Here is a 123220-nt window from a genome sequence, read left to right on the forward strand (position 1 = left end):
CATGTTCCATGGAGATCTTTTGTAAATTCCCTACCGTAAGTATATCAAAACTTAATTTTTGATTAGTAATATGCATTGCCAAGGACTTTATTTGGACATCTTTAAAGGCGATTTTCTCAATTTATATATATTTTTTTTAATTTGCACCCTCAGATGGTTGTATCTCAGCCAAATATTGTCCTATCCTAACACACACACTATACATCAACAGAAAAAAAATTATTCATCCTTTAAATGAGGTATAAATCTCAATTTTTAAAAAAACTGACCCATATGACTGGTTTTGTAGTCCAGGGTCACGTAGCCTATATTAGATTTTGTTCTATGAAGTTCAAATCAATATACTACAGTCAATAATATTGGTTTGGTTGGTGTTTTGTTCCGTCTGTGATTGATTTCTTGTTGTAGAAGGGTTGATACAGAACCGCAAAGGTCACATGAGGTCAGAAGAAAATCTCAAGTAAGGATATTGATTTGAGTCAGTTATATAAGGCAGTATCAGACAGAAGATCGTGTAACAGAAACTAATTTACAGACAGTCCAGGGAATTCCTTGGGTTCTCTTTTACTTTCTGATTAGCGTTCTATTAAACTTCCTCTCAAATTCCCCTCTAATGCGAAAACAAAACGCCACACTGTCGAAGAACGCCCCGCCCCGTTCCAAATACGAATGAAAGGAACGGTACGGAAAACTGCGTCATCGCCGTGGACGTCCAATGAGGGTTTGTCGTTTAGTCTACCCCTGAAACGTGTGACGCGGCCTCTGCGTCATCGCTCGTCGTTTAAATGCGCGGAGTGAAGACACCCACGAAAAACACGACGAGACTCCGTACTCCGGACAGACACTCAGGAAAAGACCCTCCTTGAGATCCGGCATCTTAACGATCTGTTTGAGAATACAGAGCAACAAGCTAAAGGGGATTACTATCGATCGTTGGATCATTGTTTTAACGTAGTAAAGTATTTACAGCCCAGATTTAAAGAATCAAAGGAACCAGCAGAACAGATTCCCTCCAGCGATCGGCGAATTAAAAAACTCGGTGTGATCGACGAACAAAACCGGCCTTACAGACTCACTGCCTTCGGGGATGGGGCTTCTGTTCGCCAAACTGATGACTGTGTTCGGAGACAGAGGTAAGCCAGTTTAAAAAGCATGTTTTTATTATTCTGATTTTGTATTTTAGCAACATTTAATATGATTTCAAAGTGTTCTTGTTATTATAATTGTAGTCAAGATGGTTTACTTGTTTCCAGTCACATGAACATTAACCGGGTAACATTCTGTACTGATAAGTTCATATTTGTACTTTTAGTCCATTCAATGCTACTGACCTCATAAATAGCCAAATCAGAAAGTTAATCCAGAATGTTTATAAATGTACAGTTTTTTTCAACCTTAGCAAAGTACAGGATGAAATGTGAAACAAGACTACCCAGGGTTAACACTGACCCAGGTTTTGAATGTTAAAAGCCCATTTAAGTGGCCCTAATAACATGTCATTGACACATACATATGTTTATGCAAGTCTGCATTCTGTCTGTACACATGTCAGATAAGATTGTACATGCCATTGAGGTTCAAAGATCGTACTTATCGGTATTCTGGACCAATTTACTCAACTTTTCTGAACTTTGTTAAACCCAAACACTGGACACTGTGTTCTTAGATATGCATCGTGTGTCTGTTAATCAGGTCGATGTTTTTAGTTGACACTGTCATACAGAATAGATTAAACAAAGTCAGATTAAAATGTCTCTTTTATTTTCTCTCTCTCTCTCTCTCTCTTTAGAACACAAAGTAATTATTGTCGGTTTGGACAATGCCGGGAAGACCACCATCCTCTACCAGTTGTAAGTGTTTTTCTTTCTGAAAGCATAAACAGGAGAAGCACATGACTTTTGTCAGTCTGTAATTACATGTTGCCTGTTTCCACTCAGCTTTTGAACCTTGTACACTGTGTTCTTTCCAGTTTAACTAAAGAAGCCGTGCAGACTTCTCCCACAATTGGCAGCAACGTAGAGGAAATTGCTGTAAAGAAAACACGCTTCCTCGTCTGGGACATTGGTGGTCAGGAGAGTCTCAGAGCTACCTGGAACTCGTATTACTGTAATACAGAGGTGTGTGTCATTCACATTGACAAGGCATGATTGTACTGCTTGGAGGCATTTACAGTACATTGTTATCAACATTGTAGTCTTTATAAAATGTATAACCTGCCTCTCTAAATGTAACAGATTGTCATCCTGGTGGTTGACAGCACTGATCGAGAACGCCTGACTGTATCTAAAGAGGAGCTTCATCGCATGCTTGCACATGAGGTTAGTTTGCATTCAGCTGCTTCATGAGACAGTTGTTATGAATATTTCATGCACTTTGAATGTGTGGTATCAGGGTCTGGGTTTAATAAAAATGTTTAATTCTTTTACCTGATTTTATTTATTTAGACTTTGAGTATGTTCAAAACAGTGTAACTAGTTTTTTTTTTTTTAATCAATATTTTAAATTGTTTCTTATATTTCTAAGTTCTAATGGTTTCATTTTTAGTAATTTTGTTTGTGATTTTGTTTTTTGTTTTTTTTTTTTTTATAAAATGTTTTCCTCCTTTTTTATCATTATTATTATTTAGGGTAAATTTATCTTTATTTCAGTTTTAGCTGTAGCTACTTTATTTACAGTTATGTAAGCATTTTAGTGCTTCAACTTAAACTGGTTTCAGTTAGTTGCCAAAGCAACATTTATAATTTTCATTTAGTTTTTCCATAAAATAAAAATGTTTTCAGTAGTTTTAATTAACAATAATCTCCCTGATTCAAAATAATATCTCTACTTAAAAAGGCATTGTTTCCAGTCAGAGAAACCATAATCCATATCAAGAGAAACCATAGCCTATTTGATAGTACAATATTTTACAATTGTGATTGTTCATGATTGTTGAAGAAGTAATGTTTTGTTTTTTTTTTATTTTTATTTTATATTTTAAAATATAACATATTTTATTTTTTATTTTTAAACATGTGATTAAAATGTCATCTAGGGACTTTGTGTACTTTTTAAATATGCAAACAAATGATTGAATCAGGCTTTTAGGGTTGGGTTAGACCAGCCCAAGTGAGACTAGCCCTAGTCTTAAGTGTTTTGAACATTATTCTTTAATGTTGACAGTTTTTATTTTATTGCTTCTCCTCCTCGTGTGTCCACACAGGATCTGCAGAACGCATCCGTGCTGGTTTTGGCGAATAAGCAGGACATGAAGAACAGCATGTCAGCTGCAGAGATCTCTCGGAGTCTGACTCTCGGCTCACTCAACGCCCGCTCCTGGCATGTCCAGGCCTGCTGCGCACTCACTGGAGAAGGGTATGTGTGTGTTTTCTAGGAGTGTGTATGTTTACCTGAGTGTTTTGCTTGTTTAAAATGTTTCCAAGTGCCTGATATGAGTGAAAGCCTATGTATGTAATGTGCACCCTCCTTTTTTTCTCTTCCCTCTACAGCTTACCAGCCAGTCTAGATTGGATGCGCTCCCGTGTTGTGGCGAATTAGTCCAGCAACGGTGCTTCTTAAACCTCTGGAACTGCTGAAAGAGAGACCAGGCCTACTTAAGACTTTCATCCAGCTCTCAGTGCCTCTGTCTGAGTAATCTTCAAATGGGAACATGCTTCATCCACTTACTCTGGATACCAGAACGAGCCTGGAGACTCTCTGTGTGTGTGAGAGAGAGAGAGAGAGAATGTGTGTGTGTGTGTGTGTGTGTGTGTGTGTGTGTATAAACGTTTGTGTTTGTACATTATGTGACTCCGTTCTAGAGGTCCACATGTTTACATTACTGACTTTTGCAATGATCTGACCTGATCATGATGTGTTGTCACCACTGTATTCACCTCCGGCTGTGCTGACGGCTCCGCTTCTCACGTGGAGTTATTGTCTACAGGCATCCCTCTCAAAGGGGTGGGGTGATGGGTCACATGCCTGTACTGATTCATGATGAGCCACTAAGCTATTGAACAAGCATTACTTGAAGTATTTAAAGGGAATTGATTTGTGTATGTTCTAGAGATGTGTGCATGCAGAATGGAAGTATTCAGGTATTTTATTTTTGAAAGTATATTGGATATTCATAGTATGTTTCTTATATAATTTTGTACAAAAAGAGTTTTGTACAAATAAAAATCTACTAAAACATGCCTTTGTGTCTGACAAATATACTTAGCCTGGGTTCAAAATGTATATGACTGTTGAGTAGGTAAAATAGAGATGCAGACCAAGCGAGAGAAAGACAATTGATGATTATCAGATCAAACAGAAGCTGACTACAGCTCAATTTACATTGATCATTCAGATGATAATCTGTCCCCTCCTTTTATAGATCCATATGCAAATGCATTAAAGCCAAGAATAGACCTATTTGCTATGCATGTTGTGTGCATTCTTAATTTGATTATGCATTAAGGTATGTATCATTGTCACTGGACAATCTGTCCCTAACTATCTAGGTTTCTGAATAGCTTTTTTTACGCCTCACAAAGGTGAGATCTAATTTGCACTCCTTTATAGGTGATGTGCTAAATTTAGTAAATCTTTACAGGAGCACAAGAGATTTTCTCAGTTTTAGAATGGCACGAAAGTCAAAATACAGTTTCCTATGTATTAGTATACATTAATATGAGCAAATAAGTAATGCTTTCTCCTTCTGCTGAGTCATTAAATAAATGCTAAATAATGAAATGATAGCTTATGTAGTCAGTTAGGGTGTGTTTGGGAAGTGTGTTACTGGTAGGTGAAATTTAAGGTCATTAAATTATATTATATTATTGTTCAGATTTGTGATTAGTTATATACGTATTCACATTGGTTTCTTGCATCTAACCGTGTGGTCTGATTACTATAAAGAAGAACTCACATAGGGGGCACTCAAATCTGAACCAGGGGTCTCTTGGTCTGATGTCAAACCACTGAGCTATACCCCCACACACAATAACAGCTCATAGAGGTCAGCCCCCTAATGGTTCGTCTATAACAATGTATTTAAAGGTGTGTATGACAGTCTGAGTTTGTTTTATACATTTTCCTTACATTCAGATAGATTAATACAGGTTTCCAGGGATAAAACTCTTCTAGTTCAGTGCTGTGTTACTGCACTCTGGAAAGGAGGTGCTTCTTGGCCTGTAAAGATCTGGCCACCCTGCTACAGAGTGGAAAGCAATATTAAAATGGTTGAGTGAAAAAAAAAATACAACTGTGAATTATTTTATCAAAGCAGCTGGAAGAAATTCATTTAAAATGAAATAAATGTGTATTTCGACATAATAACGCTATATTTCGCGCTGCTTCATCATAGTTCATGGTTATGTTGACACTGATGTTGAATCACGTGAGCCACTTGCTGGTGCGTGCGCAAATAACACCTGTCTTCAGTTATTCTCCTCAAAGCGTTTTCATGTCCGGGAAATTCAGTTATTTTGTTTTGTTCCTGGTTCTTTGTTTATTTTGTTTTTTGCTTTAACAAAGCCTCCTAAACCAACTTGAACATGTGCAGGTAACGTAGGACCAGCATGGAAATCGTGTTAGCTAAAATACAGTGTTTGTTAGTGGTTTAAAATTCCGTGGTGTGCATGACGGCAGTTGTGTGTAAGTTTTCTAGCGGAAAATGAGCTGGAAAATGTAGAAATTAACACGAGAGTCCCGACACCCCGGATCAGTCAATGAAATGAAGATCATAGCATTTCACATATATTTCGACATGTAGGCTTGTTTTAAAATAGACTAATATGTGTGTGTGTATATATATATATATATATATATTTATATATTATATATATAATATATAATATTATTATGTACTTGTGGATAAACCTTATTTTATTTGTACTTGTACATGTTAAAAAAAAGAAAAAAAAAATATATATATATATATATATATATATATAAATAACATAAAAAAAAATATATATAAACTGTATATATACTAGATGTCTGCATAGCCTTTTATATAAATATATATATACGGGCTGTAATAACTAAATTATGAAACAGACAGGATTTTTAATAGACAGGTAAAGGTAGGCAGGATTTTTAATAGTTTCAAATAGTTTTTATTAGTTTTAACTTTAAAGTCATAGTTAAATAAAAGTACTTAGATATTGCTTTTTTGACTTTATTTACATATGTAACTAAAAGGGGTCCAAAAGTAATCAGATTACATTACTTTCATATTGTGGTACATTTCCTTTTATTGATATTGTTTATTTCTAACTTCTTAACAGTTCATCAGGCTCCTAATGATTTAATCTATGCCATCTTTTGGAATATCTGAAGGCCATGTACCATAGTCCTTAACTTTAGCATTTGTTATAATAAGAGTGGCCTATTAATCATTACCAGGCCAAAAATGACTTTAAATTATTCAATATAGCATTTGTTATGAAGAAACAACCACATGCACATTTAGAACCAATAGCTACAACATGTCACAGTTGTACAGTCATGGACAAAAGTTTTGGCAGTGACATAAATTTAGTTTTTTGCAAAGTTTGCAGCTTGAGCTGTTGTGGCGTTCATTCACATTGTTTCAAGATTATTGTGTAGAGTGATCAGATGCATTTTAAATAATTGCTAAAAGCTTAATTGGCCAAAAAATGAACTTTTCACATAAAAAATAAATTTCACAGTTTTTTTATCCTGACACAAAATGACCAGCTAACATTAACTGACTAATCATATCAGCAGCACATGTGAAAGTGTGAATGAGTACTAGTCAGGTGTAGTCATTGTAAGAGCAGACTGATTGCTATAAAAGGAGGGAAGAAGCGCTTCCAGTCTTTGTGTTCTTGTTAACAATGTTTACCTCCAAATAAACAAGAATGCTATTTGCATCAAAATGGCCTCACATGCAAGGAAATTGCTACAAAGAATATTACACCTGAAAGAACCATTTACCGGATCATCAAGAACTACAAGGAGGGAGGTTCGTTTGCAGTGAAGAAGTCTTCAGGACGTCCCAGAGTGTCCAGCAAGCGCCAGGACGGTCTCCTCCTGAGGAGTCAGCTACAGAATTGTGTCTCCAGCAGTGCAGAGCTTGCTCAGGAATGTAAGCAGGTTGGTGTGAGAGCATCTGCACACACAGTGAGGACAAGACTTTAACAACAGCCTGGTGTCAAGAAGGGCAGCAAAGAAGCCACTTCTCTCCAAGAAAGTCATCAAGGACTGAAGTTCTGCAGGAAGTACAAGGATTGGACAGCAGAAGACTGGTGCAAAGTTATTTCCTCTGATGAAGCTCCCTTCCGTCTGTTTGGGACATCTGGAAAATCGATTGTTTGGAGAAGAAAAGGTGAATGCTACCATGATTCTTGTGACGTGCCAACAGTGAAGCATCCTGAGACCATCTATGTGTGGGGTTGCTTTTCAACAATTCTGCCCAAAAACACTGCCATAAATAATGGTATCAAAACGTCCTGCAAGAGCGACTTCTTCCAACGATCCATGAGCAGTTTGGTGATCCGTGCATTTTCCAGCATGATGGGGTACCATGTCACAAAGCAAGAGTGATATAGAAGTGGCTTGAAGATCATTGCATTGAAATTTGGGATCCGTGGCCAGGCAACTCCCTGGATGTCAATCCCATAGAAAACCTGTGGTCAGTCCTCAAAAGGCAAGAGGACAAGCAGAAGCCCACAAATTGTGATCAACTCTGAGAACTAATAAGGCAAGAATGGATCCTCATCAGTCAGGATTTGGCCCACAAGCTGATATCCAGCATGCCAGAGTGAATTGCAGAGGTTATGAACAACAAGGGTCAACACTGTAAATATTGACTATATAATTTTTTTTTTCTAATAAAAGCTTTTAAAACTTATATGCTTATCATTTTTTTCAGTATACCATAGAAACGTGGAAAAATAATCAACAAATACTGAAGCAGCAAACTTTCCAAAACACTGTAATATAAGTATATAGAGAAAAATCTATTCTCTTAACAGATTATCTAATATAAATTCTACAAGTAATCTTGATACATTCTAGTAAAGGTGGTCATGAGGAGTTTAAAAAGATATGTTTAATGTTAAGATATGTTGCTAAAAAGAACAGTATTTGGTTTAAAGAAATGTGTTTATGTGGTTTAAGGTTAACAAAACATATTATTTTCCACATATTGTACATTATTGTTTCTCGTCTATTCCCCGCCTTCTGAAATGCGCCAATTTTTACAAAGCTCATCTCTCTGAAAAGCAAGGTGTGGTCTGATTGGTCAGCTATCCAGTGCGTTGTGATTGGCCGAATGCCTCAAGTGTGTGACGGAAATTTTAAGCCCCTTACTATATTGTGATTCCCTGTCCGGCCAGGCCAGAGCGACTAGACAAAAACATTAAAACCCATTGTAAACGAGGCATTTGTTGCATCCAGTGGGGACATAATTACTGATTATAATGACTTATACTGTCTTTTTACGCATTGCGTTTCATCGCGCTGCATAAACATAAAACTATGCATTTGTGATCGGAGAAATGACAAACAGCAAGCGCTACCCTACACTGCTCTAAACGTTTGAATTGTCAGTGGCAAATTCTTTAAATATAAAAAACGTACTTACAGTCTGTGATTTAGAACAGCCGGCATTGTAGTCTAGTCTCCCAGGATCAGGAAACAGTCCTCCATAAAATGCACTGGACACATCTGAATATTTGGGTTAAACTGTTCTGGATCAGTGTTGTAAATAGAGGCCTAGAGTGAGCGGAGGCTGGCTTGAGTGAACGGCGCGGCCGGTGGATTCAATGAAGGAGCATACAGTCCTCTTGTGGCAACCATGGGACCAGGAGCATGTGATGACCCCCGGTGAAAGCCGATCCGGCGATCCACAGTGCAAACTTAAGTTGATGTATTTCCTTAGCGACCAGCACGGATCAGCTTCAGGCATGACGAAGCAGATATCCTCTTTGGGAAAGCCAAACAAAGTAGTTTCGCTTTCACAGTGAAACACACAGCGTCTGTACGACATGGTAACAGCGGGAACAACAATACTACAACAAGAATAAAAGGTATGCCTTCTTTCTTTGCGTGAACATCTGGGCGGTGTTATGCAAATCTTCCCACATACTGACGTAGAGATGTGGGGGCGTGTTAGAACGAGTCGTTTCAGGGGGGTGTGGACGAGTGTTAACTTTTATAAAGAATATCTCTTTGAGTTTGAGACTTTAGTCTTTGCAACTTTACAGATCTTCTTTATTTACCAAGAGCTTGTAACACTTCAAAGAGAAAGGAAAAATGTAAATCGCATCATATGACCCCTTTAATATATGTTAGTGCTGGTTCAAAACCGTCTGAAAAGTCTCTTAGCAAGGAGGCGCGTGTTTCTGTCTGAGTTTGTTGTGTTCAGAACAACTTGAAGTCTGATAGTTTGATCCGACCTCAGTCTTTTATGATGTACGGCGTATTCCAGCCTTTAAGTTTACAAAAACCTCTATAAAGATAAATAGATTATTACTGAGCTGTAGTCTGCATTGTCCTCAGCAACGAAAATAGCCAATGACTGCAATATTCTGCTTGCTCTGGTATGGCCACACCAATAGCTCTTGCTAAAAAAAAAAATATTTAAAGTAGCCTACGTTTAAGTGGACATGTCACAAAGTGTCTATTATTCCTCTTATAATATTCAGATTTCAGACCTTCCACCAGATTCTTGATAATCAGTGTTCTCTGATCTGTTTCACCTTTGTTTGGGGCGACGCCTAGTGGCTAAGTACACAACTACATGCAATCCTCTCCAAAAACAGTAGACATTTTGATTTCATGACACTTTCATCAGATTAAGTTGTGCGTAATTCAGAACTGTATGAAGCTCAGTGAGTTAGTCTGTGCCTGTTTTCTTTTTGGAAAGCAGTTTGTCCTGGGTTTGATTCTGTGCAATATTCACATACTTTCATTGTCTTCTTACTATTGTTCTTGTTGGCCTAAACAACAACAAACAGTTGGTTTGAGTTTCACAACTTTTTAAGTAAAATCTAAAAAAAAAAAAAAAGGCGAGAAATAAAACGCTTCATGCAGCCATGAATGGATCCAGATCTGTGTGTGTTTGTGGTCCTGCCTGTGTGTTATTGCTAGTTAATATTCATGGCAGGTTTCATACGTCTGGCCTATGTGATCAGCAAAGTCTATTTGAAAACTCTCTACTGGTTTTTGTTCATTTGTAAGTGTTCGGGAAAAAAACAGGGGGCACCCGGATTTGAACCGGGGACCTCTTGATCTGCAGTCAAATGCTCTACCACTGAGCTATACCCCCACCTGTAAGCACTCAACACAGGTGATGCTTTCCCAGGTTAGTCACTCAGGCCTGATGTGTATATAATGGGTGTGTATACAGGTGTGTGTTTTGTGTATGTTCTGAGCCTGCTGCTGCAATACCCAGAAGTGACTGTAATAATCAGGATTTTGTTTTGTTTCTTTAACTGTGGTTAAGGCAACGAAGTTTGAAAATCTGTTGAACAGCGATATTATGCAGTAGTGTTGCCATATGCAATTCCGTCCATTTATGACTGTATATTTTTTTTTTCCAGGTGAGGGGCTGGGGCTAGTTGTCAAAGATATCCCCTAGATAAGATCAGTATTGGTCACTAAATCTTTGCTAAAAAATAAAGAACTAAATAATAAAGAAATGTACAAAAACTATCAAATAAATTAATTGCCACCAATATTGTCCAAGAAACGTACATGTAAATTGTAACCTAACAACAAAATCTGTTAAACAAATGCTACGTCAAAAAACAACAACAACAAAAAAAAAAACTAACAAACATAAGGTTATGTAAGGCCTGATTTTTTTTTTTTTTTTACTGTGCAATTAATAACCTGGATAAATTTAGAACAATTAAATCACATGGCAATTGTCCCTATAAAATTTTGTGACATTTATGAAAAATACCCATGTCCTGAAATAAATATCTGTACACAGTTAATATCTACCTTCATTACACAATGGACATGTACAGTCCGCTCCGGGAGTACTGGGACACTGACACAGTTTTTGTGCATTGGCCTTTATACACTACTACAATCAAGATGTGATTGAAGTGCAGACTTTAAGCTTTAGTTCAAGGGGTTGAACAAAAATGTAACATTAGGAATTACAACCATTTTTATACACAGCATATATAAAGGGGCTCAAATGTAATTGGACAATTAATTGTAATCATAAATAAAAATGTTAATTTATTTAATGAACATTTTATTTATGAAATATCAAACTATCATCATTTTTAAATTTTTTTTGGGATTCTTTTGAAGGAATGGATTGAGTTAAGTGTGGAAATTTTGGAATTAACAAAGGATTGGTTTCCTCCTTTGTGATGCTTTGCCAGGCCTTTACTGCAGCTGACTTCAGTTGTTGATTGTTTGGGGGGCTCTCTCCCTTTAGTTTTGTCTTCAGCAAGTGAAGTGCATGCTCAGTCGGGTTGAAATCAGGAGATTGACTTGGCCATTTCAGAATTTTCAACTTTTTTACCTTCAAAAATTCCTGGGTTGCTTTTGCTGTATATTTTTGGTCATCGTCCATTGTTACTATGAAGAACCGCCCATTAAACTTTGCTGCATTTGAATCTGGGCAGATATATCCCTATACACTTCAGAATTCATCCGGCTGCTTCGGTCCTCTGTCACGTCATCACTAAACACCAGTAACCCAGTGCCACTGGAAGCCATGCTCATGCCATCACACTGCTCCACCATATTTCACAGATGATGTTGTATGCTTTGGATCATGAGCTGTTCCAAGCCTTCTCCATACTTTCTTAAAATTTCATCCATCCAAAGAATGCTTTTCCAGAAGAGGTATGGCTTTTGTAGATGTTTTTTGGCAAAGTCTAATCTGGCCTTATTTGCACCTTGTGGTGAACCCTCTGTATTTGCTGTGGTGAAGTCTTCTCTTGATCGTAGACTTTGACAGTGACATGCTTACCTCCTGGAGAGTGTTCTTCTCTTGGTTGGATGTTGTGAAAGGGTTTTCTTTACCATGTAGAGGATCCTCCGATCACTGTTGTCCTCCGCGGACTTCCAGGCCTTTTTATGTTTCTGAGCTCCCCGGTTCTTTTTTTCTGAGAATGTATTAAACTGTTGATTTGGCCTTATGTTCCTGCTCTCTGATGGATTTGTTTTGTTTTTGAAGCCTAACAATGGTCTGTTTCACTTGTATGGAGAGATCCTTTGACCACATGATGTGGGTTCACAGCAACAGCTTCCAAATGCAAATGGAACACTTAGAATCTTAAAAACTCCAGATCTTTTACCTGCTTAATTGATGTTGATAAAACGAAGGAATAGCCCACACCTGTCCATGAAATGGCTTTTGAGTCAACTTGGTCCCTTGAAAAAGGGGGGAGGGACATATAAAAGAGCTGTAATTACTTAACCTTTCCTCCAATTGTGATGTGGATACCTTCAAATCAAAGCTCAAAGTGTGCACTTTAAGCCCGTAACTGTAACTTGATTATATTCTGGTCAGCAGGTAAAATAATAAAAATTGTACCTGTGTCCAAATATATGGACCTGACTGTTTATCATTGAATGTCTATCGGTGTTGTGCTCGTGCATTCACACATTTAGCCAACAGCTATAACAAAAATACACTGCAATTGAAATTTTAGTTTGGAGACAAGACACTTTTGTCTAATAGCTTCTAAACCTTTCAGTTACTGAGATGAAGCCATTGTGACGATCCCTGTGTGACAACTAGCCCCACTCTCCCCCACAACAGGAAGATGCAAATGAAAACATACTCTGTGAGCAATACCCACATCTACTGAACCGTGAGTATGACAAAAACACAAAACAGATTTCAATCGGATGAGATAAACAGTCATGTAGGCCTTCTTGCGCCGTGCTGCACATATATGCTATATATAGCCACCAGGTATCGCTCGAACAAAGGGCGACACAAACCAACTCTGCGCTCAAGTATTTCTGGCGCATCCGATTCGAAACCGAAACAATGGTGTGTTTCACTGCTTTGGATAGAATTTGAACGACATGTGTGAAAACTGATTTACATGTACAAACACCAGCAAAGACTGATGGTGATCAAAGTGTTGTTTCAGTTTTACTCAAAGTTTGAACACGCTGAACGCACATTATGTAAAAACACTTTGTTATCGCTGTTTATTCTAGAAGGTGATAGTTTGACTAAATAGGCAGTGCGAGGGCAGGTACACTCCCAATATGCCCATCACTAAACATCCGCTTGATGATTGTGGGTTCAAAACAGCTCAAACCGAAGCTAAACGCAAGATTAGATCAGCTTTAGTCATTTAACTCATTAGCATTCTTTTCGAATGCTCAAGAATTCTAGAAATACTCGACAGAGAGAGAAAGAAAGTCTTCCGCGGAGTGCCCTTGCACGGGCGCGCGCAGCAGGACACAGCGGCAGTGCGTGCGCGCGCCTTCCGCGTCTGATTGGTTCGCTGACAGTCAGTCAGCGGTGCGAACCGGACTTCATCAACGGACAGCGATCGGTATCAACCCAAACAGTGCTCTGCGGACCGGCTCCTCGTCTCGTTCCGTCGCCGTACAACTCCTCCGAAATGAATCCACTGTGTAGTAGATGTGACCGAGTGGTGTATCCCACGGAAAAAGTGAATTGCCTTGACAAGGTAAGGCTAAGCGAAACTTAGCATTCGCTAGCAAAGCTTAACGTTACACCTCTGGCTGTGAGGATGGGGTTCATATATATGGATTTGTTTGTGTAGAACAATTTTTGTATTTTTTTTTTTTAATGTGGCTTAAAAGAGACCGTTTCCGATGACTGTTTGAGAATGTGGGCAGAGCGGAAACGCGTAACGTTAAGCGAACGGGCTAGCGATGAAAAAGCCTCGATTGTGATAACTTCACAGCACGCTACAAGTTGTCTATCGTTTATTCGTTCCTCTCGGTGCGAATGTCGTGTGATATCGACGGGAATGCGCGGCGGGAGTCGTTATTTCTCAAACCAACGCTTGTTCTTGGCCTCGGTCGCGAGGAGGAGGAGGTTTGTTTATGACGTGTCAGTCTGTCCTGTGGGCGACATGGACGGACCCAAAACAGCCCAAGTCATGTCAAAAGCTAACGTGGATGTTGTGCTCTTGTAACAGCAGCCCCAAAACGGGTTGATACGATCTCGCCTGTTTTGCAGATGTGCAACTTCGAGGGTGTATAACGCTGAGGCCTGTTAAAAAAAAAAAATACATGCGATTTTTGGGAAAATGTTACATGCCATGTTGAAATCTCACCCTAACGTTTGCATGATGTGCACATCTAGCGTGTTTACCAACTGGGCAGAGGAAGTGTTGCTCCTCGACACGCTTGTGAAACGCTTTCTATTCAGACCCCACCCCCTCTTAACCCATATCCTCGTCGATCTCGGTCCGAGCGTGGCGAAATCTTGAGTTTTGAATTGCTTTAGATGCTCCAGAGGGTGGGGTCGCCTGCTTTTATTTTCATGCAGCGCAAGTATTTGCGAGGGAAAGAAACTGGGGCGGAGTGATAACGCGAGTCATAGGCGTTAAGAGCACACTCATCGATTGGCCTTGAACGAAGCAGCTTGAGCAATGACTGTACAGACCTGAATGAGACGTGTAATGTGTTTAAGAATAAACGTGGGGGCGTCTGATGGCACACCTCCCACAGATTCTGTCACAAACAGCAATGACCCCACACACGTACACAAGTTAGTTCCCATTCATTGCCTGGAGGAGAGGCCTCGCGCGCGCATGTCGCTTCACACTGTCGTTTTGTTGAGGCATGCCGATGCTGCGCTCAGCTTGAAGAGAGGGCAGCCATCGCTTATCATTCTGCTTCAGTGCTTGAGCTCATCAGCTGTCACTCAGAAGAACGGTGTCTGTGACATTTTAAGAGAGAGTGCCCCCCCAAAATGAATATTAACTCATCCTTGTGGTGTCCAATCCAGTAGGATGTTTGGTGTGGCACACAGAAAGAGAAGTTTAGCACAATGACCTGACGGCCCTTTTCCAGACAATGGAAGTAGATAATGAATATCAAACTTCAAAATGAAAAACATCTTAAAATATTAACCTAGGTCAGTAAGATTATTTTTTTAGTTTGTTAGAGATTAATAATTTTATTCAGCTAGGCATTTAATTGATCAAAAATGGTAGTAATAACATTTTAAAATGCTACAAAATATTTCCATTAAAAACTGTTCTTTTGAACTTTCTTTTCATCAATGAATCCTTTTTTTTGCACAAAAATATTAAGCAGCCTAATTGTTTTAACTTTGGTAATGAAAATAAATGTTTCTGGAGCATGGAATAAGTATATTAGAATGATTTCTAAAAAGGATCGTGTGAGTAATGATGCTGAATTCATTCAGGTTTATCACAGGAATAAATGACATTAAAGAAATTAATAAACTAGAAAACAGTTATATATTACAGTTAATATTTCACAGTATTACTTTGTATTTACTGTATTTTTGAATAAATAAATGCAGCATTGGTGAGCATAAGATAAAACATTGTACTGACCCTCGAATGGTAGTGTAACTAAATATCAAATTTACACAGTAGTGCATTTATGAGTAAACTGTATTAGTGGCTTTAAAGCAGATGTTTTTAGTTTAATGCAAAGATGCTGCCAAGCCGAACAGCATGAAATAAAGATCATTGCAGAAAAAGTTTGATATCATATACGGTGTGCTACAAATAACCATTGTCACTTTCAAGGACTTGATTGGCAATTTTGCATAATGCTTTGTATTTATCCATCTGTAAAACACTGTGCGCTATACTATTGTAAGCTAATTTTAGTGTGTAGTCTATAGATAGAATATGCCATTAATTATTCCATTGTAATACATCAGAAAACTCTTATACCTCTCTACAGAGCTTTCCTCGTGTGCTTCTTCTGGTTGGTTTTCTTATAGTTTCCCTGCTGCTTCACTTCTAAACTGTTAGCAACAGACTAGATGCCTAAAAAAGCATTTTGAAGTATATGAGTGGAGATGGGGGAGGGGGGTTAGTTATTTTTGGTTATGAACGGATTCTCTGCTCAGTCTTTGCTAGCAGCTTCCTCTCCCTGGTAGTGCTGTATAGATGCATCATTTTGTTACTCATGCACATGTGTTCAAACTACTACATTCCAGCTGACTGGTAAGAAAGTGTTGGATATAGAAAGAAAGACAAAAATACCCTCTAAATTATAGGCATTTCAGCATGCATGACTGGCTGCATAGATGGAATGTAGGGTAGCGGGTCAGGTCAGTCCCCCCAGTCCATTTTCTCTCTGTGTGTGTGTGTGTGTGTGTGTGTGTGTGTGTGTGTGTGTGTGTGTGTGGTCTCTTATCACTGAAACACTCCCATGGTCAACATTAACTAAGGAAGCTGGTAATCAAAGTCTAGCATAAATTGCAGCTGCATACTTTAGTGTATAGCTTTTGAAGGCCAGTGTCTCAGTCTGGGTGTTTCCCAGAATTTGTTGTTTAGTTGTGGATCATTCTTTCTGTTTTTTTTTCCTTATGTTGCAAGAAGCTGGGAAAATGGTGATGTAACTCAGTTAGTAACCACTTGACAACCAGTGTGATCCAGATGGGTGTATATAAAATGTCTGTGCCAGAAAGTCTTTAAAACAGATGCATTCACAGAAAAAAAAACATGTATTTACTTTAAATGGACATAACCTCAAGTTGGTTTTCTTGTTTGACACACAAGGTGCCGGTTCCTCTTTTTCTTTCCAAGTGCTTTCAAAGAACAAGCAAGCCATTGTTTTTTGTATGTAATCCCGAGAGTGAACTGACTGTGTAACGGCCAAAGTGACTGAGTTAGCAACGCTCTGGGATCTGAAATGGCTTCATGTCATTTGCTCTTTTTATCTTTCCCAAGTCAGTTGCAGACAATTTCCCTATTTCTTTTGCATACACCTCCCAATACAAACACAATTTAAAGCTTTAATCACTCTGTATCTTTCTCTTTCAGTACTGGCATAAAGGATGCTTTAGCTGTGAAGTCTGTAAGATGACTCTAAACATGAAGAACTACAAAGGCTTTGAGAAGAGACCATACTGTAATGCGTAAGTATCTCTGCTCTGTGAGTTTTGTGTGAAAAAGTGAAAGTGACGTGACATACAGCCAGGTATGGTGACCCATACTCGGAATTCGTGCTCTGCTTTTAACCCATCCAAAGTACACACAGCAGTGAACACACACACACACACACACACGGAGCAGTGGGCAGCCATTTATGCTGCGGCGCCCGGGGAGCAGTTGGGGGTACAGTGTCTTGCTCAAGGGCACCTCAGTCGTGGTATTGAAGGTGGAGAGAGCACTGTACATTCCCTCCACCCAACCTACAATTCCTGCCGACCCGAGACTCAAACTCACAACCCTTGGGTTGCAAGTTCAACACTCTGACGGTTAGGCCACGACTTCCCCAATGTGTGTGTTATATCTCTGCTTTTATTATGTGTTAGCTTTTTTGCTACATATTCCTCAAGTTACCGTGAAATAAATGTTATTTTATTATGTTTCTATGTTACTGGTGTGTTTTACTTGGAAATATGTCATAATACAAAAATAAATTCACTGTGGCTTTAAAGTCACAAGCTGCATCCGGACTTGCATACTGTCTAGTAGGTGCTGTATTACTTCACAACCATAAAAAGTACATTTTATTTAGTATGAATAAAATATGGACTTGCTACATCCACCATGTTGCTAGTGTCACATGACCTACCAGTTGCAGTTGCAACTCCTCAAAGTAATAAGCCTAAATCATCCAGGTGCTTTTTGTCTATTAAGAACATAATATTAGGAATTCGGACCCATTATGCTTTTCCCATTTTTCATCCAGTATGGACGTAGGCATATTTGGCTGCAGCAACGGTCAATAGCCATTTGCAACCCTATTTTAGTGAAGATATTCAACAAGAAAAAATTAGATGTGTACAAAGGGGTTGATGTATTGGGAATTAATCAGTTTATTAAAATGGAGCCAGATAAAATGCAAGGTTTCTAAAACAATGTCTGTTTGACAAATGGCTAACTGTTTCCAGTAACTGGCTTGGCTTAAATGATGTAAGTGGGAAAAAGAGTGTCTCAGAAGAGGAAGTTAGTACATTTTGAAGATTCAAAGATAGACACTTGTCTTTTAAATGGTGAATGCACTGACAAATCTTTCGCAATAAGACAAGAAACATGCATTTAGAAAGCAAACAGAGCCTATTTTGATATAATGTTATACTTTAATTGTTTCTGATTGTTCTTTGTCTCCGTTAGTGTTAGTTGATCATGGAAAGGTCATGTCTGCGAACACAGTAGCTGACTTGTGCATGCATTCGGTCGAAGGCTATTGGAGGGAAATTCCTATTTTCAAAACAATGACCCATACATGCATACACAAATGAGTTAACTTCTCTGGAATCCACTTCTGATCACTAATAGTTTTGCGAGTCCGATACCTCGGCTATACCATTTATATTTTTAAAATGTTACCATTCATACTTCAAGTTGAAGTGTTTTAACGCAGACCACCAGGCCTGGCATGCTGTTTTGACATGGCTAGAGTACGTTAATAAAGTCTCGATGACCAGCTGGCATACAAAATATGCAAATGTATCCCTTTTGTGAGTGCCAGTGTATCTCAAGGTCCTTATTTCTCACTCTCACACACTTCTGTAATACACCAAGGGATTTTAGTCTTTATTTAGCAAATGATTTACGTCTGCCCTTCTGTCTAGATCTGCTTCTTCCACTGTTTACTCAGTCCTTATTACGAAGATAATCTGAGCAAGTGACCATGGCAAAGTAATTTCCTCTTGCACCCAACAGATAAAGGCCTGTTTGCTTCTCAGAGTGATGGTCTGATGACACGTCCACCGGAAGTAAAAAACATCTGATTGGATTACGTTGGGATTGTTTGTTAACCCTCAAAGACCGAGACAGCCATCCGTGGCTAAAAAATAACTATTGTTCTTAAATGTTTAATAACTTTTTGAATAGCTAATCCTATCTGAATGCTTTAAAAAGTGTTGGGGAAAAAAAGAAAAACTTTTTGGAGATATCTCATTCATCTTATTTGGATATTCAGAGGCTCTGTAGTATACGTGATTATGTCATCACATTTTGATAACATTGATTCGTCAGAAGAAACCAATGCATTTCGTTCCTCTGAGCCAAACAGGAACAATTATTGACGCTCAGTCCCACACATGTGCCCAGATTGGTTCAGACTGTCCCTTATTCAACCAATACACATAGGGTTTGGTCTTTTGAACCACCATTTAGGATTTTTCATTGGAAATTTTAACCAGTGCAAAGTGGAAGTAAAGTCTGTCATGCGTGCATGAAAACAACACAAAATAACACATTTGCATGAGAGACCTCTCTAAAAAGCACAGAAAAACACGCGACTGAGTACTTCAATATAAAACAAACCAAAAAAAAGGATGAAACAGCGGTACATATCGGATAAAGCACTGGAATTTATGTCTTCGTGTCGCTAGGCGATGTTCCAGTAAAATCAATTCGGACGCAGAGTACAGCCATCGGATTGATCATTTATTCTATGTATATTTTGTAAATAATTCTTACTTAGTTCGTAAAGATCATTTTCACTATTTTTTTTTCTGTTGCACTCTGTATATTTCTCACTCATTTTGTATGTAGTTTGTGAACCATTTGCACTGTTTGTATATTTGTTGCAGAAGACAATTTGTTTTCACTAAATAGCTGCACGGTTTGTGTTTGTTGTTCATACTCAGACTGAAAATATATTTTTCTTTTTTTTTTTTACCATGTTTTGTTATTATACAACACTGATTCAATTTTCTTTACTCCCTAAATGTTTTGTGGACACATTTATATTGTTAGTAAACTAAATAGACAATCGCCTATAACAATATTGTAATAAATGGCTATTACTTGCTTGGGGAATGTTATATGTAGACACAATTTTATTTGGAAGTGTAAATCACCCAGATGCAACTTTCTAAAGAAAACAATCCAAACTTCAGGAGTTTCTGTTTGAGTACACAGTAAAAAATGCCCAATTGTTGCTTGCATTTTTCTTAAAATTCTGGAAATTCATTAATTCTTAGTTAAAGGGGTCATATGATGCTTTTTTTAAAGATCATTATCTTGTGTATTTGGTGTAACAGAATATGTTGACATATTTTAATGTTCATAAAACACATTATTTTTCAAATACTGTACATTATTGTAGGTCCTCTATGCCCCGCCTCTCTTAAATGCGTTGTTTTCTACAAAGCCCCTCCTTCCGACAAGTGCAGTCTGCTCTGATTGGCCTGTTGACCCAGTGCATTGTGATTTGCCGAACACCGCAAGCACTTGTCGAAATGTAATGCCCCATTCCATAATCGTGAGCTTCATCTTTCAAAATAAATGTAAAGACAGTTAATAATGTCCTTAGTTTTAACATCAGTTCAAGCCCAAAAGGGGAACAGAGTCGTGTGACAGACACAGTGATGATGCTCGTATGTGTATGCAGTGCACAAGCCACGGGTGGTTAAGACAGCTGACTCTGTGATGTGACCCAGTCTCTCTCTCTCACACACACGCGCACACACACACACGATGTGCAAAACTCTGCATTTGAACATTCAATAGCAAATACTTAAACTAATAACAAAACATACATACAGTAGCTGATTCAGAAGCGCCAGATTGTCGTAGCAAAGTCAGAATTACTTTCTCTCCTAGGTTCACGAAACGGTCGTCCATAAAATGCTGTTTTGTTGTAAGTAATCTTAAAGCCTCCTAAATGCATCTACTGTTGGAAGGTCAAATAAAGTGCTTTTGCTTTCGTCTAGATACACACAGCGTCTCCCTGACATGGCTGCTTCAACTGCGGTTACTGAAACCACGCCTTCTTTCTTTGCGTGAACATTTGGGTGGCGTTACGCAAATATTTCCACATCGTGACCATAGACTGTATAAAAACATGGACCTAGTGTCAGTGACGTCACCCATAGACTTCTGAAGAGCGTTTTTGAAGCTCAAAGTGTGCAGAGCGGGCCGTCGCCATCTTGGTAGCGTGTCACCGTGCGACTCTCCCGGATAATAGAAAATGGGTAAAAAGGCGGGAGCTTTATGCTGAAGCCACGCCCACCTATGAAGAGCGTTTTGTCAGCAGCGGCAATCCACCTGTCACTCAAGTGGCCACGCCCTTAATTATGCAGAACTTTAAGGCTTAATATAATTTAAACGGATGAGTTATAAAAAAATTCACCCCCCTCACAGTTGTCATGAAGGGCAAAATTAGCTATATAGACCAAAATAATTTTTTTTGCAACAGGCTGTAGACATGTTTTTCTGCTGTAAAGTTGGGTATTTTAACATGGGGAGTCTATGGGACTGACTCCCTTTTGCAGTCCAGCCTCAAGCGGCCAGTTGACCATGTTTTTTTCTGCTGTAATGTTTGTTGTTTTAACGTGGGGGGTCTGTAGGTTTGATCTCGGTTTCCTTGTTGACATGTGGGGGCGTGTTTGAATGAGCCATTTTAGGGGGGCGTGGCAGAGTCTTAACTTTTATAAAGAATATCTTTTTGGAATTGAGACTTTAGTCTTTGCAACTTCAGGGATCTTATCTATTCACGAAACAGCTTGTAACACTCCAAAGAGAAAGGAAAACTTGAAATCGCATCATATGACCTCTTTAAAACAAAAGGAAAATTGGGACTTTAAATTAGCTAGACTGAAACTTCCAGTTCTCCTGTTTATAATGATATATGACACTTGATGCTGACTACTAGAATAGGTCTTAAAAACAAAGAAAAGTGCAGGCGTGTCAGGTGCCCCAAAACTGTTCTAGGTCTTTAAGGGTTAACTGATATTAACACAGAAATCAGCCTGGATTCTTGACTGGCATTTATCTGTTTATGTTTGTTTTCCTCTCTGTATCTGTATTTTGAGTTTGAGCTAACTACATTTCTTAGGCAAAAATAAAAATTGTGTTTTGGACTGCCAGCCTTAGGCAAAAATATTATTAGCTGCAAATGGTAATCAGCAGATCTCAGCACTCAACAATACATAATTTCACTGATGGTGCAGTCAGGTCAGGTGCTTATATTTGTATTTTTACTTGCCCGGACAGTTTTTATTCTCTTTAACACTGGGCCCATCACAAAAAGTGTTTTCTTAGCCTGTTATGCAGTGATTGCTAATATTTAATTTTAGTTGCTATTAAATATAATTTACAGTGCTGAAATGTAACTTGATCCAACATCATGTTAGTTAGCTAGATAAGATAGCTTTACGTTGATCATATAAAACTGCAGAAATTGCAACAGCGGTGTTTAACGCATCACACCAAACCGAATGTGTATGTTTTGTGTGTCCAGCTTAATGTTACATATGTACATGATCAACAAATGAAATGTCAATGCAGCACTGGCCCAACAGGGCAAGTGACCGTCCCATCAACTGGACCGAAACACTCACACACTCAGTGTTTAGTTTATTTAATGTAGTTATAGCTTATTTAAATCATTTTTGTTAAATTAAATGAAGCTAAAATTAGGTACAATTTGAATATTAGATGAAAACGCATGAGAACTAGAAATAAAATCGTTTTAAAGTACAAAAATTACTAAAAAGTATATAAATTTTTTTTTTTTAAGCAATACAAATTACAAAATTATATAACAAAATTGCTAAAACTTCAAGTACCAGTATTGGTTATCAATCTAAAAAAAAAAAAAGTTGTTTGTTTCTATAATATTATGAACCTGATATTTTGAACCTGATTTATAGGCCACTACCTGAATTTTGTGAAGTCTTTGGCAGGGCTTTTTGAGGTAGTGCTGGATCAGTCTATATTTGGTTTACAGAGCATGTGTTGTTTTATGTGGAGGTTGCCTGCAGCAACACAGCATCTGTGTACTATACGGAGGTTTACCAAGCAGACAGGGTGTCCTGTGGTAACCAGAAATAGATGCGTTTTGATTGGCTCAGTTGTTTTGGCGTTAATATGATTTATCTGAATTCTGAATCAGCCCTGTTAAATCCTTTTGTGGCACACTATATGTTGTCATATGGGTACACGATTAACTAACTGTAGTTAAAAGATTATGGCTGTATTTCAAAATGATTACAACTTTACCAAATATATCGGTTAAAGTGCCCCTATTATGGGTAATGAAAGGTTCATATTTTGATTTTGGGAGTCCCAAACAACAGGTCGACATGCATGCAATGTCAAAAAACACTTTCATTGTCTTATGCATATATTTTTACCTTATTTGCTAAACGACTCCCAAACGATTAATTTAATAAATAATTTTTCCAAACCCCTCCTTTGCGTGACGCTAATCTGTGGTGATTGGTCGATTGGTCTCATTTTCATTTCATCATGAGTCTGTAATGCCTGATAAAGCTGCGTTTGTGAGCACAGTGCTGCTTTGTGTACAATGTTACCGGGGAAACCGCTATTTTTACTGCTCCAAAAGCAGCACCTAGTTGCAAAAAAACTAATTTGCATTTTCATTCAGACCAACGAAAAGACCAACAAGTGGGCGAGCAATCTGTTAATATTTCATGTTGACGTCAACACTAAACAGCTTGGGATTCGTTTTAAAAACGACTCGTTTCAATGATTCAGAGTCGACTCTTCCTTTATAGAGACAATAACTTTATACACGGTGCGCTTTCAGATTTAAACCTTTGCAGCATGTTTTCATTCACTTAGAGCTGTTACACACTGCATGAAAGGTAATTTTCAAAAATCCATAATAGGGGCACTTTAATTGTAATTTGTATTCTCTGTTGTACAGTTGTTATATCTGGCACTCTAATTGTGTGTTGCGTTGGATGATTGTGGTTAGGTTTGTCACTGTCATGCTAATTTTGTTTTGCATTGGTCTGTGAAAATAGGACAAATATGCTGCCTTGTTTACACAAGGCTCAAGTTACACTTCTGCGTCTTCACTTTCCCCACACAGATCAGCGATAAGCAAATGTGGACATTTACCTTCACAGTCACTAATTCATGATCTTTGTCTTTAGCAGTAAGTAACACGGATAAAAAAGCGTCCTGATAACCTTGATAAGTCATTGACATGAAAAGCCCCTTATTATAAAATAAAATTAACCCAAATAGTTCATGCATTAAAGGTTTTGGTGACTGGCAAAAATAATGTTGGTTATTCAACTAGGAGAAATACTGAGATGTTAGTTGCAAATCTGGATTTTGAGTGCTGATGTTAACTGTGTGTATTTCAGACACTATCCGAAGACGTCATTCACCAGTGTTGCTGACACTCCGGAGAACCTGCGCCTGAAACAGCAAAGCAAGATGCAGAGCCAGGTATGTCACGCTAGCATTCGTATATGCTCTAATCACTCTAATCGATTCCTTGTTTTTGTATGTTTCTTTGGCATTAGTCAAGGCTCTCCTAAGCATGAAATAATACTAAAAGATTGCTTAAATAAAGTCGTGATCATCTCCCAGAGCTCCCTTGATTCTTTCAAACCCTGGTGCATTTGCTTTCATCTTACGTCATCACGAAGGTGTACGGCGCATATAGAAAACAGAACACGGGTGAATATATTGTATTTTTTTTTATTAATTTGGTGTTATTATGTGCAGCAAAGTGAACAACACTTGCTTTACTGTATGTGCTTCACATGAACTGTTTTGAGGAGACTCTGATTGTAGTCACTGTATCCAAGGTAAATCATCTCCACTGTCATCTCTTACAAGTGCTTTGTTAAACTAATGACATTGTCATTGGCCAAAACACATTTGTGTGTCACTTTACTTCCTGATCAAGCGCACACCCGAGTCACGCGAACCACGCCTCAGTTCCACTGCAACCAAACTCAGACCATCTTCTTCAGGTAGTCTCATGTTTGGTGCCCCGGTAACAGCTTTCACATGACCATTTTTTTTTCATGTGAACCTTGCCCTGTTTCGAACTAAAATGCTAGTGTGAAAACCCCCCAAAACACAACACTGCTCTTGTGTGAGTTATAACTATGTGGAGCTCATAACATTTTGATGTGTTATGACCTTTTAAAACATTAGATGCACAAATCCCATGTTTTTTAGCGAGAACTATTAGATCTATCTAATAGACTGTTATCTAAGCAACAATTAAAATCCAAAAATCATGACATTTTATCCTATTTTCTCCATTATTACAAATATTTTTGTGTTGACTGCATTAGTAAAGATAAACCATTAAAGCCTGCTATCTGTGTTTCTGTCAGAAAAAAAGGAACTAGGAAATATTTAATTTATGGGGAATAAAAGTTTATCAGTAGCGGTAAATCAACATTTGTTCACAAACTAGCCCCTACTGTATAACAGCTTCACTGAGACTAGTTTGCAACGTTTCTTGTAACATTATACTCATTTTATTGTATGATTATTTTTGTTTATTTATGTATATCATTTACCAATTTTTTATTGATAGCTAATCACAAAATCACACAAATCAGGGTTTTCAACTGTATTTAGACCCAAAGAGAATGAATAAAATTAATATAAAATGAAATGGCTCATAAAGTTGAGTATAAACATTTTTGAAATGTCATGCACCTGCTTTCAGTGACCATTCATTAAAAAAGAAAAAGGAAGACTTTATAAGAGTTTGAGGGCCTTTGTACCCTGTGGAAAGTGGAAAATAGCAAATGTTATGATTATCCATTAACTGAACTTCATAAATGCTGGTGTAAAAGGAGGGAACCTGTTAAACACGTAATGAACAATTATGATTAATTGGATATTTGTTACTAAATTCTGTGTGTGTTTGTGTTGCAGGTGCTCTACAAGGAGGAATTTGAGAAGAACAAAGGAAAGGGCTTCAGCGTTGTGTCTGATACACCAGAGTTGCAGAGAATCAAGAAAACACAAGACCAAATCAGCAACGTAGGTCCAACACCTGTGAATTTCTCTCTTTGACATATTACTCACTTTTCTGTGCTTCATATTTGCTCTTTGCTTTTTGTCTTGTACCTCCCAAACTATTACTCTCCAGCAAACAGAAAGATACACAGTTTATCTATCGTAATCTCCTCTCATTGTTTAGTAATGAATTGTTAACAAGAAATAAGAATTATTTGACTTTAATGAAGCACTTGTTTAGTCTCACCCTTCCTCTTTGTCTTTCACACCACACCTGTTCACTGAAGTATCTATCTGAGCTGGTTGCCTGGTAACATTTATGTCCCCTAACTTCCTTTTTGCGATGTCATTTCCTGTCGGTATGAAAGCAAGATGCTACTCCATTTTCTGGCTCAGGAGACACCTTCTGGATGATGCAGGAATTACTATTAGATGTCACCCTGGCTCAGAATAAAGTTTAATTAAATTAAAATGTTTTGCTGAAACCACCACTTTACAAACCACTCAGGACTGTTTTCTAAATGGTTTAATTATGAGAGAGCACTGCATCGCTATGCTTCATGCATTCTGTTTTTTTCTTCCTGACCTCAGTTTCCTGCAGTTAATTTAGTCTGAACCGCTAACCCAAAGAGCCTGCCACTGAGGAAATAAAAAACTCAGTTTGATGGTGTCTATAAAAGGACAGCACTGATGATGTCTTCATTGTGCTCTATGATTGATTTTAGTACACTGCCAATGAAGTTATCATATACTATTATTCAAAAGTTTGGGGTCAGATTTTTTTTTTCTTCTTTTTCAGCAAGGGTGTGATAAAAAGTGACAGTACATAATATTATAGAAATATTAATGTATCAAAGAATCCTAAAAAGTGTAATGTTTTTGACAAAAATATTAAGCAGCACAACTGTTTTAACATTAAAAAATGATAAGAAAGGAATCTTAAGCCACAAATCAGTAAATTTGTGACTATGAAAACTGAAAACTGAAATATGCTGAAAATTCTGCTTTGCATCACAGGAATAAATTACATTTTGAAATGTATTCAAATACAAAACTTTCCTTTTAAATTGTAATACATTTTTGTAAAATTTATGTTTTTACATTGTTTTTGATCAAATAAGTGCAGCGTTGTTGAGCATAAGCTTGAAAAACAAAGTCTTACAGACTCCAAACTTGCATGATTACCTTTGGAAAAATACCAACTTGCATAATAGATACGTATTATAATATCAGTTTAACATGTTTTAATCACATAAACTACATTTATTTGTGCTTGTATTGGTATTTTTTTCTGATGGCCCGATTGGGACAGTAGTTCATTTTTTATCCTTGCCCTGCCAACATTTTAACTAGCTTTATTACACTAGATACATTACATAATACATTACAAAGTATTATAAAAATGCATCATTTTATATTGTATGTGTCATAAAAATGTAATTAAAATATTTCACCTTTGTTTTACAAACAAATACTTTGCTGACAATTTTACAGCCATTATCTTATACACTTTTTCATTGGAAATTGTCACATGTTGCGTATGTTTATAATATTCAGCAGCTTCAAGACATCTGCTCCTTACAACAAATAATTCTCACAGTTCACACAAAACGAATGTTAATGTTTGCACGTCTGTTTTTTCACACTGTGTATGTCTCTGTGTGTTTTAGATCAAGTACCATGAGGATTTTGAGAAGAGCCGGATGGGAGGGGAAGGCCCACCTCTGCACCCACAAACACCTCACCAAAACACAGCTCCAGGTTTGCTTGTTGTCTGTTCTTCTGGAAAATCATGAACATCTCAATTTCACATGGGCCATAAAATAATCACATTTTTCTCTGGTAGCATATCAGCCCTCGGCAGCATCTCAGAACTATCACTATGAGCCCGAGCCTGTGCCTGTGCGTCAGGCCGCTGCCGCTGCCCCTCCTCCCAGCTCTGGGGTAATAAACTCTCTCATACACACTGTCCTACACACTCCTTCTTTTCAAGCCCTTACAGTCGTCTGTGTGTGTTGCAGAAGCGCTACCGAGCAGTGTATGACTACACCGCAGCTGATGAGGACGAGGTGTCGTTCCTGGATGGCGACATGATCCTGGATGTGCAGCAGATCGATGAGGGATGGATGTACGGAAGAGTGGAGCGCACCGGCCAGCAGGGGATGCTGCCGGCTAACTATGTAGAGGCCATGTGAACATGCATAGAGAAAGTGCGAAGGGAGGAAAAAAAAAAAAGGGGGTTGCGGCAGAAAGACGCAGATGATTAGCCGAGTGCCATCTCACCTTTCAAGATCTCATCTTTTTCCTCTTCTTTTCCTGCACTAACTGTCCTATCAGAGGTCGGCCTCTATGACCCGGTTATGATCCAAAACAAACATAGTTCAGTACGTAATCATACACGGCAACAGCGCATACACGCACTCGCATAAATAGTGAATGATTTACTACTTCCACCCATCTTTTTCTCTCTGTCTATTGCTTTTGCTGTCTATCTGTCTGACTGTTTGTCTTTTTAGTAAGTGTTTCCTCAGTCCTGGAAAGGTGCTGTCACAAGTGGCGCTTAAGTCTTAACAAGACTCTCATACACCAACCTTCAAAACACATGATCACACGGGCCTCTGAAATATTTAGGGTCTGCTATAGAGCACTTCGCAGACATCTCAACACACTTATCTTATCAGTTGCTATGACAATTTGTGAAAGAATCTGGTCCGAACTTCAGTTATATAATTTTTTTTTTTTTATTATTATTATTTTTTCTTTCATTGTTTCTTATCTTCTTTGCAGCTTGTAATTGTAATGTATCCAGTACAGTTTCACATCTCATTGGCTGTGGTTCTATGAGTAACAGTTCTTGATCTTGAGACTTCTGGTCATTCCAGATTTCATTCCATACGTCTGACCATTTGCATCATGTGTTGGAACTGGAATCTAGAAAAGGCTCCTCTTTTTCAACTGGACGTTCTTAAAACTGTATGAAAAGGACGGAGCCTTTTGATACTTACATATTCACTTAAGCTCCTTCACATTCCTCTAGCCCTTTACAGAATTACTTCTAATATATGAGTGTCATTTTGTTCTGCAGCTCTTGCTTTTAAAAATGCGAGAAAATAGTGATGTATTTTGTTCTTATTAAAGGGGGAAAAAAAAAGAAACTATATATTCACTTAGCAAGCGAGGAGCAGAACAGCATTGTAGAATAGTGAGAGAAGAGAGGAGCCCAAGCACAATACTGTGGACCATTTTAGCTTTGGATTTTAATCATTCCATTTCGGTTCTGGAACATTCCATGTGCATTGTATCAAACTGTATCTCAGAGCTGTTCTGTAAGACGTTATTGATGTTTTTGTTTTTCCTCATATCATTGCTTATTCTCATTGCCTTGCTGGTATTGTGCAAGACGGAATTTTAATGTCAATTTATCAATATCAGTGGAATAAAAAAATCTATTTGTATACCAATGCAGGCGGTTTGTCAAACGAACGGAGTTTAATGGTATAAGAATGTTTTAGAGCTTAGCATGTATTTCTCTCTAACTGGAAACAATGTTACTGTGCAAAGACTAATGAGATTCTACTGATCATTGTTCTCTAAAATGCCAAAATATAGATGCAGAGAATGATCAAAGTAAGTGTTTTGCTTTCTCAAGACACTATTTTCACTATTGCTACTTCGAAGGTATAATATCTGGGTTACTCATTTGATTTTTACTCTTCTGTAAAACATATTCTCCAGAAATCTGCAGTATCTATATCAGTAATATCCCTGTGTTCCTCCAGTTCTTTACAGCACCCCCTCAAACATCTTATTCTGCACATTATAACATTTCATATTTAAAAAGCTGCTGCATTCAAAGGTTTGGGGTCTGTCAGATTTTTAAATGATTTTGAAAATAATGTCTTATACTCACCAAGACTGCGTTCATTTAATCAAAAATAAAATGAAAACTGTAAGATTGCTAAATATTATTATGATTTAAAATAAGTTTAATTGAATGTATTCCTTTGATGGTAAAGCCTAATTCTCAGCATCATTCCTCAGTCTTAAGTGTCACATGATCCTTCAGAAATCATTCTAATATGATTAGAAACATCATTATCATGTTGAAGCAGTTGTGCTGCTCAATATTAAAGGGATACTCCACCCCAAAATGAAAATTTTGTTATTAATCACTTACCCCCATGTCGTTCCAAACCAGTAAAAGCTTAATTCGTCTTCGGAACACAATATTTTGTATGAAAACCGGGAGGCTTGTGACTGTCCCATTGATTACCAAGTAAATAACACTCTCGAGGTCCAGGAAAGTATGAAAAGCATCGTCAGAATAGTCCATCTGCCATCGGTGATTCAACCGTAACGTTATGAAGCGACAAGAATACTTTTTGTACATGAAGAATACAAAAATAATGACTTTATTCAAGAATTTGTCTCCTCTGTCTATCTCCGCATCACCGTAGCGCTATTTTGGAGAATATGAGCTGAACACAGGCAGCTTACGTTCTTCAGTGTCAGCCGCGCTGTGTTCTTCTGTGTTCGTTCAAATCAAAGCGTAAATACATGTAGAAAACGTATCCTTGTGTCGCGACTGACAGAAGAGCGTAAGCTGCTTGCGTTCAGCAGGTGTTCTCCAAAATGGTGCTACGCTGATGTGGAGAGACACAGAGGAGAGGAATTGTTGAATAAAGTCGTTATTTTTGTTTTCTTTGTGTACAAAAAAGTATTCTCGTCGCTTCATAACATTACGGTTGAACCACTGATGACAGATGGAGTATTCTGACGATGCTTTTCATGCTTTCCTGGACCTTGACACTGTTATTTATTTGGCAGTCTGTGGGACAGTCACAAGCCTCCCGGTTTTCATCCAAAATATCTTAAATTGTGTTCCGAACACGAACAAAGCTTTTACGGATTTAGAACGACATAGGGGTAAGTGATTAATGACAAAATTTCCATTTTGGGGTGAAGTAACCCTTTAAAACATCAATTAATATTACATTATGAATTTCTTTACTGTCACTTTTGATTAATTTAATGCATACTTGCTGAAAAAAGTATCAATTTCTTAATTTCATGTACTTTTACCGTTTTTCTTTTGGTAAGACATGTAAGGGATACAACAAGATATGTAAATATCCTAAATTTATCCACAATCTTTTCCTTTTCATCTTTTTATTCCATTGCATAAATCTAACAATTTTAGCTCAAGCTCAAGTAGATTGTTCTTCTTTTACACAATCTTTGGTGGAAAATCTATGACAGTATAATAGAACGTCTCATTGTTAGTAATGGTCATTAATAAATGACAAATCACCCAAAAATAAGCAGCAAGGATTTTGAAAAGGAACTAAAAGGTGGAAAATATGAAGGGGAATATGACACTTGTCAAAAAAAAAAAAAAACCTTGTGAGTTTGTGTAAACTCATGTTTGCCCTCATGCAAGTCATGCACTGTAAAGAAAATAAATAGTTGAGAAAATCTAAAAAGAAAATAAGGCGACTTAATGCAGTAAGACTTTTCTGAGTTCTCTAAACAATTGTTTTTGAGCTCTAAAGATACTTTATCCAACATAAATTTGTTTGTTCATGCAATGCTGTTTGTCTTATTTTACTAATAGAAAAATTCTTGTCACATAAACTGAAACAACAATTGCTGTCGTTAATTACTGTCGTAATTTATTTTCTTCTGTTTCCTTGATAAAAAAAAGAAGTCACCACATTATCAATTTTATATTTATAAGCCAATGACAAACAGTGAGCGAATGTCTAAGTAAACAAAACTGTCTTCATTCGTAAAATATCTTACAAGACTAAAATAATCCATAAAATGGATTCAATTGGTTACACATACTTTAGGCCTAAAACTAGACACACAAGAAGGGTGGCAATCAACAATTGTTAGAAAGATGAGCTCTTTACATCACAGTACAACAAATCACTAACAATAATGACAAAATAACAACAAAAAAGTTTAAATGAAGTCAGCAAACAGCAAAACAATAATCCTAAAACAGTAGCTGTATAATTTATTCTTGCTGCAATGCATGCTGGGAACTCAAAAAGCCTTAACATTTTAACAATATCAGTGTTGCTAATTTAGCAATTTTGTTGATAGATTTAGCAACTTTTCAGATTACCATGGCAACTTTTTCTTCCAAAAGCACTTAGCAACATATTTAGCTTTTTTTATTATTTATTTGTTATCTTTTAGCAACTTTTTATAAGTGATTCAAAAAATTAAAAGGCACACATTTTCCATCTAAATTACACAAAAAGATGAAACCAAAGATGCCTAGTACACACATCGCGTGAATTAAGTTAACTGCTGTTTGCTGTTCAATAATAACTAGACGGATCTGCATGCTTTCTAGTTGGTGTCGCGTTGCTTTGATGTCAAACACCGATCGATCTGCGCAGCGCCGCATCAAGCCGAACACACTGTGATACACATTAGAAGCTTGTACCTGTGATTGTTGATCAGTGAGTACAATAGAAAAATTGAAAGGGTACTAGTAGTTTTCCAGGACTTTGTCCATTATCCGCTGGAACCCTGTAACCCGAAAACACAAAATGCAATGCGTGGTTTAAAAAAACAGGTAAAAAAAAAGAAAGAAAGAAAGAAAAAAAATCAATACGGAAAATTCCTGCATATTAATATAGTATACTGTTTTTACATAATTTTATTACTAATACACTGCTTAAAAGTAGAACTGTTCAGAATGTGTGGTTTTACTAGTTTACTAGCTAATAAGAAAAACTTATTGTAATTCTTCAAAAATGTGTAAGTGTTCAATAATTCAGTGTTGCATTTAGAAATACATTTATATTTGAATATATTATGCAGTATTTTACGAACAATCAAAATTAACATATATAACATTATCTATACAATTTTTATTAAAAAAATCATTGTTGCTGAGATTTGATGCAGTGACAAGTTTGTGTCGTAATGACGTCATCACGTAATGACATCACAACGTCATTTAGCAACTTGTAGCAACAAATCGACCTTCCTTTAGCAACTCTCATGAAAATTAGTTGGCAGCACTGTATGAAGTTCTTTGATCAGACATCTGTGCTCGTCTAGTTGGGACGACACTTGGGCTGATTTTGTTGGCCTGACAAGGGTTTTTATGTAGGCCTAGTTTCAAGAAAATAGCATTTTTAAGTATTTGAGACTCAAAAGGTTTCGTTAAATATGAAGTTGCGTTTTTTTACAGTGTGATTCTCCATCCAAACGTGCATTTAAAGTCAAAATTTCTGAGAATCAGACACGTCCCTTTCAACTTTCAAATTTAACGCAATTGTCTTACTAATTTAATCCCTTATCCCTGATAATCACTCAAATTCTAAAGGTCCCATATAAAATATGACGGGTTATTTATTTATTTACTTTTTTAATTATGTAGTTGCCTTCATCTTTCCGTATAGTACAGCCAGGTTTGCTCCGAATAAGCCAAGTGTGCACGCTACAAAAGTGGAAGAATCCCATTTCCAGCGCTTGGCCCCATTTCCTGCCGGCTGCACTTTCTAGAAGGGAGGAGGAGGACACCGAGCATCCTGCGCATCTCCTGGACCCGCTGCTCTGCGAGCATCATGCTGGATGTGCTGCTGTTGATGTTCTTCGCCATCATCGGCCTTGTGTTCCTGTCCTACATCATCTACGTGCTCTGACCACGGCAGCTTCACCGGTGCGCCGCCGTGAGAGCGGGCGCGAGACTCACCGGAGAGATCTGAGCTCAGAGGTTGGCGATGGATCATTGTATATGTTTTACATTTCATCGAGACAAATAGCATTCCCTGTGTTGTTTATGTCAAATGTACTTGATGATTTTGAAAATGCAGTAATTAAGGCAGGTTTTGGTTATGGTTAAATAATACAAATTAATGATGAAGCCTTTTTTCAAAATGTGCTTAACCCTGCTGCAAAAAAATAAAAATAAAAATTAGCTCAATACATAATGTTGAGAATGTTACTAGGCCTCTTTCTAAGGTGTGCCTGATCATGTAGTTGTGCTCATATTTGCACTACGTGTTGTTGCAGGAAGAAGCTCTGTGAAGGGGATCAGGATGTGAATTTACTGATGAGGATACACTCACAAGATGAGACTCACCCATATCTCTGTGTCACACAGACACTGTTCCTATAGCATAGCAGCTGACACAAAACCTACACCACACTGCTGTTCCTCCCCTTTCATTTAGGAGACTCTGTTCAAATGTATTTTTCCCCCAAACAGACTGAAACACTAAACCCCAAGATCTATGGATGTCTGGCTATTCTTTTTCCTTTTCTGTTCCTCCGTGTAGAATTTCTGCAAATAACTGTTTACAAACTCCCAGTGTAATGGTTATCAAATTCATGTATTTTGTCAAAGGATGTTCATGAATAACTGATTTTCAAGATAAAGAGCCTTTGTGAGGATGACACTGCCTTTTGTGTGGAATCATTCATATCATGAACGTATTAAACTGATCATCAAACAGTCTACAGAAATATTAGTTTATGATATTTTGTGGATAATATATATATAATAAGTTGCCACTAAGTGGTGTATGATCTCGGCTAGGGGGTATAGCTCAGTGGTAGAGCATTTGACTGCAGATCAAGAGGTCCCCGGTTCAAATCCGGGTGCCCCCTACAGTTGTTTTGAGAAAATACATATGCGTAATATAATTGCATATCCGTTATCATCACGCGAGCAAACGAGCCTTCCGCCCTTGTAACACTACCGGACGAGACTGACAAACGAAAATGAAGACATATTTAGACTTCAGTCAAGTGATGGGTTTGGTTTTCAGCGATGCCGGACACAGATAACCAATAGGGAGCAGTATGGGACAGCAGATGAGAGAGTGCCACGTAGACAAGAAAAAAAAAGAAATATGAAGAATTACAGCGACATCCAACGGCACCACATACATTATTTTTAACTATATAATAAATAAAAAAGAAAACAGAATAGAATTGCAGTAAATAGAGTGCAAGTCTAAGAGTGGTATTTTTTAAATAAAGTTGGAAGGGGTGTGTTTTTATTGGAGTTGGTTAGTGATTGGGTTGATGGGATAGAGTTGGGCAGGTCATTCCAGCAGGAGGGAACAGTTCATTTAAAAGCCCTAGTTTACTTTTATTATCAAAGCATTACATATTTTAATATTTCGAAAACTGGTGTGTTCTTTTTTATAGATGTAATAGCCTACTGTATTATGGACCTCTATAGTTCCTAGAAATATTTGTGAAATATTTAGAAATATTTTCCCACAATGCATCTGGCAATGTCTGTTTTAGTATACATAAATATATAAAGTAGCCTATATGGTGTATACACAAGAATGCATGGTCCTTTCCCGGATTCGCTTCACTCTTCTTTATCTGTTCTATAGTAACTGTGTAAAATGTGGGTGGTATGATCTCAGGTGCATGCAGCATGCAGAGGAAGGAATACTTTCAGTATCACACAACTAAAAGGGAAGTTCACACACATTACAGAACAATTCAGAAATTGTAATATTAGACTTGTCTGCATACGCCTGTGCCCGAGAGTGAGTAACATAAAGTCACTTCCCCTCTGGACTCTCCAGCTCCAAGTCATGAGACTAAGCACATGACAATGTACACATAATACAACCTCCACATGCACTGTTAAAACAACCTCTCTTCAACGTTTCATTGATATTTCAATGCTTCAGTAAAACTATATATATATTTTTTTTTTCCAGTTTTATTAATGGAGGTCTACAAACAGCTGTAGTAAATGCACTTAGAAAACTGGTCTATTGGATTTTAAGCTTTTATAAATAGAATGGCCTTTTTATGTGTCTATATGTGTTTTATCCTGCACTTTCACAACCTTGTTCGCAAAATGGTTACTACCATAACAGATCTAAACTTATCCATTTAATATGTGGGCAACATCTGTCGGTTTTTAAAGAATGAAACCAGTTCTACCAGATAAACAACTGGTTAAAAAGTCTATATATTTCTGTGATGATCAGTGAACGCATTCAAAGATCGTAGTGGGAGCCTGCAATGGAACATACCAAATCAACAATAAAACAGGGGTGTCGTTCAATCGACGAATCCACCCAATGCTCACACAAAACTAATAACGTGTATCCAATTCTACTAGAACGTCTAAAAATCCTCTCTGAGATCCCGTGGCAGCCAGTCATTACAAAATCCTAGAAATAAATACGTTGCGTAATCATAAGTCATTTTCGGAGAAGCGGAAACGGACCCTGCGCTTATGTTTGATCATGTGACTCTCTCCATTTCGCCATTTTCTTCCTCTCCGCCGGCGATCGAGCTCCTGTCGGATCCGTGACCGTCTCTTGCACTCCGCTCCTGCTCCTACAAGACCTGTCAGCTTAGAAAAGAGCTTCTCTAGAGCCTAAACCTCCCTGACTGAAGCCTTCCTCCCTCTCTGTGTTTAGTTGTAGGTGTCTGAACGCGCAGGAAGAATGTCCGCCCAGAGCCCCCAGTACGCTCCCTTCTTCGCAGTGATGGGTGCCTCGGCAGCAATGGTGTTCAGCGGTAAGAGACCTGTCCATTCACCCTTAAACTGAGCGTCCGGCACTTTGAATGCTTTATTAGGTGTCTAGGTGTATGCGACGCTCGCCGAGCCGTGTACCTGTAGTAGGAGACGGGACGCGAAGGTTTCCATCAAGGCACATGACGTCTCGGTTGACGTAATGCCTATTAATTATTTATTTCGTTTCATTATTTCCTTCATTGTTAGGGCTCACTGAACCCTGCGTGCTAAACTTAAGACGCAGTCGTGTCGGATGAGCTCCTGTTTTAATGTTTGCGCAAGGACGACATTTATTTAATGCCCTCTATGGCTGGAAGAACGTCAGATTGATTTTTATATTTATTTATTTATTTATTTGGAAGAACGTCAGATTCTTATGATCGCATATCCTGTGTGTGATGGTCTAGACTGTAACTGTAGCGTCGTCTGATATCCGATTAAATGCCATTGATTTTCTTCAGCTCCAGGCAAAATGCGTTCCTTAATTATCATAAACAGGTTTGCGTTATCTAATACGACAGCCCATTTCTAAAACAGACAAAAACGTCCTTGTCGGTTTGACTGTTTATCTCAGAGACGCATGTATTGTCTGTAGCGTTACTCAGACGTCTTGGCATGTAATAGATGTTAAAGTGCCGTCTCAGCGCATCGTGCCTCACTCCAGGACACATCCAAATGCATTTGACGCAACTCCTCGCTCGCTTCCTGCAAACGAAAGGGACTGGCTTCAGTAGTCATGTGATGGAGAACGAAAGCGGTTGGCGACTGCATGCATGCTTTGCTGACCTTGCCTTTAAAGTCTTTAAAGCAAGACACCACGGATGAATAGGTTCGTGATCAGAAAGAGCGTTACTGCCAAGTGTGTTGGTGTCAGGAGCTTCAGAACAGAGAGTGCAGACATAGTGCAGGCATGCATGACATAGAAACACTAATAATAAAGAGAGGTTACCATAAATTATAAATAACAGTATCGAGTAGGGCTGCACGATAATGGTTCAACTGATAATCACGATTATTTTTATTAAAATTATAATCACGATTATTAATAACGATTATTCTATCCTGCTGAAAAAGCTGGTTTAAGCTGGTCTCCCAGTCTGACCAGCTAAGGAAGTGGTCAAAACCCCTCTAAAACCAGCCTTCTGACCAGCTTTGACCAGGCTGGATGACCAGCTAGAACCAGTCAACCAGTTTAGGCGGGTTTTAGCTTTTTTTTTTAACATTTCATTTGTCCTTTACCAACCTCCACTGACTATGCTTTGACCAGGCTGGATGACCAGCTAGAACCAGTCAACCATGGTTTTGGTTAGTGTTAACCTCCACTGACTATTGTCATCTGTATTCACATTAGATTTTTAGAAGTGACAATTTGTTCACAAAAGAGAAAAAGCCACTCAGATCGCACAGTAAATTTGCTCAAAGATCGTTAATACACACTGAAAACTAACACTGCCATGGGAAGGGTGCACCAATAATCCTCTGAGCAGTCCTGACTGTCCATTGTAGTCTCCTGATGTCTGATTTAGTAGCTGAGCCGAACCAAACAGTTATAGACGAACACAGGACATACTCCGAGTAGATCTGTGTGAGCAGCTCCGCACACAAAAGCAGACAGCAGACGTTAAAAAGCTTTCACTTAATCTTAAAGCAGACAGTAAGTTTTCTGAAATGTTTTAGCTATTTGTTATCTAATCTAATTAAAGGGACAGTTCACCAAAAATGAAAGTTCCGTCATCATTTACTCCTGTTCCAAACCCTTTTGAGTTTCTTTCTTCTGTAGAAATTTTGAAGAATGTTGGTAACCACACAGCTGACGGTAGCCATCGACTTCCGTAGTTGGTAAAAAGTACTGTGGAAGTAGTCCATGTTTGATTGGCTGGATTTGAATACATTTCCTGAACATCAGAGAAAGGCAGATGCAAAATTATTGAAGGTTTATACAGTAGGCATTTTGAATATCTCTTTTCAGAAAACACCGTCAACACAGTCAGGAAAAGAAGATTAGGAACAAATGTGTATCTAAATCATGTGAATGACCTATAAACACTAGGGCTGGGTTTTGACACAGATGTCACCGATTCAATTCGATACTCATTCACAAGCTTGAGGTTTTGGGTTCTTTTATTGATTTGATTATTTGTTTATTTTTTTGTTTTTTTGTTTGGTTATTTGGTTAAGAAATTTTCTCAAGGAAAAAAAATCTCTCAACTTATGCTGTAAAATATACACAAGAGTTGGTTTGCACTACATTAATATAATATTGAAGGTTAAAATTGACTGAATATGACACCGAATATGTTTTTCTGAGGTAAATGTGATGTTACGTGACTTTATATTGATGTCTTTGCGCGGCTGAAACACTGATTGAGAGATTACATGAGACAGGATACGGATTGTAAAGTTGTACTCTTTCTTTTAACTTCCCTTCGGATGTTTAGTCATGACTCATGTTTATTTTGAGCTGAAGCTGGTATTAATGTGGAGGAGATGATCAGTTCACGTGCGTCTGTTCAACTGAGGCGCTACAGATCTGTCACTACACATTAAACAGCAACAAAACGGCATTTATTGTTTGAATACTGCAATACAATGGACTGAATTTGAAATCTGAGGCTTTGTTTCATATTAAAAGTACAGAAGCACAATGCTTATTGTGATTTATTGGATGGGACGTGCCAAACAGGCTAGACTTCTTGGGATTTAAGAATCGATTAATATCGAGATATCAATATTTTTTACCCAGCCCTAATAAACACACCCCTCTGTAAAAAAACGTCACAATATAGATAGGAATGATTTAATTTTGGTTTATTTTAGAGTTATAATTATTTTTAGATTTCTGGCTCAGTGCAGGAGGAAAAAAAAATCAATTTTGAGAAAACAGCCATTAAATATATGTAATACTGTTGAAATTTAAAGATGATAAAGTGTAATAAAATAAAAACATTTATTTTGGATGTTTTCTTTCCATTAGTCTAAAAGAAAACAAGATATGGGAGCAAAATCTCAAAATTATGGTTTTGTCTGTTGTGTGTCGCCTAAAAAAAATCTTACTAATTTATTGTTTTGTTTTATTTGACATGTGTTTGTTGGTTGTTCTTTAGTTGGTTTTTTGTTCTTGTTCTCGCTCTCTTTTTTAATTGCCATTTCATTTCTTTTTAGCATTGGGTGCTGCATATGGGACGGCCAAGAGTGGCACAGGCATTGCTGCCATGTCTGTGATGCGGCCGGAGCTGATCATGAAGTCCATCATTCCCGTGGTCATGGCGGGTATCATTGCCATATACGGCCTGGTGGTGGCTGTACTTATTGCCAACAACATGGCTGCCGATATCTCGCTCTTCAAGTGAGTCATGCTCTTCACTTGTGTCTTGTCTGCTTAGGATTTTCCTGCAAGTCACTCATAAAAAAATAAAAAGCCCACATTTTATTGGTGGCTGAGAAATGTTATTTAAATAGCTGACTATATTATGGGTTTGATATGTTATGACTAGTCTAGATATAACACTATTTTAGAGTTTATAGGTAGTGAGAGTATATAAACAACCAAAGAGGCTCTTACTGTATCTGTACATGGAGGTGAAAGGGTTTTATTTATTTATTTTTTATTTGATTAAAATAGACAAATCTTAATAATTCTATATTTTTTTGACTTGGATTTAAATATTTCACACTATATTAAAATTGATAGATAATAAGAGTATATAAACAATTAAATATACTTTTTACTTAAATTGGGTATTATTATTATAGGGTATTTATTAATATGTACTCTTTGTTATTACAAAATCAATTTTTTGTATCCATGTAGGTAGATAGATCTGTTCTATAACTATATATATATATATGCATACCTACAACTTTATATGAGAATATATAAAGACTGTTAATGTATCTGTACATGGAGGTTTAACTGTATTGTTCTTTTTGTAAATTGTTGTTACTAATATTACTTTGTGTTATTATTATTTATGTTTACCTCAATTGTTGTCTGTTATATTGTCTTCATAATATGCTGTTACAAAAAAGATGTCACACTATGCATGTTCTGTGTTTAGGAGTTTCTTGCACCTGGGTGCGGGGCTGAGCGTGGGTCTGAGTGGTCTCGCAGCTGGCTTCGCCATCGGTATCGTGGGAGATGCAGGAGTGAGGGGCACAGCCCAGCAGCCTCGCCTGTTCGTGGGGATGATCCTTATCCTCATTTTCGCTGAGGTTCTGGGGCTCTACGGGCTTATTGTCGCTCTTATCCTGTCCACCAAGGGTTAATTGCTCTTATCATCTCTTACACATGAACCACCATCAACCACACACACACACACACACACACACAAGCACCAACACAAACATCCTCCTAATGATACACACTGAGTAATTTCACCACCCGAAACGATGAGAGGAATTTTTGCGTGCATGCGTGTATCGTGAGCGTGCTGTTTGCAAGTGAATGTGTGATTGAACTTCCTCTCTGTGTATAGTAGCCTGGTGTGCGTTCCCCTGTAAATGCGCTGTGTAGCTATTGCTCTCGTCCTGTGTGTGTGTTTAAATAGATGCCCTCTTTCTCCTATGCTACACTTGTTCGTCATCCTTCTTTTATTTTGTCATAATTTTACTCTCATTTGAAGAACAAATCAGCCGTTGTTTAGTTTTCTCACTTTTGGGACCATTCGAATTCATACACTGATGTTGAGGACCTAAGTGTAAAAAAAGATGGAATTATTACTGTTTGTCTTTGTTTCTGTTTCTGCTGATTATTTATGAAGATTTTGAGATGTTCATTAAACAGTTAAATGGATCAAAGTCTTTATTGAAACCATGTTTATCTAAGTACGTGAGTGAGTGAGTGATTGTTTGTTTTTTTTTTGTGTATGTGTGTTTTTTTATATATAAACATATAAATCTGTATAGGTAGGTGAATTGCACTGTGGGAAATTTGTGGAGTTTCTTTGGGTATGTAATCATTGATTACCACTGAGACCGTTGTCTTAATCAAGGTATTAATGTGCAAGTTTACTAAGTGTGTGTGAAACGAATGGATGCACATGTGTGCCTGTGAGCGAGTGTGTGTGTGTTTTAACTCTTAACATGACATTCTTCAGACGTGTAGCGTTTTATCTGTAGTTGATACTGTTTCTGGTTTTATTCATGGGTGAACACCAGCGCAGCTTGTCCAGTTTCCGAATAAAACTTCCTCAACCTAATCTCGGTTTCCTTTTTACTCAAACACACACGTGATGTGATAATGGAAATATACTGCAGAGGGTCAAAGTGCAAGCCAATCCTTGGACCGTAACGTTATGTCCTTCAATTTAAGGTGCACGAATTACATCCTATTGTGATTTCCAAGTATGCAAATTCATCTATCACTGGTGAACATGAACAATGGTATCTGAGGAGTGTCTCACTGAAGTATTATTCAGAAACTGCAACCACACATTTAATAATCAAGAAGCTCTCACATCACATAGAGTCGAATCGACTGCAGCATGAGGGATTAATCCACAGCTTACCATCTGGTTGTCTGGATCACTGCATTGCAGCCTCAACCAAACTTCCCCAAACAGGCACGCCTCCACAGCAGGTGGAAGGGGGCGCTGTAGAGCAGCACTCCTTCAGTCTCCAGACCTCTAACTGCACATCACGACCAGAAACCGTGTAATTGTCCCATCTGTAATACAAAGTGACTGTGCTAGCTAAATTACAGTTAGTTTAGTATATCACATCAGCAACAGAATAGACAATTTGACCAATTCTTTGTACAAATGAAGATTTCTGGATTTGATTATAACAGCAACATGTATTAGCCTACTGTGATTTTTCATTTATTTGTATTTTTTTTACACAGTGACATTATTTAAATAGGTGGTTATTAACCACATTCCTGGAGGACCACCGTCACTGCACATTTTGTATGTCTCCTTTGTCTGACACACCCATTTCAAGTCTGTGAGTCTCTACTAATGAGCAGGTGACCTGAATCAGGTGTGTTTGATTAAGGAGACATGCAAAATGTGCAGTGATGGGGGTCCTCCAGGAATGTGGTTGAGAACCACTGATTTACTTGATTTTTCATTTATTTGTATTTTTTTTACACAGTGACATTATTTAAATGACAATTAAGCACAAAAAAAGTTTATTTATTGTCCTTGATTTTTTTTTTTTGATTTGACATAAATCATGTTTTTTTTTTCATTACAGTAATTAAAATGTACTTTTCTTTAAGTATATTATACAGAAATTATATAACGTTTCATTTTTTTTATAAAACACAACAGCAACAACAACAATAATAATAATAATTATTATTATTAATCCTTTTGAATTGAAGCTAAATCCAAACAGGCATGACACACAGGCCTATGTATTCCGTGAACAAAACACCGAGCTTCCTCAAGATTTATGAACAAAGTCTAACTTCTGTAGGTATGAACAAAGTTGAAGGAGTAGACAACAGATTGTTCTAAAACATGTAGCAGAATGTTCTGAAACAGTCTGTTAAACTGTTCGGTTAAAGAACACAGCAAAGATCTGTTCGTCTTACTGAAACAGCCCAAAAGTAATCTAGTTAATTAATAATGATGGTTTAACATCTGCCTCAATGTACTGTCGCTACTGCGTGGGGAAGAGTGGACGTCAGAACAGGGCTGTATCCTTAAGCCTTGGGACCAGTTTGACATTTAAGTGACAGCTGTCTAGACCAGTAGTAACGCAAGATAGAAAATAAACCCCGCCTACTTGGAATTCTTGACCAATGGAGTTTGAACCGAGGGGGCGGGGCTTGTTAAAGTATTGTTTACGTCTATCGTGAAAGTAGGTCACAGGAAAGTGTGACAGTTAGCTGGTGGACAGGTAGCTTTTACAGATACATATATTAAGGTGTCATTCTAAAACCTTCAGGTATACGAGACTCCAGCGATCGCAGTGGTGCCCCTGAAAGACAGGTAAGTGTGCTTGCGCTTATCCGAGGCGGGATGTAAGTTAGCGCCTGCTAAGTCCGCGAGTCTCCGTTAGCGCCGAGATCACGTATAACGTTATATGACGACGCCTGTTGCACTGTCTTACAATTATTATCACTAAGCTGGGAAAATATTGAAATCCAAATAGTATTCGATAGTATTAGCATGACTGCAGGCGTTCTGCTCTTCTGTAAGCGAATTAGCCTTCATCTGTACAGACTTGCAAGGTGCCTGGCTCTCGCTGACCACCTTCTGCGAGGCCTAGCAGAGAGAACATGTTATGTCTTTTTTTCCGGAATCTATCTTTAGGAGCTACAGTATACCGACATATCAGCTTGCTCTCAAATGACTGCCTACGCGTATTGGAATGACTCCATGCATGTATCTCTGGAAGTTAACCTGAGCGTGTTGCCAGCTAGTGTTTACATTTCGCGCGCCAAATACACTAACGTTATAGTGTGAGTTTTGTGGGTTTCTAATAAAAAACACACGAGACAATCCGTTTGTCTCTTTATGAATTATTTGAGGATTTAATGTGAAACACGTGGTAGGGACTTAAAAAAAAGTTTATGGCTACTTAAAAACTAATATTTTGGTACGCTATGTTTATAACACACACGTATTTTTTATGGTGATTACTGAAAGATCTCTGAAGTAACAGTTATCATTTGTGACACTGGACCACAAAACCAGTCATAAGGGTCTTTTTTTTATTGAAAGTTATACATCATCATAAATAAGCTTTCCATTGATGTATGGTTTGTTAGGATAGGACAATATTTGGCTGAGATACAACTGTTTGAAAATCTGGAATCTGAGGGTGCAAAAAATATAATTATTGAGAAAATAGCCTTTAAAGATGTCTAAATGAAGTTCTTAGCAATGCATATTACACTAATTTAAAAATTAAGTTTTTATTTATTTACGGTAGGAAATTTACAAAATATCTTCATGAAACATGATCTTTACTTAACATCATAATGATTTTTGGCATAAAAGAAAAATCTGTAATTTTGACCCATACAATGTATTTTTGGCTATTGCTATAAACATACGAGTGCTATACAAATATAGTTACAAATACAGTAGTCAACATTTGAAGTGGATCAAAACCTTTCACCAAAGTTGTCCTTAAACCTAAAACCAACTTTGGTGAACTTTTTTGATCCACTTCAAATGTTGACTACTGTATATCAGTGCTACTTATGACTGGTTTTGTGGTCCAGGGTCACATGTGTCTGAAATATTTCTGTAAAGCTGCTTTGATACATTGTGTATTGTGAAAACGCTGTTGAAATGAATTTGACGTGACAGTGTGTTTGCTGTGTTTGCAGTAGGACTGTCTGTTCTCTCTGTTTACGCTCTATAACAATCAACTGTTCTTTCTATGATTGACAGGTGCGGAGGCTCCTGGTTGGCATGTCGAGGCGGAGCAGAAACAGCAGGGCATGGAGGTACGTATGGAGTGGAATCCGACGGGATGCAGATGCTAGAGCGCTGGTGCTTGCCTCCGAGAATGACGAGTGGGGTTATGATCGCCAGCAGGTGGGTGTGGATGATGTGGAAAGAGGAATTATTCACCCAATCAAAGGAATAATTCATCCAAATTTGAAGATTTTCTGAAAATGTACTCACCCTCCAGCCATCCAAGATGTGGCTGAGTTTGTTTCTTCATCAGAACAGATTTGGAGAAACGTAGCTTTGCAGCACTTGCTCACCAATGGATCCTCCGCAGTGAATGGGTGCCGTCAGAATGAGAGTCCAAACAGTTGATAAAAACATCACAAGTAATCCACACCACTCCCAGTCTTGTGAAGTGAAAAGCTGCATGTTTATAGGAATTATTAAGGACTTTTTAACACTTCCTCCAGTGAAAATATCCATCCCCTGTTGTCCTCTCACATCAATGTCCACAGACATATTTGTTTAGAACTGTTCTGGACTGTTTTCTCTTGTAAACGGTGCATGATCTGTGCATATTTCTTCACTGATTCAGTTAAGATGGCTTTTTAACTGGAGAAAGCAATGTTATGGATAGAGGACTCATATTTTAGCCAGAAGCAACAGTTTATAGTTTAATTATTATTTGTTCATTTTTTTAGTTAAGATGGCCACGTAGCCTTTCACTTCAGAAGACATTAATTCAGTGGTTCTCAACTCCAGGCCTCGGGACCCACTGCTCTGCACATTTTGAATGTTTCTGAATCTGACACACTCAGTTCAGTTCATGGATCTCTCTCCTAATGAGCTGATGATCTGAATCAGGTGCGATAAATAAGGGAGACAAACAAAATGTGCAGAGCAGTGGGTCCCGAGGACTGGAGGTTGAGAACCACTGCATTAATTGATGCACAGGAATGTTGTTGTTGTTGTTGTTAATTATTGTGATATTTATTATCAGCTGTTTGGACCCTCATTCTGATGCCACCCCTTCATTGCTGAGCACGTAATGTAACGCTAAATTTCTCCAAATCTGTTTGGATAATGAAACAAATGTATCTACATTTTAGTTGAACTATTCCTTTAATTTTTAGTTTGAAAAGGCCGAACATCATAGGAGTCATTTCCGTTCAAAAAAGCATGAATGACAGACCAAAAGGACCTCAGCTATGTCAGATCTGAATTTGCACGCATGTGTCTTGCAGTACAGTGACTCTGATTCTGAAGCCGAGTATCCAGCCATTGTCCCGGCGGTTCCGAGCGCAGTGCCTGTAACCGGAGAGTCATACTGCAGCTGTGATTCACAGATGGAGCTCAGCTGTAACCCACGGCTCCGGGGTTACACACACTTGCGAGACTGCCACTGTGGAGAAGACGACCAAGGTGGTGCCACATGCAACATTGATACAAGACTTTTATCTTGATCCTGCTTAAACTTGTTCTCTTATTGGCTTTTTACTTGTTTGTCAGATTTTGACTGGGTGTGGGATGAGGGCAGCCGGTCGTCTGCCACGCTGCTGAGCTGTGAGAACAGGAAAGTGAGCTTCCACTCGGAGTATAGCTGTGGAACGGCAGCCATTCGCGGCTCCAAAGAGCTCTCAGAGGGGCAGCACTTCTGGGAGATTAAAATGACTTCCCCCGTCTACGGCACAGACATGGTGAGAAACAAAAGTGCAGATGTGTGTCTTCATGCATGTTTAGTGTGGTAGTGATTTACAGTATGGTTTTTGTGAAAAGGGGGCAGTTTTCTTATTTAGGGCATTTTGTATAAAAAGGGCTGATATTAAACTTTAGCATCGTAGCTGATTCAGCAGACTAAAGCATAACTGTCAGCATACAGCTAATAAGGATGAGAGCTGCTGAATCAGTTGAGTTTTCCAGGATGTGAGTCACATTGCATGGAAATGTACACAGCAGTTCAAAAGCAGCACTGAACTGTTTTCAGCATTGATAATAAATGTTTCTTGAGCACCAAATCAGCATATTAGAAGGATTTCTGAAGGATCATATGACACTGAAGACTGTGAGGATGTTTGAACTTTAACGGTTGAATTCTCTGTGTGTGTTTATGTAGATGGTTGGTATTGGCACATCAGATGTGAATCTGGACAAATATAGACACACATTCTGCAGCCTGCTGGGTAAAGATGAAGACAGCTGGGGTCTGTCATACACTGGTAAAACGAGTTCGGTTCACAAACACATACTTATGTTCACAAACAGCTATACTGTACATGAAAGCATTGTGTGGAAGGAATTGTTTTTAATGTAATTTGTGTTTGTGTTTTTCTCAGGTCTGTTACATCATAACGGTGATAAAGTGAGCTTTTCGTCACGTTTTGGACAGGGTTCCATTATTGGTGTTCACTTGGACACTTGGCACGGCACCCTCACCTTCTACAAAAACCGCAAGTGCATCGGTAAGATGATAAAATTCTTTCAGCTGCAATCTTTTATCTTTGTTGTTTTTTAAAATATAATACATATTTTAAATGTCTCAGTTTCTCTAACATCAACAGATATGTTCTTGTAAAAGGAATGTTTTTGCAAAAAATGTTTTTCGTTGTTTTTAGTAACCAGACAAACATGTTTTTGACATGTATAACGATTTGATAATTCACAGTAAGAGACAGTTTTATATTATTTTTCTTATTATTGTGTGTGAAGACAAAGTCAAAAGTTAACATACACCTTGCAGAATCTGCAAAATGTTAATTATTTTTACCAAAATAAGAGGGATCATACAAAATGCATATTATTGTTCATTTTCTAGAAGGAAAATCATGCATTAAGAGCTGGGGGTGAAAACTTTTGAACAGAATAAAGAAGATGTACACATTTTTCTTATTTTGCCTAAATATCATATATTTCTGAATAAATCCAATCGCATGCTGTAAGCGTGCATAATGTATTTATTTTTTGGGTAACAACTATGAATTATCACACAAGTTTATAGTTTTTCCACTTATTTATTTTGATATTTGTCAGTTACTGTTACCTAGTTAGACTGTGCTTCGCGCTCCTATATCCATAAGAGACGTCCTATCCATGTCTGGTGAACATGAATACACAAGGCTATAACTAGTAGTTGTTCAAACAACCCAGGTACTAGTCCTGTGTAAAAATCTGTAATTGTGCATTCCTAGTTTTGAGAGAACAGACACTAAAGAACTATCCCACAGCTGGAGAGCAGGTTTATCACAGTTAAAACACTCATTTAATAACATTTAACATTCATTTAAAAACATTTATCCTGTCTGTTGTGTGTGTGGCAGGTGTCGCAGCTACAGAGATGAAGAATAAGCATGTTTTTCCGATGGCGTGTTCCACCGCGGCCAAAAGCAGCATGAAGGTGATTCGCTCGGTCTCCGCTCCCACCTCTCTACAGTACCTGTGTTGCTCACGACTCCGCAAGCTGCTCCCGTCTGGAGTCGATGCTCTCCGAGTCCTGCCCCTGCCGCCCGGCCTCAGACACCTTCTTCACTCCAAGCTGGGATGGGTGCTAAGCCTGGATCATATGCACACGCACTCGAACACACACACCCCGCCAGGACCCTCCTCGGGCAGTGACTCTGAGGGCTGCTCCTCAGACCCCGAGGCCTGTCAGCGGAAACGTTGCCGCTGGACCTGAGTCTCCGTGTACATGTCCATTATGCATCATTATGCACACATCAGAAAATGTCTCCACAAATATAAAAACCAACATATATAAACACTGGACATGTGCTGTCAATCACAGCGGGAGATAACAGGGCTGGCTGAGTAACTTCAAGGTCAGTCAAGCCTGTTTTACTAGTTGCATCTTTCAAGCCTCTAAAGGTAGTTTGCTCCATCAGGTGACATTTGGATATATATAACAGTATTCGTAGTCAGTTTTTATGATGTCGTGAACTCCCAGTGGAATGAAGACCATCAGTTCTTCAGACAAAAGCAAGATGTGAACCTCATGAACTGATGTGGGGAACAATAACATTCCACCAGCTGAAGCGCAGACAAACACTCACACTGTTTGCATTCACACAATAAACCCAAACGATACACCTTGAGTGAACTGTACATTTCTCCACTACTGCCGTCACTCGGGGGCAGAAAAAGTTACCTGATCTCTTATGAAATAATGCATATTCATGTCTCAGCACTTCAGAGTCTCAAGGTCTGTTCTCTCTTCATGTCTGAACAATCATTGTATGTTTTTACTCTATTCTTGTTTTATCAAACAACTTGGACTTAGCAACACAACAGTGGCGTCATGATGAATATCGTCTGCATAAATGTGTTTTAAATACCATTATGTTGAAATGGTGAGGAAAATGCCTGTGTATTTTGACAGTTCTTGTCTGTAGGAATTACTTTGGGCCCTAGTTATCACTCAAAGTGTGTTTATGTGTATCTGAACACAGTATTTCTGTAGAAATTCTGTTTCTCTGGAAATACCTTGCTGCAGTTGTCGAACTGACTGATGCAAAGTGGAGGCTGATTCATGTTCAGTCTGTGCAACATCTCTACGTGAGGTTCATACTGAATTCATATAAGGGTTTATATGGCAGATTTTGTAATTCATTGTTTATAAAAGCAAGTCATGATTTTGTTATGCATAAAGCACTTTTTGCGCTTATTGTATGTATGTAGAAATATACACAGGTCCCTATGCTGTGTTCTACGCATATTGTATGTCCTAAGTGAATGAGAGCTCGTTCTCTGTCTTCTCTCTTCCTTCTTTCGCTTCTACACCATACAGTAAGCATGGCCTTTTATATGAGCCAAGACAAAAAATATATGGAAAATTATATATGCATTAAAAAGGGGGCTGAATATGCTTTTGTTTGTTGTTCTTTATGAGATCTTAATAATAAAGGTTTCCAAAAATCAATCATATAGTTGCACAAAAGTAAAGTACATTTTCCATCATATAACATCTGTTGAATGATGAATTTTCTAATTGTGTACAGACTATTTCTGACGGATTGTTGCATAATGAAGTTTGTGGCTGGACGGTTTAGTAATCAAGTGGAAGACGTCTGCGATATTCCTTCAAAGCAATGTTCGATAGTCGCACTTTTGAGTGTTAATGCTAAGCGGAACCGGAAACGCACGCGGACCGGTTTCACTGACGAACAGCAGAAGGCGTGACGTATTTGTGGAGGTCAAGTCAAACAGACAGGTAAGATAACTGTCATTGACAGAAAAATGGTGTGAATGCACACTTGTTTTTGTGTATTTCATCTACTGTTCTTCTGCCGACTTTGGCTGAGGTGGTTTGTGTCCATGAGTGTAATATCTAATATCCTGTGATTCAGCGCGCGGTAACACGTGCAGCATGTGTGCGCAAGATTATTGTTTAGCTGCTCCGTTAAATGTAGTGACTGGTCAGATGTCTCTGTGTGATATATTTACGTTTATTTAAGCACATTATGTCCAAAATATTGGCAAGATGGGCACATAACGCTGCGTGTTTTATACGTATTAGATCAATGTAGTCAGCTAGCTGTCAATCGCGTTCCTTTTTTACAGTCTGTGGTCTTTATATATCATAAATATGAATTGAAAACCCATGTCGTAATGTGTTGTAGACTTATTATTACTGATCAGTTGAAAGTCATTAAAATTCAGGTGAGATTTGAGGTCTGTAAGAGTTTTGTGCAAAAACGTGACAGTGTATCATGCCCTTAATCGTATTTTTTTTTCATATAATAATTAATATAATATCGTATTTGTACATAGACTTTGCAAACATTTAAGACTTTCTTTTTTTTTTACTTTTTTAGTTTTTTATTTTATTATTTTTTGTTGGTGAGGTTTTTTTTTTATGTGTTGTCCTAAAGTCTAGTAATAATGCTTTTATTTTGTATTTGCATTATTTAATTAATTTAATTTCTTTTAGTTCAAATTGTACTCTCATCAGCATAACAGTTTGAGTGAAAAATTGAACTGAAAACATTCTATGAATTTCATAATGTTTTTGATAGTTGTTTTGATAGTTGAATTTGTAATGAATATTGTAAATATAGTTTTCCATAAATTTTTGAATTTATTTTTTGTGTTTATTTCAAAAAGAAGATATTTCGTGAAGAATGTGGGTAATTTTGCTGTTGGTGGTTGACTTTGAATTGTGTTTTTGTGTTAAAAAAAAGCTCATTGGCCGCCGTCAACTGTTTACAAGGTTTGTAATGCTGTGAAGGTGAGTGCATGATGACGGGAAATTGACAGCAGCACTGAAGCTGGATAAATTCCACAAGTTTTTGTGAAACCTGATGTTTTTGTAATTTTTTTTTATTGGTCATCCAGGCAGCATGGTAAAGAAAAAGCGTCTGAGGCTTATAGCCGAGATGGCACGGAAGATCCGGGCCTACCGGGAGCTGAAGAATCGACCCCAGGACTCTCAGCGATATGCGCTGGACTACGACACCATGACACGACCCTTCACTGGGAAAAAGCTGCCAGTGTTGGCTTGGAAAGATGTGCGGCAAGAAACACGCCTCTTTACGTTACTGGCTGGCATGCGCATGTTTGGTGTGGGCAGAATCTTTACACGCAAGTCATGGCTGGACGAGCATACAGACCCATGCTACTGGAAAATAACAAAAGTCAAGGTGGATTACACAGCAGAGGTACGTTCTGCCTGTATTTGTGTGTTTATGTCTTCTGCATTGGCAGTCTAGCTGTGATTTATTTTAACCCATGCAACAACAACATAAATAATTGTGCAAATGATTATGTTTGAGTGTGTGCATTCAAACACTGATGTTTTCTTCTTCAGAACATGGATCATGGGAAAGCATGGGGCGTTCTAACATTTAAAGGTAAAAAAACCCCAAACTAATTAATGCACAAACATAAATAATGCCACTTATTTTTAATAAAAGGTAGTTTCTTTAAAAAAAAATCTCTTTCCTCTTGTTCTGCCGTATCACTTCTACACTAGCTATGTAGTATTTGGTGTTGTGGCACTGCTATATATAGATTTTTTGAAGGAAACTAAATTAAGTGAGAATGCGTTACATTGATAAAAAGTGACTTATAATGTTATAAAAGTTCGATTTCAAATAAATGTTATTCTTTTGAACTTTTTATTCATCACAGAACCCTGATTTTTCTTATTATCATGGATTCTACAAAAATATTAAGCAGCACATCTGTTTTCAGCAATAATGATAATAAGAAATGTTTCTTGAGCACCAAATCATCATATTAGAATGATTTCTGAAGATCATGTGAAACTGAAGACTGGAGTAATGATGCTGAAAATTCAGCTTTACATCCCAGGATTAAATTTCAGTAAACAGTCATTTTAAATTGTAATAATATTTCACAGTATTACTGTTTTTAATGTATTCTTGATCAAATAAATGCAGCTTCGGTAAGAATGAGAGAAAAAATGTACCGACCACACACTTGAACAGTTGAAATCTTGAAGAGGAATGAATGAATGACAAGATTTTATATTTTCAGTAGAATTATACAAAGTAAACAAATATAGCCAATAAATACAGCAGCCTTACCGTGACACATTGTTTGGATGTGTGTTTCAGGTAAAGAGGAGCCTGCAGAGCGTGAAGTGGATAAGGTGATGTACCATGACTGGCGACTGGTGCCCAAACATGAAGAAGAGGTCTTCAAACGCTGTGAACCCGTCCCTGAGCCTCCTGTGCGTTACGTGAGATACCCGCCTCTCCTGCGTGCGATGATCCTGGCCCAGCAAGCCAAGCAGCTGGGTGTGGATGCCAGCACTATCCCAGAGCCCACTCTCCCATTGAAACGGGATGCCCTGCTCTGGAGTCAGGGTGAGAAGAAGAAACAGGAGGGTACACCTGTCTGATGCCCCGGCCCACTTCAGAGGGGTTAAGGTCATCGTGAGGAGATCTGAGTTCTGGTGCAGTGGTCTTCTTGATAGGAACTGCTTCTTTTGTTCCTAATTTTATAGACACTGCTGGCTGATTAAAGACTAGTTTGTGTTTTTATGCTGTATTTTGGTAAAACAAAATATAGCCTTACATTTACATCTGTCTTCCTGGGATCATGTGGCTAATGATGGGGTGGGGGGGGGGGGTCTGTTTGGGCATGTGACCAAACTCAAAAGGATAATCCTCTGTGGAAAGACTTTTTTTTTTTTTTTTTTTTGTCTTCAAGTTAATATCTGTGTGATATTCTTTACAGTATGTGAGCTAAATATGAAGTTGTATGCATTATTTTCAGATAAAGAATAAAAATGGGTCAAGTGAATTTGGTCTAAATTTGAAAATGAGTTGTCTTACAATTATGCCTAATGTCAAATTTTATTTCTAAAAATAATCTGAATTAAGTGAAAATCAAAATTGAGAATAATTGGGCAAAAACTATGTTTTTAACCTTTACCATGCATACTTAAACCAGCCTTTGTAAATTATTAAACTTAATGTAAAAAAATGTGTCCCGCATTTTTCATGTCACTACCGAAACAGTGTATGTTTCAGTGTAGGAAATACCCCCCCCCCCCCCCCCATAGCTATAAGGGGCGAGTAGATAGCTCACATCATTTTGAGTTAAATGTGTTCAAAAGTCTGAAAAGTCTGTGTGTAACTTTAAGGAACGTCACTACCGAACACCTTTTTTCTGCAATTAAGCACACTTTTTGGAGTTATTCCATAACATTTAGTTTTTAATATGTATACCACTGTTCAGAACTGTACTAGCAAGTCATGTGCTGATTAGCATCTTTGAGCTAGCTTCAAAAGTATCTAAAATTGTCACTACCGAAACATGCCATTGTGTCGGTAGTGACAAAAGGAAATACATAATCCTCATATTTGGGGGGAAATAGACAAAATTTTAGTAGAGTTATGCAATTTCTTTTGTATTTTAGTATTTTTATTAGTCTTTGTATATGAGGTAAAATTCTGTCCTGTGATGCGGTCACTACTAAAACATTACTGTCATTACCGAAATGTGCTGTCGCCATCAAAAATAAAGTATACTGAATTATCAAGATGTTTTTGGTTCAGTGTGTATTCAAACTAATGAATTCTTAACTTTAAAATCAGTATGATCAACTTTTTGCATGTTACAAAGAAAAATTCAACAAATCTCATATATTACACCTGAAATATTAAAAATATAATTGATATTGATCCACCTCTGATTTTTTTTTTTTTTTTTTTGTATAAAATAGCGAAAAAATGTATTCACAATCTAGATGCAAGCAAATTTTTATTGTTATTTTTTCAAGATGTTGCCCAACTAGTGCTGACATGCAAAAGGAGACACGCACGCGCATGTCACATAGCGACACTCCTCAGCGCGCGCGCGCGTCTCCTCGCCCTCTATCTCCAGAAACTCTTGAGAGACAGCCGGCGCCTTGGACTGCGAAGATGATCATACTTTGCTTAACGATATTTGCGAACGTTTTCAAGACTGGTAAGTAGCCGTTCGTATGCTGCGGATTCATTCGGTTTCAAGTGATGGAGCGACTCGTTTGACTTCATCTCGTGAGTTATTGTTTGCTAGCCTGATGTACGAGTTGCTGCGCTACGTATGTAACGTTACGCCCAAACCGCCACGTTTTGGGCGAGACTGTACTATGTTTCAGAGCTAATGCATACGAAGTTACCGCAACATGCTTTACAATGCAAGCATTTCGCTTTAACACATGCGTTCTCTCAGACTCTCTGTTCTTAGCCTGATCCTATTAATAGTGCCGTCTGCATTGCTCTGATTGGTTCTTGAGTGTTTGGTTCTCTCAGACTCTCTGTTCTTAGCCTGATCCTATTAATAGTGCCGTCTGCATTGCTCTGATTGGTTCTTGAGTGTTTGCTCGCGCAGCGCCGCTGGTGTGCTGTACCGCGCGAGACTGCTGCACACACATGATAATGAGCTCTAAAAGGTCGTTGTCTGACACTAAAGAGCTCGCGGATTTAGCCGCAAAACACGCCAGGATCCTGGAATCAGGTATGCAGAGGAGCACCTGCTATTACAAAGACACCTCAAGCAAGCCAGTTCAATGCACACCATATTGCATTGACCTCGAGTAGAACAAGATCGAGCTGGTGTTATATCGACTAATTTTATATGGGGTTTTATGAAATTGCAATCATATTTATCTTTATGTAAATATAGATCATATATTTGATTAAGAACATGCGTTCTGATCGAGTCAGTTATTTTGAGACAGGTGGCGAGCACTAAGAGGTTTATTGCTTGGGTATTAATAGGGCATATGCTGTTTTCATAACGGTTTGTTGGTTTCAAATAATGTGTACATTTATTTTGACATTTTTCTTTTTTGGCATTTTTCATTTTTATATACCATATTAAAATGTATCTGTTAGACGTTTTACTGGGGATCATGTACAGTCAGTCAAAATAAATGTTGTTACACTGAATGGGTTTAAAGCGAATAGTTTCACTAAAGTAACTCGTTTATTACTCGAATACTTGTATGTGACCCCGGAGCACAAAACCAGTCAGAAGTAACACTGGTATGTTTGTAGCTATAGCCAACAATACATTGTATGGGTCAAAATTATCGATTTTTCTTTTGCCAAAAATCATTAGGATATTAAGTAAAGATCATGTTCCATGAAGATATTTTGTAAATTTACTACCATAAATATATTAAAACCTAATTTTTGATTCGTAACATGCATTGCTCAGAACTTCATTTGGACAACCAAATATATATATGTAACTGTATATATATATATTAATATAAAGTACAGACCAAAAGTTTGGAAACATTACTATTTTTAATGTTTTTGAAAAGAAGTTTCTTCTGCTCATCAAGCCTGCATTTATTTGATCAAAAATACAGAAAAAAACAGTAATATATTGTGAAATATTATTACAACTTAAAATAATAGTTTTTTTTCTATTTGAATATACTTTTAAAAAAAATAATTTATTCTTGTGATGCAAAGCTGAATTTTCAGCATCATTACTCCAGCCTTCAGTGTCACATGTAACATCCAGTCTATCACATGATCATTTAGAAATCATTCTAATATTCTGATTTATTATGAGTGTTGGAAACAGTTCTGCTGTCTAATGTATTTGATGAATAAAAGGTTAAAAAGAACTGCATTTATTCAAAATAAATAAAAAATTCTAATAATATATATTCTAATAATATATTTTCTTTACTATCACTTTTTATCAATTTAACACATCCTTGCTGAATAAAAGTATTGATTTTATTTTAAAAAAAAGAAAGAAAAAAAAATAACTGACCCCAAATTACTGACCAGTAGTGTATATTGTTATTACAAAATATTAATATTTTAAAAACATAGCTTCTTTTATTTATTTTTTTTACTTTTTATTCATCAAAGTATCCTAAAAAAGTATCACGTTCTGAAAAAAATACTAAGCAGCAGAACTGTTTCCAACTTTGATAATGAATCATCATATTAGAATGATTTCTAAAGGATCATGTGATAATGATCCTAAAAATTCAGCTTTGCATCACATAAATAAATGATCATTTAAAGTATAGTAAATTTAAAAACAATTATTTTAAATTGTAATAATATATCACAATATTACATTTTTTTTTCTGATCAAATACATGCAGGCTTGATGAGCAGAAGAAACTTCTTTCAAAAACATTAAAAATAGTAATGTTTCCAAACTTTTGACCTGTACTGTATATATATACTGTATATATATATATATACATATATGGATATAAAATATTCATTTAAGTTTAAATTGCTCTTTTATATAGTGATGGACCACAAGAACAGTTATGAAACTAAATTCTACAAATCAAATGTGTTTTTAAATTAAATGTGTAATAAATTAGAATACCACACATAATAACTTGTACCAATCAGATCTGTTTTTTATTTCTGTCTAATAAAGTTCTTCTGTACACAAACGAGCAATGGCTTTGAGAGTCAAGAGGACAAGCGTTTAATCTCAGACCTTGATTTCAGGATGGACCGGCACAAACGAGCGCACGTTCATCGCAGTGAAGCCAGACGGAGTTCAGCGCAGGCTGGTCGGTGAAATCATCCGCCGCTTCGAGCGCAAGGGTTTCAAACTGGTCGGCATGAAGCTCCTGCAGGTGAGAGCACCACTGCAGCATCTTTCACATAATATTTACCTGGAGAATATATCATCTGCATGAATGTATTCATTGACGTCTGTAGGCATCAGAGGAGCAGCTCAGACAGCACTACAGGGACCTGAGGGAGAAGCCTTTCTACAGCGGCTTGGTCAAATACATGAGCTCTGGGCCCATTGTTGCAATGGTAAGCAGCACAGAGCCTCCAAAATATGAGTTCTGCATATATGCTGCTATGACTTTTGCATCTTAAGACTTGTAATGGTATGTCACATGTATCTGTATGTTTTTATCGGTATGGCAAGGACTGGATGTGGTGAAGACTGCCAGAAAGATGCTTGGAGAGACAAACCCAGCAGACTCTCTCCCAGGCACTATCAGAGGAGACTATTGTGTTGAAGTGGGCAGGTTAGTTTGTGTGTTTTAAACCATAGATAGATAGATAGATAGATAGATAGATAGATAGAAAAGTTGTAAATGAAAAAAAAATGTTGACTGAAGAAAATACTGTTTCAGTCTTTCTGCTTTAAAATTTAATTAAATTCAATGTTTTATGTAATTATTTGTGAAATTATTGGCACTAGTAAGTTGTTTCAAAGTAAATATTTACTCAAGGTATATAGATTTGAAGTATTATTTATTGACAAGACTGTGTTGCATGAATTTATCTATAACTGTATTTACATGAATGCTTGTTAAATGGTGTTGTTTTTTTGGTGTTGTGCAGGAATGTGATTCATGGCAGTGATTCAGTTGAAAGTGCTCAGAGAGAGATTTCTCTGTGGTTCAAGCATCACGAGTTGTTCTGCTGGGAAGAGTGCAGTGAGCACTGGATCTATGCTTGAAACCCATCATATAGCACTCACGCAGTCTTCATTCAATACAGCTTCTGCAGCTTCATCTGCTCCTTACAGAGAAAACTCTGCCCAAGCCATAAAGTGACCAAAATAGGAAAAGCTAGCTAGGTATGTTGACAGAGTAACCTGCATTTGTTTGTATTTCCTGAAAATCCAGTTATTGGTCAAGCTATCTTGAATGTAATGGTTTTCTTACGGCTTTCTTTGCAAATGTTTAATCTTCACAGATATTCACGTCATTACTAATCTTTAGTAGGTTGGTAAGTCATGCACTACTCTAAGATATTTTATTTGAGGTGTTTACATCCCCTTGAAAGATGTTGTTTACATTTTTACCTCCAACTTTTGATATGGAAATGCTTCTTGTCATCTTGATGCACTCTGTAAAATACTTATTTTAATCATGACTCAAAAGGAAAGCAGTAATGAATGATAAAGAGCCAGCATGCTCTGGCTTGTATATCTCTTGATTGTTTTTTAGAGGTAGTAATTTATTTGAAAAAAGGGCAACTGGTGACCTTACTTTACAAATAAATTATTTCTTTGTTCATTTGTCTTTGTGTTATTTTGTGTAAACTATACAAAAGTTTGGGTTTGCTAAGATTTTTAAGTGTTTGAAAAAAGTATGTCTCATGCTTATTAAGGGTGGATTTAGTTGATCAAATACAGTCACAATAGTAACACCTTACAATTTATAATGTCTGTTTAATTTATTATAAAAAAAATTTTTTCCAATGATTTCAAAGCTGAAATCAGCAGTCATGATCTTTCAGAAAATATTCTAATATGTTGATTTAATGTGAAATTCGTATTTTTTTTCTCTTCAGGATTCTTTGAAAAATAGAGAGTTCAAAAGACGGGTTTATTTGAAATAGAAATCTTTTGTAACATTACTAGTAACATTACATTACAACTTTAGTTTAGCTCAGTATTGATCTATGCATCTTTGAATAAAGGTATTATTTTCCTTCAAAGAAAAAAAAAAGTAATAGTGTATTTTCCGCTAAGATATTTTTTAAATGTGTATAAAGTATTGCTCTACCTACTAAATCAAAGAGAATACTATGAAGACTTGACAGCATTTCAACAAATGATGGCACTGAAGGCAGAAGTATTCAGCACATAAACGTTTATTTCTTAATACTTAACCACACAGAGAACACAGAGTGATGATTTACATACAATGCTTTCAAACCTCGTCCAATCGAAAGCTTCGGTTTAGCTGTTAACCTCATTCTTAATCTCAAAAGGGAAGTTAGCAGAGCTAGTCAGCACACATCTCACTGAGAATGGAAAATGGATAGCTGCAAATGGTTGAAGGGATTTTGAGTTGTTTAAACCAGTTTTGCTAAATATTCTTTTACATATGAGTTGAAATAGCATTGGGACATTTTTGGGTTGTGCTAGATTGCCAACAAATCCTGACAAATCATCGGATATTCACTCTTATTTCTCTCTCTGCAGTCCATGCTGCTTTCCACTATTTACATATTGAGGTCTCTTTTGCATTTTCCCTCTTGTATTCCACTCCACATCTAGAAAAATGATTCCTCTCATCTCTGAAGTCACTTGAGTTCATGGCAACGTCCTGTCGTTCAGTGAGCTGTGTGCTGACGGACTGTAAGTATAAATGTCAGGGTATTTGGCAAAAACTGGGTAGTTCTTTCAGGTACTTGTTTAAGCTGTTTATATTTCATCTGAAATTGCCATTCAGTCATAAGATGCAGGAAGTTCGTGAACTTTGTGTGTTTTTTGTTGGGAAGGGAACGTTACAAGGCGGATTGGCGGCTCGTACAGGTCTTTATAATTGAGGGTAGGAAAATACAGGCTAACAGGGTCAATATAAGACTTTAAAGGGGTAGTTACAAGGCCGTGGTAGTTACATAGCTTAGGTACAGTATTCGGGGCATAGTTACAGAAAGGATTCATACTTCATCTTTTGGGGCGGACTTATAGGGCGGAAAGGGGGGCAGGCAGGAGGTGTCTGTTCATGTCACTCCGGACCATAAGACACCTGCCACACGATGATATGACTCCTCTCTGCTTTAGACAACGCTGGCTTCATCTGAGGAGCTTCACTATCTGCTTCCTCTGTCTCATCTTCACCGTCACCTGAGAAAGATAATGAGGAAATGCTATTAATGGTTATATATGAGCAAACAAATATGTTCATTTAGTGTGTTAATTGTTTCTTCTCACCGATACGGAAGTCGATATAACCCTCTCCTCCACTCAGCACCAGTACGTTCTGAACGCTCTGTGCTTCTGCGTCCGTCGGGGCTGAGGACCCCTGAGACTCTGACGGACTGTCTAACACGCTACCATTCAGGGTGGCCAACACATTGCCTGAAAACCACAGATGAGATGCATGCATGTCCATTCAAAATATTTGAATATATATATATATATATATATATATATATATATATATATATATATATATATATATATATGTATATTCTCAAATATTTAAAATGGCCACTAACCTGGCACTGACACAAAGAATTTGACGGCATCTCTGTGTCCATGAAAACAGAGTTGAGCCTGTGCCATAGAGCAGTAGGGTATGAAGCTACTCTTCTCAGAGTTACTGTCATCTGCATATACATGGATCACGCCCCCCGATGACGTGGGCGACACCTTATTGGCTGCAAGGGAACACAAGCCGCCAATCAGAAAGCGTAACAACCAATCGCAGAAACTCACTGAGACTGCCAGTGCTTAAATAAACAAAGCTGCTGCAGATTAAAACTTTAATAAACAGATCAAAGCATGCAAAAAATATCCACAGATACTCATAAAGACACAAAAAACATGAAAAAAATTCAACATAATTAACATGATGATAGTAATGCACAGAGGGATGATTCATTCATAATTAAAACATTCTAAAACCACTGACAGAAATATTCTACTGAACAATGGAGTGCATGAAAGAAGACTGAAGTGTTTACTTCTTTAGTATGTTGAAAAAATAATTGACTTAATTATATATCTGATTTTCAGTTTTCCTATATATATGTATATGTGGATTTATATAAGTCTTCTGTTCCCAGATGTATACCACATTATTATTTTAATTTTCTATGTATTTCCTTAGTTTTACTTATTTCAATTCTTTCTGTTACCATATCACATATGTGTGTATATATATATATATATATTATTCTTCATTTTTATTTTTATTTTTTTATATATATTTTTATTAGTTTTACTTATTTCAGTTGTTTATGTTACAATATAAATTCTGTGTTTGCGCGCACATAAAAGCTCATTCTAATCAATATTTATATGACTCTTCGTTCCACTCTATAAAATAACACTGAAAAGAACTAAAAATAATGAGGATAGAGGGACAGAGATAATTCATTCATGACCAAAACATGCAAAAAACACTTAAAAAACAAGTTTATTAATTAATGAAACGTAAATGAAAGCAGACCATGGAGAACCCAAAATAAGTGTGATGGGGCATGATAACAATGACAGCTGTAACGCTCCACACTTACCCCTCAGTCCGAGGAGCTGCCCTCGATGAAGCACTACGGCTACAGGAAGGAGGAGGTGGGAAGGGGAACAAGGCAGGACAAGAGAGCAACACCCATGAGACAAAGCGAAAGAGGGTAGTGGAATAATAGAGAAAAAGGAACAGGAGAAAAGCTAGGGTTTGTTGGGTAATTAATGGACTGAGAAAGTTGACCTAGCGGTTAATGATCTGGGATGATGACATTAAAGTTTGCAGGTTAATCCCAGGGTGGTGGCAATGAACTCAAGGATGGTGTGATTCAAGCCTCTTAACTAGTTTAACCGGCAAGACTTCCTTGGTCAGCCAGCTTCAGATTGAGCAAGAGCAAGTTGGCTAACTACCAAAAGTATCAGTAACAAGCATAAACCAATGACAGAGGAATGTTTAGCTGATCAGTGAAGGGAAAGGGAAATGGTTCAGATGATCAAAGACCTTGTTACATTAAAGCATGTGTACATACAAACACCCCTTAGACTTACTTTCAGTCAGAGGGATTGAGATGATGACACCATTTCCAGTCCCCACCCACAATCGGTTTCCTCCAATCAGCAGCGCAGTTATCCTGACAAAAGAGAAGCCCAACTTTCCTGTACCTGCCAATCACAGACAACATCGCACAAAGTAAAACATTCATATTGCGACTTCTGATCTTTGATAAATATTAGGCAAAATTATTCCATCAATAAATAGAACAATGAACAATAAATTAATGTTTAATTTTAAAAATCTTATTTTATGTACACTTAAATTAGTTTTTAGTGTACATTTTCTGTCAAATTGCTAAATAAATAAGAATAATAAATAAATAAATTGCTAAAATAAAACAAAATATAAAATAAAAGCTAAATTTTGCAAGAGGAGTCAATTAGGTACACATGTGACCCTGAACCACAAAACCAGTCATAATCAGTTTTTCAAAAATGAGATTTATACATCATCTGAATAAATAAGCTTTCCATTGATGTGTGGTTTGTTAAGATAGGACAATATTTGGAGAGATACAACTATCTGAAAATCTGGAATCTGAGGGTGCAAAAAATCAAAATATTGAGAAAATCGCCTTTAAAGTTATCTTAATGAAGTTCTTTGCAATGCATATTACTAATCAAAAAATAAGTTTTGATATATTTACAGTAGAAAATTTACAAAATATCTTCATGGAACATGATCTTTACTTAATATCCTAAGGATTTTTTGGCATAAAAGAAAAATCAATAATTTTGACCCATACAATGTATTTTTGGCTATTGCTCCAAATATACCCCAGTGACTTTAGACTGGTTTTGTGGTCCAGGGTCACACATAATCTTACTTCTAAACTAATCTCTACACAGAGCTCTATAAATCAGAAGCGTTAAAGTAAGAGCAACAAAGTGAGAAGTGCTACCCAGCATCTTGCTGACGTAAGGCTCGATATCCACATCTTGCAGATGCTGATGTGTGTGAGCGTGGTACAAGCGGAGCGTAGAATCCAGCCGGATTGAAACCCAGACACCATCACCAATCCATGCCAGCTGCCTCACCTGGCTCTCCTTGCGCGGGTGAGCGTCAAATGATTTCTGTGTGAAGGAGAGAGAAACATAACATAAAGTCCGAAGACAAAGATTATAATGAGGACATCACATTCACTTTCTGAGACTCGCCTCAATCTGCATGCTCTTGGGCTGGATCACGTGGATCTTGTTCTTGTTACCACACCACACTTTGTCATGAACCACAGCCATGCATCGGATGGAGTGGTGGGGTCTTCCCAGATCCATTAGGTGATAGTTAGATAGATCCCACTGCCCATCTGTGTTTACATTTCACATTTGTTATTATAAAATGCATGAATAAAAACAGTTTTGACAAATAACTCTTTTCCTTTTTCTCATAGGTTTAACATTAGGAAGATGAAGCAAACCTTCAGCTCTGTGGAAGATTGCAAGAGTCCCATCAGCCAACGCAACCAAAACTCTCCCCTTCACATGTCTGAAGCACAAAGAGACAAAGTAGGAAACTATTGGTATTTTGCATATAACTGGAGTTTTCAGTTTTTTTTATTACAGTATATACGCTACCATTCTAAAGTTTGCAGGGAGTAAGATTTTTTTTCCTGAAATATATTTTTATACTTTTATTGGGCAAGGAGGCATTAAATCCTGTGTGACAGTAAAGACTTTTACTAGTAGAGACTTCTTTCAAAACCTTTGAACGGTAGTGTACATACTTCATTAGGATTCTACTTACACCAAACTCAGAACAGAGTCTTTGAGTTTGATTGAATGAAGGCATTTCTTCCAGTTGGACACTGCAGAGTGGACATAAAGCCTGTGGACAGAGTTTATAGAGACCTTAGAGAGTATTTGACACGGTGCATATATTTGAGATAAGGGGTGGGCGATATGACCAAAATATCACGATTTTACCATTCACAATTTTATTTCACAGTATAAAATCAGTGATAGTAATACCATATAAGTTTTTGAATTTTTTTAATCAGTGTTAGTTTTACCATATAAGATTTAATAATTTTTTTCTTAAATGTCAATTTCACAAAAAACAAAAACTAGACAAGTAAACAGTCAGCGATTAAATAAGAATAAGAAACTATTTAAAAGCAATAGGACAAAAACTACAGTGGAACAAATAAATAAGGAGTGCTGCATACACTATATAAAGTAATTATATTCTTATATTCTGCATATTCTTCACTGTGTAAATTAAATATATATTTCTTCTTATTAAAGTTAGAAAAGTGATTTAATAAAGAGCAATGAGAGATTTTCTCTCTTAACATGAATGGCAGACAGTAGGAATAATAGACTGCAGTCACTTTAAGAGCTTCCCGGATCCAATGTACTGTTACACTCGTGTTTTCTCTCTCAGCTGTTTGCTTTCACTTAAGACTTCAATTACAGTGTTTAAGAGGATTCTTGCAAAGACGGGCATTTTGACACATACAAGTGTGTGTATTTAACCGTTCAAAGCCTATAAAGAGCACCTCTCTGACCAGTTCAGAAACAGTCTCTCTGACCGTTTGAGTTCTCTTTCGCTGCTGATTGCGTTTCAGTAGATTGCAGCTTAAAATCACTTGCAAATGATGTTTTCGTGACCACGTAGCACAGCAATGTCACATGTGCATGTAACTGTGATAGAGACGACAGTCCAAAATCTCTACCAGTTGACAAATTTCTATCAGTTAATCGTGTCTACTGGTTTATTACCCACCCCATCTGAGATGGAATTTAGAATTGAGAATGTGAAAATACAACTGAGAACATGCTACCGACCAGCCGTTTTGGGCTCCCAGCCACATGGTCGGGGCAGCACTTGTTCCTGCCCGGTCGTCTCCTGCCTCTTCTGAGTCTGTGGCGGCTGATGTCACTTGCTGCTTCGGCACACCTGCCTCACTGATGGCACAACACACAGGGCAGACCATTTAAATTCAACACACTTGCCTAAACCATTTCCTAAAGTATTCATTTCCTAAAGTTTTCATAAACCTTTATGAAAGCATCTGGTAGGCACTTTATTATCCAAAGTTTTTTTGTGGTTCACCAGGCTATATGTGAGATACCTGTGTGTGTTGTCGGTAAAGACATGCTCGGTGAAAGGTCCGAGTGTGCCCTCCTCATTCTCATTAGGTCCTGCCTCCTCGGACACCTCAGTGGCTTCTGTGGCTTCCTCTGCAGACTGTGACACTGCTAGGCTTCTGCACACCGGAGCTGTAGGAGCTAAACACAAAACATGTGACGTCCACTATGTAGTCTCAAAGATGCCTAACATACGTTTTCAGTCAGTCTGCTGACCTTGGCTTCGGTCCTGCACGGGTGTGTCGGTGCGAGAGGAGCAGTTGCTGCGCACTACGCTGCAGTTAGTGGCACAGCCCACGATGGTGATCCCCGCCAGCATGCCCTCCACTCCACCCTTCTCCTCTGAAGCCCCGTCTCCAGCCTGCTGCTCCAGAAATATCTCACCTGCTGGGTAATCACTCTCACTGGCCGCTACACACACCAAGAACACGAGTGAGGGTTAACACATCTTCTACAGTGTCAGTTACAGTTGAGAGTGTAGCTGTTTGTATATAGCACTACACAGACCTGGTACACTGGAGATGCACAGCACATGGGCATTACACACATTAAACTGGTCGACCAGTGAGCAGGGCTGGTTTGCGTCGATAATCACCACTTTACTGGCTGAATGAGTGCTGGTCAGTATCCACACGCGGCTGCTCATGGAGTCGGTCTCGTGCAGCTCTTTAGGCTAAAAGAGGAAGAGATACCAATGTTTAGATGCAGGTTCATTCAAATTATAATTATGATGTTCACTTCCAGCATTTATTTACTTAAAGAAAGAAAGAAAGAAATGGAGGAATTTATTTGTTTAAAGATGTAAAAGAAAGAAAGAAAGAAAGGGAAGCAGTAAAATGTAAAAGATGTTGAATATATATATATAAAATTAAATGACTTTAAAAAGTAATAAAAAATGACTAAAATGTTATTATAAGCATAAATCAAGTAAAACGTTAACTCAAAAATCTGCAAAAATTTGAGAATTGCTTAGTATTTGGTTTGTCTCCCCTTTGATTTAATCAGTGTTATAAATTTGCTTATTTGATTAGAAACCTATCAAATGTGTAGAATTGTAAATAATTTTATAATCTGTTTTCTATTTGAGCTTCCTGAGCTGTACAGCACTTTGGTCAACCTTGGGTTGTTTTTAAATGTGCTTTATAAATAAATAATGAAATGAAATGAAATTTGATTAGAGTTTGTGTTTTCTTTTTTTGGTTGCTGTTTTGTAAATTCTCAGACTTTTTCACACGGTCTGTGTATTGACACTACTGTTCAAAGGTTTGGAGTCTGTAATTGTTTTTTATTTTTCTGAAAGAAGTCTCTTATGCTCACCTAAACTGCATTTATTTTTTTTAAAATTGCATTTATTGCAATTAAAAAAAAATAGTAAAAATTGTGAAATTTACTTTATTTAAAAAAAATGTAATAATTATAAAAAATATATATATATAATATATTTTAAAATGAGTATACTATTTCTTAACTATTTCTTATTATCAATGTTTAAGATGTTGCTTCTAATTATTTTTTGTTGAGGATGTTACTTTCTTGAGGATGCTTTGATGAATAGAAAGTTCAAAATAACTGCGTTTTTTAAATAATTTTTTTGTAACATTATAAAACATTCAGAAAACAAACTGTAGCTTTTGATCACTTTAATGCATCCTTGAATAAAAGTGGTCATTTCTTAAAAAAATATATATATATTGATCCCATTTTTTTTGTTTACTTTGAACATCTCTCCCAAAAGTGTTGTTTTTTTTTTAATGTAATTTCATGTGTTTATTTCTTGTTTTATTTAAAAGCCGCTTACCTTCTTTTTCTCTGGTGAGCTCTGCTCACTCTTGCTGTCTGCGCCTTCATCTTCAGCAGTCAAAGGATCTGAGCCGTTGGACGGCTTCACAGATGCAGTCTCCTGATTGGGTGTCTTCCAGCCAGTGAGATCCACACCAGCAGCACACCACAGCTGCAGAACAAGAGTCTGAGTTCATATCTTCAAACCCTCAAAACAAACAGCATGCAAGCCTGTGTGTATCCTGTACCTTCCTGTTGGGGTCTTTCTCCACCAGAGGGCGGCAGTAAACTGGCACAGGGACATTCTTCATGCGATTATCCTCCTTCTCATTGGCCTGTGAGGACACAGGAACACAGTGATGTTCACAAGACCTTTCCCAATAAGACCACTGCCACACACTCTCTACAAGCCATACTCAGAGCTCCCATCATGCCCTGGTTAAGACTGTCTTGATCCAGGGCAGATAGAGAAAGGGGAAACCAAGAACAGCAAACCAGAAGAGCAGATCAAAGACTGTTAGAGGGTTACAAGGCAGACGCATGCGCAGTGACAGTCAATCTACTGTACAGTCAGAGACAGAGAGAGCAGCACATCATGATTCAAGAGTTTCTAAGATGGAGGACGGTTTGATACGGACCAGCATATCCTGTTACACAACACTGACAGAACAGTATTTCTTACCATCTGAATCCATTTACTTTCATCTAAGACTATGTTGCCTGTATACAATTAAATATTAAATTGTGATTATATTAAAATGAGCTTTCGATACATTTTAGACATCTGGAATCAGTTTGAAACTGTTAGATCAGAAGTTCAACTAAACCCTGCGTACATACTAGATTTGAATAACCATTTATCTTTAAAAAGACAACCCCTTGTGAAAAAGAAGTACACTTCAACATGCTTTTAATTCACACTGTTTTATGCGGCCAAACGTACTGACAAGTAGGTATGATCAACTACAAACGGTATGGTAAATATGCTTAAATATAAATTCTATTGAAACCTGTCTCATTTAAATATAAATTGCAATTCCACATTTATAATGATGAAGTTGCAATCCTTTAAAGTAAAATGTTTTAATATTGTTTTATAAGATTACTCAAGTGTGTTCAGAAACTGTCATGAAAGTGTATTTTCTTTTAGTTCACCGAAGTGGCCTTTTATTACAAGAATATTATATATTTTGCAATTACAATTAAATATATATATGTCAAGTTTTACAATTAAATTGTAATAGTAATCAACTATGGCCATTGCATTACTTACCTAATAAATATGAAAAATGTTGAATGGAAGGAAATATATGTATTAAACCTGCTTCCTATTACATGAAATCAGACATACAATATATGGCCTTTTTAAATTTTAGTTTTTTAACTTAAAAGTTATTTTTTAAAAGGTAAAATTAAGCTGAAATTTAGCAGAACGGTTGCCTTTTCACACAATTACAGTACTATTATAAAAAGTGTTGTCTTATTTAGTTGAAGTCATTGAAAGGTACTCTAACAACAGTATTCAGGCGATAGCTTGGTACAGTAGTGGGATCAGATGGTACTTACTACTCTGCATATCAAGTGCTGATTGATTACCACATTCACGCACCACTGTATTTGAACTTTGAAACATGGTACTACATCTTGCAGCAGCGCTGACATCATATAAATTATGATGACTGGCATATGACTTACATCACTGTAGGCTGTAAAATCGGCCAAATGTCTAAAATGCAGAAAATAATGTGAACTTGACAGTGTTAGCGAAACACCAGGAAAGCATGGCGGCAGCTATAAAACACCAGAGCGTTCATTCCTAAACTCAGCAGAGACATTATTTTCTGCCCTGTCAGCTTTCTGCTGCGTCTGCGCTATGATTTGCTGACTGAGGCTGAGTCAGGTTAGGGCCGGGAGTTAGAGGGGCGGGGTGGGAGAGGTGCATGCTGGTCCTCTGCCGCTCAGACTTGCCTGCGTCCTCTTCGCTGTGACGTCTTGAGCACTGTCCGCCTGCGAGCCGTTCTGTGGGAGATCACAGTTAGAGCCACGGCGACACTGTCACCACGGCAACCCTGACACACACACTGTCACCGTGGCAACCCTAACACTGTTGCCACTCCAGAACCCAGCACAAGGGGTCTAGTCACCTAGTCGACTAGTTCCATAAAACAACAAACAGTTCCAGACTAAGAACTGTTACCACTTAAGAACTCAGATGGACGATGGTGCACCGAACATGTTAAAACCATTCTAATAGTTAAAGGTTGATAGCAGGACAAAGCACTACATCATTTACAGAATAAGACGGTGAGCAAACGCTCACCTTTCTGTTTTTCATAAACAGTGTTGGGATATTAATTGTTATTAATTTTAATTTGTTTAAATTTTTATGGTTTAGTCTTTTTTTTTTCTTTAGAAAAATGTACAATTTTATACCTTGTACCTATAATTGTACCTATAATTTCTTAATTTCTCTAATTTTATTTTTTCAATGAAGTCAGTTCGGTGCTTCAGCTTAATTATTTAAACTTATTTCATTTTAGTTAGTTGCCAAGGAAACATTTCTAATTCAGTTCGGTGCTTCAAAAAAAATATATAAAACATTTATATATATATATATATATATATTTATATATATATATATATTATATATATATATATATATATATAATAAATATATATATATATATATAATTAATAACACTATCATTGACTCCTTTTAACCCTTGCATTTTTCTTGTGAAATATTAGGTGAAATTCTGTTCTTTATCACAATTGTTTTTACTTTTTCTGTATTCATAAGTTTCAATTAAGCTCACTTTAATGATTTCACCATAATACATAGTTTTTATGGTAGATGGAAGCTGCAGACTTTACCTGTATATTTATCTTAGAAATATCTGACACTGTTACATACTTTACCAGTTTTTGTCAGTATCTTATAGTGTAGCTAATTCGTTTTTTTTTTTTTTTTTTTTTTACTAAACTGCTCTTGCACATCTTCAACAAGTAATTTATCACCTCACATAAACTCAGATGCCCTTGCTTATCTTGGGAGGAGCTAAGCTAAGACACGCCCCTTTGGGCATTTGGGTCCATCTTTATTAAGTCATCTTAATTTTCTCCTGTATTTGACTTCCTGACAAAACAGAGCCACTTCGGTCTCCATGTGGAGATGATCTGCTTAGAGAGATGAGGGGTCAAGGGTCAAGATAGGAGCAGATACCTGTTTCAATCGGGACGGGACACTCCAGCCACAGGTCTGCATGGGGCCGTCCTTCCTGCGCATGTGCTCGCGCACCTGCCGGTACTGCTCTCGACGCTGCTCTCTGCGAGTACAGAGCGCAGAATCGCTGAGGAGAGACGCAACACCGTTACTGGGCAGTCTACGGGCGAACAGAAAGAGAGAGGGAGCAGTCAGCGAAAGAGCGAGAGAACCAGCCAGCCAGCCAGCCGAGGCCAAAAAGAAATGCCAGACACACTGTGTGATGTGAAAATGCTATTTACATTTATGCATTTGGCAGATGCTATTTAATGCTAATGGAGGGCGAGGCAAACAGATGTAAAAACAAACATCTGTATGTGTACATGTATATGTTGATGTGAACTGATGTTTTAAAATATTCTAACAAATAAGACATAATGAATGCAAAAAACATTTACATTTATTCGTTTGGCAGCAGTGTTGCTATTCTTTACTACAACCATTAAAAAATCATTTTCATCCACTGAAAAAGCTTAAATAAAATTAAATATTTTATCAGATGAAAAACCTAACGCAAAAAAAACTAAATGAAAAATAGAAATGTTGCCTTTGCAGCTAACTGAAATAATATAAGCAGAAGTACTGAAAATACAGAAACTAAAACTAAAATAAAAATGAACCTAAAAAGAAATCTAATAAACAAAAAGCACAAACTAAAATTGAAATGAAAACTGAAAATATAAAAATAAAAGCTAATTAAAAATGCAGTCTTGATATCATTATGCATGTTCCCTGAGAACTAAACCCCACAACCTAACTTAAGTCTTTATTAAATAAATGCCAATAATTCTAAAAATTCAAGTTTTGTTTTAGAGATAATGTTAGAATTGATCAGTAGAAATAGTTTTTATTATAAGTTTTATTTAAAGCAACAGAAGTCTGTGATATTTCCTTGGATAACTCCTCCTGTAAGTAAACGTGTGAGTGAGTGTGCAACAGCTAACAGTCAAACGCAGCATCAGCACACAGCATTTAGCAGCAGTCAGCTTGCCTGAGCAGAAGAAAGAGAGAGTAGGCGTAGGGGACAGAGGAAGAGGGAGGACAATGTGTGGATGAGGATGTGAGGACATATGGGACAAAGACACAGTCAGGTATGCATGTTTCCTCTCACTCTTCAGGCATGAACTCCAGTATGCAGCTGGAGGTGGAGATCTGGCACATGGTTTGGGAGCGTCTCTGGTTGTAGCCAGCAGGAGAGGGAGACTTGTAGTGAATGTTGACACTGTTGTACGTCCGTTTCACTGGAGGAGGGCTCGCAGATGAGCTGAAAAGACGTGCAAAGCTGGAGAAAGACACAGAGCAGGTAAAGAAACAGGAAAACATAAAATGCAAATGATAAAATTGGTGCTATTTTAACATCATTAATATATTTCAGCGGTGTGAAATCAAGCCCCTGATTTTCCTTACAAAATGATTTAAGAGTTAAACACAAAGACAAAATGTCTAAAACCGCTGTAATACTCACAACTGCCAGATTATGGACTTCTTCTTCTCTTGTAGAGGAGGACTCTCTCGAGATGCCCTGTGGAGGTGAAATGAATAAACAGAAAATGAAGTCTGCGTTGTAAAATATATATACATCACACACACGTGTGTAAACAGAAAATTATATATATATATATTATATATATATATATATATATATATATATATATATATATATATATATATATATATATATAAAATTTATATATATTTTTTTTTTTTTTACATAAGACTGTAAAAATGCTTCAGCAAACACATATTTATTGGTTAACTGTAAGTTATTCATTATGTATACTTTTACTGTAAATGTTTTTTGGAACTAAAAAGTATGAACTACCAAATATGGCTTACAATTAACTTAGTACTCAACAGGAAAATACATGTGTTTTTAAAGTAAATTATTGTTAAAAAGATTTCTTTAAAAAAAAAAAATGTCAACGGACAGTAAAAGGATATTCCCAGAAGTCCCTGCATGATGCATCACATGTGATTATTTTTTTATTTTATTATAATTTTTATTATTATTATAATTTTTTTTTTACACTACAGATTAAATCAAAGTTTGGGGTTGGTAAGATTATTTAATATTTTTGAAATAAGTATCTTATGCTCACCAAAGCTGCATTTATTTGATCAGAAACACATTAAAACATTAACATTGTGAAATATTATTACAATAACTGTAAATGTAATTTGTTTCTGTCATGCAAAGCTGAATTTTCAGCATCATTACTCCAGTCTTCAGTGTCACATGATCCTTCAGAAATCACTCTAATATGCTGATATGGCATTCAGGAAACATTTCCCATAATTATCAATGTTGAAAATAGTTGTGGTGTGTATGTAATCAATTACGTACATTAGGGTGTTTTGTAACATTTTATGTTATATTACAATGCATTAATGCATTTTTACTCCATATCGACCAGGTTTTTATGAGAATTGTATTGATCAAGTCATGTAGATGTGCAAATGTCTGAGATTTTGTTTACATGCTTTGATGCCAGATAAAAGTTTGTGTCTGAATGAGAGTTGATTTGGATGTGAGATCTGTGTGGTCTGTGTCTGCTTCTCCCTCACCTGATCATCTCTGTCCAGCGCACAGCCTCCTGAAGCTCCATCAGTCTCTCCTTGTACTGGTTGCGCTCCATCAGCACGCGGGCCATCTCTACACGTGTGAAGCGTCGTCTCTGCGTCATGGCCACATCGTCCTGCAGTGGAGACGAGTACTGCACCAAAGAGCCACACAGAACAGAGCAACACCACAAAACACGGCAGCAGTGAAGCGGATGTTAGTGCATCAGGCCTTCAGCATTTCACAGCATCAAACATGAGGTTACTAAAGCATTGCAGGAAGGTTAAAGGTTTGCTGCACATAGCAATTTAATTAAAAAAGCAAAGCCTGTAGAAGTGACTGGTAGTAAAATTTCTCAACCACTGGCTGTGTTTACAACTTGATTTAATGTTAAAGGGATACTCCACCGCAAAATCAAAATTTCATCATTAATCACTTACCCCCATGTCGTTCCAAACCCGTAAAAGCTTTGTTCGTCTTCTGAACACAATTTAAGATATTTTGGATGAAAACCGGGAGGCTTGTGACTGTCCCATAGACTGCCAAATAAATAACACTGTCAAGGTCCAGGAAAGTATGAAAAGCATCGTCAGAATACTCCATCTGCCATCAGTGATTCAACCATAACATTATGAAATGACGAGAATACTTTCTGTACATGAAGAAAACAAAAATAATGACTTTATTCAATAATTCCTCTCCTCTGTGTCTCTCCAAATCAGCATAGTGCCATTTTGGAGAATCTGAGCAGTACGCAGATGGCATACGCTCTTCTGTGTCAGCCGCGCTGCACTGATGTGCTGTTTGCTTTCAAACCAAAGCCTAAATACATGTAAAAAACGTATCCTTGTGGCGCGGCTGACACAGAAGAGTGTAAGCCGTCTGTGTACAGCTCAGAATTGTCAAAATGGCGCTATGCTGATTTGGAGAGACACACAGGAGAGGAATTATTGAATAAAGTTGTTATTTTTGTTTTCTTCGTGTACAAAAAGTATTCTCGTCGCTTCATAATGTTACGGTTGAATCACTGACGGCAGATGGAGTATTCTGATGATGCTTGACAAGCTTTCCTGGACCTTGACACTGTTATTTATTTGGGACAGTCACAAGCCTCCCAATTTTCTTTCAAAATATCTTAAATTGTGTTCCGAAGATGAACGAAGCTTTTACGGGTTTGGAACGACGTGGAGATAAGTGATTAATGACAAAATTTTCATTTTGGGGTGGAGTATCACTTTAAATGAACACTTGGAAGGTCATAAATGGTTTTAATATTATCAATAATGTAAGAAAAAAAATTGTGGGGGGTGGGGGGATTGGTGAGATTTTGGAGCTCTGTTCCAAAACCTAGTGAGCGTGATTTTTTCACTGAGCTCATCACAGTGCATTCTGGGATATACCATGTTGTCACTGAACTCTGAACTGAGGCAGCTCACTACGTTTTGGAGCAGAAAAAGGAGTGTTTGAAATGGGAAGTGTTTGACTTACATCCTCTCCACCCTCATCTTTAGAGTCCTGAGATGCTCCTAAAGCTTCAGCTCTCAACCTTTAATCAAAGGGAGACATTCAGACTTTAATTAGATTGGAGTCACAGAGACTCTTAAAAAGCCACTTTTGGACACACAGAACACGTTTTTGCATTCCACTGTGCTGCTTTGTCTATTGTCTGTGGAAACGTGCTAAATGGACACGTTTTACCAATGTGCTCAAATGTCATAATCTCCGGTGACCCACACATGACACAGCGTTACAGAAACTGAAATATGTAACTTTTAAAAAATTTAAAACATTGCATTTTCTGCCCATTTCACTGCCACACATCTTATGTTTTTTGCAAAACTCAAAAACGCATTTTTTGTGAAAGCCCCCTAAAGCCCCAAGTCCTGGATTAAACTCATGTTAGTGATAGTTTAAATGGGCCATAATACTTTTTAAACTTGGAAGGGTTCAATTTGAGCAGACGATTATACCCTCACTGTGCTTTTCCCCAGTACATTCAGCATCTGGCTCATTTCATCATCTGAAACTATTTTTTTGAAACTTTCGTTTTCTAAATCTTATTATAAAAAATTTTGTTTTCAATATTTTATTGAGTAAAGTAATTTCTCTGCAGTAGAAGCCATTCAAGCCAGTGCAATTTTTGCAGATGATATTTGTTTTATGCCTGCAGTAATTATGAGTGAAATCATTGTCTATCAAACAGTGCCACTTTGAGGAATAAAGGTGAATTGCATTTACTGAGTCATCAGATATTTAATTATAGTTGTGCAGGAAAAACATACTTTCACTATTACATACCTCGGGTTGCTAATGACCCAAAAGTACATTTTTTACAAAAGAATTAATAAGAAAACAGATATTCTTTACTAATTTTATTATTTTTTTCTTGTTATATTGTTTATAATTAATAGATTGAGGAATACTAAGAATGTTGATGTCTAACTTTAAAAAACGAAGGAGGGAGAGGGTAGTGAATGACGTCCCGGATCGCTAAAGACTTGAGATATGCATTTAAGGGTTAAAACTGTTTTTAAGGAACAATCTGTAAAATCTGTCGATAAACATCAATGTTGGGACATAAGAATTCAGTGGAAACAAAGATCCAGACCTCTTTAGTTCCTCCTCCAGTTCTTTCACTCTCAGGTCCACTTTGCTCTTGGACTGTTTGACTGTTTCCAGCTCTTCCCGGAGAACTTCCTGTTCACTCGACAGCTCATCCAGTTTAGCAATCAGGTCATTCTTCACAATATTCAGGGCATTTCTACAGACATCAGATGACTCCATTAGAGCATGAAGACGCATATATACACAGGCTTATAAACACACATTCTGTCTGTCTGTCTTTCTGTCTTACTTGGTCTCCAGAAGTTGTTTGTTCTCTGTTAGCAGATTTTCCACCTCTTTCCCCATACCTGTGGGATATACAGAGTTAGCAGGAGTAAAGACCACCATGAACTCTTTCCAAGTCTCAGATCAACAGACTAAGGGACAGCTGATTCAAACTACATCACGATTGTTTGAAATTACACCACAATCACAAAGAATTACAGTACATTGAATTACTTCTGTAGCTATTTACTAGTTCAGTGAAATCTCTTCTTTATTGTGACACTGAACAATGACCTTTAAGGGTTTTATTTACAAGACATCTAAAGGGGTATAATCACGGTCTAACTTGATGAGTAAACCATAGAACATCCAAACTGACTTGGTAATATGATTCATATGAGCCGCAAAGCCATGCATTCGAAAGCACAGCACTGAGCAGCCGAAGTTAATAGGATTAGAAGAGCAGAAGCACAGGAGAACATCTCATCAAAGCATAGCTACAAATAAGGAACCTATCACAATGTCCTACTGAAAATAACATGAGGGGGGAAAAGGAGGCTATGAGCCTTACCAAAGAAATCATCCCGGACTGAAACAGAGAGCCGAAGAGGAAAGGAAAGTGGCGAGGAAGGAGGAAGCAGCCAAATGACAGAAGAGAAGATTAAAATAAGAAGATAATGATGGAAATGAAGAGAGATGGGATTAAAAGAAAAGATTAAGAGAAGAGAGAAAAACAAATGGACAGGTACATGTTATATATTTATCATCACACACACACCTAATAATTCAATAAAACAAATTAATTTATATAGCGATTTCATTAAAAATTTATTTTTTTAGTTTATGATTTATTTGAGGGTTTGTTTTTTAATATATAGTTTTTTTTTGGGGATGTGTTTATAAAAATTGATATGTTTGTGGTCAGGAAGATTTTGTGCTTTTTATGCTTACCAAGACTGATTTATTTGATCAAAAACACAGTAATACATTAATATTGTGAAATATCATTGCCATTTAAAATAACTGTTTTCTATTATAATGTATTTTAAAATGTAATTTATTCCTGTGGTGGCAGGACTGATTTGGTGAAGAAACATTGCTTATTATTATCAGTGCTGAATATGTTTTTACTGCTTACAATGTTTGATGAATAGAAAGTTTATGTCTTCACTGTAACTTTTAATCAGTTAAAACTCCTTGATGAACAAAAGTATGAATTTCTTTCAAAACATAAAAATCTTTCCGGCCCCAAACGTTTGAGCAGTAGTGTATTTTTAAACGTTTTATATAGTCTTTTGTCATATAGTCTAATGTTGTGTTTAAAGTAATATGACTAATTGTGTTTCATGTTGATGTTAAATCCATGCAAAAGTCATGAAGAGCAAAAAAGAATGAGAACTAAAAATACCAACCAATCAGTGATCAGATACACACCTGAGAATTCCCCTAGGGGCGTGGCCGAGTGAAGCACACACAGGAAGGAAGCACAGAGAGGGGTCAAGGGTCATTGAGTGAGACGGCCAATCAAAAGAAAGATCCACCTTCACACTGAGATAAACAAATCAACAGCTCTACCTTGATAATGAAACAAGACAAATCAGAAAACTGCCAACATAAATAACAGGAATTCCTCAAATGAAACAACTCAGGATAACTTCATAAGACCAAAATGTGCTTAGGGGGCAGGAGATACAGCCATGAAGCAAGCATGATATCCCAAGAGACCTTGCTTTGGGGATATGTCCAGCAGTGGGCCTTCCTGACAAAAGGCATGCAATACACAGTGTACGGAAGAAAGGCCCTTAGCCACCGTACGCTTAGCAATGGTACTTAAAAAAAATATAAACAGAAAATGAAATGTCATTGATCTTGAAATATCATTGATCCAAAGGTAACCTGCATTTATGAGAAACTGTCAATCAACTGCGGAGGTAAAATGTTCATCATTTGCACGCTGAAGCTTACCGAGAAGTTCTGCTCCTGCGTCCACATCACCGATGATGTCAGACTTGGCGTCTTTGATCTCATGGTACAGAGAGTCTGTGTTGATGCCGAATGCCTCATTCACTATGCCCTGAGAAGGTTCAAAGGAACAAGAGCTTTCGTCATTATTTCTTATTTCTTATTTCATTTCAGAGCTTGAATGTTTTTTGCTGAATTCTTTAGATTACACAAAGCCACTTTCTTAACAGCATTTTTTAATGATTTAGAAGTTTAACTTGGATGGTCTTTTTGTATCGATCGGGTGTTTTGTACTTTTATTCAGTATTTAATTGTGTGAATGATGTGTCTACCTGTTTCCTCCTCCGTAGATTCGAGGGTCCAAGCACATATCTAGCTCTGGCGTTGAGTCTATAATTTCCTGAAACTCTGACCATTCATCACTACTGCCCATGCCTACAGACACACACACACAAATGAAAATGAAATGAAGACAGTCTTTTTCCTGAAATGAAAAACTGGACTTCTGCAATCTGTAGAATGCACACAAAAGCCTCATGCCTTCATTTGACATTTTCAAATCATGTTTGGATTTAATCAATGCATTATGTGTGATGTACATGAAATGTTGGTACAAATTGTTTCTTTATTTATAATGCTAGTGACTGGAGGGGTTTCCAGTAGTGGCCGATCAATTTATCAGCAAGGCTGATATCTGACATTTTTAGCATCAGCTATACTATAATAAGACTGCAGACCAAAATCAAGGAGAATATTTAATACTCGTCAAGTTCAAATTACAGTTATCATTATACGATTATTATACAATCAAATTATTATATGATTAATTTTAACTATTAAAAATGAATTAAATATTCAGTAAATATTATCTAAAAATATTAAAATGATTAATTTTATTGAAACAATGTTGTGGATGTGCTATTTATAATTTTTAAATTTCCTTTAAAATATAAAAGTTTAGAATAAAATAAAATTTTGTAGACAGTATGATTTAAAATATTTCTATTCAGTAAGGATGCATTAAACTAACAGTGTAAAAGTGACTGTAAATACTTTTCATTGTTACGAAAAATCTATTTCAAATGATAGGATATTGTATTTACTGTATTTTTGTTCAAATAAACGCAGCCTCGGTAACCAAAAGAGACTTCTTTTAAAAACATAATAAAATCATGCTGACCCCAAACTCTTCAACGGGAATATGTTAATATATATCGATATATTGATGAACATCAGCATTGGCATCTGCCTTTAAAAAAAAAACATCATCGGTCAATCTTTAGTTTTCTTTGTTCTTTTATTTAGTGTTTATTCTTTGTCTCAGTTCATCCTTTCTCACCAATGCTGACGTTCCTGGTTTCCTGAGAGACCTGCACCTCCATGTTTCTACTACGACGCTTTGTTTTCTTGCAGCTCGTCCCCTGGGACATGTTGAACCCTCGCACCGATACCAGCACATCATTCAGAGGGGTAACAGTTGCGGAGGGAACAGACGAGGTGGGAGTGTTTGATTTGCTCCCTGTGCTGCTGGGTGTGGCTGCGACCGAGTCTGAATCTGAGCCATCCTCCTTAACACAGAGAGAACAACATATCACACACATATTTTAATAATTGACACACTCTGCTAAACTTCTAAACTTAACCTTTTAAACTAGTTAATTTGGTATTGCTTTGACTAGTTTGACTGATAAACATTTATACTTACTAGCGAGGCTTGTACGGTACAAAAATATATTGTAATACAAATACACACATGCAAATGTTAAACATGTACAAATATCTGTGAAGTACCACTAGGTCCTTCCAGTTTCAAGATATTTATCTAACTCTACGGCAACATATAAGGTCCACAGATAAAAAAAAAAGAAAAAAAGCTTTGTCAAACATAACTCAAACTGCTTTATACTCATGTGACTTGAGTCATCTGGAAAACAGGAAGTGAAGAATAACGTTTCTTTTTTCTCTTTCTTCAAAGAACAGCTGTATAGTTATGTGTGCACAGCTGACAGATGCTTCATGTAGGAGAGATTCAATTAATTAAAACGGCTTTTTTAACACACATCTGTTCATTTCAGATGGCTAAAAAAAGACAAAGATGTGGACAAAGAGGCAGAGGATGGACCTCCAAACCAAAATCGTGGACCCTTGGAGGCCATAAGGGGGCGTGGCTGAGAGAATGATGATTATCATGACTCCTCCCCTGACGCTTTAGGGCGGAGTCATATCTGTCACACCTGGTAGCCAGGGGCGTAGTCAGGCCTGCTGAGATCGCTGGAATGCCAGACGTCTGATGAAACCATTCTAGCCCCCCCAGGACCCCCACGTACCATGCCATCTCTGCCAGGAAACAAACTCAGTGATGGGGGGCGCTCTGTTTTACTGCAGGAAAAGAAAGAGAGACAGGAAAGGATAAATATTTCAAACACTAAACCAACACTGGCACATCAACAAACGCAACGGACAGGGTGAAAACACATAGAGACACAAAACCAGACAGGAGAAAGAGGTACAGGTTTCTCAGTCTCTGACTTCAAGACTGTTAAACTGGGTGTTTGGGTGGACGGCAGGTTAATTTTTTATTTTAAAGGAGTCAAATGTCAGATATAATGACTGCAGGGAGACACAGGGGTTTTGGGAGCTGTCAGAGATTGCGCAGCATTTTTACCTTTTCCTCCAGTTGTGTCGTTGACTGCAGACACACACAGCGGCACACGCACAGAAAGAAAGAAACAAACAAAAAGAAGGTGAACACACGCACACTCACAAACACAGTCACACTATACTGACACAGGACATAACGTCACATTACGTACAGTATACACAGCATGTAAAAAATACATGGAACTGACTTATGCTGAAATTGCGACAGTCAAAGTGTTGCTTGCTTGCAGTTTCAGCATGTTTTTAATTAAGGGCTGTGCAAATGAATAACTGAATGAATAAATGAATTATTTCATAATATGTTATTTTGTATTTCATTATGATAAAGTATGCATATGTACAGAATGGGGTGGGCTATATGACCAAAATCTTATATTTATCCATATTATGTATCATATATATATATATTTGATATCATGATATGAGTAATTTTATTTCACTGTAACAGTATATATCACAACATAGTTATTGTTGCTTTAAATAAGGTCTTTATGATATCAAAATCTTTGATACCATAGAAATTTCATAATTCTTGTCACCAATGTCAATTTCACAAAAAAAACTGTAACTGTTTATATCATGATATTAATAGAATGATTAAAAAAAAAAAGACAAGTAAACAGTCAGGAAGCTAATAAGAGACTAATTACAAGCAATAGGACAAAAAACTACAGTAGAACAAATACATAAGAAATGCTACATAATACACTGTATAAAGTAATCAAATGTATAAAAATGCTGCATATTATTCACTGTGTAAATTAAATATATATTTCTTGTTATTAAAATTACAAAAGTGATTTAGTCAAGAGCAATGAGAGACTTTCTCTCTTTTGTTGTTTGATTAACACGAATGGCAGAAAGCAGGAATAATAGACTGCTGTCACTTTAAGAGCTTCCCGGATCCAATGTACTGTTACACATGCGTGTTCTTTCTCGACTGTTTGCTTTCACTTAAGACCGGTGTTTAAGAGGATACTTGCAAAGATAGGCATTTTGACACATTCATGTGTGTGTATTTAACCGTTCAAGGACTATAAAGAGTCAAAAATAACTCTGTTCAATACTCCCGCGCTCTATGAACACCGTCTTCACGTGCACGCCTCTCTGACAACACTCAGAAACAGTCTCTCAGATGGTTTGAGTTCTCTTTTGCTGCTGATTGCATTTCAACGGCTTAAAATCACTTTTTTTAACTGCAATACTTAAAGCGCGCAAACCAATAAAATTTCCTGACCACGTACAACATCAGTAGATCAGGTAACGTGAATAGAATCGATATTACATTATCTTTTCTGTTTGACTTGACAAATTTCTCTAGTTTTTTCTGTTTGTATATCGTCCACCCCTAAAAAACAAAAATATTTCCTACTTTCTGCTGGTAAATGAGTTATCAGTGCAGTTGACTCTCATTCTGCTAGGTTAAAAACCTAAACCCATCTAAAATATCTGTATCTAATGATTTAGTAGATTAGTAACATTAAATTAAGTAAACATTATTTGTTTTTCTTAGGCAGAAGGCATCACTTCTGACTCTCACAAATCTGTACCAAAATTGAACACTGCAAGTTGTCTATGGCAATGTTTAATCAGTTGAAATCAACTGACTGTGTTTAAATGAAAAAAGAAATGTGTGAAATGTGTGGAGATGTGTTTATAATTGAGTCTGACTACTAGCCACAACTTTAGCTCTGACTAAGCAAGACATGACAAACTGTCACTGAGCATCATCACCCAGCGCCTAGCAACACTGTCTCCAAGACAACTGTCTTAATAATGGGCCATTTTGTATCATCAAAATCAAAATCATCCAATACATGGTTTGTAAGTCCATCCTTCAGTCAATGTATATGTTTGTATGTGAGTTTGCAGTTCAAAATTCTAAATATTCAATTCTGTTTAGAACTAATCAGAGGAATTATTCCGACTGGTCACCAACAAAACATGTTTATTTAATAGCACAAAAGAAACGTGCAAAACACGAATGAATTCCAAATGCATATTCCGAACTCCTCAAGTAAATAAAGTCTTGGAATGGCCACATCATTCTGATTATACAAGTTACTCACGTCCGTCCACTGCCTGTAGACTCGGACTGATTGCTGCCTGACTGTTGCATCTTTGAGCGCTCAATGTGTTCCACATATGTCTGTATCATCTAAAGAAAAAGACAAGAAAACAATGTCAGTGTATATGCTGACATCTTCAAGAAGTGGAGCTTTGTATTTGTAATTGTACCTTTCAATTTATTGCTAATCGTGTCCCCACAACTTTAGACTAATGAATTTCCATTATGTTTCCAAACATTTTCCATGCAAAAAAATAAATGTATCAAGATCACAATCACAAAAAGCAATTTTTAGCAGGTAAAACATGTTTTAAAAATAAATAAAATAACTAGAAAAAAGTACATCCAATATGGAAATTTCCATTAACTTTCACAATATTTTATTTATTTATTCAATAACTTTTCCTACATTTCCTACACACTTTTTAATCCTTATTCCCAGGTTTTCTATTATCATGTGTTAACTTAGTTATCATTCTGTGCTGGGGGGTTTTACTGACCTCCGTATGGCGCTGATGAAGGGCATTATACTCTTTCTTCATGTCTGATTCTCGATCTTCCAGACGAGAGACTACAAGAGAGGAACATCACAAATGCATAGTGCAAGAAACTCAAATCTCTGTTTGTATCAATTTGTGTGCATGAACAAATGTAGTTGAGTGCACAGACTCACTCTGGTCAGCATAGTTCTTGGTCTTCAGCTCGAGTTGTTTTGTTTGTAGCTCCAAAGTCTCCACCATGGTCTGCAACTCCTTCTTGTCTGCCTCCAAGGCATCTTCAAATTCAATGAACTTCTGTTAACACACAAACACACACATATTCCACATAAGGTTAGATCCTTTATTTTACAGCCTAAATTAGAGGGATGGATGGATGGATGGACGGACGGATAGATAGATAGATAGATAGATAGATAGATAGATAGATAGAACAGACAGCTAGAACAGACAGATAGATAAAACAGACAGATGTATGTGATCTTTGAGATATATCACTGCAGAGTGTGTGTGTATGTAAACTGATTTCAGTGCAAAATTATCCATAACCACATTATGAAGCAGAACAGCACAAGGTCAAAAAGACTTTATGAGAAGGGACTGTTCTTCGAATACAATACAGTCGCATTCACACACACAGTTAGCCGGGTACATTACACACACACACACACACACACTCCAAGTGCAGTGTGTGGTGACTTTGAGCTGCATGGATTTAAGTGGAACACAATAGGCTCTTTCTGCAGTGCGGCCCAGCCACAAACAGCCTCCTGGAATTCAGTAATCCTAGCACTGCAAAGAGAGGGAAAAACCAAATGCACTCTATCTAACACTATAAATTTAAAATCTGTCTTCAGTGAACACATCACACTAGGCCGATCATGTCATTCTAATGAGTGTTTTGACAAGAAGTCATTTCTAGAGTACTATACACACCTCATATCAGAAGTGTGTCTACATATGTGACTATAGAGGCATTAAATCTTATGTAATGCTTTTCATAATGTAATTCCAGAGTGCTAATTTGAGTTCTTGCTATACCTTGACATAACAATATCCCTCATTCAATACTGCAGTTTAATTGTGAGCAGCCATTAAAGGTGAAGTGTGTGTTTTCTGCATCACTAGTCACACTGAATGGAATACACTAAATAATGAGTGTTTCTAGATCTCTCTGTCTGCAGCTGGTTCCCCCAAAACTTGTGGCATTGGATGAGATTATATTGCTGTGTCAGGCTGGTTGGGATGCCACCAAAATAATGAATAATATGCAGAGTCACAGTGTTTACACTTTTTGTAGGAAGTAACTTCTTGCTTGCATTCGTCTTGCATATTTAGCAGGGATATGAGATTTTAATGAAAAAAATGACATGTGACAAGCTAGAGTAGAGCCAAGTGCACCTGTCATGCCACCATACATCAGAAAGATGTGAATATGAAGCAAAAACATTCTTATGCCTTGTGTACGTCGTAAGTAATCTGTATACATTAAGCTTTTATACTGTTAGACGTCACTTTTTTTCTAAAGCTAAATAACAGCTAAAATTCTAAAATGCAAGCTCATTGTAAAGATGTTCAATTAGAGTTATTAGACACTGATTTCTCTCTTGAGGATCGATAATTGTATTATATCAAGCTGTCTGACATTCAGAATATGTGTTTGCACATGGATGAGTCTGTATGAGAGGAAGAGAGCGAGAAACAGTGAGGTGAATGTTCTTACTGTGGCCGTTATAGTCTACTGCCGTAATCCCACAGGATGTGAAACTGGAGAACGCTGTTTACTTCCCCTCTCCCTCTCTCCATCCCTCACTATCTCACTCGCTCTGTGATTTCTCTGTGTCTCATAACATGAGAATCGGGTTACAGCGTCAGCCATCCTCCTTCTATGAGAAAATTGATTACCCATAATCACCCTCCCTGCAAATCATCCTCGCACTTTTGTCCTCTGCACCCCAAGCAAATAAGTCTTTGCACTGCTGCAATAAAATCCCTAACACTTAACTATTTTATTTAATTAACTGTGTTATTTTAAACCATAGCCTATTTCTTTCTGGTCATTATATGTTTATAGTTTATAGTATTAATATATTATTTTATGGGAGCATGTATAAATATTGTCTAGAAATAAATTAAAAAAATGGGGAAAAAAACATTATTTTAAAATGCAGATTCTTTGGAATAAACATTTAAAAATAAAAAAGAAAAGAGAAAAATATCTTTAAAATAAAGAAATAGATCTAGAAGAATAAATAATGTGGCCGGCTTTCATGTTGAAATTCAGAGACAAAATGGAAGTAATCAATTAATGGGTGAGAAGCATCACTGCAGTTATTGTATTTCATAAGCAGATGTTCCTTCTCTGTAACATCAACGATACTGAAAAACAGCCTGTACTTTCTCTTTTTTGTATTTTTTACTGTCTTCTGATCCAGTAAGCTCTTAAAGTACATTGCTCAGTTATGAAAGATCTATCATCACGTACTCTCCATTATATATCCACACACTAAATCTTTACAATTACAACAACGACTTGCACTTAAAGAGGAAACACACTCACATTTTGATTACATGCTACAGTCTAAACTCTGCTATAAAGCTTAACACAAGAGTGATCCCAATAATGTTCGGGGAGTGCAGTCGATAATATAGTTACGTTTGGAAAATGTGTTAGCATGTAGTGACGATGCATGTGAGGAGTCATAAAGGGCATCTGTTCCCTGTAGCTGTCTAGTCGTAGCAGCAGTGCCCGTGCTGACACCCAAAAGAGATGAGAGACAGTGTTTGTCTGCTCATTACTTATGTATAAACGTGTATGAGATAATCTTTTGTAAGAGATTTAGAGATTTGTTTCCAGCAAGTATGGGCTGAGCAACACATACAATTTTCTATACGGGACAAAGCAGAGAAGTTGATGGAAGAACTGTATATGACTATAGTGCATTGCTGGCTTAAGTTTCTCAAGTGGACATCCCAGGGTCAAGGACAATGAACTGACCAGGTCAAACCGCAATAGCTGTTTTCAACACGAGTTTCTGTGTGCAAGTAAAGAAAGAAGGTAGCATTTCATACTAATGTGTATAAATAGAGGCTTGAACCCTACACTCTCAGAAAAAAAGGTACAAAAGCTATCACTGGGGCAGTACCTTTTAGGTACTAATATGTACACTTTAGGTCTTAATATGTACCTTTAAGATACCAATATGGACTGTTTAGGTACAAAGGTGTGTCTTTTGAAAAGGTACCGCCCCAGTGACAGCTTTCGTACCTTTTTTTCAGAGAGTGTATAAAGCCTACAGTATCATATTTGCTGCATGAATTTCTATGGCCTCCAAATTATCAACATGATCAAAACTTTGGAGGAAAACCTGTTGCTCACAAATGTGCCTTCTGTCATAACTGATAGTTTACACTTTTTAATAAGTGAAAGATCTTTAAGTATGATTCTAAAAATGTTCCCCTTCTGGTTGTGGTACATGTTTTTGCAGTGAAATACTTAATGATGATAATTAATAAAAAATAGGCTAAACGTGAGAATAACTTCCATAGTCTTAGTATAGTAATATTTAAAGCTGGACTGAAACAACTTTGGTTTACCTGATTGTCCAAATATGATTTTTTTAAAGAAAAATCATGTTAAAAAAGGAAATATTAAATATGATACAACAGGCTTCTGAGGAACAATTATATATATATCTCTCAGTCATCATTGTGTTGCATTGCATTATGCTATGGACCCAACAATTAAAACTAGCTTTGAGCATAAAACCATGCATTTAAATATCATCTTACAAAGTCATATTTTGGGGAGATTTAGGCCCCGTTTCACAGAAAGGGCTTAGACTAAGCCAGGATTAGGCCATAGTTCAATTGGGACATTCATGTAATTTTTTTATTAACATGCCTTAGAAAAAAACTGGTGTGCATCTCGAGACAAAACAAGGTTTCTTTCAGTCGAAACAGCTGAGAATTACATTTTAGTCTGGGACTAGGCTTAAGACTGGTCTGTGAAACCAGGGGAGAGGGTTACAATTTATATTTATATACATTTTAGGTCTGTTATACCGTCATAAAAACGTAACATCTTATATATATATATATATATATATATATATATATATATATATATATATATATATATATATATATAGTGTATAGGTTCTATAAGCGGTTCTATTTCAACAAAACAGATTTTTCTCACTATTGTTTCATATGGCAGGCTTTAGAGGGTTAAAAAGCCAGTGTCAGTGTTTACAGGGCTCTTTACACACCCCGTTAAGAACACATAATAAAACCCTCGTGTGTGACCAGGACAGTGTACGAAGAGAATGAAAGGGTGTGTGATGAAATGATAATACTGTTATCATGGTTGACCTCCTCCGCCTGTTTGCGCAGCGCTTTCTCCCGTTCATACTGCGTGATGAGCTGCTCGTTGTCCTCCTTGATGAGCTCCAGCTCCACCTCATGCTCCTGGTTCTCCGTTAACACCGAGTCGAGGTTCTCCAGGACGTTCACCACCAGCGGCATCAGCTCCTTCACCACCTCCTCGTCGTAGCTCTGGATGAGGCGCTCGAACTCGCGGTAAATGCTGCTGGCCAGGCCCGACACCCGCTCTGACATGACGGACACGGTCCCGTAGTCATCCTGGTACACCACCTCGTCCAGCTCCATCATCCTGGCGGCGTTTGGTGGCAGCTCGTTACTAGAGAGAGAGAGTAAATAACACACCGGCGACGCGAATCGAAATGGCGAAACGGCTATTATGAGTTCATGACAATGCCATCAGGGTGCACATGATGCCGCTTTGCTCCACGGCCCGGTGGCACCAGCGACAGCCGGATTTCGGGACGCAAGACCGCTTAATATTCAGTATTTGTCGATCAGACGGAGCGCTCGGTCGCTGCGCTGGAGCCAAACCCATCGCATCGCATCACGCCCAGCGAGCGTCGGTCCGACGATGCACCTGCCTCTCACAGCCGCAGCTCGCGAGCCCAGCCATTACCGAGAAATCAATGGAGGAAAAAAACACCCGAGTATAAATAAATAAATACGCGAATAAATAGCTACCGTGCGATGTGCCTATGGGCTCCCGTTGTCATTGACAATCGGAGCGTTATGTGAGACTGAGCATTTTTGGCATAACAGATCGATCCGGTGGCTCGTGATGCTGTTTCCGTCGGTGACTCTCGCAGACTGACGATGATGATGATGATGATGATGATGAAGATGGAGGGGGCCCGCTGACGTCACAGCGCCATGTCTCATCGCTGCTGTGCTCCAACAAACATTAACGACATGAATTATGCTACTTAATGTATCATGTGAACAAATATTAAACGCAAACATTAGTGCATTGGTTAATACATAATCCATCTTTTACTTGTTTTTTTTTATACGAGTTTTATTTCTTATTATTCAAAAATAAACTGTACATTTTAATTAAATTCCTGTGTGAAGTTTTTGCAAACATTTTGTTGTTTGCATTTCTGCACTGACTCAGGAACAATACTCATAAAACTATCACAATCATATATCTATACTTCATGTAGTATTTTTTTTTTTTTAAGAAACATTATTACTCTCCTAACAAAATGTAAACGTGAAGGGCGTTTATTTAGCCCTCTGGTGGTCTTTGATGGTCATTTTAGATAAATGTTATTTTATTTTATAAAAATAGTACAAAACTAAGTGAATTTTGTGGCACTTGTTACATGAATATACAGTGCAAAAAAGTTAGAAAACGTTAAATGCTCCTAAAATCGCACCTATAAGAAATAAATAGGAAATGTCCAAAATATTTACATGCAAAATACAGTAAAATCTGTTTATTAATTTGCACTGGCTACCAATAGCTGCTGGCATAAAATTCAAGGCATTAATGTTTGCCTGCAAAACCACCACTGGCTCTGCACCCCTTTACCTAAATTCAATACTTCAGATTTATGTGCCTCTAGAAGCTTGCGTTCTGCAAGTGAACGGCGTATTATTGTGCCACCCCAAAGAGGCAAAAAAGTCACTTTTACGGACTTTTAAATGAACTGTTCCCTCCTGCTGGCATGACCTGCCCAACTCAATCCCAGCAGCTGAGTCCTTAACCATCTTCAAGAAACGACTAAAAACACACCCCTTCCATCTTTAGTTAACCCTAAATTCTATTCTTTATTTTTTTTAAAAAATGCCCCTTTTAGACTTGCACTCTATTTACTGCTTGTTTTCTTGAAAAAAAGTTGTTTTCTTGAAAATAAAAGTTGATTATTTAGACTTTTTTTTTTTTTTTTTTTTTTTTATACATTTTTATATAAAATTAAATCTTAACAGCTTGCTCTATTCTTTTCTATTGTTTTTTTTTTTAATTTATAATTTAAAAAAAAGCCCTGCTACATGTACTGCATTAAGCTGAGACATGTTATAGTACTTACATATCATTGCTTTTTTGTTGATTTTGATTGCTTCCATTGTCCTCATGTGCGAGTCACTTTCAATAATATCATCTGCTAAAGGACTAAATGCGTTTATATATATATATATATATATATATATAATATTTTTATATTTATTTTCAATAATAATACACACACTACCAGGGCTATACACACCCAGGCATCTAGGACTTTCCAGATGGCACCAACCTGACTTTAATGTATACCTTTGCTGCAGTTTTAATTAAACACTGTATTAATAGAAAATCTTTTTTCTAATATATATTTTTTTAATATAGAAACAAACGGTGCATAATTTACAGGTGCCTAGTACCATGAAACCTGCTAACAAATACAAAACATTAAAGAACAAAAAAAATATTCAAATAATATACAGTACTTTCACTTCATTTAATTTCTCTCTTTTGACTGCAGGAATGAGGAAATGTGGAATACCAGAGGGTTAAAAAAAAAAAAAAAAAAAAAAAAACGAGGGTTAAAAAAAAAAAAAAAAAAACACACATACCTGAAGGTCCTTTTTCCATATTTTACCTGTTATGTAATAAGTAGGTTTAAATAGATCCTTATATATGTACAAATATTTTATATGGCAAGTATAGATTAATTTTGTATCTGACAGTGATGACACTGAAAAATTAGACCAAGACTTTGCACAAAAACATGAATCCAAATCAATTCAGTGTTACATAAATCAGTTAAGTTGTAATCATCTAGTCTGTTTTGTACTCAAGAATCACGGACACCTCCTACTTTGAACAATACTGACTTGACTCAGTAACCTAAAAAAAAATTAAAAATAAATAAATAATTCAGCAAGCACATGCACACAAGTAACTTTTCAAATGAAGATTTCTGTTAGTTTATTTCAAGCAACATGGTAAAACATCCTTTTATTGTCATGGAAAAAAATAAGCAATACAAAACGGCATACAAATGAACAATGCAGAGGTGTATTGTATGAAACAGGCCTCTGTGACATCATCGCAGCCAGTCACATTGCCAAGCAACCACTGAAGCATTTTGGGCAGGGATGGCACCAGTAATGCGGGAAATGCCCACACACACACACTCACACAGACGTGTCATATTTGACCTTCCAACTGCAATGTAAAGAATAAAGCAGATGGCCAATGGGAGGAAAGTATCAAAGAATGAACGGTGCAGCAACCCTTTTCAAGTACAGAATCAGACATATCAGACGATTCTCAGAGTTTAAGGGTACATTCAAATGCATGTTTGGCATTTTAATAGGGTGATATATTAAAGGTGCCTGATTGTACATATTCTATTCATTGTCATACACGTGTGCTTTGGCGATCATCAATTACAAAAACTGTGTGTTTGGTTAGCCATCTAAAACTACTACTCTTACATTTGACTGTTTCTTACTCATAAAAAAGAAAATGCAAGAGCAGAGTAAAAAAAAACTTGAAATTAAGTCACCTTATTGCACAAAAGAAATTGCCATCAGAACACATTCACTGGTTTTCAAAGGAAGATCTGATTACGCTGATACTGAAGAGTTTGTTTGGCGACCAACAGTGATACCAGCTGAACACTGCATAGACTGCTCTGAGATTCATGAGGCAAACTTGTACTTAATACATTAGCAAATTGAGAGAACATGATCATATAGAGAAACAACCGTCAATGCAAACCATTTGAAAGCAAACATAACCATCCAGTTTTTGGAGCGACAACAACAGTGATTCTAAGTAGATGGAAAGGAAAAAGGCAAGTGAGGAATGAATCAAAAAAAAAAAAAAAAGTGCAGAAGCCAAAATGGAATGAAGAGTGACTTGAGGGAAAAACAAAACAAAAGAACGAGAAAGGATAAGTTTTAGTACAAAAAAGGTTAAAAAGCAGATGGAAGAAAGGAAGTGACAATGGTGGCTATGGCTAATAGAAAACCACACTGGACTTTCCACCTGGTGGGTTGAGCACTTTGTTGTGAGAGCGAGGGCGGGGTCCGAGGCGTGGCTCGTGGTCCTTTTCTGTTGGTTGCTGTGTGGCTGGCTCAGAATTCTGATTGGCTGCAGGTGCAGGGGCTGCTGGCTGTTTTTCAGGCGTTGGTTGATGGGGCACTGGCTCCGCCTTCACTTCCTCAACTACAGTCATCTTAGGCACTGGGGCTGCAAGAGAGAGAAGAAAAACGGTGGGAAAGGGAACTGCCTGCCAACAGTAAACACTGAGGTGAAACTAACTGGGGCATGAAGAGCAGATGACTAATGTTTAGTAAATCACAGGTTTGCTTTACCTGGTGGATCTGGAGTAGCAGGTACACCCACACTTAAATTGTCCTACAGAGAATAAAAGGGCATTAGAGTTGAAATGGGTGGACATTCTCAGATTTTTAGAGTGGGAAGCATAATAAATAATTATGAATTTGCGTTGAGTCACATACACTCCCATTTAAAAGATTAGAGTTGGTACAATTTTTTTAATGTTTTTGAAGAAAAAGGTCTACCTTTGGTTTGTTGGGATGTTGACTTTTCACAGATGGTGGGGTCGACTCTGCACCCCCAAAGATGTTACTGGCTGCTCCACCAGGGGGAACTGGCTTGCTCTGAGTCGAAGGAGCCCCTGGCTCCCCAAATATCCCACTGCTCTTTCCACCTGAGACAATAACAGACACATAAATCAGTTTGTTGAGAAACACCAATGCTAGTACACATGATGCACATGCCTAAAACTTCACAAATACATACATTCTTAGATCTTTATAAACATTTGTTAATTTAGCAAGCGACAAAATGCAGAACAAAAGGTTCCTTTTGTAGCTGCTTAAATTTTAGAGCAAGATGGAATTTACTAATTTAAGAGAGAGCAGTTTTTATTTCAAACAATCATGTCCGATTATATTCTCAACTAGACAACCATATATGCAAAACAATTGATCAGATTTGCAGCACTGTTCCTTTAATGTCATTAAGCTATTGTTAGATTATTTTTTAGATTAGACAGCATTTGTCATGCGTGTCTCATCAGTGTTCCGTGATTAGCGGTAAATGTCTGTCACCTGTTTTCAAACGGAGGAGAGCGGCAGTTAATACACAGAGCCGTAGTTCACTGACAAGCTACGCAATATTCTGTTCATAATTGAGATTAATCGCATTCGATTATGCGATATTGTTCAGCTTGTCAGTGAACTACGGCTCTGTGTATGAACTCCTGGTGCATTTGAAAACAGACGGATATTACCGCTAATCACGGAACCAGCTTTACTGATGAGACACGCATGACAAATGCATGCGATTAATCGTGCAGCCTTTGCAGCACTGTTCCTTTAATGTCATTAAGCTATTGTTATAATTTTTATTATGTTATGCTTTTCATATAAAGCTCTGGAAAAGATTAAAAGACCAGTCACAATTTTTCTTAAATCAGCATCTCCACTGAGGATTGGCGTTTCTAGCAGGAGAATGCTCCATGTCACACAGCCAGGTCAAAAAAAGCTGTGGATGGAGGACCACAAGAAAGGGCTGCATGATAAATCACGTGATTGACACGTGCATCTCGCCAGTAAAGCTGGTTCTGTGATTAGTAGTAAACTTCCATCAAGTGGTGAAGCTACGAACATCGCATTCATAAATCGCAGATGAATCACATTCAATTATGAACGTGATATTGCTATTATTTTGTGTGGTTTAGGACTTTGTGTTCATTATTGAACGTGATATTGAAGCAGGTGATGGAGATTTAGTACTAATCACAGAACCAGCTTTACTGACGAGATGCGCATGACAATCACATGTGATTTATCATGCAACCCTACAACCAGATCAAGACCCTGTCACGGCCAACCCAATCTCCAGACCTGAACCCCGTTAAACACCTATCAAGTCAACCAACAGCAATGTGAAAGACTGGTAGAGAGCATGCCAAGATGCATGAAAGCTGTGACTGAAAATCAGGTTCAGAATTGGGTCAATATTGATTTCTGAACACTTTTAAAACATTAGCATTGTGTTGTTTAAAATAAATATGAACTTGTTTACTTTGCATTATATGAGGTCTGAAAACACTTAAATCTTTTTTGTTATTTTGACCAGTTGTCTTTTTTCGCAAGTGAATGCTGTAAATTACAATGTTTATTTGGAATTTGGGAGATACAATGTTCATTTTACTGAAACACATTCCTATAAAATAGTAAAACCAGAGAAACTGAACATTTTACAGTGGTCTCTTATTTTTTTATATATATTATATATACTCAAAGTTCTAATAATTTTAACATGTTTGTCTCTATAGCTTTATTATTAGTTTAGTTTTATTTTAGTACATCAAGTTTTTCTAATTATATTTTATTTCAGTTAACATTTTTTTTATGTTTTATTTTAGTAGTAGTAGTTGTAGTAGTAACAATTGTAACCAAAAAGTACAAGTTACATAAATACAATAAAAAAATAAAAATAAAAAAAAAAATGAAAAATACATAAGTTAAGATACAAGATGTTTTACATTTGCATGAGAAATTCTGAAAACTTTTCTTTTAAAATTGTATTAATTCCTTGAGTAAGCTTGGTTTTAGTTCTAATTAACAATAATAACCCTGCTTTTCCGGTCCATTTGGTCATTTCTAAAACCGTAGTAATGATACCACAGTGACATAGTTAGTTTCCTCCTGGCCAATTATAAAACAACACATATGTCAGTGAAGAGAAAACAAAGAGACATTGTCAGCACCTGCTCCCTCAGGGCAAAGCATGCAAACAGCATAAAACATTATTACCATTCAAACAGAAGAGGACCACTTAACCCAGAACTTAAAGCACTTTAAACTTGAGATCAATACTTGGAGCTGTTAGTGTTTTATCACTATGACCTTTAACCTTCTCTAGATGTCTAAATTCATCAGTTCAGTCTGTGTATGATCTCACAAAGTTAACTGACTGGTTAGATAGACTGAGGTAGAGGTTTTAATGTTGACACGATAACATGCAAAGTGCCCTTGTTTGCATAGTGGAAGAGAGAGAGTCTCTAACACATAAAACTAAGTAACAGTGTGGTGATGATTTTCACTCACAGTGCAAGAGGCCCCAGACAGTAAGCAGTGTGTCTGCGGAGAGCTCACCTGGGGGATTGGAGCGTTTGGGACTCCCCTGGGCTCCCGTGGATTCTTGAGGAGAGAAAATAGAGGAGGACATCTTGTTTGGCCGCCTGGAGGCAGAAGTGTCTTCTTCATAACCACCGAAGAGATTGCTTGACCCTCCACCTGGAGGTCTTAGTACCCTACAGACAACACACAGATTTGTGCATGAGTTCATGCGACTATTACACATTATATCTCTTTACTGAAATTTATACATTAATAAAACGACCCAAAACTACAGCGCCACCCGATCCGTGAGGCGGAACATCGCAACTGCAGTTATAAGTTTAGGCGGTCAGGCTTTTATGGGCCACCAAGTTGTACCTAACATCAAAAGCTGAATTTTAATAATAACTCGTGGATTTCTTTACCAAAGTTAAAGCCTTGCACACTAAACAAAACTAAAACCTGCGGCATACTTCCGTTTTCTACCAACAACACTTTAAGGAAATGCCGCTAACGGCTAACAACTCATATCACCTTAACCGCATTGAAATCAGTTTGTAATATCATATTTTAACATCACAGAGTCCATGGCACTTTATTCATACAGTTAAATCCAGTTCTTTGACCTCACAGTGTAAATGTAATACACGTTTCGTCGCTTAACTAATAAGAGTCAGCATGTAGCGCCTAGCCATGCTAAAGTTCCTCTTTCACGGTCGCTGATTCAGATAAACACATGTAACGTTAAGTGTCAACACCACACCAACTACAAACCCCGGCTTGCTCCAGATAAAGTGTCAGCACACGGCCCGTACCTCGAACTCGGTTTGCCACTACTATCAAGTCCCTGAAACATGTTCGTTGTAGTCATGGCTGCTTGTCTCGGTCTGCTGCGACGTGACCCAGTAAATTCAACGACAGCCGAAGCGTCCTGCCACACCGATAAACTGCAAGACTGTGCGTGCCAAAAAAAACCCCTTAAAGTCTAACCGACCACGCCCAGAGAGGCCTGGACAGCTCCTATGCATGTAGGGCAGAACTGCAAATATGATTACGTGACTGGCTCTCTTATAAATCGATCTGACTGAAGTCGAATTCTATTGGCTGTGAGGTTAATGTGACCAACAGAGTGTAGACCCGGATGTGCCTCGGTCAACTACATGCACTTATTTCAGTGCATCACTTATTTCAAGTGGTCCTGACCGCAACCTCAATTACAGGGGTCTTAAAAAATTACGAGAAGTGATAAGGACAAGAAGTGTTTTTTGATTTGTTTATTCAGTGTGGTTTTGTTTAAACCCCTATTGTTTATGGTACAGTGAGTGTATTTTATTTTGATTTATTTCTTGAAGGCGATTTGTTTATGAATGTCTCAGTTTTTGAGGACTTAACATTGTACTCATGTTAGCCTATAAAAAACTAAATTATAAATTATAAAATATGAAAAAAAAAATCATATAGAGAAAATATAAGATGTTTTGTTATGATAAATTGCAATAAAAATGCACGTGGTTTTTAATTATAGTTATATATGTATTCGTAGGTATGTATTAATTATCAAAAGACAAATCAAGACAATACGATATTTTTTCTGTATAATTTCTGGGAAATTTACCATGACGTACAATCTTGTGCTTTGTATACTCTTGTTTCAAAAAAATATTTTAACATGTATACACGTTATAAAATATTTATTGTATTTAAACATACAATAATAATACACATTCTATATAATACATGGCATACGTGACTGTGAATACGTAAAGTTTTAAGTTACATTTATTTTCAGGAACAATACAGCTCGCTCATGTTGCCTTCGCGTCTTGGGTCGGTCTTTGTTCATGTAGGGAGGGACCGTTATTTTAAAACATTTGCCAGTTTGATGAAATTACGCTCGGCGAACGTAAGAGTTTATTGGCTGCTTTGTAAAAACGCCCCTTCTGTGTTTCGCTTACTGACTGAATTACTCGCCCGTCAATCATCTTACGCACGCGGTGACGTAAGTGCTATTGGCCAATCAGAGCATTTGTTTTTGTGTCGTGGTAGGCGTGTCCGACAGCCGAGGAAAACAGGAAGGGATGCGGTTCTCAGTGGGTCTCCTGCTAGCCCTCTGCTCTGGTTTTTCTGGACGCCGTGGAGTTTCTCAAGGCCAAAAATAAACCCCCTAAGCAGGTACAGAGCTTGTAAATGTATTTATTGCCAAAACGTAAGTATTTATCATACATCTGAGCTGATTATATGACTTCAGCAGAAACGGGACGGTAACGGTTTAGCTAGCAAGTTAGCGAAGCGACTTTCTCAACGTCTGTGCTGCTGGTGAGCTTTCAGTTGTTGCAGTCGCTCATGGTGTAATCAGACTAACAGTCCCTCCGTGATGCAATATATTATGCCCCCAAAACACGTTTCAAGCTTTTTTGTGGGCTGAGTCAAGCATCTCTAATCAAGCAGTCACCCATTGACAAAGAGTCTGTAACAGCTGACAACTTATCAAAACTAACCCCAAGTTTAGAGTTAGGATTGCGGAATGACCTGCATTTACTGTCAAACAGTCTCCACAACTGCGCATGTGATCCTAAATCAAGCTGTCACTGTATCTTGAGCTGTTTATTCTCATCCATCACTGATGGTGCTCGGTCGACTGAGGTTATTTAGTCGATAATGCTTCATGTACAGCTGCTGTTTAGCTTGTTACGTGTAAAGGCGTCTGTGCTCTTCAGCACATTTCACTGAATGCTCAAGAGGATGAAATAAAAACAGTTTGATCTGAATGCTGTGACTGCACACTGGGGTATTGACAGCTGCAGCTGTTGGGAGCAGTGGTTGAGCAGCTGAGCTCGGCCTAGCTGTGTCTTATTTCATAAAGACAGTATAGCCACGTTGTTCGTGAGATAAATCAAGCTAAATGGTGCTTCACACACAATATAGAGCCTCTTTCTAGGCTGCAATAATGTTTCAGATATAATAGAAAGCAACGGACCTCTAGCATCCTAAACATGCATTACTGCTGTTTACAACTAGATTTATCAAGTGAAAACTTTCAGGAGTCAAGTAATATGTTAGAAACATTTCTAGCTCTCGTGAACTGAAGACACACCCTAATCAAGCGAAACATGGTGTCAGCTGACTATTGCAGACTTTTTATTTTAATAAGCAGCAAAGATGAGCATGACTCGAGGAGGAGTCACGCTTATATGTGCGGGTTACTAATGTTTAATGTTAAAAAATTGTTTCTGTGTATGCAAAGCACCATACCACACCCCCCTCCTCTCGTGTACGTGATCTATGAAGTCTGCTCAGATGATGAAATCAGCGCACGTTTATCTTGGGATGAATTGGGACCGTGGATGTCGCTGAGCGAATTTTAAATTTTGAATAATAACAATAATAACAGCTTCTGCTCTGATAGTTACGGTGACGTAGAAAGCGCTGAGGAAAGTCCAGAGAGAGCGTAGCGGCTGCGTTGAGCGAAATGCCTCAAAAGCAGATCTGGAGCCAAACTTAGCGTCAGCGTGCGTTGTTTTGTCGCAAACGTGCGCTAAATGACAGGTGTGCTTGTTGTTGTTGTTGTGATAAAACTGGAGAGTTTGTGAGTCGGAGTTGCTGTGGCTACGAGAAGCTCCCAGTTGCGCTGCGCGGAGTTGAACCCCAGTAGCAGCAGCAGCCAGGAGAGGACGACTTTGCCTGACCTCGTTTGCGCTCTGAATATGTTCAAATTCCTCAAGTTCTGCCCCCGAAAATCTCCGAACTCATGGTGAAGAGAAAGAAGACGCCGTCTGCTTCCGAAGAGCTCGAGAATGGGTAAGAGTGCGTGAGAAACGAGCACTTTAGATAGAGGTCGAATGCGCGAGAGATTCGCCTCGTCGTCTGTCGTCTCCGCAGGGCGCTGAAGTGAAGGCGCTCGCACTTGAATTTCAAGGCAAATAAAGGGCTCGCTCGCGACCAGAGCCACGCGAAACCACACAAAAAAAAGGAGGCTGGGGTGAAAGCGCGGTGTGTGTTTTCGGTTCGTTGAATAGTCGAAGGGCTGTGTTTTGTCGGGACGGTGAGAGGGGATTTGAAACAAACAGCGGCGGCCATGTTTGAGTTGAGCAGAATGTCGTCTTTCCAAGTTGATCGCTGTTTTGTGTCGCGGAAAATGTTTGCGATTATGCTTCGTTTGTGTTTGCGCAGGATGACAGTGGGACAAGGGGGCGGCTCGGGGGTCGAGGGGCCGAGCAAACCGGACCGAAAGCCCGACGGAGGCGAGGATGGAGAGAGCGCAGATCAGGCAAGCGAGGAGACGAGTACAAAGAGAGTCGGAGAGGAAACACTTAATCCATCAAGCGCGGCCAGCCCCGGTTCGGCTCCGACTCCGACTCCTTCCAGCCTGACACCAAGCCCAGCCGGAGCCCAGGTGAACCCGACAGCGCTTTCCCCGGTCCTGGCCGCCCCGAGCAACCAGGACCAGCATCATTTCCTCCGCTCCAGCGTGCGACCACCGAGCAAGCGGATACGGAAAGATGCCTCGTCCGCGGCGCTGAACGGTCACGGAGCTGCGAAAGCGAAAGGTGAGTGGACATCTCGACGTGCGTCCGCTGTCCACCTGTCAGTGCATCCCTTTTCTGCACTTTATCTCACTTTTGAACGTGTTTTGAGGCAATCTGGGCTGCTTTTGGGTTGACAGCGCGGAGAAGCTCTCATTCTTTCTAGAGTGAAAGTGTCTTTACAAACTGCTCACACTGAAGCCTTTCAAATCTCAGCACTGGGATTCTTGGGTTGCTTGTAACCACATTAAATGACTTAATAAGATGCAGTGCACTATTTTAAATCAGCAGGCCCGGTGATTATTTACTTGACTTTCATGTCACTAGTTTAGCTGGCACCCAGCAGCAGGTGACAAATCACTGTCAGGAGTTTCATTCTGATGCCTCTGATCAGGAGATGGTCACTCATATTGAATCGTGATCACAGATCAGCAGTCCGTTTGCGAGCTAAGTGTACACAGGGGTTATAAAAGGGTATCAGTGTTTATTTTAAATTTAGACAATAGGCTTGCATGCTGTAATGTATCCTGGGGTGCTTTCATTTCATGCTCTCTTGTGTAAGTATGTGGGGAGAGTCACTGGCTTCTCCGGTTCCCCACGTGTTGTTTTTGGATCAGTGCACTGAGCAGCAGGTCTGGATGCCCTCCGAGGGACTCCACATACTTCCTGACACTCTTCTTGACAGACACACGTTAACAGTGTGCATCATTTTATTTTTTCTTAAATAAGCTAATAATCTGTAGGCCTTCCTAATTGATAACAGAAATGTAATATTTTTCTATTGTCTCAGCCTGACAATAGAATTATTTTCAAAATTAAATGCTATTTTTTTTATGTGAATATTTGCTTTTTAAAAGAGTGGTGTTTGCATAGTTTTGTAAATCTCTAATGTTCAACCAAAAATAAATTTAGCAGCCCAAAGGATTATAAATAAATTGCACCGCCATTCAAATTAAGCTTGTTTATTCCAGCACTCTTTATCTTTTGCATATGAGTGACAGTTGTTTTGTGTGTGTGTCTGTGTGTTTCCTTTAATGTTTAATCTTGTTTTTTGTTTGGTGTAATTAAAGTGTTATACCATAGTGTCAATTAAATTAATGGTCAACAGTGCTCAGTAATCTGAAATACAGTGTATTTTTGCATTAGGAATATGTCTGGAAAAAATCTGTGTATATAGATAGACTTGTAAAAGCAATCCCTAAGTATATTTAAGCACAATATTGCATAGCTGATGCTTTTATAGATGCACATTATGATATTATTGTTTCTATATATTTTTGTATGTGTATATATGTTTGTGTATGTGTATGTATAAATAAAACACTTGCAATGCTTTTCTCAGCATGTGTTCAGAACTGACATACTAACCCTCTTCCCTTTCCTCTCTGTTCCTCAGGTGCAGAAGCAGGTCCCTCTGTGTGTGTGACAGCCGCTGCAGGTTCAGCCGGAAGCTCTGGGGCAGGTGGGACATCCAGATCGGCCCCAAAGGGCCAGGGTCCTGCAGAGAAGGAGGAAGGGGGGAGTCAGAAACGAGTGCGCAGACAGTGGGAGTCTTGGAGCACCGAGGACAAAAACAGTTTCTTTGAAGGACTTTATGAGGTGATTTGTCAGATTTAATGATAGTAAAACTCACTGAAAGTTCTCGGCAGGCTCTTTGGTCTTTCAGTAAATTGCAGGTTTTTTAGAGGTGCTTTGAGAATTAGTAACTATTATGGGAAAACAACATCTCCAGAATTACATTATCAACGTTTCCATCCCTCCCTGACTTTCCAGGGACAGACTGATATTTGATAGGTTTAATTTACTTGCATGTAATCTCTAAAGGTATAATCGAGGTCTGCGATGTCTTTTATTGATTTATTTCTTAGTAAGTTCTAATTTGTCATTCACCTGAAGGGTTTTTGTATTACATTGAATCTTCATTGAATCATTACATTGAAACAGCTACAAGTAACGTTTCCTCTGTCTTTCTCTCTCCTGTCCTCTCATAGCATGGGAAGGATTTTGAAGCTATTCAGAACAATATTGCTCTTAAATATAAGAAGAAGGGTAAACCAGCAAGTATGGTGAAGAACAAGGAGCAGGTGCGGCATTTCTACTACAGGACCTGGCACAAGATCTCTAAACACATTGATTTCAACAACGGTGAGACTTACAGACGCACAGTTTATACTTTGTATGACATTTACTGTCTACAGTGGAGTCCTTTGTTTGCTAGAATGATATTGTCTTGCTGAAACCCATCCTCTGTCCTGCTGCTCACCAGACTGTTAGTTGTCAAGATTAGTTCCTAAATATATACACTACTGTTCAAAAGTTAGCCGTCAATAAATTGAAAGACTTAAAAGTGACAGAAAATACATTTATAATGTTACAAAAGATTTCTGTTTCAAATGAATGCTGTTCTATTGAAAGAATCCTAAAATTACATTTTGCAATTTAACAATTTTCATTCAAGCTAACAGACACTAATGTGAATGCGTTGTTTTATTATTAACCTTTACTATTATTAAACTTTACCTTCGAATGTTGAAGGTAATGTACAGATGGGTAACAAATACCAGGTGTAAACAAGTGCTAATTTAAATAATCTTTTTTTTTTTAACTGAAAAATTTCTGAGCTATTTTTTTTCATATTATTTATTGACTAACATTGCAACTGAGCCTTTTTCTTTGCATGAATTCTAGGATGGTGTACCTGCAATTTTTTTTCCACCAATTTTCATAACGCATGGCTCACATTGGCTTCTGTTTCCCATCAGGTCACACATAATTTGTTTGTTCATCATTCAACTTACCACAGCACAGATCTACCTGTCAGTGTCATCCAATTTAAATTCAGTCTGTCACCTTCATCTTCGGAGTTGAATTTTCTCAGCTACCATGCTACCTGGTTTTTAAGTCACGCATTATCATGAGTGTGCCCACACCATGCACATTTGCTTGCATGTTAATGATTATGTACCATATCCTTATTCTGATGTAGTAGCATACATAAATGTATTATAAACAGCATTAACCTCCACTTTGACAGTCCACAATTTCTTGTATTTTATTGGTTGATTCAAGGTGCACTACCATTCAAAAGTTTGGAGTTTTATACTTACCTTCAGCAAGGATGCATTAAATTGATCAAAAGTGACAGTAAAAACATTTATAAGGATACAAAAGATTTCTGTTTCAAATAAATGCTGTTCTTTTGAATTGTCTACTCATCCAAGAATCCTGAAATAATGCATTATGGTTTCCACTAAAATCAGTTACATAATACATGATGAAAGCTCAATGCTCTTATTCCTCCTTTTTCTGTTGCTTCCTTTTGTCTGTCTTTCAGTGTATTCACGTGTGCTGAAAAAGTCCTCCCAGGAGCTCTATGGCCTCATCTGTTATGCTGAACTCAGGAAGAAGGTTGGAGGCTGTAAGTGTATCAGGCAGTGGGTTTTGTTGATCAAGGGGGGACATTTTAAGTGTTTGCACATGGGGGCATTTTGAATGTAACATTTTTTGGTGTATTCCTGTTTCTTCTAGTGATGGATGACAAAAATGTGGCCAAACTAAATGAGCTTATCCAACAGGGGTAAGTGTGTGTATGTTTGTTTGAGAGAGAAAGAGAAATGTTAATAATTCACAGTACTTATTATTTATGTCCTGTCTAATAGTATCTACTGTATATCTCCCTAGGTTATGATCACATTGAGGTACAGCTATAATTTTGTTTGTACATTGTTTCAGGGCCACAACAGTGCGTTCCAAAGGCAGAAATCTGAGGATCAAAGCTCCCATGTGCCGTGCGCTGAAGAAACTCTGCGACCCAGATGGTGTGTGTGAGAGAGAAACAGAGAGATTTCTTTATAGACTCTTAAAAGATTGATTTTGTTAGCAAGTTTAACAGACTGAATAGGGGTGAGAAGAGAACGCTGACAAAATGGAGCACTCTGGGTATTTAGGTGGACCAGGGCGGTGGATGAGTGTGCCATGGCTGCTCTCCAGGGTGTAGGAGGAGTGGTTTGTCATGGTTTCCATGGTTTCAGGCTGTGGGGCTGATTGGGAAATGGGCGGTGATGCAGATTTAGGCCACCATCAGAATCATGGAGATGGTGGTGTAGGCTTCATAGTATTATTTTTTCCTTTTGTTCTCTGTTTCAGGTGTGAGTGATGAGGAGGATCAGAAGCCTGTGCGTTTACCCTTGAAGGTGGCTGTCGAACTTCAACCCCGGAGCAACCACTCCTGGGCTCGGGTTCAGAGTCTAGCCCATAATCCTCGGCTCAGGTGAGCTTCACTAATGCACACAAGGCTTGCTGCGATAGACGGTGTTTTCGGTTATACCAGAGTTAAGCCACAGCGGTTATGTCATTTGCCTACCGTGGCACCGCCCCCCCAACGTCATTTAGATTTTTTTTATAGTAACAAAAATCATTTAGCCTAGTTCAGTTAGAGGACAGACACTTTTAAAAACTAAATGCTTTATGCAGCGTGTCGAACTGTGTGACAGTGCACCACAGAGCAGGAGTAAGATTTTATGTATCATGTGAGGAAAGAGAGTCGAGCTGACTGACAAGAGTGAGATGAGAAAGACAAGACGATGGCAGAAGATTGTTTAGAAAGGAAATACAAAGGCACCTGTTTGGCAATATTTTAGATTTTGAAAAGCCTATTGACTGGACGTTTTTTTTAAACATTAATTTCTTATTTATTTGGTTCCACAGTGTTTGCTGATTATTTTATTTAAACTGTGTATTTTAGCATATTTATTTTATTGTACGGTGCACAGCATAAATGAGTACTCCCCCTCTGAGTTCCACAAGATGTGTTTTTCTCATAAGCTTAATTGATTTGGTCTAAAAAGAGAAGAATTAATGATTGTTTTAGTTTGAAGACTACATATAAAAATAGCTTCCAAAATAAATTTTGGTAACTACAGTTTGGCTAAAACTATTGACTAAAAGTAATGACTAAAAGCTGACAGAAATGCAATGACTTTTCGTCGACTAAAACTATGAAAGACTCAAATGACTAAAATGTGACTAAGATTACCAAGCTCAAGATAAAGACTAAGACTAAATCAAAAATGCCTGCCAAAGTTAACACTTTAAGTCTAATTCAATTATGTAAGAATAGAGGCTATATCTAAGCCCATATATATCAGAAATGGGTCCCTCCCTCTATAAAATAGGACATCTTTATTATAAGACGCACAGGTTAGATAATCTAATGAAACATATTCCAATATAACCCTGTGCCATAGTGACCTAGAAGAGGCTTTATCAACTAACCAGTTCAAAAGAATACATTTTCTTGCACCGAATGTTAGGAACTTGCTTGTCTTTTTATTTTTGTCTAAAGCCATGTCATTGTATATTCCAAGCAACATGTGTTTTGGACCATAGCCAATATTAATAGATAAGTTAGCATTAAGTTCTTGTTCAACCATAACCCAAAACTTCTGAATCTCCTTACAAGACCAGAAACAGTGAATAAGATCTCCTTCCGCTGTTTAACATTTCGGCCACATTGGCGAGTAGTCTTTTTTTAAAAGCGAAGGAGAAATGTGAGCTCTGTGCAAAATTTTCAACTGCATTGCTTTTACTCTGTTACATATGCTTAAGGTCCCTGCATTCTACCATGCTTCCTCCCATTGATCGTCTGTGATTTGTATATTAAATGTCCTTTCCCATGTCCTCCTCAATAAGTCCATATTTAAAGATCCACAGTTCTTGAGAACCTTGTAAAAAGAACTTGTAGAACTGTTCATTTGTGAAAAAAGCTGTCTCTCCATCGCCGAAATGTCCTGGTTTGTGAGCAAATTAGTGTCCTTTTTCACAAAGTCTCCCAACTGTAAATAACCCAAAAAAAATCCTGTCGTGGAATGCTGTACTTGGTGGTTAATTGGTCAAATGACATTAAAGTGTCCCCCTCGAATAGATCATGTAAAGTATTGAGACCTTTATGTGCCCAAATTCGAAAATTTGTTTGGCATTAAAGTGTCCCCCTCGAATAGATCATGTAAAGTATTGAGACCAAGTTGAGGTAAGTTGGGGTCGACCCTCCAAACGGCTGATAACTTGCCATGCCTTGACAGCACTAATTGTGATGGGGTTACTACAAGCAGCTTTCAAGGACTTAAACTTTTTAAGAAAAATCTAATTTACTAAAGCAAGTTTACTGAGTGAACTTTCAATATCAAACCACACTGTTCTGGACCCTCTATGTACCCAGTCAGAAATATAACGCAAGTGAACACTTAGCTGATATCTCCGTATATCTGGAAGATCAAGACCTCCCACTGAAGATGGGAGCATTAAAGTTGAAAGTTTTATACGTGGTCTTTTTTTTAGCCCATATAAAGGAACTAAACCAACCATTCAATTTCTTAATAGTTTATGTGTAAAATTTATTGGAATCATTTGAATGGGGTAAAGTAATCTTGGAAGAATATTCATCTTCAGGAGGGAGATCCATCCCAACCAAGAAACAGGAAGAACATTCCACCTTTCTAAGTCCAACCGAATACATTCAAAAAGTGGAAGAAAGTTTTAGGGGGGTAACATTAATGCCCAAATATATTAAACCCTCAGGGGCCCATCTAAATGGGAAGGATTGGAAATGTTTGGGGTATTTATTTTAAGCCACCTATAAGCATTGCCATTGACTTATCATAATTAATTTTATATCCTGAAAAAGTGCTGAATTTGTCAGTTGTGTCTAAAAGAGCTGGGGTAGAGGTATCAGGATTCACCGTGAATATCAAAATATCATCGGCATATAGGGCAATCTTATGTTGATTGTTTGCTATTGTTAACCCACAAATTTTATTATTTTGTTCTTATAGCTTCTGCCAATGTTTCAATTATCAAAGCAAATAAAAGAGGTGAGAGAGGGCAGCCTTGTCTCGTCCCTCCTCCCAACTTTGAATGTAGAGGAGGGGCATCCATTAGTCCGCATGGAACTAAGAGGTTCATTATACAATAACTTGACCCACTTAATAAAGTGCTCACCAAGACCTAATTTATGTAACGTATGAAACAAGTAGGGCCATTCGATGTGATTATGTGCCCAAATTCGAAAAAGAGAGATCACAAGACCATCCACTGACTGCTGCCTAGCAAACTGTATCACATTCAACAGGCGCCGCATGTTACTGACAGAGTTGCGTCCTACAGTAAAGCCTGTTTGGTCATCCTTTATTAGAGCGGGGAGAAGGCATTCTAACCGTGTTGCTAATATTTTAGAAAGAATCTTCAGATCTACATTAAGCAGTGAAATAGGTCGGTATGACGAACAGTCCTCCGCTTGCTTACCTTTTTTCAAAATTTAGGATATATTCGCCTCTCTAATGGATTATTGCAAATGGCTTTTTACATAAGAGTCACTGAGCATATTTAGTAAGGGGTCAACTAATAAATCTCTAAATTCTTTGTAGAATTCAGTACTAAGCCCATCTGGGCCAGGTGCTTTCCCAGATTGCAAACACTTCCTTTTTAGATATAGGAGCATTAAGGGAAGAGGTCTGATCCTCTGATAAACTGGGCAGGTTGAGGGTGGAGAAGAAAAGCTGTGTGGATTGTGTTATATCCCCTTCTAATTCTGACTTATATCAATTCTCAAACCATTATTAAAAGTATTATTAATAGACAAGCTTTATTTCTAAAAATTTTATTATACTATCCACAATGGACAGGATAGACTGAGAGTCAGATTTTTTCTTTAAGAATGCTAAATATTTCCCCACTTTATCCCCATGCTCGTATATTTTCTGTTTAGCAAAACGAATTTTCACTTCTGCTTGTTTTGTGAAAAGAGAATCTAAAGCAGATCTAAGTGCTGAAATTTCCTTCATCTTAGCAGGGGTTGGTTTTTTAATATATAATCTCTCAGCATCCCTAAGCTTCGATTCTAAGATCTCTTTTTGTTTGGCTTGTCTGTGCCTTTTACTTAGTGTGTATGCTATAATAAGGCCTCTGGGAAAAGCTTTGGCTGTTTCCCGTAGTAAAGATGGATCTTCGGTTGAGGCAGAGTTAATGGACATGAAAGAGTTAAACTCCTCTGTAAAATATGATATCAAATTATGATCAGCCAAAATGAATGGGTGAAATCTCCAACTATTAGATGTAGTATTTTGGTTCCCAAAGGAGCATTCGGCAAAAACTGCTGCATGGTCGGATATAGATATAACCTCACAATTTTTAATCAAAATATGACTCGATCTGCTGGTGAAATGACAGATTTTTACACAATGACACAATGCTATCCTCTCCAAAAATGCATAACAGAAACACTTTTAAAACCAAACGTAACAGAACATTAAACACTAACAAATCTCCCCCATATTAATCTTACACAAAAACACATAAAATTAATTTTAAACATTTACTCCTGGAGTCTGCAGCAAAGCATGCTGGGAACTGTTTAAACTAGCTTGACATATTGGTGCTCATAACAATCAATCTATCTAACTAGGGTTTTCTAAATAACAAAGGCTTAGTATGCAAATACTACAGATTACTAGATTTTTACAATTAAAATCAAGCAATTGTTGTATATCAAGTGAAGTCAACAAAAAAGTGTTAGTTAGGACATTTGTTAGGCTTTACAGTGTACGTCACCATACAGAAAAAAAGATGTCATTTCATTGCAACATTAAAGTTACAACAAATTTGGCAATGCTCATCGCTGTTCTGTTATTGTAGGATGGTTGTCGAGTTGCACCGGAAGGTCTCCACTCTCATTGAATTCTTGAAGCAAAAGTGGGCTGTCCAGGATCAACGAATCGTATCCTTGCATTCAGATCTCAGCATGCACAGTCAGGAGTTTAATTTCCTTCCTTTTTCCTTCCTCATCTGTTTTATGAGATACTTTTGTGATAGATTTGGTTGTTTTGTTTGGGAGACATGTCAAAGATCAGTACCCAAACCTATGTGTTTTCTAACAGTAATTCCCCTTAACTTGTTACGTGTAGCGTAAGAGCCTGGCAGAGCGAGAAGCTCTGGACGGCCTGGCCCAGTCTAGCGAGTCAGAGGACCTGTTCCTGTTTCCTGCAGAGAACAGCACAGTTACTACTTTGCCAGGTGTGGCTCGTGTTGTGCACTCAAAAGCTTCCTGCACGGTACACTGGCAGGAGAGTGGGCGTGGCCGGACAGGTATTAGGGACTTGCCCGCAGCTCACATTTTAGGAATTCAGCCTGCAAGAGGAAAATCAGGCAAATCTGGTCCGGTGGGAGGAGACCCGAAAAAAAGCGATGGACATCCTGTTGACGGTCCTGATAGCAGCACTTCAGCTCCAGGGATGGAGACCAGTGTAAACCCAAACCTGAGCACTACCTCTCCAGTCAGTCCAACCCTCACTCCATCACTCCCCATTGGACCGGAGGGAAACGCGGTGGGGACTCTGGAGCAAGAGACAGTGAGTCAGACTCAGACTGATGATAGTGGGCGGCACAAAGAGACTGTGACTCAGGGAGACCCCGCCCCAATCGAGGGCCAGACTGAGGAGCCTGGAACACCAGGAGGGGTTGCATCAGAAAAAGCACCGCCACAATCAGAACCTCAAGGGCGCGGCGAGGAAGTGAGCGGGACTGGACGATCTCCTCAACAAATCCAAAATGAAGGTTGGAGCTCACAGGGCTCTGAGAATGTGACACTGGCAGAAGTCTACCTCATGCTGGGCAAGCCTGGGAAACTACAGCTGGAGTATGAATGGCAGCCTAAACCCCAACCCTCAGCTCTGCCCACCACTCAAAGTGTGCTTCGGTGTCTCCTGAGACTTGTGTCATCAGAGGTCAACCCCAAACCAGTGAGTCTGTTTTTCCCCCCCTCTCTCTGACCTTACACTTGACTTCTACAATACGTCAAGGCAACTATAAAAATGCAAAAAACAAGCTTTTGTCAGAAATGTGTTCATCTGTGTTACTGTTTATTTATTTCTTATTTAAATTAAATTAAATTAAATTAAATTAAATTAAATTTTTTTTTTTTTAATTTAATTACTTTTTTTTTTTATTAGATTTTTTTTTTTTTTTTTTTGTTAACTTCACCTTTGAAATCAGGTCAAGAGGAATCATCTGTGACTCCTCCAGGCAGGGCTCCAGCCGGGACGACCCGCAGTCCTAGCTGGGGTCGACAGCAGCATGCAGCACGCTCAAAAATACTTCTGAATAATGCAGTCATCACAGGTACACTTAGACAGAATTGTGTCTTATTTAAAGGTTGAAGTCTCTGCTCCACTAATTGAAATTGCAGAAATAATGACAGTTTCTCAAATATCCCCTCATTTACCTTCTTGATGGCAGGTAGTTATTCCCTAGTCTCACGCAGCTTTCATTGGCCAAGGCCCGCCCATGAGGCCATTTGACCGACATGGCAAACAACCAATCACAGTTCGTTTCGTTCAGCGTCACGTTTTGGGGCGTGGAAATGTAGCCACAATAACAGACCGGTGTGTAAAAATATCTGACGCATTTTTTAAGATTCTATGCCGCAAACTTAAAATATTTCACATACTTTTGAGAAACCAGTGTTTAGTCGATTCTAATAAGCGCTCGTCATCACAGTTGTAAACACGACGGCTTTCTTCTGTCGTGAGGGGGTTTGGCGCCACGGCATCTTTGTTTTTAGGTGGAACGTTAAAGAACATGACACACACGTCTCCCGGAAATCCTGTACAATTCAACCAATCTGATGACGACTTAGAAACTCCTGAAGTGTTTCCACTTTTGTGTCCCAAATGCATCAGACTTTCAGCCAATGGTCCGTGTGCGTGACGTCTGAAACTGCAACTAGTTATGCTCCAAACTCATGACATTGCTCGATCAATTGGTACCATCTGTCTACTATATTAGCATTGCTCACAGACCAACGTTTAAGGGAACTCAGTATACAAATGGTGTATTTATAGTTGCACATTATACTGGGATAAAAGAAAGTATTTAAATATTGAAACTCTTCACCTTTAAAGCCAGTGTAATGAACATCGTCCCAGAACTGAGTGAGGTTTATTGAAACCGAAAACAGCTGGAAAAGCCTGAAGTTTCACCTCTTCCTGAACCAAAAACATCATATTGACTCAATATTGTGACAAAATTGCAGTGTTGCTACTCTGTATAAGTTTGGCCAACTGGAACTCAAATAGATGTGTTCTCTACAGGTGGGAGAAACCTGCCGCGTTCTCTGCTGGCCTCTGGAGGTGACAGCGAAGGGTTTGCTGTCCCGACGACCCTGCCTCCTAACAGCTCCCGCCAGCTGCGGATGTTCTCTCCTAATAAAGAGGCGGAGCTAGCCTTTCGCCAGCAGCTGGACTCCATCAGTGTGAGTTGTGCCAGTGTTTCTAAAAGGGAATAGAACATGAGGGACATGCTTTTTCATCTTTAAATATAATAGTCACATTTATTTCAAATTGTCAGTTGGCCAAATCATATTGTTTTTATTTGGGATTGTAAGTTGGCCAAATCATATACACTACCGTTCAAACGTTAGGGGTTAAGATTATTAAAACTTTCATATATATTTTAGATTTCATTGCACACCAACTGAAATATTTCAGGTCTTTTATTGTTTTAATACTGATGATTTTGGCATACAGCTCATGAAAACCCAAAATTCCTATCTCAAAAAATTAGCATATTTCATGGCCGACCAATAAAAAGAAAAGTGTTTTTAATACAAAAAAAAGTCAACCTTCAAATAATTATGTTCAGTTATGCACTCAATACTTGGTCGGGAATCCTTTTGCAGAAATGACTGCTTCAATGCGGCGTGGCATGGAGGCAATCAGCCTGTGGCACTGCTGAGGTGTTATGGAGGCCCAGGATGCTTCGATAGCGGCCTTAAGCTCATCCAGAGTGTTGGGTCTTGCGTCTCTCAACTTTCTCTTCACAATATCCCACAGATTCTCTATGGGGTTCAGGTCAGGAGAGTTGGCAGGCCAATTGAGCACAGTAATACCATGGTCAGTAAACCATTTACCAGTGGTTTTTGGCACTGTGAGCAGGTGCCAGGTGGTGCTCAGAAAAAACGAAATCTTCATCTCCATAAAGCTTTTCAGCAGATGGAAGCATGAAGTGCTCCAAAATCTCCTGATAGCTAGCTGCATTGACCCTGCCCTTGATAAAACACAGTGGAACCAACACCAGCAGCTGACATGGCACCCCAGACCATCACTGACTGTGGGTACTTGACACGTGGACTTCAGGCATTTTGGCATTTCCCTTCTCCCCAGTCTTTCCTCCAGACTCTGGCACCTTGATTTCCGAATGACATGCAAAATTTGCTTTCATCCGAAGAAAAAAGTACTTTGGACCACTGAGCAACAGTCCAGTGCTGCCTTCTCTGTGGCCCAGGTCAGGCGGTTCTGTCGCTGTTTCTGGTTCAAAAGCACACGCCTGTGCACGGTGGCTCTGGATGTTTTTACTCCAGACTCAGTCCACTGCTTCCGCAGGTCCCCCAAGGTCTGGAATCGGTCCTTCTCCACAATCTTCCTCAGGGTCCGGTCACCTCTTCTCGTCTATGCAGCGTTTTTTGCCACACTTTTTCCTTCCCACAGACTTCCCACTGAGGTGCCTTGATACAGCACTCTGGGAACAGCCTATTCGTTTGAGAAATTTCTTTCTGTGTCTTACCCTCTCGCTTGAGGGTGTCAATGATGGCCTTCTGGACAGCAGTCAGGTCGGCAGTCTTACCCATGATTGCGGTTTTGAGTAATGAACCAGGCTGGGAGTTTTTAAAAGCCTCAGGAATCTTTTGCAGGTGTTTAGAGTTAATTAGTTGATTCAGATGATTAGGTTAATAGCTCGTTTAGAGAACCTTTTCATGATATGCTAATTTTTTGAGATAGGAATTTTGGGTTTTCATGAGCTGTATGCCAAAATCATCAGTATTAAAACAATAAAAGACCTGAAATATTTCAGTTGGTGTGCAATGAATCTAAAATATATGAAAGTTTAATTTTTTATCATTACATTATGGAAAATAATGAACTTTTTCACAATATGCTAATTTTTTTTGAGAAGGACCTGTATACCCTACCATTCAAACGTTAGGGGGTTGATTAGATATTTTTTTTTGTTGTTGTTGTTTTTTTTTTTTTTTTTTTTTTTTTTTATAGAGATATTGTTGAATTTTAATTTGTTACAATTTAATCTAACTGTTCTCTATGTTTATATGTATAGACATATACATACACATATATATATATATATATATATATATACATACATATATATAAAAGTATATATATATGAATAAACAATTTCAGCAGCCATTACTCCAGTCTTTGGAAATCATTCTAATTGGGTGATCAAGAAATATTTCTTATGTTTAGTTGTTTTTATTTATCAATTCAAGGCCCTTTTGCTGAATAAAACTATTAATTCCTTTAAAAAAAAAACATGTAGTGACCCCAGACATTCGAACCATACATATATATGGTACAGCAATCTCACATGACGTCAGCAGGGATTTAGATTTTTTTTTCCTTCTGAGGGACAAATATACACATTTCTTCATCAGCAAATTTTTCCTCTAATCATGCTTTTTTTTTTTTTTTTTGATATATTTTCAAAGCAACGGAAAATAGGGAGGGGGCGTCCACTAAGGAAACCTCTCGTGGTTCAGGTGAGTGTGAACAGAAGATAAATAACCTTTACCTTGTTGCTTCTTTTCACATTGATCTGTTCTTTTGTTGTTTTTGTTCTTAGAGCTGTCAAAGGATAAAAATGTATGTTTGATTTTTCTTTTTTCTCAGAGAACACTGCTGCCACGAACAACTGGAGACACTTCACCTCATGTTTGCTCCTTCTCTATTCTCTCCAATTCATCTGCTACAGGTACTAAACACACACAAATGTGTTACACTTTACACATGCAGTGGCCCAAGTATTCGGACACTTATGCCACACTTAAATGCATTAATGTCATCATACAACACAAAATCACTCCAAAAGAAATGTTATTATAGTGAAAGTTACAAACATTCTTTTAATGCAAAACATTTCATGAAAAGTCAATTTGTGTGTATAGTATATGTATATATAATATAAAAACAAGATGTACTATTCACATACTTTCATATTTTGGCACTAGTTTATTAAAAGTAGTTTACAAAAATCCCTCAAATAAGAGACTTGAGGTCAAGCAGTGAAACTGTTTAATTTCTAATACTGTATCTGTCTGATTTCAATGAAGTCACTTCTTTTGAAATATTTTGTGTATCTCTTTGTCAGGAACTGGTTCGTTTCGTCCAATACAAGCTCGTCTCGCCCCATCGAACCGCCAACTTTCCTCAAAAGCTTCATCCGCTTCGGCCAGTTCTGCACCCGCTACTCAGCTGTCCAGTAAGAATCAAATCAAAGCTAAATGATGAAAGATGGATTTATCCACTGAACATTTGAAACCTACATGCTCTTGAACGTCTCTTGAATATGTTTCAGGTGCTATTGACATGGCTGCAAAATCTGCAGGTATTATCCCTGGCAGCCCCTGTCGGGAAGTGGAGGACCCCGGTATAGATAAGGCCATTGTGGAGTCTGAGGAGCCCATGGACTCGGCATCTGCTGCACCTGAGCTAGAGCCAGATCTACTTGATCAGGAGCCTTCTGAGGTAAGAACTAATTCCCTTCGTAGATCCGCTTTCACTCTTGGGTGAACAATTAATCATATCTTGGTCTGTTCTCATTTTACTCTCTTTATCTGCAGGAATCCCTACAGAACAGTGTCTCTCCACCATCCCCAGGGGGCGGGGACTCCCTCTTGGCTCCTCCCAGTGTTGCTTCCTTATTAGATATCTCTCTACCGGGCCCCCCGGAGGAGTCTCTACCTTCTGGAGAGCCACAAACTCAAATCAGCGACTCTATTATTGAACTCGCCATCAACTCACACTATGGTATGGTGGGATTGAACCTGAGTATTAGAGTATCTCAGTGCGATAATTTTTTTTTAGTTGTATCTACTCGCTCACTTTTGACTCTATTTCTCAGGTGATGGATCGTTGCTCTCACCTCCTAAACTCAATGGGAGTGATAGATCTAAGCTCCTTCCCTCTTCATGTGACAGCTGGATGCCGTCCCCCACACACGACCCTCAGTGGTACCCCAGTGACTCTACTGATTCAAGTCTCGGCTGCCTGCTCTGTAAGTATCAAACACATCTCAGTTCCCTGATAGCAATGGATGTTTATTATAGAAATTATGTATATCAGTAACGTAGCAGGAAACAAAATGGTAGTGTTAAAATGATGAGTTTGAAACTAATTGATTGAGCTGTCTTTACATTTATATATACACTAGCATTCCATAATTCTGTCAGTAAGTTGTTTTGAAAGGAAATTAATACTTTTATTCAGCAAGGATACAATAAATTGATCAAAAGTGACAGATAAGACATTTATAATAATACAAAAGATTTCTGTTTCAAATAAATGCTGTGCTTTTGAACTTTATATTCAAAGAATCCTTAAAAAATGTATTCGGTTTTCTACAAAAATATAATGTTTTTGACATTTATATTAAAAAGAAATATTTCTTGAGTGGCAAATGAGCAAATTAGAATGTTGTTGAGTAATGATGCTGAAAATTCAGCTTTGCTATCACAGGATTAAATTACATTTTAAAATATATTAGTTTTGAAGACTTTACATTTAGTCATTTAGCAGATGCTTTTATCCAATGCTACTTATACACTTTGAAATTTGTTGGTTTTGGTGACTTTAAATTTAGTAATTTAATGTAAGTGCTATGACAAGTCTCACTTAGTCTAACGCAGTAAAGGTTGAAAGGATTTTTTTTTTTGTAAATAAAATTAAGTAGATAGAAAAGGAAAAGAATAAAAAAATGCTAGTGGTAGAGGGTCCATTTTTTTAATAAAAAGAAAACAAGTAATAGAATAGAAATAGAATAGAGAGTGCAAGTGTTAGAGGGGCAAGTTTTTTTTAAAGTAATAAAAAGAAAACAAGTAGATAAAATAGAAATAGAATAGAGAGTGCTAGAGTTTAGAGAAACAAGTAATAGAATAGAAATCAAAAATATCAGACAGATAGATAGATAGACAGACAGACAGACAGACAGACAGACAGACATTCATTCATTGATTTATTCGTTCCACTGTCTTCCACTGGAATACTTCCATTAGGAAGAACTTAATTGATTTGTTAACTTTAAAAAAATGGTTAGATGAATTGTTTATTTATTCACATTGAATTAAGTTTACCTATGACAACCCTAGTGTAATTTTATAATTTTATTTGTATAGGTATCTATTCAGAATTGATACAGAGGTCAAAGAGGCTGGCTTCAGACGGAAGTCAAAATGTCCACAGTTGCCTGTTTGTGTTCATACTGCAAACCTCCATCAGTCTCAGCACTATTGACAAATGCATTTTTGTTTTCCTGATTTGCAGCAAGTCTGGCATCTCCTGATAAGACAAGAAGGACAGCCCTGCCCCCTTCGAGTAACACAGCCTTACTTGGACCCAGTTTACTGGACAGCAACTCCCACGATTGTTTTCAGTCCCGCGGCCTGCCGGATGTAGCCGAGGTGAGAGGAAACACACAAAGTCCCCAGCTTCTGTCTGGTGGACTAATGTCATTTGATATGGCACATTATCACCAGGCGCTCCTCTGTTTGTTTTTTCTCATTCTGGCTTGCATTGAAGATAAACAGGAAGTGAGCGTGTTTCAATTGGTGTATGCAAATTAAATCAGGCATCTATCCTCATCTTTGAAAGTGTTACACATTTCTTGTTGTTGTCATTTGGCTGTTTTCTCGCTGCAGGTGGATACCCAGCTGGCCTGTATGATGAGCGAGAGCAGTGTGGACTACATCGCCCGCTTCAATGACCTCGCACAGGAGCTCTCTGTCACAGAACCGACCCTCCCACCTCCTCCAGAGGACTGATGCAGGGGGCAGAGCTCGTCACTGTTCGCATTGGACAGAAGAATGTAGGAAGTGCAATAGACTGGCAGGGTCCACAACAGCCTTTGGGCTCTAATGTGTGCGTGTGAGAGCGTTCGTGTATGTTTGTGTTGATTATTCTGTGGCTGTTGTCTTATGAGCCACACCCAGGATACTTAAACAACAACTTAAAAAAAAAAAACTCCAGTTTACAGCGCAACCTCATGTACAGAGAAAACAAGACCTGCCATATCTGAACAAATACCGTCTTCTCATCTGTATATCTGTCTCTGTTGTCTTTGTCTCACTTTTGTGTGCGTGCATGTGCATGCATCTATACGTGGAGCTGCAGATTGTTTTTGTGATCTCTTTCTATTGTACACAACGCATTTGTGCGAAACCCTCTGAAGCCATAGGAGTGCGTCTGCGCACACCCTCCGTTTATGAGACCTCAGATTCGGATTGGTTTATTTTCATCTGAATGTTGTAAGTTGGTGAAAGCCACACTACTGAAAGGGACAAGGGCTTCTTTTTGTGAGATTATTACGAGGACTAAATATCTAACACACACTAAACAAAATGACCGATAACACAAATGCAGTGTAGTTGCATCAAAAGTGAGATTAAACCTATTACGCTATTTTTCCCCACAACACTAGGATTTTCGTTTCCTGACGAATTAATATGAAGCCAATAATTTGTAGATTCTAAAACAGTTTTCTTATGTGAGACTTTCTGTGTGTGTGTGTGTGTATGTGTGTGTACATTTATGTGAGTGTTTGCACAGATGTAAATAGACAATAACAGACCCCAGTATTTACTGCTTTTGTAACATTGTAAATTATTGTCATTTGGATTTATTTATTGATAACTAACTGAGACAGTGGTTTTTGTTTAACATGCCGGATGCTGGTGTTTAGGAGCTCCTCTCCGCTGTCTTAAAGAGTTCTGTGTTGTTAAAAGGGGGTTTTAATCCCAATGTGTATAAATAGAGCTACAACAAACCCTTTTGTGTCTGTCAGTGTTATTTAAGTGTCATTGAGATACTTTTAGAGTTTTTATGAATATTTTTAACTTGATTTTTTTTTATTTTTTTTTTTACTTTTATTGATGTTTTTAATTTTGACGTTTTAGTATTTTTTTTGACATTTTTAAAATTTCAATGTAGTTTTTATTTTTTAGTTAGTTGAATTTGTTATTTCAGTCCATAAGAAATGTTGCCTTTGCAAATATTTTAAATAAGTTTAAGTTGTTTTATATTTTATTTTTTATTTTAATTTTAAAATGTTTGTTTTATTTCAGGTAGCGAGATATGTTTATTATCTTATTTCAAATAGACATTTCTCATTTTCATTTAGTTTCTGTACTGAAATAAACTATATATTTATATTATATTAGTTATAATAACCTAAAAGAACACCGGTGTCTGTATGTTATTTGTCTTTATCATGTCTGTTGTTGTGATGTGTTTGCTTGCTGGATTCTGTAGAGGGCGTGATAGCTTCGCCGCTTCGGGGTTTTATATGGGTTTTATTGGACAGCCGAAATCACGTGATGTGGTTGAGTTCCGGATTCTCCATCCAATCATATGGGTGTTAGTTCACGGTAGGTGATGTGTTGTTATTCCTGCCAGTTTGTTTCATATGTTTACAAAACAGTACATGCAGATACAACGGCCTTAAAGATACTGATTATTAATGCTGTTAAGACTGTTTTGTGAAAATAAGCTCGGTCGCATTGTGCACTGGAACGTTTATACGTGACTTAAAGGGATACTCCACCCCAAAATGAAAATTTTGTCATTAATCACTTACCCCCATGTCGTTCCAAACCCGTAGAAGCTTTGTTTATATTCGGAACACAATTTAAGATATTTTGGATGAAAACCGGGAGGCTTGTGACTGTCCCACAGACTGCCAAATAAATAACAGTCTCAAGGTCCAGGAGAGTATAAAAAGCATCATCAGAATAGTCCATCTGCCATCACTGATTCAACCGTAACGTTATGAAGTGACGAGAATACTTTCTGTACACGAAGAAAAAAAAAAATAACTACTTTAACAATTCGTCCCCTCTGTCTCTCTGCATCACCGTAGTGCTATTTTGGAGAATATGAGCTGAACACAGGCAGCATACGCTCTTCTGTATCAGCCGCGCTGCACGGATACGTTTTCTGCGTGTATTTACGTGTATTTTTTTTCTTTCAGTATTTGCATAATATAGTATTTATTAATATTTTTATCAAATTTTTTTTTTTTTTGGTATTTTAGCGTTCCTTTTAGTTAAGAACATACTAGTAATTTATGTTTGTCATTTTTTTTTAATATTTGGAAATATTTTAAAATATTTCAATTTTGTAATTTTTCATCTTATTTTTCATTTTCATCTTAGGGTTATTTCAATTACATATATTTATTTCAATTTAAAAGGTTATTGATTTTTGGTGTGTGTGTGTTTTCTATTTGACTCAATTTCTTTAAATGAATAAGTTAAAAGTATTTTATGTGCTTAACTGGTCACCTTTTTTAGGTTTTCACCTTTTTTTTTTTTTTATAATTTTTAAAATACAAATATTTTATGCTGTCTTGGCATGTGAGGTCATAGCGTGAGTTCAGTGGTGTTTTCACAGAATGCTGCCATGTTACATTTAGATAAAGATGCTAGGCTGAGTTTTAATGTATGTGAATTCATATATGCATATCTCTGCATGTGTGTACAGACACATGGAGCGTGTGTTAGGTTTAGGCGTTGGGCCACTGGCAGCTGGGACTGTGGGGCTGCTGATTTTGCTGAAAGTGATCCAGAGATTGAGACACAAGCAGAGTGTACAGGATAAAGTGGTGGTGATCACTGGAGCCAGTTCAGGCCTGGGCAAAGGTTACAAGAACATAAACTCACTTATTACGCTGATCATAATGTCTTATCAATGGCATTTGACTCTAGATGTTACCTCATTGTTTTAATATTCTCAATCTGTGTTTTGTGCCTCAGAGTGCGCGCGGGTCTTCCATGCGGCGGGGGCCCGACTGATCCTCTGCGGACGGGACCAGAAGAGACTGCAGGAGGTCGTGGAGGAGCTGGGAAACAAAAACAGTGTGATACAGGTGAAAACATGCTACCAAATCTCGTCTGTTCAGACTGTGCAGTCAAAGTTAAGTTATCTCTTAAGTCTAATTTAATCTTTTAAGCCTTCATTTATGAGACAGACATGGAGTTATGTACACTAGGCACATATATGCAAGCATACATATGTCCGGTCTCTGCATTAGGTTTATTTACGACTTTCTTTTTCAGACTTACACTCCCTGCACTGTCACCTTTGACCTCTCCAACACATCTGTGGTTTCCAGCGCCGCCGAGGAGATTTTGAAGTGCCACGGTCATGTCGATGTCCTCATCAACAATGCAGGCATTAGTTACCGTGGCAACATCCTGGACACCCATGTATCAGTGCAGCGAGACGTCATGGAGACTAACTACTTCGGTCCTGTTGCTCTTACACAAGGTTAGTGGAGAAGAGTCACAGAAAGAGCTCAGCGGAACCATTAAATATCTGTTTATACAGTAACTCACCAAGGCTGCATCTATTTGATTAAGTTAAAACAGTAATACTGTGACATAATATTACAATTTCAAATAACCCTTTTCTATTTGCATAGATTTTAAATTATAATTTAGTCCTGTGAATGTGATGCAATTACTCCAGTTTACTTTCCAGTGTCACGTGATCCTTCAGAAATCATTCTAATATGCTCGATTTGCTGCTTAATAATAGTTTCTTAGTATTATCAGTGCTGAAAACACTTGTTCTGCTTAATATTTTTGTGGAAACCATGATACTTTTTTTTTTTTTTCAGGAGACTACAAATGATAGAGAGTTTAAAAGCAGCATTTGAAAATAAAATCTTTTGTAACACTACTGACACTTTTGAGCAATTTCATGTGTCATTGCTGAATATTACTAATAAATAAGTTACCAGTCACCAACTTTTGAACCAGTGTATGTATATTAATGTAAAAATAATATTAAATGTGAAAAATTATATTATTATATTATATTATAATGAGTTGTAATTTGGCATGTATCACATTATATACAGTCAAAACAAAATATATTCAGACACCTTCAATATTTCTCACATTATCACAGTTTATTCACTATAGTTTAGAAAATGGTAATAAAATATGACAAGAACTGCGTCAGAACAGATTCATCTCAATAATGTCAGATAACTAATTACTAGGGTATGTAATGAATTCAGTTGAATAGCTGTCAGCTGTTAAATTTAAGTACGCAATTAGATAATACTGTACCAATTTAGATCAACCAATTACAAAGCAATGCTTTATTTTGTTCAGTCTGTGGTGTAAAAAGGTCACATTTACAAAGAAAAACAATTTTTTTTTTTATCAATCATAGTTTATTTTTGGTGTAATATGTCACAGTTTACTTTATTTTGCTTTCCTCACTTACATAAATGAATAGTGTCCTGCACCAACTAGTAAAACAAATATCAAAAATTATATCTGGTGTCTGAATAATTTTTGGTTTGACTATATGACATTATGTAGATTTTTATTATAATTTGAATGACTCTAATTTAAAAAAAAAAATGATTCCATCCAGCCATTCTGCTTTCGATGGTGGATAGACGCAGTGGACATATTGTTGTCATCAGCAGCGTGCAGGGAAAGATCTCCATACCGTACAGATCTGCATGTGAGTATACATTCACAAAAGAAGGTATTTCAAGGGGATTTTTCTGCATGAATAATAACAGTATTACATGTGATCCAGTACCCTGCTTGCATATCTGAAACGTGTTTTTTTTTCTTCTGTCAGATTCTGCATCTAAGCATGCGACGCAGGCCTACTTTGACTGTTTGAGGGCAGAGGTCGAGCGGTTGGGCCTGCAGGTGTCAGTCATCAGCCCCGGCTACATCAGAACCAACCTGTCCATCAATGCAGTCACGGGGGACGGCTCGAAATATGGAGGTGAGGGCATGTTGTTCTTGTCAACAATCGGAGTTCTAAAAGATGTTTTGGAAAACTAGTATCATAAATATACCAATTTTAATATTATTGATACATTTGATTTTGTGTGTGTCTGAGTAATGGACAAAACCACAGCGAGGGGGTCGGATCCGGTGGACGTGGCACGTGCTGTTCTGAAAGCTGTCTGTCACAAACAGAAAGATGTTGTATTGGCTGGACTGCTGCCTACTGCAGCCATCTATCTGCGCACACTGTGGCCCTCTCTCTACTTCAGACTGATGGCTTCACGCGCCATAAAAGAACACAGAGTCAAGGAGGAATGAGAGAAAACAGTATCTGTGCATCTTCAGTCTAATTTTTATGTCTAAAGGTAAATACTCATGGAATGTATTTAATAAATATTTAAAAATGGATTCAGTTGCTCGATTCGTCCCTGATCTTTGAAAAACACACCAGTCCTTAGATAAGCAGAACACACATTCATCAGACAAGAACCAGATTACATCGGTTTAAATCAAATTTCTGCTGGTCTTAAACAGTTTTAATTTGGCCTTCCACAAATGAAGGCCTTGAAAGGTCTTAAATTCATAAAGTTAAAAATTGTTACATGCACTGGAAAAAATGAATAGCTTCGTCAGCATTATTGTTTTGTTTTTCAATAAAAATGTCTATATTACGGTTTTATTTGTCAATACATACATCTAAACATCCTTAATTCAAGGTATATTTACTCGAGATGCAAAATGAAGACATGAAGTCTTGATTTTTTATACAATTAACAAAATTGAGTTATCTTTATAAAAAATGTCAGTGGGGTATGAAAGCTGGTTTTCGCTTTGAATTAAGTTGATTCAATTACATAGACATTTCTGCTTTTTTAAAACATGAATTCACTTCATTTTGATAAATTTTCTCTGAAAATATTACATCATTTTTGCATCTATCTTAATTTTTGTTTGTGTAAAATTAATTGGTAATGGAGCTTTTACATTTCATATTCAAACTTTGAAGTGCTGCTATAACAATTCATTCTTAGTTTTTTTTTTCAATTGGTCTTAAAAAGTCTTACATTTGCCTTCATGAAACTCACAGAAGGCTTTATTGATTACTTATTAAACCTAATTTATTATTAACTGACTTCTCCAGTCCAAGCACCCTATCAGACTTGGCACATTTTCATTTTACCTTCCGCGTACAGTTATAAATCAAATCACATGTCTCTGTAGTTCCCTTTCGGTTATAACTGATTATGATCATAATGTTCAGGTGGCCCTTATTACAACAGAAAGTTGAAATAATCTGAACATTTAATGATTTATGTTTTAATAAAGTCCTCACTTGCATTCTGCCCCAATTATATATTACTTGAAACATTTCCATGACAAAAAAAAACAGTAAGAACACATGTGCAGCATCACTGCAAGGACCTCATTATAATCTGGTTATGACAGATGCTTATGACTCGTTTTTTTTTTTTTTTACTTTTTGGTAGAGATGTGCCACACATATGCGGCTCTCAATAAGAACGCTTAAAATGAATGTGGATTATGAAATGGTTGTGCTTTAGAGGAAAAGCAATTTCTAAACATTACAATAACTGACATATAGAGGGGGATTTTCCTTCAAGAAACATACCAATGGGTCATAATGTTCGTCCAAATTAAAGCTGTCCATTTGCAGCTTCCTTGCAACATTTTACTACTGAAAAAAACAAATGATGGACTTCGCATTGCCAGCCCAGGTGATTTTTGTCTCCAAATAAGGTTGATACTGGAAACTCAGCAGACATTTCTCTCACAGCAATGTTATTTAAATGGTGCTCAAACAGTCAGTCTAGTCTAAACACAACGAAAATCACTGCCTCATTCAGTCCTTGTTTCCTCCGGTTCACATACAGCTCTAAACTCCCAGATATAAAAAAGCGTCCATGTGCATGAAATACATGGTCTTTTGAACTAGACATGAACTATAGTTTCCTCCGGTTCACATACAGCTCTAAACTCCCAGATATAAAAAGGCGTATCTTAATTCAGATATAAAAAGGCGTCCATGTGCATGAAATACATGGTCTTTTGAACTAGACATGAACTAATTAATCTTGAATTAAGCATTATTTCTTTTGTTTTTGTAGGCTTTTAGGAAATTGTAATTTTTAAGAATCACTGACACTAACCATGCATCTGACATCAAAACTACAATAAGAATTAGGCTTTTCTATCTGGCTCCTGAATGTGAAGTGTTGCCCAACTGCAGACAAGAGGACTGTTTAAAAAACATGCAAAATTACATTTAAACACTTAAAGGGATAGTTCACCCCAAAACGAAAAGTCTGTCATTAATTACTCACCCTCATGTTGTTTCAAACCTGTGAGACCTTCGTTCATCTTCAGAACACAAATTAAGATATTTTTGATGAAATCAGAGAGCTTTCTGAACCAGCTTAGACAGCAATGCAACTGATGCGTTCAAGGCCCAGAAAGGTAGTAAGGGCTGAATATGCTGAAATATTTTATTTGGAGGAGAAGAATGTTTTGTTTGCGCACAAGAATTATTCTCGTAGCTGCATAAAATTACACTTGAACCACTGATGTAACATGGACGATTTTACCAATGTCCTTACTATGTTTTGGACCTGGCAACATTTCAGTTGCATTGCTGTCTATGGAGCATCAGAAAGCTCTCGGATTTCATCAGAAATATCTTAATTTGTGTTCTGAAGATGAACGAAGGTCTCACAGATTTGAAACAACATGAGGGTGAGTAATTAATGCCAGAATTTTCATTTTTGGGTAAACTAACCCTTTAAAATAAACACTGACCATTTTGAACCTACATTTTTCTCTCTGAATATCCTGTTTCAGATATTATACACTACAATATGGAAATAAAACATATCAGAAAACTAATTTAAGCTTGAGTCGACAGGCTGAGGTGCAATCATAAAAACCCCAAAAATAAGTGTTAACATGGTACAATTAATACAG

At 37.6% G+C, this 123220-nt stretch overlaps 10 protein-coding genes, 1 long non-coding RNA gene and 2 other non-coding genes across 31 annotated transcripts; 10 read left to right on the forward strand and 3 right to left on the reverse strand.

Moving 5' to 3' along the window:
• Positions 1 to 779: 779 nt before the first annotated feature.
• Positions 780 to 4178, forward strand: LOC109059519 (ADP-ribosylation factor-like protein 5B). Its single transcript, XM_019076716.2, has 6 exons — positions 780 to 1133; positions 1790 to 1850; positions 1970 to 2117; positions 2235 to 2318; positions 3203 to 3354; positions 3489 to 4178. Exons 1-6 carry the CDS (start codon positions 1088 to 1090, stop codon positions 3535 to 3537), a joined length of 540 nt encoding a protein of 179 aa, XP_018932261.1. The 5' UTR covers positions 780 to 1087; the 3' UTR covers positions 3538 to 4178.
• A 6017-nt stretch (positions 4179 to 10195) lies between these two features.
• On the reverse strand, positions 10196 to 10267 carry trnac-gca. The gene has a single exon. It is a non-coding gene; the product is annotated as a tRNA-Cys (tRNA).
• Positions 10268 to 13228: 2961 nt separating this feature from the next.
• LOC109059497 (LIM and SH3 domain protein 1-like) lies at positions 13229 to 29287 on the forward strand. Its single transcript, XM_019076695.2, has 7 exons — positions 13229 to 13625; positions 16941 to 17035; positions 24200 to 24284; positions 25743 to 25850; positions 27497 to 27587; positions 27673 to 27770; positions 27848 to 29287. Exons 1-7 carry the CDS (start codon positions 13308 to 13310, stop codon positions 28019 to 28021), a joined length of 969 nt encoding a protein of 322 aa, XP_018932240.2. The 5' UTR covers positions 13229 to 13307; the 3' UTR covers positions 28022 to 29287.
• Positions 29288 to 32750: 3463 nt separating this feature from the next.
• Positions 32751 to 34250, forward strand: LOC122136569. The gene is made up of 3 exons (XR_006154234.1): positions 32751 to 32957; positions 33254 to 33567; positions 33867 to 34250. It is a non-coding gene; the product is annotated as an uncharacterized LOC122136569 (long non-coding RNA).
• Positions 34251 to 34391: 141 nt separating this feature from the next.
• Positions 34392 to 34463, forward strand: trnac-gca. The gene has a single exon. It is a non-coding gene; the product is annotated as a tRNA-Cys (tRNA).
• A 1615-nt stretch (positions 34464 to 36078) lies between these two features.
• On the forward strand, positions 36079 to 41146 carry LOC109047364 (V-type proton ATPase 16 kDa proteolipid subunit-like). Its single transcript, XM_042720510.1, has 3 exons — positions 36079 to 36356; positions 39517 to 39700; positions 40413 to 41146. Exons 1-3 carry the CDS (start codon positions 36284 to 36286, stop codon positions 40618 to 40620), a joined length of 465 nt encoding a protein of 154 aa, XP_042576444.1. The 5' UTR covers positions 36079 to 36283; the 3' UTR covers positions 40621 to 41146.
• Positions 41147 to 43135: 1989 nt separating this feature from the next.
• On the forward strand, positions 43136 to 49617 carry LOC109059423 (SPRY domain-containing SOCS box protein 3-like). The gene is made up of 7 exons (XM_019076626.2): positions 43136 to 43292; positions 44706 to 44852; positions 45953 to 46130; positions 46218 to 46405; positions 46822 to 46924; positions 47042 to 47167; positions 48023 to 49617. The coding sequence occupies exons 2-7, from the start codon at positions 44727 to 44729 to the stop codon at positions 48376 to 48378; spliced, it is 1077 nt and encodes a 358-aa protein (XP_018932171.2). The 5' UTR covers positions 43136 to 43292; positions 44706 to 44726; the 3' UTR covers positions 48379 to 49617.
• A 136-nt stretch (positions 49618 to 49753) lies between these two features.
• On the forward strand, positions 49754 to 53709 carry LOC109059408 (28S ribosomal protein S34, mitochondrial-like). Of its 2 annotated transcripts, XR_006154235.1 has the most exons (5): positions 49754 to 49908; positions 51033 to 51355; positions 51505 to 51547; positions 52277 to 52780; positions 52825 to 53709. XR_006154235.1 is itself a non-coding variant. In XM_042720511.1 (4 exons), the coding sequence occupies exons 2-4, from the start codon at positions 51038 to 51040 to the stop codon at positions 52561 to 52563; spliced, it is 648 nt and encodes a 215-aa protein (XP_042576445.1). In that variant the 5' UTR covers positions 49754 to 49908; positions 51033 to 51037; the 3' UTR covers positions 52564 to 53709. The 2 variants fall into 2 exon arrangements, 1 of the variants encoding a protein (XP_042576445.1); XM_042720511.1 differs by having other exon boundaries at positions 52277 to 53709.
• Positions 53710 to 53978: 269 nt separating this feature from the next.
• On the forward strand, positions 53979 to 58094 carry LOC122136570 (nucleoside diphosphate kinase 3-like). Of its 2 annotated transcripts, none has more exons than XM_042720512.1 (5): positions 53979 to 54137; positions 56654 to 56784; positions 56870 to 56970; positions 57079 to 57192; positions 57512 to 58094. In XM_042720512.1, exons 1-5 carry the CDS (start codon positions 53996 to 53998, stop codon positions 57627 to 57629), a joined length of 606 nt encoding a protein of 201 aa, XP_042576446.1. In that variant the 5' UTR covers positions 53979 to 53995; the 3' UTR covers positions 57630 to 58094. The 2 variants fall into 2 exon arrangements, with proteins under 2 accessions (XP_042576446.1, XP_042576447.1); XM_042720513.1 differs by lacking the exon at positions 53979 to 54137 and adding an exon at positions 54516 to 54668.
• Positions 58095 to 58753: 659 nt separating this feature from the next.
• LOC109055087 (C-Jun-amino-terminal kinase-interacting protein 3-like) lies at positions 58754 to 87567 on the reverse strand. Of its 17 annotated transcripts, none has more exons than XM_042720526.1 (34): positions 86735 to 87567; positions 82537 to 82657; positions 82364 to 82434; positions 81865 to 81953; positions 79800 to 79823; positions 79462 to 79513; positions 78474 to 78702; positions 77467 to 77569; positions 77138 to 77256; positions 76607 to 76618; positions 75744 to 75761; positions 75198 to 75255; positions 74952 to 75104; positions 73832 to 73889; positions 72349 to 72497; positions 71249 to 71305; positions 70895 to 71065; positions 69745 to 69871; positions 68490 to 68540; positions 66770 to 66856; positions 66541 to 66693; positions 65250 to 65415; positions 64959 to 65153; positions 64727 to 64883; positions 64440 to 64559; positions 63397 to 63477; positions 63071 to 63138; positions 62811 to 62959; positions 62555 to 62726; positions 61647 to 61760; positions 61151 to 61189; positions 60128 to 60289; positions 59841 to 59987; positions 58754 to 59753 (listed from the first exon to the last, which is right to left on the reverse strand). In XM_042720526.1, the coding sequence occupies exons 1-34, from the start codon at positions 87032 to 87034 to the stop codon at positions 59635 to 59637; spliced, it is 3891 nt and encodes a 1296-aa protein (XP_042576460.1). In that variant the 5' UTR covers positions 87035 to 87567; the 3' UTR covers positions 58754 to 59634. The 17 variants fall into 17 exon arrangements, with proteins under 17 accessions (XP_042576460.1, XP_042576458.1, XP_042576449.1 ...); XM_042720524.1 differs by having other exon boundaries at positions 69745 to 69904; XM_042720515.1 differs by having other exon boundaries at positions 69745 to 69904; positions 72349 to 72479; positions 79369 to 79513.
• Positions 87568 to 89631: 2064 nt separating this feature from the next.
• LOC109057005 (jupiter microtubule associated homolog 2) lies at positions 89632 to 94891 on the reverse strand. The gene is made up of 5 exons (XM_019074209.2): positions 94654 to 94891; positions 93875 to 94032; positions 91268 to 91416; positions 91058 to 91100; positions 89632 to 90932 (listed from the first exon to the last, which is right to left on the reverse strand). The coding sequence occupies exons 1-5, from the start codon at positions 94707 to 94709 to the stop codon at positions 90700 to 90702; spliced, it is 639 nt and encodes a 212-aa protein (XP_018929754.1). The 5' UTR covers positions 94710 to 94891; the 3' UTR covers positions 89632 to 90699.
• A 1166-nt stretch (positions 94892 to 96057) lies between these two features.
• LOC109062713 (protein cramped-like) lies at positions 96058 to 116244 on the forward strand. The gene is made up of 20 exons (XM_042720533.1): positions 96058 to 97636; positions 98009 to 98385; positions 99758 to 99960; positions 100353 to 100506; positions 101696 to 101779; positions 101890 to 101938; positions 102094 to 102179; positions 102508 to 102631; positions 107050 to 107131; positions 107319 to 108152; positions 108363 to 108531; positions 109503 to 109662; positions 111898 to 111967; positions 112098 to 112179; positions 112576 to 112686; positions 112783 to 112952; positions 113048 to 113234; positions 113329 to 113481; positions 114747 to 114883; positions 115121 to 116244. Exons 1-20 carry the CDS (start codon positions 97587 to 97589, stop codon positions 115241 to 115243), a joined length of 3405 nt encoding a protein of 1134 aa, XP_042576467.1. The 5' UTR covers positions 96058 to 97586; the 3' UTR covers positions 115244 to 116244.
• A 502-nt stretch (positions 116245 to 116746) lies between these two features.
• Positions 116747 to 120649, forward strand: LOC109104606 (dehydrogenase/reductase SDR family member 7B-like). The gene is made up of 7 exons (XM_019117880.2): positions 116747 to 116845; positions 117960 to 118117; positions 118232 to 118344; positions 118535 to 118745; positions 119868 to 119960; positions 120084 to 120236; positions 120354 to 120649. The coding sequence occupies exons 1-7, from the start codon at positions 116829 to 116831 to the stop codon at positions 120557 to 120559; spliced, it is 951 nt and encodes a 316-aa protein (XP_018973425.1). The 5' UTR covers positions 116747 to 116828; the 3' UTR covers positions 120560 to 120649.
• The last annotated feature ends 2571 nt before the right edge of the window (positions 120650 to 123220 follow it).

This window comes from Cyprinus carpio, chromosome B3 (assembly GCF_018340385.1).
Source record: "Cyprinus carpio isolate SPL01 chromosome B3, ASM1834038v1, whole genome shotgun sequence".
NCBI classification, from domain to species: domain Eukaryota; kingdom Metazoa; phylum Chordata; class Actinopteri; order Cypriniformes; family Cyprinidae; genus Cyprinus; species Cyprinus carpio.

Excerpts from the sequence above, each read along its gene's own strand:
- LOC109059519 (XM_019076716.2), top strand. The coding sequence starts at position 1,088 with ATGGGGCTTCTGTTCGCCAAACTGATGACTGTGTTCGGAGACAGAG. Across the intron at positions 1,134-1,789 it reads GACTGTGTTCGGAGACAGAG|AACACAAAGTAATTATTGTC; the intron begins GTAAGCCAGTTT and ends CTCTCTCTTTAG. Across the intron at positions 2,118-2,234 it reads CGTATTACTGTAATACAGAG|ATTGTCATCCTGGTGGTTGA; the intron begins GTGTGTGTCATT and ends TAAATGTAACAG.
- LOC109059497 (XM_019076695.2), top strand. The coding sequence starts at position 13,308 with ATGCTCAAGAATTCTAGAAATACTCGACAGAGAGAGAAAGAAAGTCTT. Across the intron at positions 17,036-24,199 it reads AAGAGACCATACTGTAATGC|ACACTATCCGAAGACGTCAT; the intron begins GTAAGTATCTCT and ends TGTGTATTTCAG. Across the intron at positions 27,588-27,672 it reads TCACCAAAACACAGCTCCAG|CATATCAGCCCTCGGCAGCA; the intron begins GTTTGCTTGTTG and ends TTTCTCTGGTAG.
- LOC109047364 (XM_042720510.1), top strand. The coding sequence starts at position 36,284 with ATGTCCGCCCAGAGCCCCCAGTACGCTCCCTTCTTCGCAGTGATGGGT. Across the intron at positions 36,357-39,516 it reads GGCAGCAATGGTGTTCAGCG|CATTGGGTGCTGCATATGGG; the intron begins GTAAGAGACCTG and ends ATTTCTTTTTAG. Across the intron at positions 39,701-40,412 it reads GCCGATATCTCGCTCTTCAA|GAGTTTCTTGCACCTGGGTG; the intron begins GTGAGTCATGCT and ends TTCTGTGTTTAG.
- LOC109059423 (XM_019076626.2), top strand. The coding sequence starts at position 44,727 with ATGTCGAGGCGGAGCAGAAACAGCAGGGCATGGAGGTACGTATGGAGT. Across the intron at positions 46,131-46,217 it reads CTGTGGAGAAGACGACCAAG|ATTTTGACTGGGTGTGGGAT; the intron begins GTGGTGCCACAT and ends CTTGTTTGTCAG. Across the intron at positions 46,925-47,041 it reads CTGGGGTCTGTCATACACTG|GTCTGTTACATCATAACGGT; the intron begins GTAAAACGAGTT and ends TGTTTTTCTCAG.
- LOC109059408 (XM_042720511.1), top strand. The coding sequence starts at position 51,038 with ATGGTAAAGAAAAAGCGTCTGAGGCTTATAGCCGAGATGGCACGGAAG. Across the intron at positions 51,356-51,504 it reads AGGTGGATTACACAGCAGAG|AACATGGATCATGGGAAAGC; the intron begins GTACGTTCTGCC and ends TTTCTTCTTCAG. Across the intron at positions 51,548-52,276 it reads GGGCGTTCTAACATTTAAAG|GTAAAGAGGAGCCTGCAGAG; the intron begins GTAAAAAAACCC and ends TGTGTGTTTCAG.
- LOC122136570 (XM_042720512.1), top strand. The coding sequence starts at position 53,996 with ATGTCACATAGCGACACTCCTCAGCGCGCGCGCGCGTCTCCTCGCCCT. Across the intron at positions 56,785-56,869 it reads TCGGCATGAAGCTCCTGCAG|GCATCAGAGGAGCAGCTCAG; the intron begins GTGAGAGCACCA and ends TGACGTCTGTAG. Across the intron at positions 56,971-57,078 it reads TCTGGGCCCATTGTTGCAAT|GGTATGGCAAGGACTGGATG; the intron begins GGTAAGCAGCAC and ends TATGTTTTTATC.
- LOC109055087 (XM_042720514.1), bottom strand. The coding sequence starts at position 87,034 with ATGATGGAGCTGGACGAGGTGGTGTACCAGGATGACTACGGGACCGTG. Across the intron at positions 68,541-69,744 it reads TCCCGTCCCGATTGAAACAG|AACGGCTCGCAGGCGGACAG; the intron begins GTATCTGCTCCT and ends GATCTCCCACAG. Across the intron at positions 62,727-62,810 it reads CCAAGAGCATGCAGATTGAG|AAATCATTTGACGCTCACCC; the intron begins GCGAGTCTCAGA and ends TCCTTCACACAG.
- LOC109057005 (XM_019074209.2), bottom strand. The coding sequence starts at position 94,709 with ATGACTACAACGAACATGTTTCAGGGACTTGATAGTAGTGGCAAACCG. Across the intron at positions 94,033-94,653 it reads AGTGGCAAACCGAGTTCGAG|GGTACTAAGACCTCCAGGTG; the intron begins GTACGGGCCGTG and ends TGTTGTCTGTAG. Across the intron at positions 90,933-91,057 it reads TGCTACTCCAGATCCACCAG|CCCCAGTGCCTAAGATGACT; the intron begins GTAAAGCAAACC and ends TCTCTCTTGCAG.
- LOC109062713 (XM_042720533.1), top strand. The coding sequence starts at position 97,587 with ATGGTGAAGAGAAAGAAGACGCCGTCTGCTTCCGAAGAGCTCGAGAAT. Across the intron at positions 99,961-100,352 it reads TCTTTGAAGGACTTTATGAG|CATGGGAAGGATTTTGAAGC; the intron begins GTGATTTGTCAG and ends GTCCTCTCATAG. Across the intron at positions 113,482-114,746 it reads AAGTCTCGGCTGCCTGCTCT|CAAGTCTGGCATCTCCTGAT; the intron begins GTAAGTATCAAA and ends CCTGATTTGCAG.
- LOC109104606 (XM_019117880.2), top strand. Across the intron at positions 118,746-119,867 it reads TCCTGTTGCTCTTACACAAG|CCATTCTGCTTTCGATGGTG; the intron begins GTTAGTGGAGAA and ends GATTCCATCCAG. Across the intron at positions 120,237-120,353 it reads GGACGGCTCGAAATATGGAG|TAATGGACAAAACCACAGCG; the intron begins GTGAGGGCATGT and ends TGTGTGTCTGAG.